Source organism: Atractosteus spatula, chromosome 2, assembly GCF_055471065.1.
Source record: "Atractosteus spatula isolate fAtrSpa1 chromosome 2, fAtrSpa1.hap1, whole genome shotgun sequence".
Taxonomy (NCBI): domain Eukaryota; kingdom Metazoa; phylum Chordata; class Actinopteri; order Semionotiformes; family Lepisosteidae; genus Atractosteus; species Atractosteus spatula.
The window spans coordinates 78,572,123-78,716,301 of NC_142707.1; positions in this window are offsets into that span (position 1 = coordinate 78,572,123).

Here is a 144,179-nt window from a genome sequence, read left to right on the forward strand (position 1 = left end):
TGCACCACGCGACAGTTGTATTCCAAAACTGAGTCACTCAGATCACACGAGTACCCAAGCATGCTTGAAACTCATTCAAATGCAAGTGCTTCTATCTGTTGTCTTGATTGTTTCCCACTCATTCCTTTTGGTTTGGGGAACATGTCAAAATCCCATGCCCAGAGAACTTCAGGTAGAGCTCGCGGAAATGCTCAGTGGACAACCCAGGCAGGGTAAGGATCACTATTTCCACACTACTCAGAGAATATTTATTTTCAGTGATGGATTTTTAGCCCAATTCAAGTTGAAGAAAAGTGGTTTCGTGAAAATCGCAGAAAATTTTTGTTCAGAAACTCCGGGGTGCCTGGAGGTCGCGGTGCACCACGAGACAGTTGTATTCCAAAACTGAGTCACTCAGATCACACGAGTACCCAAGCATGCTTGAAACTCATTCAAATGCAAGTGCTTCTATCTGTTGTCTTGATTGTTTCCCACTCATTCCTTTTGGTTTGGGGAACATGTCAAAATCCCATGCCCAGAGAACTTCAGGTAGAGCTCGCGGAAATGCTCAGTGGACAACCCAGGCACGGTATGGATCAGCATTTCCACACTACTCAGAGAATATTTATTTTCAGGGATGGATTTTTAGCCCAATTCAAGTTGATGAAAAGTGGTTTCGTGAAAATTGCAGAAATTTTTTTTTCAGAAACTCCGGGGTGCCTGGAGGTCGCGGTGCACCACGCGACAGTTGTATTCCAAAACTGAGTCACTCAGATCACACGAGTACCCAAGTATGCTTGAAACTCATTCAAATGCAAGTGCTTCTATCTGTTGTCTTGATTGTTTCCCACTCATTCCTTTTGGTTTGGGGAACATGTCAAAATCCCATGCCCAGAGAACTTCAGGTAGAGCTCGCGGAAATGCTCAGTGGACAACCCAGGCAGGGTAAGGATCAGTATTTCCACACTACTCAGAGAATTTTTATTTTCAGTGATGGATTTTTAGCCCAATTCAAGTATAAGAAAAGTGGTTTCGTGAAAATCGCAGAAAATTTTTTTTCAGAAACTCCGGGATGCCTGGAGGTCGCGGTGCACCACGTGACAGTTGTATTCGAAAACTGAGTCACTCAGATCACACGAGTACCCAAGCATGCTTGAAACTAATTCAAATGCAAGTGCTTCTATCTGTTGTCTTGATTGTTTCCCACTCATTCCTTTTGGTTTGGGTAACATGTCAAAATCCCATGCCCAGAGAACTTCAAGTAGAGTTCGAGGAAATGCTCAGTGGACACCCCAGGTAGGGTAAGGATCAGCATTTCCACACTACTTAGAGAATTTTTATTTTCAGGGATGGATTTTCAGCCCAATTCAAGTTGATGAAAAGTGGTTTCGTGAAAATTGCAGAAAAATTTTTTTCAGAAACTCCGGGGTGCCTTGAGGTCGTGATGCACCACGCGACAGTTGTATTCCAAAACTGAGTCACTCAGATCACACGAGTACCCAAGCATGCTTGAAACTCATTCAAATGCAAGTGCTTCTATCTGTTGTCTTGATTGTTTCCCACTCATTCCTTTTGGTTTGGGGAACATGTCAAAATCCCATGCCCAGAGAACTTCAGGTAGAGCTCGCGGAAATGCTCAGTGGACAACCCAGGCACGGTAAGGATCAGTATTTCCACACTACTCAGAGAATTTTTATTTTCAGTGATGGATTTTTAGCCCAATTCAAGTTGAAGAAAAGTGGTTTCGTGAAAATCTCAGAAAATTTTTTTTCAGAAACTCCGGGGTGCCTGGAGGTCGCGGTGCACCACGCGACAGTTGTATTCGAAAACTGAGTCACTCAGATCACACGAGTACCCAAGCATGCTTGAAACTCATTCAAATGCAAGTGCTTCTATCTGTTGTCTTGATTGTTTCCCACTCATTCCTTTTGGTTTGGGGAACATGTCAAAATCCCATGCCCAGAGAACTTCAGGTAGAGCTCGCGGAAATGCTCAGTGGACAACCCAGGCAGGGTAAGGATCAGTATTTCCGCACTACTCAGAGAATTTTTATTTTCAGTGATGGATTTTTAGCCCAATTCAAGTTGAAGAAAAGTGGTTTCGTGAAAATCGCAGAAAATTTTTTTTCAGAAACTCCGGGGTGCCTGGAGGTCGTGGTGCACCACTTGACAGTTGTATTCGAAAACTGAGTCACTCAGATCAGACGAGTACCCAAGTATGCTTGAAACTCATTCAAATGCAAGTGCTTCTATCTCTTTTCTTGATTGTTTCCCACTCATTCCTTTTGGTTTGGGGAACATGTCAAAATCCCATGCCCAGAGAACTTCAGGTAGAGCTCGCGGAATTGCTCAGTGGTCAACCCAGGCAGGGTATGGATCAGTATTTCCACACTACTCAGAGAATTTTTATTTTCAGTGATGGATTTTTAGCCCAATTCAAGTTGAAGAAAAGTGGTTTCGTGAAAATCGCAGAAAATTTTTTTTCAGAAACTCCGGGGTGCCTGGAGGTCGCGGTGCACCACGCGACAGTTGTATTCGAAAACTGAGTCACTCAGATCACACGAGTAGCCAAGCATGCTTGAAACTCATTCAAATGCAAGTGCTTCTATCTGTTGTCTTGATTGTTTCCCACTCATTCCTTATGGTTTGGGGAACATGTCAAAATCCCATGCCCTGAGAACTTCAGGTAGAGTTCGGGGAAATGCTCAGTGGAACACCAGGCAGGGTAAGGATCAGCATTTACACACTACTCAGAGAATTTTTATTTTCAGGGATGGATTTTTAGCCCAATTCAAGTTGAAGAAAAGTGGTTTCGTGAAAATCGCAGAAAATTTTTTTTCAGAAACTCCGGGGTGCCTGGAGGTCGCGATGCACCACGCGACAGTTGTATTCGAAAACTGAGTCACTCAGATCACACGAGTACCCAAGCATGCTTGAAACTCATTCAAATGCAAGTGCTTCTATCTGTTGTCTTGATTGTTTCCCACTCATTCCTTTTGGTTTGGGGAAGATGTCAATATCCCATGCCCAGAGAACTTCAGGTAGAGCTCGCGGAAATGCTCAGTGGACAACCCAGGCAGGGTAAGGATCAGTATTTCCACACTACTCAGAGAATTTTTATTTTCAGTGATGGATTTTTAGCCCAATTCAAGTTGAAGAAAAGTGGTTTCGTGAAAATCGCAGAAAATTTTTTTTCAGAAACTCCGGGGTGCCTGGAGGTCGCGGTGCACCACGCGACAGTTGTATTCCAAAACTGAGTCACTCAGATCACACGAGTACCCAAGCAAGCTTGAAACTCATTCAAATGCAAGTGCTTCTATCTGTTGTCTTGATTGTTTCCCACTCATTCCTCTTGGTTTGGGGAACATGTCAAAATCCCATGCCCAGAGAACTTCAGGGAGAGCTCGCGGAAATGCTCAGTGGACAACCCAGGCAGGGTAAGGATCATTATTTCCACACTACTCAGAGAATTTTTATTTTCAGTGATGGATTTTTAGCCCAATTCAAGTTGAAGAAAAGTGGTTTCGTGAAAATCGCAGAAAATTTTTTTTCAGAAACTCCGGGGTGCCTTGAGGTCGTGATGCACCACGCGACTGTTGTATTCCAAAACTGAGTCACTCAGATCACACGAGTACCCAAGCATGCTTGAAACTCATTCAAATGCAAGTGCTTCTATCTGTTGTCTTGATTGTTTCCCACTCATTCCTTATGGTTTGGGGAACCTGTCAAAATCCCATGCCCAGAGATCTTCAGGTAGAGTTCGGGGAAATGCTCAGTGGACAACCCAGGCAGGGTAAGGATCAGCATTTACACACTACTCAGAGAATTTTTATTTTCAGGGATGGATTTTTAGCCCAATTCAAGTTGAAGAAAAGTGGTTTCGTGAAAATCGCAGAAATTTTTTTTTCAGAAACTCCGGGGTGCCTGGAGGTCGCGATGCACCACGCGACAGTTGTATTCGAAAACTGAGTCACTCAGATCACACGAGTACCCAAGCATGCTTGAAACTCATTCAAATGCAAGTGCTTCTATCTGTTGTCTTGATTGTTTCCCCCTCATTCCTTTTGGTTTGGGGAACATGTCAATATCCCATGCCCAGAGAACTTCAGGTAGAGCTCGCGGAAATGCTCAGTGGACAACCCAGGCAGGGTAAGGATCAGTATTTCCACACTACTCAGAGAATTTTTATTTTCAGTGATGGATTTTTAGCCCAATTCAAGTTGAAGAAAAGTGGTTTCGTGAAAATCGCAGAAAATTTTTTTTCAGAAACTCCGGGGTGCCTGGAGGTCGCGGTGCACCACGCGACAGTTGTATTCGAAAACTGAGTCACTCAGATCACACGAGTACCCAAGCATGCTTGAAACTCATTCAAATGCAAGTGCTTCTATCTGTTGTCTTGATTGTTTCCCATTCATTCCTTTTGGTTTGGGGAACATGTCAAAATCCCATGCCCAGAGATCTTCAAGTAGAGTTCGCGGAAATGCTCAGTGGACACCCCAGGTAGGGTAAGGATCAGCATTTCCACACTACTCAGAGAATATTTGTTTTCAGGGATGGATTTTTAGCCCAATTCAAGTTGATGAAAAGTGGTTTCGTGAAAATTGCAGAAAATTTTTTTTCAGAAACTCCGGGGTGCCTTGAGGTCGCGATGCACCACGCGACAGTTGTATTCCAAAACTGAGTCGCTCAGATCACACGAGTACCCAAGCATGCTTGAAATTCATTCAAATGCAAGTGCCTCTATCTCTTTTCTTGATTGTTTCCAACTCATTCCTTTTGGTTTGGGGATCATGTCAAAATCCCATGCCCAGAGAACTTCAGGTAGAGCTCGCGGAAATGCTCAGTGGACACCCCAGGTAGGGTAAGGATCAGCATTTCCACACTACTCAGAGAATATTTATTTTCAGGGATGGATTTTTAGCCCAATTCAAGTTGAAGAAAAGTGGTTTCGTGAAAATTGCAGAAAATTTTTTTTCAGAAACTCCGGGGTGCCTTGAGGTCGTGATGCACCACGCGACAGTTGTATTCCAAAACTGAGTCACTCAGATCACACGAGTACCCAACCATGCTTGAAACTCATTCAAATGCAATTGCCTCTATCTCTTTTCTTGATTGTTTCCCACTCATTCCTTTTGGTTTGGGGAACATGTCAAAATCCCATGCCAAGAGAACTTCAGGTAGAGTTCGGGGAAATGCTCAGTGGACAACCCAGGCAGGGTAAGGATCAGCATTTACACTCAACTCAGAGAATTTTTATTTTCAGGGATGGATTTTTAGCCCAATTCAAGTTGAAGAAAAGTGGTTTCGTGAAAATTGCAGAAAATTTTTTTTCAGAAACTCCGGGGTGCCTGGAGGTCGCGGTGCACCACGCGACAGTTGTATTCGAAAACTGAGTCACTCAGATCACACGAGTACCCAAGCATGCTTGAAACTCATTCAAATGCAAGTGCTTCTATCTGTTGTCTTGATTGTTTCCCACTCATTCCTTTTGGTTTGGGGAACATGTCAATATCCCATGCCCAGAGAACTTCAGGTAGAGCTCGCGGAAATGCTCAGTGGACAACCCAGGCAGGGTAAGGATCAGTATTTCCACACTACTCAGAGAATTTTTATTTTCAGTGATGGATTTTTAGCCCAATTCAAGTTGAAGAAAAGTGGTTTCGTGAAAATCGCAGAAAATTTTTTTTCAGAAACTCCGGGGTGCCTTGAGGTCGCGGTGCACCACGCGACAGTTGTATTCGAAAACTGAGTCACTCAGATCACACGAGTACCCAAGCATGCTTGAAACTCATTCAATTGCAAGTGCCTCTATCTCTTTTCTTGATTGTTTCCCACTCATTCCTTTTAGTTTGGGGAACATGTCAAAATCCCATGCCCAGAGAACTTCAGGTAGAGCTCGCGGAAATGCTCAGTGGACAACCTAGGCAGGGTAAGGATCACTATTTCCACACTACTCAGAGAATTTTTATTTTCAGTGATGGATTTTTAGCCCAATTCAAGTTGAAAAAAAGTGGTTTCGTGAAAATCGCATTAGATTTTTTTTCAGAAACTCCGGGGTGCCTGGATGTTGCGGTGCACCACGCGACAGTTGTATTCGAAAACTGAGTCACTCAGATCACACGAGTACCCAAGCATGCTTGAAACTCATTCAAATGCAAGTGCTTCTATCTTTTCTCTTGATTGTTTCCCACTCATTCCTTTTGGTTTGGGGAACATGTCAAAATCCCATGCCCAGAGAACTTCAGGTAGAGCTCGCGGAAATGCTCAGTGGACAACCCAGGCAGGGTAAGGATCAGTATTTCCGCACTACTCAGAGAATTTTTATTTTCAGTGATGGATTTTTAGCCCAATTCAAGTTGAAGAAAAGTGGTTTCGTGAAAATCGCAGAAAATTTTTTTTCAGAAACTCCGGGGTGCCTGGAGGTTGCGGTGCACCACGTGACAGTTGTATTCGAAAACTGAGTCACTCAGATCACACGAGTACCCAAGTATGCTTGAAACTCATTCAAATGCAAGTGCTTCTATCTGTTGTCTTGATTGTTTCCCACTCATTCCTTTTGGTTTGGGTAACATGTCAATATCCCATGCCCAGAGAACTTCAGGTAGAGCTCGCGGAAATGCTCAGTGGACAACCCAGGCAGGGTAAGGATCAGTATTTCCACACTACTCAGAGAATTTTTATTTTCAGTGATGGATTTTTAGCCCAATTCAAGTTGAAGAAAAGTGGTTTCGTGAAAATCGCAGAAAATATTTTTTCAGAAACTCCGGGGTGCCTGGAGGTCGCGGTGCACCACGCGACAGTTGTATTCCAAAACTGAGTCACTCAGATCACACGAGTACCCAAGCATGCTTGAAACTCATTCAAATGCAAGTGCTTCTATCTGTTGTCTTGATTGTTTCCCACTCATTCCTTTTGGTTTGGGGAACATGTCGAAATCCCATGCCCAGAGAACTTCAGGTAGAGCTCGCGGAAATGCTCTGTGGACAACCCAGGCAGGGTAAGGATCAGTATTTCCACACTACTCAGAGAATTTTTATTTTCAGTGATGGATTTTTAGCCCAATTCAAGTTGAAGAAAAGTGGTTTCGTGAAAATCGCAGAAAATTTTTTTTCAGAAACTCCGGGGTGCCTGGAGGTCGCGGTGCACCACGCGACAGTTGTATTCGAAAACTGAGTCACTCAGATCACACGAGTACCCAAGCATGCTTGAAACTCATTCAAATGCAAGTGCTTCTATCTGTTGTCTTGATTGTTTCCCATTCATTCCTTTTGGTTTGGGGAACATGTCAAAATCCCATGCCCAGAGATCTTCAAGTAGAGTTCGCGGAAATGCTCAGTGGACACCCCAGGTAGGGTAAGGATCAGCATTTCCACACTACTCAGAGAATATTTGTTTTCAGGGATGGATTTTTAGCCCAATTCAAGTTGATGAAAAGTGGTTTCGTGAAAATTGCAGAAAATTTTTTTTCAGAAACTCCGGGGTGCCTTGAGGTCGCGATGCACCACGCGACAGTTGTATTCCAAAACTGAGTCGCTCAGATCACACGAGTACCCAAGCATGCTTGAAATTCATTCAAATGCAAGTGCCTCTATCTCTTTTCTTGATTGTTTCCAACTCATTCCTTTTGGTTTGGGGAACATGTCAAAATCCCATGCCCAGAGAACTTCAGGTAGAGCTCGCGGAAATGCTCAGTGGACAACCCAGGCAGGGTAAGGATCAGTATTTCCACACTACTCAGAGAATTTTTATTTTCAGGGATGGATTTTTAGCCCAATTCAAGTTGAAGAAAAGTGGTTTCGTGAAAATCGCAGAAAATTTTTTTTCAGAAACTCCGGGGTGCCTTGAGGTCGTGATGCACCACGCGACAGTTGTATTCCAAAACTGAGTCACTCAGATCACACGAGTATCCAAGCATGCTTGAAACTCATTCAAATGCAAGTGCCTCTATCTCTTTTCTTGATTGTTTCCCACTCATTCCTTTTGGTTTGGGGAACATGTCAAAATCCCATGCCCAGAGAACTTCAGGTAGAGTTTGGGGAAATGCTCAGTGGACAACCCAGACAGGGTAAGGATCAGCATTTACACACAACTCAAAGAATTTTTATTTTCAGGGATGGATTTTTAGCCCAATTCAAGTTGAAGAAAAGTGGTTTCGTGAAAATCGCAGAAAATTTTTTTTCAGAAACTCCGGGGTGCCTGGAGGTTGCGGTGCACCACGTGACAGTTGTATTCGAAAACTGAGTCACTCAGATCACACGAGTACCCAAGTATGCTTGAAACTCATTCAAATGCAAGTGCTTCTATCTGTTGTCTTGATTGTTTCCCACTCATTCCTTTTGGTTTGGGTAACATGTCAATATCCCATGCCCAGAGAACTTCAGGTAGAGCTCGCGGAAATGCTCAGTGGACAACCCAGGCAGGGTAAGGATCAGTATTTCCACACTACTCAGAGAATTTTTATTTTCAGTGATGGATTTTTAGCCCAATTCAAGTTGAAGAAAAGTGGTTTCGTGAAAATCGCAGAAAATATTTTTTCAGAAACTCCGGGGTGCCTGGAGGTCGCGGTGCACCACGCGACAGTTGTATTCCAAAACTGAGTCACTCAGATCACACGAGTACCCAAGCATGCTTGAAACTCATTCAAATGCAAGTGCTTCTATCTGTTGTCTTGATTGTTTCCCACTCATTCCTTTTGGTTTGGGGAACATGTCGAAATCCCATGCCCAGAGAACTTCAGGTAGAGCTCGCGGAAATGCTCTGTGGACAACCCAGGCAGGGTAAGGATCAGTATTTCCACACTACTCAGAGAATTTTTATTTTCAGTGATGGATTTTTAGCCCAATTCAAGTTGAAGAAAAGTGGTTTCGTGAAAATCGCAGAAAATTTTTTTTCAGAAACTCCGGGGTGCCTGGAGGTCGCGGTGCACCACGCGACAGTTGTATTCGAAAACTGAGTCACTCAGATCACACGAGTACCCAAGCATGCTTGAAACTCATTCAAATGCAAGTGCTTCTATCTGTTGTCTTGATTGTTTCCCATTCATTCCTTTTGGTTTGGGGAACATGTCAAAATCCCATGCCCAGAGATCTTCAAGTAGAGTTCGCGGAAATGCTCAGTGGACACCCCAGGTAGGGTAAGGATCAGCATTTCCACACTACTCAGAGAATATTTGTTTTCAGGGATGGATTTTTAGCCCAATTCAAGTTGATGAAAAGTGGTTTCGTGAAAATTGCAGAAAATTTTTTTTCAGAAACTCCGGGGTGCCTTGAGGTCGCGATGCACCACGCGACAGTTGTATTCCAAAACTGAGTCGCTCAGATCACACGAGTACCCAAGCATGCTTGAAATTCATTCAAATGCAAGTGCCTCTATCTCTTTTCTTGATTGTTTCCAACTCATTCCTTTTGGTTTGGGGAACATGTCAAAATCCCATGCCCAGAGAACTTCAGGTAGAGCTCGCGGAAATGCTCAGTGGACAACCCAGGCAGGGTAAGGATCAGTATTTCCACACTACTCAGAGAATTTTTATTTTCAGGGATGGATTTTTAGCCCAATTCAAGTTGAAGAAAAGTGGTTTCGTGAAAATCGCAGAAAATTTTTTTTCAGAAACTCCGGGGTGCCTTGAGGTCGTGATGCACCACGCGACAGTTGTATTCCAAAACTGAGTCACTCAGATCACACGAGTATCCAAGCATGCTTGAAACTCATTCAAATGCAAGTGCCTCTATCTCTTTTCTTGATTGTTTCCCACTCATTCCTTTTGGTTTGGGGAACATGTCAAAATCCCATGCCCAGAGAACTTCAGGTAGAGTTTGGGGAAATGCTCAGTGGACAACCCAGACAGGGTAAGGATCAGCATTTACACACAACTCAAAGAATTTTTATTTTCAGGGATGGATTTTTAGCCCAATTCAAGTTGAAGAAAAGTGGTTTCGTGAAAATCGCAGAAAATTTTTTTTCAGAAACTCCGGGGTGCCTTGAGGTCGCTATGCACCACGCGACAGTTGTATTTTAAAACTGAGTCACTCAGATCACACGAGTACCCAAGCATGCTTGAAACTCATTCAAATGCAAGTGCCTCTATCTCTTTTCTTGATTGTTTCCCACTCATTCCTTTTAGTTTGGGGAACATGTCAAAATCCCATGCCCAGAGAACTTCAGGTAGAGCTCGCGGAAATGCTCAGTGGACAACCCAGGCAGGGTAAGGATCACTATTTCCACACTACTCAGAGAATTTTTATTTTCAGTGATGGATTTTTAGCCCAATTCAAGTTGAAGAAAAGTGGTTTCGTGAAAATCGCAGAAGATTTTTTTTCAGAAACTCCGGGGTGCCTGGATGTCGCGGTGCACCACGCAACAGTTGTATTCGAAAACTGAGTCACTCAGATCACACGAGTACCCAAGCATGCTTGAAACTCATTCAAATTCAAGTGCTTCTATCTTTTCTCTTGATTGTTTCCCACTCATTCCTTTTGGTTTGGGGAACATGTCAAAATCCCATGCCAAGAGAACTTCAGGTAGAGTTCAGGGAAATGCTCAGTGGACAACCCAGGCAGGGTAAGGATCAGCATTTACACACAACTCAGAGAATTTTTATTTTCAGGGATGGATTTTTAGCCCAATTCAAGTTGAAGAAAAGTGGTTTCGTGAAAATCGCAGAAAATTTTTTTTCAGAAACTCCGGGGTGCCTTGAGGTCGCGGTGCACCACGCGACAGTTGTATTCGAAAACTGAGTCACTCAGATCACACGAGTACCCAAGCATGCTTGAAACTCATTCAATTGCAAGTGCCTTTATCTCTTTTCTTGATTGTTTCCCACTCATTCCTTTTAGTTTGGGGAACATGTCAAAATCCAATGCCCAGAGAACTTCAGGTAGAGCTCGCGGAAATGCTCAGTGGACAACCCAGGCAGGGTAAGGATCACTATTTCCACACTACTCAGAGAATTTTTATTTTCAGTGATGGATTTTTAGCCCAATTCAAGTTGAAAAAAAGTGGTTTCGTGAAAATCGCAGAAGATTTTTTTTCAGAAACTCCGGGGTGCCTGGATGTTGCGGTGCACCACGCGACAGTTGTATTCGAAAACTGAGTCACTCAGATCACACGAGTACCCAAGCATGCTTGAAACTCATTCAAATGCAAGTGCTTCTATCTTTTCTCTTGATTGTTTCCCACTCATTCCTTTTGGTTTGGGGAACATGTCAAAATCCCATGCCCAGAGAACTTCAGGTAGAGCTCGCGGAAATGCTCAGTGGACAACCCAGGCAGGGTAAGGATCAGTATTTCCGCACTACTCAGAGAATTTTTATTTTCAGTGATGGATTTTTAGCCCAATTCAAGTTGAAGAAAAGTGGTTTCGTGAAAATCGCAGAAAATTTTTTTTCGGAAACTCCGGGGTGCCTGGAGGTCGCGGTGCACCACGCGACAGTTGTATTCGAAAACTGAGTCACTCAGATCACACGAGTACCCAAGCATGCTTGAAACTCATTCAAATGCAAGTGCTTCTATCTGTTGTCTTGATTGTTTCCCACTCATTCCTTTTGGTTTGGGGAACATGTCGAAATCCCATGCCCAGAGATCTTCAAGTAGAGTTCGCGGAAATGCTCAGTGGACGCCCCAGGTAGGGTAAGGATCAGCATTTCCACACTACTCAGAGAATATTAGTTTTCAGGGATGGATTTTTAGCCCAATTCAAGTTGAAGAAAAGTGGTTTCGTGAAAATCGCAGAAAATTTTTTTTCAGAAACTCCAGGGTGCCTTGAGGTCGCTATGCACCACGCGACAGTTGTATTTTAAAACTGAGTCACTCAGATCACACGAGTACCCAAGCATGCTTGAAACTCATTCAATTGCAAGTGCCTCTATCTCTTTTCTTGATTGTTTCCCACTCATTCCTTTTAGTTTGGGGAACATGTCAAAATCCCATGCCCAGAGAACTTCAGGTAGAGCTCGCGGAAATGCTCAGTGGACAACCCAGGCAGGGTAAGGATCACTATTTCCACACTACTCAGAGAATTTTTATTTTCAGTGATGGATTTTTAGCCCAATTCAAGTTGAAGAAAAGTGGTTTCGTGAAAATCGCAGAAAATTTTTTTTCAGAAACTCCGGGGTGCCTGGAGGTCGCGGTGCACCACGCGACAGTTGTATTCGAAAACTGAGTCACTCAGATCACACGAGTACCCAAGCATGCTTGAAACTCATTCAAATGCAAGTGCTTCTATCTGTTGTCTTGATTGTTTCCCATTCATTCCTTTTGGTTTGGGGAACATGTCAAAATCCCATGCCCAGAGATCTTCAAGTAGAGTTCGCGGAAATGCTCAGTGGACACCCCAGGTAGGGTAAGGATCAGCATTTCCACACTACTCAGAGAATATTTGTTTTCAGGGATGGATTTTTAGCCCAATTCAAGTTGATGAAAAGTGGTTTCGTGAAAATTGCAGAAAATTTTTTTTCAGAAACTCCGGGGTGCCTTGAGGTCGCGATGCACCACGCGACAGTTGTATTCCAAAACTGAGTCGCTCAGATCACACGAATACCCAAGCATGCTTGAAATTCATTCAAATGCAAGTGCCTCTATCTCTTTTCTTGATTGTTTCCCACTCATTCCTTTTGGTTTGGGGAACATGTCAAAATCCCATGCCCAGAGAACTTCAGGTAGAGTTCGGGGAAATGCTCAGTGGACAACCCAGACAGGGTAAGGATCAGCATTTACACACAACTCAAAGAATTTTTATTTTCAGGGACGGATTTTTAGCCCAATTCAAGTTGAAGAAAAGTGGTTTCGTGAAAATCGCAGAAAATTTTTTTTCAGAAACTCCGGGGTGCCTTGAGGTCGCTATGCACCACGCGACAGTTGTATTTTAAAACTGAGTCACTCAGATCACACGAGTACCCAAGCATGCTTGAAACTCATTCAATTGCAAGTGCCTCTATCTCTTTTCTTGATTGTTTCCCACTCATTCCTTTTAGTTTGGGGAACATGTCAAAATCCCATGCCCAGAGAACTTCAGGTAGAGCTCGCGGAAATGCTCAGTGGACAACCCAGGCAGGGTAAGGATCACTATTTCCACACTACTCAGAGAATTTTTATTTTCAGTGATGGATTTTTAGCCCAATTCAAGTTGAAGAAAAGTGGTTTCGTGAAAATCGCAGAAGATTTTTTTTCAGAAACTCCGGGGTGCCTGGATGTTGCGGTGCACCACGCGACAGTTGTATTCGAAAACTGAGTCACTCAGATCACACGAGTACCCAAGCATGCTTGAAACTCATTCAAATGAAAGTGCTTCTATCTTTTCTCTTGATTGTTTCCCACTCATTCCTTTTGGTTTGGGGAACATGTCAACATCCCATGCCCAGAGAACTTCAGGTAGAGCTCGCGGAAATGCTCAGTGGACAACCCAGGCAGGGTAAGGATCAGTATTTCCGCACTACTCAGAGAATTTTTATTTTCAGTGATGGATTTTTAGCCCAATTCAAGTTGAAGAAAAGTGGTTTCGTGAAAATCGCAGAAAATTTTTTTTCAGAAACTCCGGGGTGCCTGGAGGTCGCGGTGCACCACGTGACAGTTGTATTCGAAAACTGAGTCACTCAGATCACACGAGTACCCAAGTATGCTTGAAAGTCATTCAAATGCAAGTGCTTCTATCTGTTGTCTTGATTGTTTCCCACTCATTCCTTTTGGTTTGGGTAACATGTCAAAATCCCATGCCCAGAGAACTTCAAGTAGAGTTCGCGGAAATGCTCAGTGGACACCCCAGGTAGGGTAAGGATCAGCATTTCCACACTACTCAGAGAATATTTATTTTCAGGGATGGATTTTTAGCCCAATTCAAGTTGAAGAAAAGTGGTTTCGTGAAAATTGCAGAAAATTTTTTTTCAGAAACTCTGGGGTGCCTGGAGGTCGCGGTGCACCACGCAACAGTTGTATTCGAAAACTGAGTCACTCAGATCACACGAGTAGCCAAGCATGCTTGAAACTCATTCAAATGCAAGTGCTTCTGTCTGTTGTCTTGATTGTTTCCCACTCATTCCTTATGGTTTGGGGAACATGTCAAAATCCCATGCCCAGAGAACTTCAGGTAGAGTTCGGGGAAATGCTCAGTGGACAACCCAGGCAGGGTAAGGATCAGCATTTACACACTACTCAGAGAATTTTTATTTTCAGGGATGGATTTTTAGCCCAATTCAAGTTGAAGAAAAGTGGTTTCGTGAAAATCGCAGAAAATTTTTTTTCAGAAACTCCGGGGTGCCTGGAGGTCGCGATGCACCACGCGACAGTTGTATTCGAAAACTGAGTCACTCAGATCACACGAGTACCCAAGCATGCTTGAAACTCAATCAAATGCAAGTGCTTCTATCTGTTGTCTTGATTGTTTCCCACTCATTCCTTTTGGTTTGGGGAACATGTCAATATCCCATGCCCAGAGAACTTCAGGTAGAGCTCGCGGAAATGCTCAGTGGACAACCCAGGCAGGGTAAGGATCAGTATTTCCACACTACTCAGAGAATTTTTATTTTCAGTGATGGATTTTTAGCCCAATTCAAGTTGAAGAAAAGTGGTTTCGTGAAAATCGCAGAAAATTTTTTTTCAGAAACTCCGGGGTGCCTGGAGGTGGCTATGCACCACGCGACAGTTGTATTTTAAAACTGAGTCACTCAGATCACACGAGTACCCAAGCATGCTTGAAACTCATTCAAATGCAAGTGCCTCTATCTCTTTTCTTGATTGTTTCCCACTCATTCCTTTTAGTTTGGGGAACATGTCAAAATCCCATGCCCAGAGAACTTCAGGTAGAGCTCGCGGAAATGCTCAGTGGACAACCCAGGCAGGGTAAGGATCACTATTTCCACACTACTCAGAGAATTTTTATTTTCAGTGATGGATTTTTAGCCCAATTCAAGTTGAAGAAAAGTGGTTTCGTGAAAATTGCAGAAAATTTTTTTTCAGAAACTCCGGGGTGCCTTGAGGTCGTGATGCACCACGCGACAGTTGTATTCCAAAACTGAGTCACTCAGATCACACGAGTACCCAACCATGCTTTAACTCATTCAAATGCAATTGCCTCTATCTCTTTTCTTGATTGTTTCCCACTCATTCCTTTTGGTTTGGGGAACATGTCAAAATCCCATGCCCAGAGAACTTCAGGTAGAGTTCGGGGAAATGCTCTGTGGACAACCCAGGCAGGGTAAGGATCAGCATTTACACACAACTCAGAGAATTTTTATTTTCAGGGATGGATTTTTAGCCCAATTCAAGTTGAAGAAAAGTGGTTTCGTGAAAATTGCAGAAAATTTTTTTTCAGAAACTCCGGGGTGCCTGGAGGTCGCGGTGCACCACGCGACAGTTGTATTCGAAAACTGAGTCACTCAGATCACACGAGTAGCCAAGCATGCTTGAAACTCATTCAAATGCAAGTGCTTCTATCTGTTGTCTTGATTGTTTCCCACTCATTCCTTTTGGTTTGGGGAACATGTCAAAATCCCATGCCCAGAGAACTTCAGGTAGAGTTCGGGGAAATGCTCAGTGGACAACCCAGGCAGGGTAAGGATCAGCATTTACAAACTACTCAGAGAATTTTTATTTTCAGTGAAGGATTTTTAGCCCAATTCAAGTTGTGAAAAGTAGTTTCGTGAAAATCGCAGAAACTTTTTTTTCAGAAACTCCGGGGTGCCTGGAGGTCGCGGTGCACCACGCGACAGTTGTATTCGAAAACTGAGTCACTCAGATCACACGAGTACCCAAGCATGCTTGAAACTCATTCAAATGCAAGTGCTTCTATCTGTTGTCTTGATTGTTTCCCACTCATTCCTTTTGGTTTGGGGAACATGTCAAAATCCCATGCCCAGAGAACTTCAGGTAGAGCTCGCGGAAATGCTCAGTGGACAACTCAGGCAGGGTAAGGATCAGCATTTCCACACTACTCAGAGAATATTTATTTTCAGGGATGGATTTTTAGCCCAATTCAAGTTGATGAAAAGTGGTTTCGTGAAAATTGCAGAAATTTTTTTTTCAGAAACTCCGGGGTGCCTTGAGGTCGAGATACACCACGCGACAGTTGTATTTTAAAACTGAGTCACTCAGATCACACGAGTACCCAAGCATGCTTGAAACTTATTCAAATGCAAGTGTCTCTATCTCTTTTCTTGATTGTTTCCCACTCATTCCTTTTGGTTTGGGGAACATGTCAAAATCCCATGCCCAGAGAACTTCAGGTAGAGTTCGGGGAAATGCTCTGTGGACAACCCAGGCAGGGTAAGGATCAGCATTTACACACAACTCAGAGAATTTTTATTTTCAGGGATGGAGTTTTAGCTCAATTCAAGTTGAAGAAAAGTGGTTTCGTGAAAATCACACAAAATTTTTTTTCAGAAACTCCGGGGTGCCTGGAGGTCGCTGTGCACCACGCGACAGTTGTATTCGAAAACTGAGTCACTCAGATCACACGAGTACCCAAGCATGCTTGAAACTCATTCAAATGCAAGTGCTTCTATCTGTTGTCTTGATTGTTTCCAACTCATTCGTTTTGGTTTGGGGAACATGTCAAAATCCCATGCCCAGAGAACTTCAAGTAGAGTTCGCGGAAATGCTCAGTGGACACCCCAGTTAGGGTAAGGATCAGCATTTCCACACTTCTCAGAGAATATTTATTTTCAGGGATGGATTTTTAGCCCAATTCAAGTTGATGAAAAGTGGTTTCGTGAAAATCGCAGAAATTTTTTTTTCAGAAACTCCGGGGTGCCTTGAGGTCGCGATGCACCACGCGACAGTTGTATTCCAAAACTGAGTCACTCAGATCACACGAGTACCCAAGCATGCTTGAAACTCATTCAAATGCAAGTGCATCTATCTCTTTTCTTGATTGTTTCCCACTCATTCCTTTTGGTTTGGGGAACATGTCAAAATCCCATGCCCAGAGAACTTCAGGTAGAGTTCGGGGAAATGCTCAGTGGACAACCCAGGCAGGGTAAGGATCAGCATTTACACACTACTCAGAGAATTTTTGTTTTTCGGGGATGGATTTTTAGCCCAATTCAAGTTGATGAAAAGTGGTTTCGTGAAAATTGCAGAAAATTTTTTTTCAGAAACTCCGGGGTGCCTTGAGGTCGAGATACACCACGCGACAGTTGTATTTTAAAACTGAGTCACTCAGATCACACGAGTACCCAAGCATGCTTGAAACTTATTCAAATGCAAGTGTCTCTATCTCTTTTCTTGATTGTTTCCCACTCATTCCTTTTGGTTTGGGGTACATGTCAAAATCCCATGCCCAGAGAACTTCAGGTAGAGTTCGGGGAAATGCTCTGTGGACAACCCAGGCAGGGTAAGGATCAGCATTTACACACAACTCAGAGAATTTTTATTTTCAGGGATGGATTTTTAGCTCAATTCAAGTTGAAGAAAAGTGGTTTCGTGAAAATCACACAAAATTTTTTTTCAGAAACTCCGGGGTGCCTGGAGGTCGCTGTGCTGCACCACGCGACAGTTGTATTCGAAAACTGAGTCACTCAGATCACACGAGTACCCAAGCATGCTTGAAACTCATTCAAATGCAAGTGCTTCTATCTGTTGTCTTGATTGTTTCCAACTCATTCGTTTTGGTTTGGGGAACATGTCAAAATCCCATGCCCAGAGAACTTCAAGTAGAGTTCGCGGAAATGCTCAGTGGACACCCCAGGTAGGGTAAGGATCAGCATTTCCACACTTCTCAGAGAATATTTATTTTCAGGGATGGATTTTTAGCCCAATTCAAGTTGATGAAAAGTGGTTTCGTGAAAATCGCAGAAATTTTTTTTTCAGAAACTCCGGGGTGCCTTGAGGTCGCGATGCACCACGCGACAGTTGTATTCCAAAACTGAGTCACTCAGATCACACGAGTACCCAAGCATGCTTGAAACTCATTCAAATGCAAGTGCATCTATCTCTTTTCTTGATTGTTTCCCACTCATTCCTTTTGGTTTGGGGAACATGTCAAAATCCCATGCCCAGAGAACTTCAGGTAGAGTTCGGGGAGATGCTCAGTGGACAACCCAGGCAGGGTAAGGATCAGCATTTACACACTACTCAGAGAATTTTTGTTTTTCGGGGATGGATTTTTAGCCCAATTCAAGTTGAAGAAAAGTGGTTTCGTGAAAATCGCAGAAAATTTTTTTTCAGAAACTCCGGGGTGCCTGGAGGTCGCGGTGCACCACGCGACAGTTGTATTCGAAAACTGAGTCACTCAGATCACACGAGTACCCAAGCATGCTTGAAACTCATTCAAATGCAAGTGCATCTATCTCTTTTCTTGATTGTTTCCCACCCATTCCTTTTGGTTTGGGGAACATGTCAAAATCCCATGCCCAGAGAACTTCAGGTAGAGCTCACGGAAATGCTCAGTGGACAACCCAGGCAGGGTAAGGATCAGCATTTCCACACTACTCAGAGAATATTTATTTTCAGGGATGGATTTTTAGCCCAATTCAAGTTGATGAAAAGTGGTTTCGTGAAAATTGCAGAAAATTTTTTTTCAGAAACTCCGGGGTGCCTTGAGGTCGAGATACACCACGCGACAGTTGTATTTTAAAACTGGGTCACTCAGATCACACGAGTACCCAAGCATGCTTGAAACTTATTCAAATGCAAGTGTCTCTATCTGTTGTCTTGATTGTTTCCCACTCATTCCTTTTGGTTTGGGGAACATGTCAAAATCCCATGCCCAGAGAACTTCAGGTAGAGCTCGCGGAAATGCTCAGTGGACAACCCAGGCAGGGTAAGGATTAGTATTTCCACACTACTCAGAGAATTTTTATTTTCAGTGATGGATTTTTAGCCCAATTCAAGTTGAAGAAAAGTGGTTTCGTGAAAATCGCAGAAAATTTTTTTTCAGAAACTCCGGGGTGCCTGGAGGTCGCGGTGCACCACGCGACAGTTGTATTCCAAAACTGAGTCACTCAGATCACACGAGTACCTCAGCATGCTTGAAACTCATTCAAATGCAAGTGCTTCTATCTGTTGTCTTGATTGTTTCCCACTCATTCCTTTTGGTTTGGGGAACATGTCAAAATCCCATGCCCAGAGAACTTCAGGTAGAGCTCGCGGAAATGCTCAGTGGACAACCCAGGCAGGGTAAGGATCAGTATTTCCACACTACTCAGAGAATTTTTATTTTCAGTGATGGATTTTTAGCCCAATTCAAGTTGAAGAAAAGTGGTTTCGTGAAAATCGCAGAAAATTTTTTTTCAGAAACTCCGGGGTGCCTGGAGGTCGCGGTGCACCACGCGACAGTTGTATTCGAAAACTGAGTCACTCAGATCACACGAGTACCTAAGCATGCTTGAAACTCATTCAAATGCAAGTCCTTCTATCTGTTGTCTTAATTGTTTCCCGATCATTCCTTTTGGTTTGGGGAACATGTCAAAATCCCATGCCCAGAGAACTTCGGGTAGAGTTCGGGGAAATGCTCAGTGGACAACCCAGGCAGGGTAAGGATCAGCATTTACAAACTATTCAGAGAATTTTTATTTTCAGTGAAGGATTTTTAGCCCAATTCAAGTTGTGAAAAGTGGTTTCGTAAAAATCGCAGAAACTTTTTTTTCAGAAACTCCGGGGTGCCTTGAGGTCGCTATGCACCACGCGACAGTTGTATTTTAAAACTGAGTCACTCAGATCACACGAGTACCCAAGCATGCTTGAAACTCATTCAATTGCAAGTGCCTCTATCTCTTTTCTTGATTGTTTCCCACTCATTCCTTTTAGTTTGGGGAACATGTCAAAATCCCATGCCCAGAGAACTTCAGGTAGAGCTCGCGGAAATGCTCAGTGGACAACCCAGGCAGGGTAAGGATCACTATTTCCACACTACTCAGAGAATTTTTATTTTCAGTGATGGATTTTTAGCCCAATTCAAGTTGAAGAAAAGTGGTTTCGTGAAAATCGCAGAAGATTTTTTTTCAGAAACTCCGGGGTACCTGGATCTTGCGGTGCACCACGCGACAGTTGTATTCGAAAACTGAGTCACTCAGATCACACGAGTACCCAAGCATGCTTGAAACTCATTCAAATGCAAGTGCTTCTATCTTTTCTCTTGATTGTTTCCCACTCATTCCTTTTGGTTTGGGGAACATGTTAAAATCCCATGCCCAGAGAACTTCAGGTAGAGCTCGCGGAAATGCTCAGTGGACAACCCAGGCAGGGTAAGGATCAGTATTTCCGCACTACTCAGAGAATTTTTATTTTCAGTGATGGATTTTTAGCCCAATTCAAGTTGAAGAAAAGTGGTTTCGTGAAAATCGCAGAAAATTTTTTTTCAGAAACTCTGGGGTGCCTGGAGGTCGCGGTGCACCACGCAACAGTTGTATTCGAAAACTGAGTCACTCAGATCACACGAGTAGCCAAGCATGCTTGAAACTTATTCAAATGCAAGTGCTTCTGTCTGTTGTCTTGATTGTTTCCCACTCATTCCTTATGGTTTGGGGAACATGTCAAAATCCCATGCCCAGAGAACTTCAGGTAGAGTTCGGGGAAATGCTCAGTGGACAACCCAGGCAGGGTAAGGATCAGCATTTACACACTACTCAGAGAATTTTTATTTTCAGGGATGGATTTTTAGCCCAATTCAAGTTGAAGAAAAGTGGTTTCGTGAAAATCGCAGAAAATTTTTTTTCAGAAACTCCGGGGTGCCTGGAGGTCGCGATGCACCACGCGACAGTTGTATTCGAAAACTGAGTCACTCAGATCACACGAGTACCCAAGCATGCTTGAAACTCATTCAAATGCAAGTGCTTCTATCTGTTGTCTTGATTGTTTCCCACTCATTCCTTTTGGTTTGGGGAACATGTCAATATCCCATGCCCAGAGAACTTCAGGTAGAGCTCGCGGAAATGCTCAGTGGACAACCCAGGCAGGGTAAGGATCAGTATTTCCACACTACTCAGAGAATTTTTATTTTCAGTGATGGATTTTTAGCCCAATTCAAGTTGAAGAAAAGTGGTTTCGTGAAAATCGCAGAAATTTTTTTTTCAGAAACTCCGGGGTGCCTGGAGGTCGCGGTGCACCACGCGACAGTTGTATTCGAAAACTGAGTCACTCAGATCACACGAGTACCCAAGCATGCTTGAAACTCATTCAAATGCAAGTGCTTCTATCTGTTGTCTTGATTGTTTCCCATTCATTCCTTATGGTTTGGGGAACATGTCAAAATCCCATACCAAGAGAACTTCAGGTAGAGTTCGGGGAAATGCTCAGTGGACAACCCAGGCAGGGTAAGGATCAGTATTTCCACACTACTCAGAGAATTTTTATTTTCAGTGATGGACTTTTAGCCCAATTCAAGTTGAAGAAAAGTGGTTTCGTGAAAATCGCAGAAAATTTTTTTTCAGAAACTCCGGGGTGCCTGGAGGTCGCTATGCACCACGCGACAGTTGTATTTTAAAACTGAGTCACTCAGATCACACGAGTACCCAAGCATGCTTGAAACTCATTCAAATGCAAGTGCCTCTATCTCTTTTCTTGATTGTTTCCCATTCATTCCTTTTAGTTTGGGGAACATGTCAAAATCCCATGCCCAGAGAACTTCAGGTAGAGTTCGCGGAAAAGCTCAGTGGACACCCCAGGTAGGGTAAGGATCAGCATTTCCACACTACTCAGAGAATATTTATTTTCAGGGATGGATTTTTAGCCCAATTCAAGTTGAAGAAAAGTGGTTTCGTGAAAATTGCAGAAAATTTTTTTTCAGAAACTCCGGGGTGCCTTGAGGTCGTGATGCACCACGCGACAGTTGTATTCCAAAACTGAGTCACTCAGATCACACGAGTACCCAACCATGCTTGAAACTCATTCAAATGCAATTGCCTCTATCTCTTTTCTTGATTGTTTCCCACTCATTCCTTTTGGTTTGGGGAACATGTCAAAATCCCATGCCCAGAGAACTTCAGGTAGAGTTCGGGGAAATGCTCTGTGGACAACCCAGGCAGGGTAAGGATCAGCATTTACACACAACTCAGAGAATTTTTATTTTCAGGGATGGATTTTTAGCCCAATTCAAGTTGAAGAAAAGTGGTTTCGTGAAAATTGCAGAAAATTTTTTTTCAGAAACTCCGGGGTGCCTGGAGGTCGTGGTGCACCACGCGACAGTTGTATTCGAAAACTGAGTCACTCAGATCACACGAGTAGCCAAGCATGCTTGAAACTCATTCAAATGCAAGTGCTTCTATCTGTTGTCTTGATTGTTTCCCACTCATTCCTTATGGTTTGGGGAACATGTCAAAATCCCATGCCCAGAGAACTTCAGGTAGAGTTCGGGGAAATGCTCAGTGGACAACCCAGGCAGGGTAAGGATCAGTATTTCCACACTACTCAGAGAATTTTTATTTTCAGTGATGGATTTTTAGCCCAATTCAAGTTGAAGAAAAGTGGTTTCGTGAAAATCGCAGAAAATTTTTTTTCAGAAACTCCGGGGTGCCTGGAGGTCGCGGTGCACCACGCGACAGTTGTATTCGAAAACTTAGTCACTCAGATCACACGAGTACCTCAGCATGCTTGAAACTCATTCAAATGCAAGTGCTTCTATCTGTTGTCTTGATTGTTTCCCACTCATTCCTTTTGGTTTGGGGAACATGTCAAAATCCCATGCCCAGAGAACTTCAGGTAGAGTTCGGGGAAATGCTCAGTGGACAACCCAGGCAGGGTAAGGATCAGCATTTACAAACTACTCAGAGAATTTTTATTTTCAGTGAAGGATTTTTAGCCCAATTCAAGTTGTGAAAAGTGGTTTCGTGAAAATCGCAGAAACTTTTTTTTCAGAAACTCCGGGGTGCCTGGAGGTCGCGGTGCACCACGCGACAGTTGTATTCGAAAACTGAGTCACTCAGATCACACGAGTACCCAAGCATGCTTGAAACTCATTCAAATGCAAGTGCATCTATCTGTTGTCTTGATTGTTTCCCACTCATTCCTTTTGGTTTGGGGAACATGTCAAAATCCCATGCCCAGAGAACTTCAAGTAGAGTTCGCGGAAATGCTCAGTGGACACCCCAGGTAGGGTAAGGATCAGCATTTACACACAACTCAGAGAATTTTTATTTTCAGGGATGGATTTTTAGCTCAATTCAAGTTGAAGAAAAGTGGTTTCGTGAAAATCACACAAAATTTTTTTTCAGAAACTCCGGGGTGCCTGGAGGTCGCGGTGCACCACGCGACAGTTGTATTCCAAAACTGAGTCACTCAGATCACACGAGTACCTCAGCATGCTTGAAACTCATTCAAATGCAAGTGCATCTATCTCTTTTCTTGATTGTTTCCCACTCATTCCTTTTGGTTTGGGGAACATGTCAAAATCCCATGCCCAGAGAACTTCAGGTAGAGTTCGGGGAAATGCTCAGTGGACAACCCAGGCAGGGTAAGGATCAGCATTTACACACTACTCAGAGAATTTTTGTTTTCAGGGATGGATTTTTAGCCCAATTCAAGTTGAAGAAAAGTGGTTTCGTGAAAATCGCAGAAAATTTTTTTTCAGAAACTCCGGGGTGCCTGGAGGTCGCGGTGCACCACGCGACAGTTGTATTCGAAAACTGAGTCACTCAGATCACACGAGTAGCCAAGCATGCTTGAAACTCATTCAAATGCATGTGCTTCTATCTGTTGTCTTGATTGTTTCCCACTCATTCCTTTTGGTTTGGGGAACATGTCAAAATCCCATGCCCAGAGAACTTCAGGTAGAGCTCGCGGAAATGCTCAGTGGACAAACCAGGCAGGGTAAGGATCAGTATTTCCACACTACTCAGAGAATTTTTATTTTCAGTGATGGATTTTTAGCCCAATTCAAGTTGAAGAAAAGTGGTTTCGTGAAAATCGCAGAAAATTTTTTTTCAGAAACTCCGGGGTGCCTGGAGGTTGCGGTGCACCACGCGACAGTTGTATTCCAAAACTGAGTCACTCAGATCACACGAGTACCTCAGCATTCTTGAAACTCATTCAAATGCAAGTGCTTCTATCTATTGTCTTGATTGTTTCCCACTCATTCCTTTTGGTTTGGGGAACATGTCAAAATCCCATGCCCAGAGAACTTCAGGTAGAGCTCGCGGAAATGCTCAGTGGACAACCCAGGCAGGTTAAGGATCAGTATTTCCACACTACTAAGAGAATTTTTATTTTCAGTGATGGATTTTTAGCCCAATTGAAGTTGAAGAAAAGTGGTTTCGTGAAAATCGCAGAAAATTTTTTTTCAGAAACTCCGGGGTGCCTGGAGGTCGCGGTGCACCACGCGACAGTTGTATTCGAAAACTGAGTCACTCAGATCACACGAGTACCCAAGCATGCTTGAAACTCATTCAAATGCAAGTGCTTCTATCTGTTGTCTTGATTGTTTCCCACTCATTCCTTTTGGTTTGGGGAACATGTCAAAATCCCATGCCCAGAGAACTTCAAGTAGAGTTCGCGGAAATGCTCAGTGGACACCCCAGGTAGGGTAAGGATCAGCATTTCCACACTACTCAGAGAATTTTTATTTTCAGGGATGGATTTTTAGCCCAATTCAAGTTGATGAACAGTGGTTTCGTGAAAATTGCAGACATTTTTTTTTCAGAAACTCCGGGGTGCCTTGAGGTCGTGATGCACCACGCAACAGTTGTATTCGAAAACTGAGTCACTCAGATCACACGAGTACCCAAGCATGCTTGAAACTCATTCAAATGCAAGTGCCTCTATCTCTTTTCTTGATTGTTTCCGACTCATTCCTTTTGGTTTGGGGAACATGTCAAAATCTCATGCCCAGAGAACTTCAGGTAGAGTTCGCGGAAATGCTCAGTGTTCAACCCAGGCAGGGTAAGGATCAGTATTTCCACACTACTCAGAGAATGTTTATTTTCAGTGATGGATTTTTAGCCCAATTCAAGTTGAAGAAAAGTGGTTTCGTGAAAATCGCAGAAAATTTTTTTTCAGAAACTCCAGGGTGCCTGGAGGTCGCGGTGCACCACGCGACAGTTGTATTCGAAAACTGAGTCATTCAGATCACACGAGTACCCAAGCATGCTTGAAACTCATTCAAATGCAAGTGCTTCTATCTGTTGTCTTGATTGTTTCCCACTCATTCCTTTTGGTTTGGGTAAAATTTCAAAATCCCATGCCCAGAGAACTTCAAGTAGAGTTCGCGGAAATACTCAGTGGACACCCCAGGTAGGGTAAGGATCAGCATTTCCACACTACTCAGAGAATATTTATTTTCAGGGATGGATTTTTAGCCCAATTCAAGTTGATGAAAAGTGGTTTTGTGAAAATTGCAGAAAATTTTTTTTCAGAAACTCCGGGGTGCCTGGAGGTCGCGGTGCACCACGCGACAGTTGTATTCCAAAATTGAGTCACTCAGATCACACGAGTACCCAAGCATGCTTGAAACTCATTCAAATGCAAGTGCCTCAATCTCTTTTCTTGATTGTTTCCCACTCATTCCTTTTAGTTTGGGGAACATGTCAAAATCCCATGCCCAGAGAACTTCAGGTAGAGTTCGCGGAAAAGCTCAGTGGACACCCCAGGTAGGGTAAGGATCAGAATTTCCACACTACTCAGAGAATATTTATTTTCAGGGATGGATTTTTAGCCCAATTCAAGTTGAAGAAAAGTGGTTTCGTGAAAATTGCAGAAAATTTTTTTTCAGAAACTCCGGGGTGCCTTGAGGTCGTGATGCACCACGCGACAGTTGTATTCCAAAACTGAGTCACTCAGATCACACGAGTACCCAACCATGCTTGAAACTCATTCAAATGCAATTGCCTCTATCTCTTTTCTTGATTGTTTCCCACTCATTCCTTTTGGTTTGGGGAACATGTCAAAATCCCATGCCCAGAGAACTTCAGGTAGAGTTCGGGGAAATGCTCTGTGGACAACCCAGGCAGGGTAAGGATCAGCATTTACACACAACTCAGAGAATTTTTATTTTCAGGGATGGATTTTTAGCCCAATTCAAGTTGAAGAAAAGTGGTTTCGTGAAAATTGCAGAAAATTTTTTTTCAGAAACTCCGGGGTGCCTGGAGGTCGTGGTGCACCACGCGACAGTTGTATTCGAAAACTGAGTCACTGAGATCACACGAGTAGCCAAGCATGCTTGAAACTCATTCAAATGCAAGTGCTTCTATCTGTTGTCTTGATTGTTTCCCACTCATTCCTTATGGTTTGGGGAACATGTCAAAATCCCATGCCCAGAGAACTTCAGGTAGAGTTCGGGGAAATGCTCAGTGGACAACCCAGGCAGGGTAAGGATCAGTATTTCCACACTACTCAGAGAATTTTTATTTTCAGTGATGGATTTTTAGCCCAATTCAAGTTGAAGAAAAGTGGTTTCGTGAAAATCGCAGAAAATTTTTTTTCAGAAACTCCGGGGTGCCTGGAGGTCGCGGTGCACCACGCGACAGTTGTATTCGAAAACTTAGTCACTCAGATCACACGAGTACCTCAGCATGCTTGAAACTCATTCAAATGCAAGTGCTTCTATCTGTTGTCTTGATTGTTTCCCACTCATTCCTTTTGGTTTGGGGAACATGTCAAAATCCCATGCCCAGAGAACTTCAGGTAGAGTTCGGGGAAATGCTCAGTGGACAACCCAGGCAGGGTAAGGATCAGCATTTACAAACTACTCAGAGAATTTTTATTTTCAGTGAAGGATTTTTAGCCCAATTCAAGTTGTGAAAAGTGGTTTCGTGAAAATCGCAGAAACTTTTTTTTCAGAAACTCCGGGGTGCCTGGAGGTCGCGGTGCACCACGCGACAGTTGTATTCGAAAACTGAGTCACTCAGATCACACGAGTACCCAAGCATGCTTGAAACTCATTCAAATGCAAGTGCATCTATCTGTTGTCTTGATTGTTTCCCACTCATTCCTTTTGGTTTGGGGAACATGTCAAAATCCCATGCCCAGAGAACTTCAAGTAGAGTTCGCGGAAATGCTCAGTGGACACCCCAGGTAGGGTAAGGATCAGCATTTACACACAACTCAGAGAATTTTTATTTTCAGGGATGGATTTTTAGCTCAATTCAAGTTGAAGAAAAGTGGTTTCGTGAAAATCACACAAAATTTTTTTTCAGAAACTCCGGGGTGCCTGGAGGTCGCGGTGCACCACGCGACAGTTGTATTCCAAAACTGAGTCACTCAGATCACACGAGTACCTCAGCATGCTTGAAACTCATTCAAATGCAAGTGCATCTATCTCTTTTCTTGATTGTTTCCCACTCATTCCTTTTGGTTTGGGGAACATGTCAAAATCCCATGCCCAGAGAACTTCAGGTAGAGTTCGGGGAAATGCTCAGTGGACAACCCAGGCAGGGTAAGGATCAGCATTTACACACTACTCAGAGAATTTTTGTTTTCAGGGATGGATTTTTAGCCCAATTCAAGTTGAAGAAAAGTGGTTTCGTGAAAATCGCAGAAAATTTTTTTTCAGAAACTCCGGGGTGCCTGGAGGTCGCGGTGCACCACGCGACAGTTGTATTCGAAAACTGAGTCACTCAGATCACACGAGTAGCCAAGCATGCTTGAAACTCATTCAAATGCATGTGCTTCTATCTGTTGTCTTGATTGTTTCCCACTCATTCCTTTTGGTTTGGGGAACATGTCAAAATCCCATGCCCAGAGAACTTCAGGTAGAGCTCGCGGAAATGCTCAGTGGACAAACCAGGCAGGGTAAGGATCAGTATTTCCACACTACTCAGAGAATTTTTATTTTCAGTGATGGATTTTTAGCCCAATTCAAGTTGAAGAAAAGTGGTTTCGTGAAAATCGCAGAAAATTTTTTTTCAGAAACTCCGGGGTGCCTGGAGGTTGCGGTGCACCACGCGACAGTTGTATTCCAAAACTGAGTCACTCAGATCACACGAGTACCTCAGCATTCTTGAAACTCATTCAAATGCAAGTGCTTCTATCTATTGTCTTGATTGTTTCCCACTCATTCCTTTTGGTTTGGGGAACATGTCAAAATCCCATGCCCAGAGAACTTCAGGTAGAGCTCGCGGAAATGCTCAGTGGACAACCCAGGCAGGTTAAGGATCAGTATTTCCACACTACTAAGAGAATTTTTATTTTCAGTGATGGATTTTTAGCCCAATTGAAGTTGAAGAAAAGTGGTTTCGTGAAAATCGCAGAAAATTTTTTTTCAGAAACTCCGGGGTGCCTGGAGGTCGCGGTGCACCACGCGACAGTTGTATTCGAAAACTGAGTCACTCAGATCACACGAGTACCCAAGCATGCTTGAAACTCATTCAAATGCAAGTGCTTCTATCTGTTGTCTTGATTGTTTCCCACTCATTCCTTTTGGTTTGGGGAACATGTCAAAATCCCATGCCCAGAGAACTTCAAGTAGAGTTCGCGGAAATGCTCAGTGGACACCCCAGGTAGGGTAAGGATCAGCATTTCCACACTACTCAGAGAATTTTTATTTTCAGGGATGGATTTTTAGCCCAATTCAAGTTGATGAACAGTGGTTTCGTGAAAATTGCAGACATTTTTTTTTCAGAAACTCCGGGGTGCCTTGAGGTCGTGATGCACCACGCAACAGTTGTATTCGAAAACTGAGTCACTCAGATCACACGAGTACCCAAGCATGCTTGAAACTCATTCAAATGCAAGTGCCTCTATCTCTTTTCTTGATTGTTTCCGACTCATTCCTTTTGGTTTGGGGAACATGTCAAAATCTCATGCCCAGAGAACTTCAGGTAGAGTTCGCGGAAATGCTCAGTGTTCAACCCAGGCAGGGTAAGGATCAGTATTTCCACACTACTCAGAGAATGTTTATTTTCAGTGATGGATTTTTAGCCCAATTCAAGTTGAAGAAAAGTGGTTTCGTGAAAATCGCAGAAAATTTTTTTTCAGAAACTCCAGGGTGCCTGGAGGTCGCGGTGCACCACGCGACAGTTGTATTCGAAAACTGAGTCATTCAGATCACACGAGTACCCAAGCATGCTTGAAACTCATTCAAATGCAAGTGCTTCTATCTGTTGTCTTGATTGTTTCCCACTCATTCCTTTTGGTTTGGGTAAAATTTCAAAATCCCATGCCCAGAGAACTTCAAGTAGAGTTCGCGGAAATACTCAGTGGACACCCCAGGTAGGGTAAGGATCAGCATTTCCACACTACTCAGAGAATATTTATTTTCAGGGATGGATTTTTAGCCCAATTCAAGTTGATGAAAAGTGGTTTTGTGAAAATTGCAGAAAATTTTTTTTCAGAAACTCCGGGGTGCCTGGAGGTCGCGGTGCACCACGCGACAGTTGTATTCCAAAATTGAGTCACTCAGATCACACGAGTACCCAAGCATGCTTGAAACTCATTCAAATGCAAGTGCCTCAATCTCTTTTCTTGATTGTTTCCCACTCATTCCTTTTGGTTTGGGGAACATGTCAAAATCCCATGCCCAGAGAACTTCAAGTAGAGTTCGCGGAAATGCTCAGTGGACACCCCAGGTAGGGTAAGGATCAGCATTTCCACACTACTCAGAGAATATTTATTTTCAGGGATGGATTTTTAGCCCAATTCAACTTGATGAAAAGTGGTTTCGTGAAAATTGCAGAAATTTTTTTTCAGAAACTCCGGGGTGTCTGGAGATCGCGGTGCAGCACGCGACAGTTGTATTCCAAAACTGAGTCACTCAGATCACACGAGTACCTCAGCATGCTTGAAACTCATTCAAATGCAAGTGCTTCTATCTGTTGTTTTGATTGTTTCCCACTCATTCCTTTTGGTTTGGGGAACATGTCAAAATCCCATGCCCAGAGAACTTCAGGTAGAGTTCGGGGAAATGCTCAGTGGACAACCCAGGCAGGGTAAGGATCAGCATTTACAAACTACTCAGAGAATTTTTATTTTCAGTGAAGGATTTTTAGCCCAATTCAAGTTGTGAAAAGTGGTTTCGTGAAAATCGCAGAAACTTTTTTTTCAGAAACTCCGGGGTGCCTGGAGGTCGCGGTGCACCACGCGACAGTTGTATTCGAAAACTGAGTCACTCAGATCACACGAGTACCCAAGCATGCTTGAAACTCATTCAAATGCATGTGCTTCTATCTATTGTCTTGATTGTTTCCCACTCATTCCTTTTGGTTTGGGGAACATGTCAAAATCCCATGCCCAGAGAACTTCAGGTAGAGCTCGCGGAAATGCTCAGTGGACAACCCAGGCAGGTTAAGGATCAGTATTTCCACACTACTCAGAGAATTTTTATTTTCAGTGATGGATTTTTAGCCCAATTCAAGTTGAAGAAAAGTGGTTTCGTGAAAATCGCAGAAAATTTTTTTTCAGAAACTCCGGGGTGCCTGGAGGTCGCGGTGCACCACGCGACAGTTGTATTCAAAAACTGAGTCACTCAGATCACACGAGTACCCAAGCATGCTTGAAACTCATTCAAATGCAAGTGCTTCTATCTGTTGTCTTGATTGTTTCCCACTCATTCCTTTTGGTTTGGGGAACATGTCAAAATCCCATGCCCAGAGAACTTCAAGTAGAGTTCGCGGAAATGCTCAGTGGACACCCCAGGTAGGGTAAGGATCAGCATTTCCACACTACTCAGAGAATTTTTATTTTCAGGGATGGATTTTTAGCCCAATTCAAGTTGATGAACAGTGGTTTCGTGAAAATTGCAGAAAATTTTTTTTCAGAAACTCCGGGGTGCCTTGAGGTCGTGATGCACCACGCAACAGTTGTATTCGAAAACTGAGTCACTCAGATCACACGAGTACCCAAGCATGCTTGAAACATATTCAAATGCAAGTGCCTCTATCTCTTTTCTTGATTGTTTCCCACTCATTCCTTTTGGTTTGGGGAACATGTCAAAATCCCATGCCCAGAGAACTTCAGGTAGAGCTCACGGAAATGCTCAGTGGACAACCCAGGCAGGGTAAGGATCAGCATTTCCACACTACTCAGAGAATATTTATTTTCAGGGATGGATTTTTAGCCCAATTCAAGTTGATGAAAAGTGGTTTCGTGAAAATTGCAGAAAATTTTTTTTCAGAAACTCCGGGGAGCCTTGAGGTCGAGATACACCACGCGACAGTTGTATTTTAAAACTGGGTCACTCAGATCACACGAGTACCCAAGCATGCTTGAAACTTATTCAAATGCAAGTGTCTCTATCTGTTGTCTTGATTGTTTCCCACTCATTCCTTTTGGTTTGGGGAACATGTCAAAATCCCATGCCCAGAGAACTTCAGGTAGAGCTCGCGGAAATGCTCAGTGGACAACCCAGGCAGGGTAAGGATTACTATTTCCACACTACTCAGAGAATTTTTATTTTCAGTGATGGATTTTTAGCCCAATTCAAGTTGAAGAAAAGTGGTTTCGTGAAAATCGCAGAAAATTTTTTTTCAGAAACTCCGGGGTGCCTGGAGGTCGCGGTGCACCACGCGACAGTTGTATTCCAAAACTGAGTCACTCAGATCACACGAGTACCTCAGCATGCTTGAAACTCATTCAAATGCAAGTGCTTCTATCTGTTGTCTTGATTGTTTCCCACTCATTCCTTTTGGTTTGGGGAACATGTCAAAATCCCATGCCCAGAGAACTTCAGGTAGAGCTCGCGGAAATGCTCAGTGGACAACCCAGGCAGGGTAAGGATCAGTATTTCCACACTACTCAGAGAATTTTTATTTTCAGTGATGGATTTTTAGCCCAATTCAAGTTGAAGAAAAGTGGTTTCGTGAAAATCGCAGAAAATTTTTTTTCAGAAACTCCGGGGTGCCTGGAGGTCGCGGTGCACCACGCGACAGTTGTATTCGAAATCTGAGTCACTCAGATCACACGAGTACCTAAGCATGCTTGAAACTCATTCAAATGCAAGTGCTTCTATCTGTTGTCTTGATTGTTTCCCACTCATTCCTTTTGGTTTGGGGAATATGTCAAAATCCCATGCCCAGAGAACTTCAGGTAGAGTTCGGGGAAATGCTCAGTGGACAACCCAGGCAGGGTAAGGATCAGCATTTACAAACTACTCAGAGAATTTTTATTTTCAGTGAAGGATTTTTAGCCCAATTCAAGTTGTGAAAAGTGGTTTCGTGAAAATCGCAGAAACTTTTTTTTCATTAACTCCGGGGTGCCTGGAGGTCGCGGTGCACCACGCGACAGTTGTATTCGAAAACTGAGTCACTCAGATCACACGAGTAGCCAAGCATGCTTGAAACTCATTCAAATGCATGTGCTTCTATCTGTTGTCTTGATTGTTTCCCACTCATTCCTTTTGGTTTGGGGAACATGTCAAAATCCCATGCCCAGAGAACTTCAGGTAGAGCTCGCGGAAATGCTCAGTGGACAACCCAGGCAGGGTAAGGATCAGTATTTCCACACTACTCAGAGAATGTTTATTTTCAGGGATGGATTTTTAGCCCAATTCAAGTTGAAGAAAAGTGGTTTCGTGAAAATCGCAGAAAATTTTTTTTCAGAAACTCCGGGGTGCCTGGAGGTCGCGGTGCACCACGCGACAGTTGTATTTGAAAACTGAGTCACTCAGATCACACGAGTACCCAAGCATGCTTGAAACTCATTCAAATGCAAGTGCCTCTATCTCTTTTCTTGATTGTTTCCCACTCATTCCTTTTGGTTTGGGGAACATGTCAAAATCCCATGCCCAGAGAACTTCAGGTAGAGTTCGGGGAAATGCTCAGTGGACAACCCAGGCAGGGTAAGGATCAGCATTTACACACTACTCAGAGAATTTTTATTTTCAGTGAAGGATTTTTAGCCCAATTCAAGTTGAAGAAAAGTGGTTTCGTGAAAATCGCAGAAACTTTTTTTTCAGAAACTCCAAGGGTGCCTGGAGGTCGCGGTGCACCACGCGACAGTTGTATTTGAAAACTGAGTCACTCAGATCACACGAGTACCCAAGCATGCTTGAAACTCATTCAAATGCAAGTGCTTCTATCTATTGTCTTGATTGTTTCCCACTCATTCCTTTTGGTTTGGGGAACATGTCAAAATCCCATGCCCAGAGAACTTCAGGTAGAGCTCGCGGAAATGCTCAGTGGACAACCCAGGCAGGTTAAGGATCAGTATTTCCACACTACTCAGAGAATTTTTATTTTCAGTGATGGATTTTTAGCCCAATTCAAGTTGAAGAAAAGTGGTTTCGTGAAAATCGCAGAAATTTTTTTTTCAGAAACTCCGGGGTGCCTGGAGGTCGCGGTGCACCACGCGACAGTTGTATTCGAAAACTGAGTCTCTCAGATCACACGAGTAACCAAGCATGCTTGAAACTCATTCAAATGCAAGTGCTTCTATCTGTTGTCTTCATTGTTTCCCACTCATTCCTTTTGGTTTGGGGAACATGTCAAAATCCCATGCCCAGAGAACTTCAAGTAGAGTTCGCGGAAATGCTCAGTGGACACCCCAGGTAGGGTAAGGATCAGAATTTACACACTACTCAGAGAATTTTTATTTTCAGTGAAGGATTTTTAGCCCAATTCAAGTTGAAGAAAAGTGGTTTCGTGAAAATCGCAGAAACTTTTTTTTCAGAAACTCCGGGGTGCCTTGAGGTCGAGATACACCACGCGACAGTTTTATTTTAAAACTGAGTCACTCAGATCACACGAGTACCCAAGCATGCTTGAAACTTATTCAAATGCAAGTGTCTCTATCTCTTTTCTTGATTGTTTCCCACTCATTCCTTTTGGTTTGGGGAACATGTCAAAATCCCATGCCCAGAGAACTTCAGGTAGAGTTCGGGGAAATGCTCAGTGGACAACCCAGGCAGGGTAAGGATCAGCATTTACACACTACTCAGAGAATTTTTATTTTCAGGGATGGATTTTTAGCTCAATTCAAGTTGAAGAAAAGTGGTTTCGTGAAAATCGCAGAAAAATTTTTTTCACAAACTCCGGGGTGCCTGGAGGTCGCTGTGCACCATGCGACAGTTGTATTCGAAAACTGAGTCACTCAGATCACACGAGTACCCAAGCATGCTTGAAACTCATTCAAATGCACGTGCTTCTATCTGTTGTCTTGATTCTTTCCCACTCATTCCTTTTGGTTTGGGGAACATGTCAAAATCCCATGCCCAGAGAACTTCAAGTAGAGTTCGTGGAAATGCTCAGTGGACACCCCAGGTAGGGTAAGGATCAGCATTTCCATACTACTCAGAGAATGTTTATTTTCAGTGATGGATTTTTAGCCCAATTCAAGTTGAAGAAAAGTGGTTTCGTGAAAATCGCAGAAAATTTTTTTTCAGAAACTCCGGGGTGCCTGGAGGTCGCGGTGCACCACGCGACAGTTGTATTTGAAAACTGAGTCACTCAGATCACACGAGTACCCAAGCATGCTTGAAACTCATTCAAATGCAAGTGCCTCTATCTCTTTTCTTGATTGTTTCCCACTCATTCCTTTTGGTTTGGGGAACATGTCAAAATCCCATGCCCAGAGAACTTCAGGTAGAGCTCGCGGAAATGCTCAGTGGACAACCCAGGCAGGTTAAGGATCAGTATTTCCACACTACTCAGAGAATTTTTATTTTCAGTGAAGGATTTTTAGCCCAATTCAAGTTGAAGAAAAGTGGTTTCGTGAAAATCGCAGAAAATTTTTTTTCAGAAACTCCGGGGTGCCTGGAGGTCGCGGTGCACCACGCGACAGTTGTATTCGAAAACTGAGTCTCTCAGATCACACGAGTAACCAAGCATGCTTGAAACTCATTCAAATGCAAGTGCTTCTATCTGTTGTCTTCATTGTTTCCCACTCATTCCTTTTGGTTTGGGGAACATGTCAAAATCCCATGCCCAGAGAACTTCAAGTAGAGTTCGCGGAAATGCTCAGTGGACACCCCAGGTAGGGTAAGGATCAGAATTTACACACTACTCAGAGAATTTTTATTTTCAGTGAAGGATTTTTAGCCCAATTCAAGTTGAAGAAAAGTGGTTTCGTGAAAATCGCAGAAACTTTTTTTTCAGAAACTCCGGGGTGCCTTGAGGTCGAGATACACCACGCGACAGTTTTATTTTAAAACTGAGTCACTCAGATCACACGAGTACCCAAGCATGCTTGAAACTTATTCAAATGCAAGTGTCTCTATCTCTTTTCTTGATTGTTTCCCACTCATTCCTTTTGGTTTGGGGAACATGTCAAAATCCCATGCCCAGAGAACTTCAGGTAGAGTTCGGGGAAATGCTCAGTGGACAACCCAGGCAGGGTAAGGATCAGCATTTACACACTACTCAGAGAATTTTTATTTTCAGGGATGGATTTTTAGCTCAATTCAAGTTGAAGAAAAGTGGTTTCGTGAAAATCGCAGAAAATTTTTTTTCACAAACTCCGGGGTGCCTGGAGGTCGCTGTGCACCATGCGACAGTTGTATTCGAAAACTGAGTCACTCAGATCACACGAGTACCCAAGCATGCTTGAAACTCATTCAAATGCAAGTGCTTCTATCTGTTGTCTTGATTCTTTCCCACTCATTCCTTTTGGTTTGGGGAACATGTCAAAATCCCATGCCCAGAGAACTTCAAGTAGAGTTCGCGGAAATGCTCAGTGGACACCCCAGGTAGGGTAAGGATCAGCATTTCCATACTACTCAGAGAATGTTTATTTTCAGTGATGGATTTTTAGCCCAATTCAAGTTGAATAAAAGTGGTTTCGTGAAAATCGCAGAAAATTTTTTTTCAGAAACTCCGGGGTGCCTGGAGGTCGCGGTGCACCACGCGACAGTTGTATTTGAAAACTGAGTCACTCAGATCACACGAGTACCCAAGCATGCTTGAAACTCATTCAAATGCAAGTGCCTCTATCTCTTTTCTTGATTGTTTCCCACTCATTCCTTTTGGTTTGGGGAACATGTCAAAATCCCATGCCCAGAGAACTTCAGGTAGAGCTCGCGGAAATGCTCAGTGGACAACCCAGGCAGGTTAAGGATCAGTATTTCCACACTACTCAGAGAATTTTTATTTTCAGTGATGGATTTTTAGCCCAATTCAAGTTGAAGAAAAGTGGTTTCGTGAAAATCGCAGAAATTTTTTTTTCAGAAACTCCGGGGTGCCTGGAGGTCGCGGTGCACCACGCGACAGTTGTATTCGAAAACTGAGTCTCTCAGATCACACGAGTAACCAAGCATGCTTGAAACTCATTCAAATGCAAGTGCTTCTATCTGTTGTCTTCATTGTTTCCCACTCATTCCTTTTGGTTTGGGGAACATGTCAAAATCCCATGCCCAGAGAACTTCAAGTAGAGTTCGCGGAAATGCTCAGTGGACACCCCAGGTAGGGTAAGGATCAGAATTTACACACTACTCAGAGAATTTTTATTTTCAGTGAAGGATTTTTAGCCCAATTCAAGTTGAAGAAAAGTGGTTTCGTGAAAATCGCAGAAACTTTTTTTTCAGAAACTCCGGGGTGCCTTGAGGTCGAGATACACCACGCGACAGTTTTATTTTAAAACTGAGTCACTCAGATCACACGAGTACCCAAGCATGCTTGAAACTTATTCAAATGCAAGTGTCTCTATCTCTTTTCTTGATTGTTTCCCACTCATTCCTTTTGGTTTGGGGAACATGTCAAAATCCCATGCCCAGAGAACTTCAGGTAGAGTTCGGGGAAATGCTCAGTGGACAACCCAGGCAGGGTAAGGATCAGCATTTACACACTACTCAGAGAATTTTTATTTTCAGGGATGGATTTTTAGCTCAATTCAAGTTGAAGAAAAGTGGTTTCGTGAAAATCGCAGAAAAATTTTTTTCACAAACTCCGGGGTGCCTGGAGGTCGCTGTGCACCATGCGACAGTTGTATTCGAAAACTGAGTCACTCAGATCACACGAGTGCCCAAGCATGCTTGAAACTCATTCAAATGCAAGTGCTTCTATCTGTTGTCTTGATTCTTTCCCACTCATTCCTTTTGGTTTGGGGAACATGTCAAAATCCCATGCCCAGAGAACTTCAAGTAGAGTTCGCGGAAATGCTCAGTGGACACCCCAGGTAGGGTAAGGATCAGCATTTCCATACTACTCAGAGAATTTTTATTTTCAGGGATGGATTTTTAGCCGAATTCAAGTTGACGAAAAGTGGTTTCGTGAAAATCGCAGAAAATTTTTTTTCAGAAACTCCGGGGTGCCTGGAGGTCGGGGTGCACCACGCGACAGTTGTATTCCAAAATTGAGTCACTCAGATCACACGAGTACCCAAGCATGCTTGAAACTCATTCAAATGCAAGTGCTTCTATCTGTTGTCTTGATTGTTTCCCACTCATTCCTTTTGGTTTGGGGAACATGTCAAAATCCCATGCCTAGAGAACTTCAGGTAGAGTTCGCGGAAATGCTCAGTGGACAACCCAGGCATTTTAAGGAACAGTATTTCCACACTACTCAGAGAATTTTTATTTTCAGTGATGGATTTTTAGCCCAATTCAAGTTGAAGAAAAGTGGTTTCGTGAAAATCGCAGAAAATTTTTTTTCAGAAACTCCGGGGTGCCTAGAGGTCGCGGTGCACCACGCGACAGTTGTATTCGAAAACTGAGTCACTCAGATCACACGAGTACCCAAGCATGCTTGAAACTCATTCAAATGCAAGTGCCTCTATCTCTATTCTTGATTGTTTCCCACTCATTCCTTTTGGTTTGGGGAACATGTCAAAATCCCATGCCCAGAGAACTTCAAGTAGAGTTCGTGGAAATGCTCAGTGGACACCCCAGGTAGGGTAAGGATCAGCATTTCCACACTTCTCAGAGAATATTTATTTTCAGGGATGGATTTTTAGCCCAATTCAAGTTGATGAAAAGTGGTTTCGTGAAAATCGCAGAAATTTTTTTTTCAGAAACTCCGGGGTGCCTTGAGGTCGCGATGCACCACGCGACAGTTGTATTCCAAAACTGAGTCACTCAGATCACACGAGTACCCAAGCATGCTTGAAACTCATTCAAATGCAACTGCTTCTATCTGTTGTCTTGATTGTTTCCCACTCATTCCTTTTGGTTTGGGGAACATGTCAAAATCCCATGCCCAGAGAATTTCAGGTAGAGCTCACGGAAAGGCTCAGTGGTCAACCCAGGCAGGGTAAGGATCAGTATTTCCACACTACTCAGAGAATTTTTATTTTCAGTGATGGATTTTTAGCCCAATTGAAGTTGAAGAAAAGTGGTTTCGTGAAAATCGCAGAAAATTTTTTTTCAGAAACTCCGGGGTGCCTGGAGGTCGCAGTGCATCACGCGACAGTTGTATTCCAAAACTGAGTCACTCAGATCACACGAGTACCCAAGCATGTTTGAAACTCATTCAAATGCAACTGCTTCTATCTGTTGTCTTGATTGTTTCCCACTCATTCCTTTTGGTTTGGGGAACATGTCAAAATCCCATGCCCAGAGAACTTCAAGTAGAGTTCGCGGAAATGCTCAGTGGACACCCCAGGTAGGATAAGGATCAGCATTTCCACACTTCTCAGAGAATATTTATTTTCAGGGATGGATTTTTAGCCCAATTCAAGTTGATGAAAAGTGGTTTCGTGAAAATCGCAGAAATTTTTTTTTCAGAAACTCCGGGGTGCCTTGAGGTCGCGATGCACCACGCGACAGTTGTATTCCAAAACTGAGTCACTCAGATCACACGAGTACCCAAGCATGCTTGAAACTCATTCAAATGCAAGTGCATCTATCTCTTTTCTTGATTGTTTCCCACTCATTCCTTTTGGTTTGGGGAACATGTCAAAATCCCATGCCCAGAGAACTTCAGGTAGAGTTCGGGGAAATGCTCAGTGGACAACCCAGGCAGGGTAAGGATCAGCATTTACACACTACTCAGAGAATTTTTGTTTTCAGGGATGGATTTTTAGCCCAATTCAAGTTGAAGAAAAGTGGTTTCGTGAAAATCGCAGAAAATTTTTTTTCAGAAACTCCGGGGTGCCTGGAGGTCGCGGTGCACCACGCGACAGTTGTATTCGAAAACTGAGTCACTCAGATCACACGAGTAGCCAAGCATGCTTGAAACTCATTCAAATGCAAGTGCATCTATCTCTTTTCTTGATTGTTTCCCACTCATTCCTTTTGGTTTGGGGAACATGTCAAAATCCCATGCCCAGAGAACTTCAGGTAGAGCTCGCGGAAATGCTCAGTGGACAACCCAGGCAGGGTAAGGATCAGTATTTCCACACTACTCAGAGAATTTTTATTTTCAGTGATGGATTTTTAGCCCAATTCAAGTTGAAGAAAAGTGGTTTCGTGAAAATCGCAGAAAATTTTTTTTCAGAAACTCCGGGGTGCCTGGAGGTTGCGGTGCACCACGCGACAGTTGTATTCCAAAACTGAGTCACTCAGATCACACGAGTACCTCAGCATTCTTGAAACTCATTCAAATGCAAGTGCTTCTATCTATTGTCTTGATTGTTTCCCACTCATTCCTTTTGGTTTGGGGAACATGTCAAAATCCCATGCCCAGAGAACTTCAGGTAGAGCTCGCGGAAATGCTCAGTGGACAACCCAGGCAGGTTAAGGATCAGTATTTCCACACTACTAAGAGAATTTTTATTTTCAGTGATGGATTTTTAGCCCAATTGAAGTTGAAGAAAAGTGGTTTCGTGAAAATCGCAGAAAATTTTTTTTCAGAAACTCCGGGGTGCCTGGAGGTCGCGGTGCACCACGCGACAGTTGTATTCGAAAACTGAGTCACTCAGATCACACGAGTACCCAAGCATGCTTGAAACTCATTCAAATGCAAGTGCTTCTATCTGTTGTCTTGATTGTTTCCCACTCATTCCTTTTGGTTTGGGGAACATGTCAAAATCCCATGCCCAGAGAACTTCAAGTAGAGTTCGCGGAAATGCTCAGTGGACACCCCAGGTAGGGTAAGGATCAGCATTTCCACACTACTCAGAGAATTTTTATTTTCAGGGATGGATTTTTAGCCCAATTCAAGTTGATGAACAGTGGTTTCGTGAAAATTGCAGACATTTTTTTTTCAGAAACTCCGGGGTGCCTTGAGGTCGTGATGCACCACGCAACAGTTGTATTCGAAAACTGAGTCACTCAGATCACACGAGTACCCAAGCATGCTTGAAACTCATTCAAATGCAAGTGCCTCTATCTCTTTTCTTGATTGTTTCCGACTCATTCCTTTTGGTTTGGGGAACATGTCAAAATCTCATGCCCAGAGAACTTCAGGTAGAGTTCGCGGAAATGCTCAGTGTTCAACCCAGGCAGGGTAAGGATCAGTATTTCCACACTACTCAGAGAATGTTTATTTTCAGTGATGGATTTTTAGCCCAATTCAAGTTGAAGAAAAGTGGTTTCGTGAAAATCGCAGAAAATTCTTTTTCAGAAACTCCGGGGTGCCTGGAGGTCGCGGTGCACCACGCGACAGTTGTATTTGAAAACTGAGTCACTCAGATCACACGAGTTCCCAAGCATGCTTGAAACTCATTCAAATGCAAGTGCCTCTATCTCTTTTCTTGATTGTTTCCCACTCATTCCTTTTGGTTTGGGGAACATGTCAAAATCTCATGCCCAGAGAACTTCAGGTAGAGCTCACAGAAATGCTCAGTGGACAACCCAGGCAGGGTAAGGATCAGTATTTCCACACTACTCAGAGAATTTTTATTTTCAGTGATGGATTTTAAGACCAATTCAAGTTGATGAAAAGTGGTTTCGTGAAAATCGCAGAAAATTTTTTTTCAGAAACTCCAGGGTGCCTGGAGGTCGCGGTGCACCACGCGACAGTTGTATTCGAAAACTGAGTCATTCAGATCACACGAGTACCCAAGCATGCTTGAAACTCATTCAAATGCAAGTGCTTCTATCTGTTGTCTTGATTGTTTCCCACTCATTCCTTTTGGTTTGGGTAAAATTTCAAAATCCCATGCCCAGAGAACTTCAAGTAGAGTTCGCGGAAATACTCAGTGGACACCCCAGGTAGGGTAAGGATCAGCATTTCCACACTACTCAGAGAATATTTATTTTCAGGGATGGATTTTTAGCCCAATTCAAGTTGATGAAAAGTGGTTTTGTGAAAATTGCAGAAAATTTTTTTTCAGAAACTCCGGGGTGCCTGGAGGTCGCGGTGCACCACGCGACAGTTGTATTCCAAAATTGAGTCACTCAGATCACACGAGTACCCAAGCATGCTTGAAACTCATTCAAATGCAAGTGCCTCAATCTCTTTTCTTGATTGTTTCCCACTCATTCCTTTTGGTTTGGGGAACATGTCAAAATCCCATGCCCAGAGAACTTCAAGTAGAGTTCGCGGAAAGCTCAGTGGACACCCCAGGTAGGGTAAGGATCAGCATTTCCACACTACTCAGAGAATATTTATTTTCAGGGATGGATTTTTAGCCCAATTCAACTTGATGAAAAGTGGTTTCGTGAAAATTGCAGAAATTTTTTTTCAGAAACTCCGGGGTGCCTTGAGGTCGTGATGCACCACGCGACAGTTGTATTCCAAAACTGAGTCGCTCAGATCACACGAGTACCCAAGCATGCTTGAAACTCATTCAAATGCAAGTGCCTCTATCTCTTTTCTTGATTGTTTCCGACTCATTCCTTTTGGTTTGGGGAACATGTCAAAATCTAATGCCCAGAGAACTTCAGGTAGAGTTCGGGGAAATGCTCAGTGTTCAACCCAGGCAGGGTAAGGATCAGTATTTCCACACTACTCAGAGAATTTTTATTTTCAGTGATGGATTTTTAGCCCAATTCAAGTTGAAGAAAAGTGGTTTCGTGAAAATCGCAGAAAATTTTTTTTTCAGAAACTCCGGGGTGCCTGGAGATCGCGGTGCAGCACGCGACAGTTGTATTCCAAAACTGAGTCACTCAGATCACACGAGTACCTCAGCATGCTTGAAACTCATTCAAATGCAAGTGCTTCTATCTGTTGTCTTGATTGTTTCCCACTCATTCCTTTTGGTTTGGGGAACATGTCAAAATCCCATGCCCAGAGAACTTCAGGTAGAGTTCGGGGAAATGCTCAGTGGACAACCCAGGCAGGGTAAGGATCAGCATTTACAAACTACTCAGAGAATTTTTATTTTCAGTGAAGGATTTTTAGCCCAATTCAAGTTGTGAAAAGTGGTTTCGTGAAAATCGCAGAAACGTTTTTTTCAGAAACTCCGGGGTGCCTGGAGGTCGCGGTGCACCACGCGACAGTTGTATTCGAAAACTGAGTCACTCAGATCACACGAGTACCCAAGCATGCTTGAAACTCATTCAAATGCAAGTGCATCTATCTGTTGTCTTGATTGTTTCCCACTCATTCCTTATGGTTTGGGGAACATGTCAAAATCCCATGCCCAGAGAACTTCAGGTAGAGTTCGGGGAAATGCTCTGTGGACAACCCAGGCAGGGTAAGGATCAGCATTTACACACAACTCAGAGAATTTTTATTTTCAGGGATGGATTTTTAGCTCAATTCAAGTTGAAGAAAAGTGGTTTCGTGAAAATCACACAAAAATTTTTTTCAGAAACTCCGGGGTGCCTGGAGGTCGCTGTGCACCACGCGACAGTTGTATTCGAAAACTGAGTCACTCAGATCACACGAGTACCCAAGCATGCTTGAAACTCATTCAAATGCAAGTGCTTCTATCTGTTGTCTTGATTGTTTCCAACTCATTCCTTTTGGTTTGGGGAACATCTCAAAATCCCATGCCCAGAGAACTTCAAGTAGAGTTCGCGGAAATGCTCAGTGGACACCAGAGGTAGGGTAAGGATCAGCATTTCCACACTTCTCAGAGAATATTTATTTTCAGGGATGGATTTTTAGCCCAATTCAAGTTGATGAAAAGTGGTTTCGTGAAAATCGCAGAATTTTTTTTTTCAGAAACTCCGGGGTGCCTTGAGGTCGCGATGCACCACGCGACAGTTGTATTCCAAAACTGAGTCACTCAGATCACACGAGTACCCAAGCATGCTTGAAACTCATTCAAATGCAAGTGCATCTATCTCTTTTCTTGATTGTTTCCCACTCATTCCTTTTGGTTTGGGGAACATGTCAAAATCCCATGCCCAGAGAACTTCAGGTAGAGTTCGGGGAAATGCTCAGTGGACAACCCAGGCAGGGTAAGGATCAGCATTTACACACTACTCAGAGAATTTTTGTTTTCAGGGATGGATTTTTAGCCCAATTCAAGTTGAAGAAAAGTGGTTTCGTGAAAATCGCAGAAAATTTTTTTCAGAAACTCCGGGGTGCCTGGAGGTCGTGGTGAACCACGCGACAGTTGTATTCGAAAACTGAGTCACTCAGATCACACGAGTAGCCAAGCATGCTTGAAACTCATTCAAATGCATGTGCTTCTATCTATTGTCTTGATTGTTTCCCACTCATTCCTTTTGGTTTGGGGAACATGTCGAAATCCCATGCCCAGAGAACTTCAGGTAGAGCTCGCGGAAATGCTCAGTGGACAACCCAGGCAGGTTAAGGATCAGTATTTCCACACTACTAAGAGAATTTTTATTTTCAGTGATGGATTTTTAGCCCAATTCAAGTTGAAGAAAAGTGGTTTCGTGAAAATCGCAGAAAATTTTTTTTCAGAAACTCCGGGGTGCCTGGAGGTCGCGGTGCACCACGCGACAGTTGTATTCAAAAACTGAGTCACTCAGATCACACGAGTACCCAAGCATGCTTGAAACTCATTCAAATGCAAGTGCTTCTATCTGTTGTCTTGATTGTTTCCCACTCATTCCTTTTGGTTTGGGGAACATGTCAAAATCCCATGCCCAGAGAACTTCAAGTAGAGTTCGCGGAAATGCTCAGTGGACACCCCAGGTAGGGTAAGGATCAGCATTTCCACACTACTCAGAGAATTTTTATTTTCAGGGATGGATTTTTAGCCCAATTCAAGTTGATGAACAGTGGTTTCGTGAAAATTGCAGACATTTTTTTTTCAGAAACTCCGGGGTGCCTTGAGGTCGTGATGCACCACGCAACAGTTGTATTCGAAAACTGAGTCACTCAGATCACACGAGTACCCAAGCATGCTTGAAACTCATTCAAATGCAAGTGCCTCTATCTCTTTTCTTGATTGTTTCCGACTCATTCCTTTTGGTTTGGGGAACATGTCAAAATCTCATGCCCAGAGAACTTCAGGTAGAGTTCGCGGAAATGCTCAGTGTTCAACCCAGGCAGGGTAAGGATCAGTATTTCCACACTACTCAGAGAATGTTTATTTTCAGTGATGGATTTTTAGCCCAATTCAAGTTGAAGAAAAGTGGTTTCGTGAAAATCGCAGAAAATTCTTTTTCAGAAACTCCGGGGTGCCTGGAGGTCGCGGTGCACCACGCGACAGTTGTATTTGAAAACTGAGTCACTCAGATCACACGAGTACCCAAGCATGCTTGAAACTCATTCAAATGCAAGTGCCTCTATCTCTTTTCTTGATTGTTTCCCACTCATTCCTTTTGGTTTGGGTAAAATTTCAAAATCCCATGCCCAGAGAACTTCAAGTAGAGTTCGCGGAAATACTCAGTGGACACCCCAGGTAGGGTAAGGATCAGCATTTCCACACTACTCAGAGAATATTTATTTTCAGGGATTGATTTTTAGCCCAATTCAAGTTGATGAAAAGTGGTTTTGTGAAAATTGCAGAAAATTTTTTTTCAGAAACTCCGGGGTGCCTGGAGGTCGCGGTGCACCACGCGACAGTTGTATTCCAAAATTGAGTCACTCAGATCACACGAGTACCCAAGCATGCTTGAAACTCATTCAAATGCAAGTGCCTCAATCTCTTTTCTTGATTGTTTCCCACTCATTCCTTTTGGTTTGGGGAACATGTCAAAATCCCATGCCCAGAGAACTTCAAGTAGAGTTCGCGGAAATGCTCAGTGGACACCCCAGGTAGGGTAAGGATCAGCATTTCCACACTACTCAGAGAATGTTTATTTTCAGTGATGGATTTTTAGCCCAATTCAAGTTGAAGAAAAGTGGTTTCGTGAAAATCGCAGAAAATTTTTTTTCAGAAACTCCGGGGTGCCTGGAGGTCGCGGTGCACCACGCGACAGTTGTATTTGAAAACTGAGTCACTCAGATCACACGAGTACCCAAGCATGCTTGAAACTTATTCAAATGCAAGTGCCTCTATCTCTTTTCTTGATTGTTTCCCACTCATTCCTTTTGGTTTGGGGAACATGTCAAAATCCCATGCCCAGAGAACTTCAGGTAGAGCTCGCGGAAATGCTCAGTGGACAACCCAGGCAGGGTAAGGATCAGCATTTCCACACTACTCAGAGAATATTTATTTTCAGGGATGGATTTTTAGCCCAATTCAAGTTGATGAAAAGTGGTTTCTTGAAAATTGCAGAAAATTTTTTTTCAGAAACTCCGGGGAGCCTTGAGGTCGAGATACACCACGCGACAGTTGTATTTTAAAACTGGGTCACTCAGATCACACGAGTACCCAAGCATGCTTGAAACTTATTCAAATGCAAGTGTCTCTATCTGTTGTCTTGATTGTTTCCCACTCATTCCTTTTGGTTTGGGGAACATGTCAAAATCCCATGCCCAGAGAACTTCAGGTAGAGCTCGCGGAAATGCTCAGTGGACAACCCAGGCAGGGTAAGGATTACTATTTCCACACTACTCAGAGAATTTTTATTTTCAGTGATGGATTTTTAGCCCAATTCAAGTTGAAGAAAAGTGGTTTCGTGAAAATCGCAGAAAATTTTTTTTCAGAAACTCCGGGGTGCCTGGAGGTCGCGGTTCACCACGCGACAGTTGTATTCCAAAACTGAGTCACTCAGATCACACGAGTACCTCAGCATGCTTGAAACTCATTCAAATGCAAGTGCTTCTATCTGTTGTCTTGATTGTTTCCCACTCATTCCTTTTGGTTTGGGGAACATGTCAAAATCCCATGCCCAGAGAACTTCAGGTAGAGCTCGCGGAAATGCTCAGTGGACAACCCAGGCAGGGTAAGGATCAGTATTTCCACACTACTCAGAGAATTTTTATTTTCAGTGATGGATTTTTAGCCCAATTCAAGTTGAAGAAAAGTGGTTTCGTGAAAATCGCAGAAAATTTTTTTTCAGAAACTCCGGGGTGCCTGGAGGTCGCGGTGCACCACGCGACAGTTGTATTCGAAATCTGAGTCACTCAGATCACACGAGTACCTAAGCATGCTTGAAACTCATTCAAATGCAAGTGCTTCTATCTGTTGTCTTGATTGTTTCCCACTCATTCCTTTTGGTTTGGGGAATATGTCAAAATCCCATGCCCAGAGAACTTCAGGTAGAGTTCGGGGAAATGCTCAGTGGACAACCCAGGCAGGGTAAGGATCAGCATTTACAAACTACTCAGAGAATTTTTATTTTCAGTGAAGGATTTTTAGCCCAATTCAAGTTGTGAAAAGTGGTTTCGTGAAAATCGCAGAAACTTTTTTTTCATTAACTCCGGGGTGCCTGGAGGTCGCGGTGCACCACGCGACAGTTGTATTCGAAAACTGAGTCACTCAGATCACACGAGTACCCAAGCATGCTTGAAACTTATTCAAATGCAAGTGTCTCTATCTCTTTTCTTGATTGTTTCCCACTCATTCCTTTTGGTTTGGGGAACATGTCAAAATCCCATGCCCAGAGAACTTCAAGTAGAGCTCGCGGAAATGCTCAGTGGACAACCCAGGCAGGGTAAGGATCAGCATTTCCACACTACTCAGAGAATATTTATTTTCAGGGATGGATTTTTAGCCCAATTCAAGTTGATGAAAAGTGGTTTCGTGAAAATTGCAGAAATTTTTTTTTCAGAAACTCCGGGGTGCCTTGAGGTCGAGATACACCACGCGACAGTTGTATTTTAAAACTGAGTCACTCAGATCACACGAGTACCCAAGCATGCTTGAAACTTATTCAAATGCAAGTGTCTCTATCTCTTTTCTTGATTGTTTCCCACTCATTCCTTTTGGTTTGGGGAACATGTCAAAATCCCATGCCCAGAGAACTTCAGGTAGAGTTCGGGGAAATGCTCAGTGGACAACCCAGGCAGGGTAAGGATAAGCATTTACCACTACTCAGAGAATTTTTATTTTCAGGGATGGATTTTTAGCTCAATTCAAGTTGAAGAAAAGTGGTTTCGTGAAAATCGCACAAAATTTTTTTTCAGAAACTCCGGGGTGCCTGGAGGTCGCTGTGCACCACGCGACAGTTGTATTCGAAAACTGAGTCACTCAGATCACACGAGTACCCAAGCATGCTTGAAACTCATTCAAATGCAAGTGCTTCTATCTATTGTCTTGATTGTTTCCCACTCATTCCTTTTGGTTTGGGGAACATGTCGAAATCCCATGCCCAGAGAACTTCAGGTAGAGCTCGCGGAAATGCTCAGTGGACACCCCAGGTAGGGTAAGGATCAGCATTTCCACATTTCTCAGAGAATATTTATTTTCAGGGATGGATTTTTAGCCCAATTCAAGTTGATGAAAAGTGGTTTCGTGAAAATCGCAGAAATTTTTTTTTCAGAAACTCCGGGGTGCCTTGAGGTCGCGATGCACCACGCGACAGTTGTATTCCAAAACTGAGTCACTCAGATCACACGAGTACCCAAGCATGCTTGAAACTCATTCAAATGCAAGTGCATCTATCTCTTTTCTTGATTGTTTCCCACTCATTCCTTTTGGTTTGGGGAACATGTCAAAATCCCATGCCCAGAGAACTTCAGGTAGAGTTCGGGGAAATGCTCAGTGGACAAACCAGGCAGGGTAAGGATCAGCATTTACACACTACTCAGAGAATTTTTGTTTTCAGGGATGGATTTTTAGCCCAATTCAAGTTGAAGAAAAGTGGTTTCGTGAAAATCGCAGAAAATTTTTTTTCAGAAACTCCGGGGTGCCTGGAGGTCGCGGTGCACCACGCGACAGTTGTATTCGAAAACTGAGTCACTCAGATCACACGAGTAGCCAAGTATGCTTGAAACTCATTCAAATGCATGTGCTTCTATCTGTTGTCTTGATTGTTTCCCACTCATTCCTTTTGGTTTGGGGAACATGTCAAAATCCCATGCCCAGAGAACTTCAGGTAGAGCTCGCGGAAATGCTCAGTGGACAACCCAAGCAGGGTAAGGATCAGTATTTCCACACTACTCAGAGAATTTTTATTTTCAGGGATGGATTTTTAGCCCAATTCAAGTTGATGAACAGTGGTTTTGTGAAAATTGCAGACATTTTTTTTTCAGAAACTCCGGGGTGCCTTGAGGTCGTGATGCACCACGCAACAGTTGTATTCGAAAACTGAGTCACTCAGATCACACGAGTACCCAAGCATGCTTGAAACTCATTCAAATGCAAGTGCCTCTATCTCTTTTCTTGATTGTTTCCGACTCATTCCTTTTGGTTTGGGGAACATGTCAAAATCTCATGCCCAGAGAACTTCAGGTAGAGTTCGCGGAAATGCTCAGTGTTCAATCCAGGCAGGGTAAGGATCAGTATTTCGACACTACTCAGAGAATGTTTATTTTCAGTGATGGATTTTTAGCCCAATTCAAGTTGAAGAAAAGTGGTTTCGTGAAAATCGCAGAAACTTTTTTTTCAGAAACTCCAAGGGTGCCTGGAGGTCGCGGTGCACCACGCGACAGTTGTATTTGAAAACTGAGTCACTCAGATCACACGAGTACCCAAGCATGCTTGAAACTCATTCAAATGCAAGTGCTTCTATCTGTTGTCTTGATTGTTTCCCACTCATTCCTTTTGGTTTGGGGAACATGTCAAAATCCCATGCCCAGAGAACTTCAGGTAGAGCTCACGGAAATGCTCAGTGGACAACCCAAGCAGGGTAAGGATCAGCATTTCCACACTACTCAGAGAATATTTATTTTCAGGGATGGATTTTTAGCCCAATTCAAGTTGATGAAAAGTGGTTTCGTGAAAATTGCAGAAAATTTTTTTTCAGAAACTCCGGGGTGCCTTGAGGTCGAGATACACCACGCGACAGTTGTATTTTAAAACTGGGTCACTCAGATCACACGAGTACCCAAGCATGCTTGAAACTTATTCAAATGCAATTGTCTCTATCTGTTGTCTTGATTGTTTCCCACTCATTCCTTTTGGTTTGGGGAACATGTCAAAATCCCATGCCCAGAGAACTTCAGGTAGAGCTCGCGGAAATGCTCAGTGGACAACCCAGGCAGGGTAAGGATTAGTATTTCCACACTACTCAGAGAATTTTTATTTTCAGTGATGGATTTTTAGCCCAATTCAAGTTGAAGAAAAGTGGTTTCGTGAAAATCGCAGAAAATTTTTTTTCAGAAACTCCGGGGTGCCTGGAGGTCGCGGTGCACCACGCGACAGTTGTATTCCAAAACTGAGTCACTCAGATCACACGAGTACCTCAGCATGCTTGAAACTCATTCAAATGCAAGTGCTTCTATCTATTGTCTTGATTGTTTCCCACTCATTCCTTTTGGTTTGGGGAACATGTCAAAATCCCATGCCCAGAGAACTTCAGGTAGAGCTCGCGGAAATGCTCAGTGGACAACCCAGGCAGGTTAAGGATCAGTATTTCCACACTACTCAGAGAATTTTTATTTTCAGTGATGGATTTTTAGCCCAATTCAAGTTGAAGAAAAGTGGTTTCGTGAAAATTGCAGAAAATTTTTTTTCAGAAACTCCGGGGAGCCTGGAGGTCGCGGTGCACCACGCGACAGTTGTATTTTAAAACTGGGTCACTCAGATCACACGAGTACCCAAGCATGCTTGAAACTTATTCAAATGCAAGTGTCTCTATCTGTTGTCTTGATTGTTTCCCACTCATTCCTTTTGGTTTGGGGAACATGTCAAAATCCCATGCCCAGAGAACTTCAGGTAGAGCTCGCGGAAATGCTCAGTGGACAACCCAGGCAGGGTAAGGATTACTATTTCCACACTACTCAGAGAATTTTTATTTTCAGTGATGGATTTTTAGCCCAATTCAAGTTGAAGAAAAGTGGTTTCGTGAAAATCGCAGAAAATTTTTTTTCAGAAACTCCGGGGTGCCTGGAGGTCGCGGTTCACCACGCGACAGTTGTATTCCAAAACTGAGTCACTCAGATCACACGAGTACCTCAGCATGCTTGAAACTCATTCAAATGCAAGTGCTTCTGTCTGTTGTCTTGATTGTTTCCCACTCATTCCTTTTGGTTTGGGGAACATGTCAAAATCCCATGCCCAGAGAACTTCAGGTAGAGTTCGGGGAAATGCTCAGTGGACAACCCAGGCAGGGTAAGGATCAGCATTTACAAACTACTCAGAGAATTTTTATTTTCAGTGAAGGATTTTTAGCCCAATTCAAGTTGTGAAAAGTGGTTTCGTGAAAATCGCAGAAACTTTTTTTTCATTAACTCCGGGGTGCCTGGAGGTCGCGGTGCACCACGCGACAGTTGTATTCGAAAACTGAGTCACTCAGATCACACGAGTACCCAAGCATGCTTGAAACTTATTCAAATGCAAGTGTCTCTATCTCTTTTCTTGATTGTTTCCCACTCATTCCTTTTGGTTTGGGGAACATGTCAAAATCCCATGCCCAGAGAACTTCAAGTAGAGCTCGCGGAAATGCTCAGTGGACAACCCAGGCAGGGTAAGGATCAGCATTTCCACACTACTCAGAGAATATTTATTTTCAGGGATGGATTTTTAGCCCAATTCAAGTTGATGAAAAGTGGTTTCGTGAAAATTGCAGAAATTTTTTTTTCAGAAACTCCGGGGTGCCTTGAGGTCGAGATACACCACGCGACAGTTGTATTTTAAAACTGAGTCACTCAGATCACACGAGTACCCAAGCATGCTTGAAACTTATTCAAATGCAAGTGTCTCTATCTCTTTTCTTGATTGTTTCCCACTCATTCCTTTTGGTTTGGGGAACATGTCAAAATCCCATGCCCAGAGAACTTCAGGTAGAGTTCGGGGAAATGCTCAGTGGACAACCCAGGCAGGGTAAGGATAAGCATTTACCACTACTCAGAGAATTTTTATTTTCAGGGATGGATTTTTAGCTCAATTCAAGTTGAAGAAAAGTGGTTTCGTGAAAATCGCACAAAATTTTTTTTCAGAAACTCCGGGGTGCCTGGAGGTCGCTGTGCACCACGCGACAGTTGTATTCGAAAACTGAGTCACTCAGATCACACGAGTACCCAAGCATGCTTGAAACTCATTCAAATGCAAGTGCTTCTATCTATTGTCTTGATTGTTTCCCACTCATTCCTTTTGGTTTGGGGAACATGTCGAAATCCCATGCCCAGAGAACTTCAGGTAGAGCTCGCGGAAATGCTCAGTGGACACCCCAGGTAGGGTAAGGATCAGCATTTCCACATTTCTCAGAGAATATTTATTTTCAGGGATGGATTTTTAGCCCAATTCAAGTTGATGAAAAGTGGTTTCGTGAAAATCGCAGAAATTTTTTTTTCAGAAACTCCGGGGTGCCTTGAGGTCGCGATGCACCACGCGACAGTTGTATTCCAAAACTGAGTCACTCAGATCACACGAGTACCCAAGCATGCTTGAAACTCATTCAAATGCAAGTGCATCTATCTCTTTTCTTGATTGTTTCCCACTCATTCCTTTTGGTTTGGGGAACATGTCAAAATCCCATGCCCAGAGAACTTCAGGTAGAGTTCGGGGAAATGCTCAGTGGACAAACCAGGCAGGGTAAGGATCAGCATTTACACACTACTCAGAGAATTTTTGTTTTCAGGGATGGATTTTTAGCCCAATTCAAGTTGAAGAAAAGTGGTTTCGTGAAAATCGCAGAAAATTTTTTTTCAGAAACTCCGGGGTGCCTGGAGGTCGCGGTGCACCACGCGACAGTTGTATTCGAAAACTGAGTCACTCAGATCACACGAGTAGCCAAGTATGCTTGAAACTCATTCAAATGCATGTGCTTCTATCTGTTGTCTTGATTGTTTCCCACTCATTCCTTTTGGTTTGGGGAACATGTCAAAATCCCATGCCCAGAGAACTTCAGGTAGAGCTCGCGGAAATGCTCAGTGGACAACCCAGGCAGGGTAAGGATCAGTATTTCCACACTACTCAGAGAATTTTTATTTTCAGGGATGGATTTTTAGCCCAATTCAAGTTGATGAACAGTGGTTTTGTGAAAATTGCAGACATTTTTTTTTCAGAAACTCCGGGGTGCCTTGAGGTCGTGATGCACCACGCAACAGTTGTATTCGAAAACTGAGTCACTCAGATCACACGAGTACCCAAGCATGCTTGAAACTCATTCAAATGCAAGTGCCTCTATCTCTTTTCTTGATTGTTTCCGACTCATTCCTTTTGGTTTGGGGAACATGTCAAAATCTCATGCCCAGAGAACTTCAGGTAGAGTTCGCGGAAATGCTCAGTGTTCAATCCAGGCAGGGTAAGGATCAGTATTTCGACACTACTCAGAGAATGTTTATTTTCAGTGATGGATTTTTAGCCCAATTCAAGTTGAAGAAAAGTGGTTTCGTGAAAATCGCAGAAAATTTTTTTTCAGAAACTCCGGGGTGCCTGGAGGTCGCGGTGCACCACGCGACAGTTGTATTTGAAAACTGAGTCACTCAGATCACACGAGTACCCAAGCATGCTTGAAACTCATTCAAATGCAAGTGCCTCTATCTCTTTTCTTGATTGTTTCCCACTCATTCCTTTTGGTTTGGGGAACATGTCAAAATCCCATGCCCAGAGAACTTCAGGTAGAGATCGGGGAAATGCTCAGTGGACAACCCAGGCAGGGTAAGGATCAGCATTTACACACTACTCAGAGAATTTTTATTTTCAGTGAAGGATTTTTAGCCCAATTCAAGTTGAAGAAAAGTGGTTTCGTGAAAATCGCAGAAACTTTTTTTTCAGAAACTCCAAGGGTGCCTGGAGGTCGCGGTGCACCACGCGACAGTTGTATTTGAAAACTGAGTCACTCAGATCACACGAGTACCCAAGCATGCTTGAAACTCATTCAAATGCAAGTGCTTCTATCTGTTGTCTTGATTGTTTCCCACTCATTCCTTTTGGTTTGGGGAACATGTCAAAATCCCATGCCCAGAGAACTTCAGGTAGAGCTCACGGAAATGCTCAGTGGACAACCCAGGCAGGGTAAGGATCAGCATTTCCACACTACTCAGAGAATATTTATTTTCAGGGATGGATTTTTAGCCCAATTCAAGTTGATGAAAAGTGGTTTCGTGAAAATTGCAGAAAATTTTTTTTCAGAAACTCCGGGGTGCCATGAGGTCGAGATACACCACGCGACAGTTGTATTTTAAAACTGGGTCACTCAGATCACACGAGTACCCAAGCATGCTTGAAACTTATTCAAATGCAATTGTCTCTATCTGTTGTCTTGATTGTTTCCCACTCATTCCTTTTGGTTTGGGGAACATGTCAAAATCCCATGCCCAGAGAACTTCAGGTAGAGCTCGCGGAAATGCTCAGTGGACAACCCAGGCAGGGTAAGGATTAGTATTTCCACACTACTCAGAGAATTTTTATTTTCAGTGATGGATTTTTAGCCCAATTCAAGTTGAAGAAAAGTGGTTTCGTGAAAATCGCAGAAAATTTTTTTTCAGAAACTCCGGGGTGCCTGGAGGTCGCGGTGCACCACGCGACAGTTGTATTCCAAAACTGAGTCACTCAGATCACACGAGTACCTCAGCATGCTTGAAACTCATTCAAATGCAAGTGCTTCTATCTATTGTCTTGATTGTTTCCCACTCATTCCTTTTGGTTTGGGGAACATGTCAAAATCCCATGCCCAGAGAACTTCAGGTAGAGCTCGCGGAAATGCTCAGTGGACAACCCAGGCAGGTTAAGGATCAGTATTTCCACACTACTCAGAGAATTTTTATTTTCAGTGATGGATTTTTAGCCCAATTCAAGTTGAAGAAAAGTGGTTTCGTGAAAATCGCAGAAATTTTTTTTTCAGAAACTCCGGGGTGCCTGGAGGTCGCGGTGCACCACGCGACAGTTGTATTCGAAAACTGAGTCACTCAGATCACACGAGTAACCAAGCATGCTTGAAACTCATTCAAATGCAAGTGCTTCTATCTGTTGTCTTGATTGTTTCCCACTCATTCCTTTTGGTTTGGGGAACATGTCAAAATCCCATGCCCAGAGAACTTCAAGTAGAGTTCGCGGAAATGCTCAGTGGACACCCCAGGTAGGGTAAGGATCAGAATTTACACACTACTCAGAGAATTTTTATTTTCAGTGAAGGATTTTTAGCCCAATTCAAGTTGAAGAAAAGTGGTTTCGTGAAAATCGCAGAAACTTTTTTTTCAGAAACTCCGGGGTGCCTTGAGGTCGAGATACACCACGCGACAGTTTTATTTTAAAACTGAGTCACTCAGATCACACGAGTACCCAAGCATGCTTGAAACTTATTCAAATGCAAGTGTCTCTATCTCTTTTCTTGATTCTTTCCCACTCTTTCCTTTTGGTTTGGGGAACATGTCAAAATCCCATGCCCAGAGAACTTCAAGTAGAGTTCGCGGAAATGCTCAGTGGACACCCCAGGTAGGGTAAGGATCAGCATTTCCATACTACTCAGAGAATTTTTATTTTCAGGGATGGATTTTTAGCCGAATTCAAGTTGACGAAAAGTGGTTTCGTGAAAATCGCAGAAATTTTTTTTTCAGAAACTCCGGGGTGCCTGGAGGTCGGGGTGCACCACGCGACAGTTGTATTCCAAAATTGAGTCACTCAGATCACACGAGTACCCAAGCATGCTTGAAACTCATTCAAATGCAAGTGCTTCTATCTGTTGTCTTGATTGTTTCCCACTCATTCCTTTTGGTTTGGGGAACATGTCAAAATCCCATGCCTAGAGAACTTCAGGTAGAGTTCGCGGAAATGCTCAGTGGACAACCCAGGCATTTTAAGGAACAGTATTTCCACACTACTCAGAGAATTTTTATTTTCAGTGATGGATTTTTAGCCCAATTCAAGTTGAAGAAAAGTGGTTTCGTGAAAATCGCAGAAAATTTTTTTTCAGAAACTCCGGGGTGCCTAGAGGTCGCGGTGCACCACGCGACAGTTGTATTCGAAAACTGAGTCACTCAGATCACACGAGTACCCAAGCATGCTTGAAACTCATTCAAATGCAAGTGCCTCTATCTCTATTCTTGATTGTTTCCCACTCATTCCTTTTGGTTTGGGGAACATGTCAAAATCCCATGCCCAGAGAACTTCAAGTAGAGTTCGTGGAAATGCTCAGTGGACACCCCAGGTAGGGTAAGGATCAGCATTTCCACACTTCTCAGAGAATATTTATTTTCAGGGATGGATTTTTAGCCCAATTCAAGTTGATGAAAAGTGGTTTCGTGAAAATCGCAGAAATTTTTTTTTCAGAAACTCCGGGGTGCCTTGAGGTCGCGATGCACCACGCGACAGTTGTATTCCAAAACTGAGTCACTCAGATCACACGAGTACCCAAGCATGCTTGAAACTCATTCAAATGCAAGTGCATCTATCTCTTTTCTTGATTGTTTCCCACTCATTCCTTTTGGTTTGGGGAACATGTCAAAATCCCATGCCCAGAGAACTTCAGGTAGAGTTCGGGGAAATGCTCAGTGGACAACCCAGGCAGGGTAAGGATCAGAATTTACACACTACTCAGAGAATTTTTGTTTTCAGGGATGGATTTTTAGCCCAATTCAAGTTGAAGAAAAGTGGTTTCGTGAAAATCGCAGAAAATTTTTTTTCAGAAACTCCGGGGTGCCTGGAGGTCGCGGTGAACCACGCGACAGTTGTATTCGAAAACTGAGTCACTCAGATCACACGAGTAGCCAAGCATACTTGAAACTCATTCAAATGCATGTGCTTCTATCTATTGTCTTGATTGTTTCCCACTCATTCCTTTTGGTTTGGGGAACATGTCGAAATCCCATGCCCAGAGAACTTCAGGTAGAGCTCGCGGAAATGCTCAGTGGACAACCCAGGCAGGTTAAGGATCAGTATTTCCACACTACTAAGAGAATTTTTATTTTCAGTGATGGATTTTTAGCCCAATTCAAGTTGAAGAAAAGTGGTTTCGTGAAAATCGCAGAAAATTTTTTTTCAGAATCTCCGGGGTGCCTGGAGGTCGCGGTGCACCACGCGACAGTTGTATTCAAAAACTGAGTCACTCAGATCACACGAGTACCCAAGCATGCTTGAAACTCATTCAAATGCAAGTGCTTCTATCTGTTGTCTTGATTGTTTCCCACTCATTCCTTTTGGTTTGGGGAACATGTCAAAATCCCATGCCCAGAGAACTTCAAGTAGAGTTCGCGGAAATGCTCAGTGGACACCCCAGGTAGGGTAAGGATCAGCATTTCCACACTACTCAGAGAATTTTTATTTTCAGGGATGGATTTTTAGCCCAATTCAAGTTGATGAACAGTGGTTTCGTGAAAATTGCAGAAAATTTTTTTTCAGAAACTCCGGGGTGCCTTGAGGTCGTGATGCACCACGCAACAGTTGTATTCGAAAACTGAGTCACTCAGATCACACGAGTACCCAAGCATGCTTGAAACTCATTCAAATGCAAGTGCCTCTATCTCTTTTCTTGATTGTTTCCGACTCATTCCTTTTGGTTTGGGAAACATGTCAAAATCTCATGCCCAGAGAACTTCAGGTAGAGTTCGCGGAAATGCTCATTGTTCAATCCAGGCAGGGTAAGGATCAGCATTTCCACACTACTCAGAGAATATTTATTTTCAGGGATGGATTTTTAGACCAATTGAAGTTGATGAAAAGTGGTTTCGTGAAAATTGCAGAAAATTTTTTTTCAGAAACTCCGGGGAGCCTTGAGGACGAGATACACCACGCGACAGTTGTATTTTAAAACTGGGTCACTCAGATCACACGAGTACCCAAGCATGCTTGAAACTTATTCAAATGCAAGTGTCTCTATCTGTTGTCTTGATTGTTTCCCACTCATTCCTTTTGGTTTGGGGAACATGTCAAAATCCCATGCCCAGAGAACTTCAGGTAGAGCTCGCGGAAATGCTCAGTGGACAACCCAGGCAGGGTAAGGATTACTATTTCCACACTACTCAGAGAATTTTTATTTTCAGTGATGGATTTTTAGCCCAATTCAAGTTGAAGAAAAGTGGTTTCGTGAAAATCGCAGAAAATTTTTTTTCAGAAACTCCGGGGTGCCTGGAGGTCGCGGTGCACCACGCGACAGTTGTATTCCAAAACTGAGTCACTCAGATCACACGAGTACCTCAGCATGCTTGAAACTCATTCAAATGCAAGTGCTTCTATCTGTTGTCTTGATTGTTTCCCACTCATTCCTTTTGGTTTGGGGAATATGTCAAAATCCCATGCCCAGAGAACTTCAGGTAGAGTTCGGGGAAATGCTCAGTGGACAACCCAGGCAGGGTAAGGATCAGCATTTACAAACTACTCAGAGAATTTTTATTTTCAGTGAAGGATTTTTAGCCCAATTCAAGTTGTGAAAAGTGGTTTCGTGAAAATCGCAGAAACTTTTTTTTCATTAACTCCGGGGTGCCTGGAGGTCGCGGTGCACCACGCGACAGTTGTATTCGAAAACTGAGTCACTCAGATCACACGAGTACCCAAGCATGCTTGAAACTCATTCAAATGCAAGTGCTTCTATCTGTTGTCTTGATTGTTTCCCACTCATTCCTTTTGGTTTGGGGAACATGTCAAAATCCCATGCCCAGAGAACTTCAAGTAGAGCTCGCGGAAATGCTCAGTGGACAACCCAGGCAGGGTAAGGATCAGCATTTCCACACTACTCAGAGAATATTTATTTTCAGGGATGGATTTTTAGCCCAATTCAAGTTGATGAAAAGTGGTTTCGTGAAAATCGCAGAAATTTTTTTTTCAGAAACTCCGGGGTGCCTTGAGGTCGCGATGCACCACGCGACAGTTGTATTCCAAAACTGAGTCACTCAGATCACACAAGTACCCAAGCATGCTTGAAACTCATTCAAATGCAAGTGCATCTATCTCTTTTCTTGATTGTTTCCCACTCATTCCTTTTGGTTTGGGGAACATGTCAAAATCCCATGCCCAGAGAACTTCAGGTAGAGTTCGGGGAAATGCTCAGTGGACAAACCAGGCAGGGTAAGGATCAGCATTTACACACTACTCAGAGAATTTTTGTTTTCAGGGATGGATTTTTAGCCCAATTCAAGTTGAAGAAAAGTGGTTTCGTGAAAATCGCAGAAAATTTTTTTTCAGAAACTCCGGGGTGCCTTGAGGTCGCTATGCACCACGCGACAGTTGTATTTTAAAACTGAGTCACTCAGATCACACGAGTACCCAAGCATGCTTGAAACTCATTCAAATGCATGTGCTTCTATCTGTTGTCTTGATTGTTTCCCACTCATTCCTTTTGGTTTGGGGAACATGTCAAAATCCCATGCCCAGAGAACTTCAGGTAGAGCTCGCGGAAATGCTCAGTGGACAACCCAGGCAGGGTAAGGATCAGTATTTCCACACTACTCAGAGAATTTTTATTTTCAGGGATGGATTTTTAGCCCAATTCAAGTTGATGAACAGTGGTTTTGTGAAAATTGCAGACATTTTTTTTTCAGAAACTCCGGGGTGCCTTGAGGTCGTGATGCACCACGCAACAGTTGTATTCGAAAACTGAGTCACTCAGATCACACGAGTACCCAAGCATGCTTGAAACTCATTCAAATGCAAGTGCCTCTATCTCTTTTCTTGATTGTTTCCGACTCATTCCTTTTGGTTTGGGGAACATGTCAAAATCTCATGCCCAGAGAACTTCAGGTAGAGTTCGCGGAAATGCTCAGTGTTCAATCCAGGCAGGGTAAGGATCAGTATTTCGACACTACTCAGAGAATGTTTATTTTCAGTGATGGATTTTTAGCCCAATTCAAGTTGAAGAAAAGTGGTTTCGTGAAAATCGCAGAAAATTTTTTTTCAGAAACTCCGGGGTGCCTGGAGGTCGCGGTGCACCACGCGACAGTTGTATTTGAAAACTGAGTCACTCAGATCACACGAGTACCCAAGCATGCTTGAAACTCATTCAAATGCAAGTGCCTCTATCTCTTTTCTTGATTGTTTCCCACTCATTCCTTTTGGTTTGGGGAACATGTCAAAATCCCATGCCCAGAGAACTTCAGGTAGAGTTCGGGGAAATGCTCAGTGGACAACCCAGGCAGGGTAAGGATCAGCATTTACACACTACTCAGAGAATTTTTATTTTCAGTGAAGGATTTTTAGCCCAATTCAAGTTGAAGAAAAGTGGTTTCGTGAAAATCGCAGAAACTTTTTTTTCAGAAACTCCAAGGGTGCCTGGAGGTCGCGGTGCACCACGCGACAGTTGTATTTGAAAACTGAGTCACTCAGATCACACGAGTACCCAAGCATGCTTGAAACTCATTCAAATGCAAGTGCTTCTATCTGTTGTCTTGATTGTTTCCCACTCATTCCTTTTGTTTTGGGGAACATGTCAAAATCCCATGCCCAGAGAACTTCAGGTAGAGCTCACGGAAATGCTCAGTGGACAACCCAGGCAGGGTAAGGATCAGCATTTCCACACTACTCAGAGAATATTTATTTTCAGGGATGGATTTTTAGCCCAATTCAAGTTGATGAAAAGTGGTTTCGTGAAAATTGCAGAAAATTTTTTTTCAGAAACTCCGGGGTGCCTTGAGGTCGAGATACACCACGCGACAGTTGTATTTTAAAACTGGGTCACTCAGATCACACGAGTACCCAAGCATGCTTGAAACTTATTCAAATGCAATTGTCTCTATCTGTTGTCTTGATTGTTTCCCACTAATTCCTTTTGGTTTGGGGAACATGTCAAAATCCCATGCCCAGAGAACTTCAGGTAGAGCTCGCGGAAATGCTCAGTGGACAACCCAGGCAGGGTAAGGATTAGTATTTCCACACTACTCAGAGAATTTTTATTTTCAGTGATGGATTTTTAGCCCAATTCAAGTTGAAGAAAAGTGGTTTCGTGAAAATCGCAGAAAATTTTTTTTCAGAAACTCCGGGGTGCCTGGAGGTCGCGGTGCACCACGCGACAGTTGTATTCCAAAACTGAGTCACTCAGATCACACGAGTACCTCAGCATGCTTGAAACTCATTCAAATGCAAGTGCTTCTATCTATTGTCTTGATTGTTTCCCACTCATTCCTTTTGGTTTGGGGAACATGTCAAAATCCCATGCCCAGAGAACTTCAGGTAGAGCTCGCGGAAATGCTCATTGGACAACCCAGGCAGGTTAAGGATCAGTATTTCCACACTACTCAGAGAATTTTTATTTTCAGTGATGGATTTTTAGCCCAATTCAAGTTGAAGAAAAGTGGTTTCGTGAAAATCGCAGAAATTTTTTTTTCAGAAACTCCGGGGTGCCTGGAGGTCGCGGTGCACCACGCGACAGTTGTATTCGAAAACTGAGTCACTCAGATCACACGAGTAACCAAGCATGCTTGAAACTCATTCAAATGCAAGTGCTTCTATCTGTTGTCTTGATTGTTTCCCACTCATTCCTTTTGGTTTGGGGAACATGTCAAAATCCCATGCCCAGAGAACTTCAAGTAGAGTTCGCGGAAATGCTCAGTGGACACCCCAGGTAGGGTAAGGATCAGAATTTACACACTACTCAGAGAATTTTTATTTTCAGTGATGGATTTTTAGCCCAATTCAAGTTGAAGAAAAGTGGTTTCGTGAAAATCGCAGAAACTTTTTTTTCAGAAACTCCGGGGTGCCTTGAGGTCGAGATACACCACGCGACAGTTTTATTTTAAAACTGAGTCACTCAGATCACACGAGTACCCAAGCATGCTTGAAACTTATTCAAATGCAAGTGTCTCTATCTCTTTTCTTGATTGTTTCCCACTCATTCCTTTTGGTTTGGGGAACATGTCAAAATCCCATGCCCAGAGAACTTCAGGTAGAGTTCGGGGAAATGCTCAGTGGACAACCCAGGCAGGTTAAGGATCAGCATTTACACACTACTCAGAGAATTTTTATTTTCAGGGATGGATTTTTAGCTCAATTCAAGTTGAAGAAAAGTGGTTTCGTGAAAATCGCAGAAAAATTTTTTTCACAAACTCCGGGGTGCCTGGAGGTCGCTGTGCACCATGCGACAGTTGTATTCGAAAACTGAGTCACTCAGATCACACGAGTACCCAAGGATGCTTGAAACTCATTCAAATGCAAGTGCTTCTATCTGTTGTCTTGATGCTTTCCCACTCATTCCTTTTGGTTTGGGGAACATGTCAAAATCCCATGCCCAGAGAACTTCAAGTAGAGTTCGCGGAAATGCTCAGTGGACACCCCAGGTAGGGCAAGGATCAGCATTTCCATACTACTCAGAGAATTTTTATTTTCAGGGATGGATTTTTAGCCGAATTCAAGTTGACGAAAAGTGGTTTCGTGAAAATCGCAGAAAATTTTTTTTCAGAAACTCCGGGGTGCCTGGAGGTCGGGGTGCACCACGCGACAGTTGTATTTTAAAACTGAGTCACTCAGATCACACGAGTACCCAAGCATGCTTGAAACTTATTCAAATGCAAGTGTCTCTATCTCTTTTCTTGATTGTTTCCCACTCATTCCTTTTGGTTTGGGGAACATGTCAAAATCCCATGCCCAGAGAACTTCAGGTAGAGTTCGGGGAAATGCTCAGTGGACAACCCAGGCACGGTAAGGATAAGCATTTACACACTACTCAGAGAATTTTTATTTTCAGGGATGGATTTTTAGCTCAATTCAAGTTGATGAAAAGTGGTTTCGTGAAAATTGCAGAATTTTTTTTTTCAGAAACTCCGGGGTGCCTGGAGGTCGCTGTGCACCACGCGACAGTTGTATTCGAAAACTGAGTCACTCAGATCACACGAGTACCCAAGCATGCTTGAAACTCATTCAAATGCAAGTGCTTCTATCTGTTGTCTTGATTGTTTCCCAGTCATTCCTTTTGGTTTGGGGAACATGTCAAAATCCCATGCCCAGAGAACTTCAAGTAGAGTTCGCGGAAATGCTCAGTGGACACCCCAGGTAGGGTAAGGATCAGCATTTCCACACTTCTCAGAGAATATTTATTTTCAGGGATGGATTTTTAGCCCAATTCAAGTTGATGAAAAGTGGTTTCGTGAAAATCGCAGAAATTTTTTTTTCAGAAACTCCGGGGTGCCTTGAGGTCGCGATGCACCACGCGACAGTTGTATTCCAAAACTGAGTCACTCAGATCACACAAGTACCCAAGCATGCTTGAAACTCATTCAAATGCAAGTGCATCTATCTCTTTTCTTGATTGTTTCCCACTCATTCCTTTTGGTTTGGGGAACATGTCAAAATCCCATGCCCAGAGAACTTCAGGTAGAGTTCGGGGAAATGCTCAGTGGACAAACCAGGCAGGGTAAGGATCAGCATTTACACACTACTCAGAGAATTTTTGTTTTCAGGGATGGATTTTTAGCCCAATTCAAGTTGAAGAAAAGTGGTTTCGTGAAAATCGCAGAAAATTTTTTTTCAGAAACTCCGGGGTGCCTTGAGGTCGCTATGCACCACGCGACAGTTGTATTTTAAAACTGAGTCACTCAGATCACACGAGTACCCAAGCATGCTTGAAACTCATTCAAATGCATGTGCTTCTATCTGTTGTCTTGATTGTTTCCCACTCATTCCTTTTGGTTTGGGGAACATGTCAAAATCCCATGCCCAGAGAACTTCAGGTAGAGCTCGCGGAAATGCTCAGTGGACAACCCAGGCAGGGTAAGGATCAGTATTTCCACACTACTCAGAGAATTTTTATTTTCAGGGATGGATTTTTAGCCCAATTCAAGTTGATGAACAGTGGTTTCGTGAAAATCGCAGACATTTTTTTTTCAGAAACTCCGGGGTGCCTTGAGGTCGCGGTGCACCACGCGACAGTTGTATTCGAAAACTGAGTCACTCAGATCACACGAGTAACCAAGCATGCTTGAAACTCATTCAAATGCAAGTGCTTCTATCTGTTGTCTTGATTGTTTCCCACTCATTCCTTTTGGTTTGGGGAACATGTCAAAATCCCATGCCCAGAGAACTTCAAGTAGAGTTCGCGGAAATGCTCAGTGGACACCCCAGGTAGGGTAAGGATCAGAATTTACACACTACTCAGAGAATTTTTATTTTCAGTGAAGGATTTTTAGCCCAATTCAAGTTGAAGAAAAGTGGTTTCGTGAAAATCGCAGAAACTTTTTTTTCAGAAACTCCGGGGTGCCTTGAGGTCGAGATACACCACGCGACAGTTTTATTTTAAAACTGAGTCACTCAGATCACACGAGTACCCAAGCATGCTTGAAACTTATTCAAATGCAAGTGTCTCTATCTCTTTTCTTGATTGTTTCCCACTCATTCCTTTTGGTTTGGGGAACATGTCAAAATCCCATGCCCAGAGAACTTCAGGTAGAGTTCGGGGAAATGCTCAGTGGACAACCCAGGCAGGGTAAGGATCAGCATTTACACACTACTCAGAGAATTTTTATTTTCAGGGATGGATTTTTAGCTCAATTCAAGTTGAAGAAAAGTGGTTTCGTGAAAATCGCAGAAAATTTTTTTTCACAAACTCCGGGGTGCCTGGAGGTCGCTGTGCACCATGCGACAGTTGTATTCGAAAACTGAGTCACTCAGATCACACGAGTACCCAAGGATGCTTGAAACTCATTCAAATGCAAGTGCTTCTATCTGTTGTCTTGATTCTTTCCCACTCATTCCTTTTGGTTTGGGGAACATGTCAAAATCCCATGCCCAGAGAACTTCAAGTAGAGTTCGCGGAAATGCTCAGTGGACACCCCAGGTAGGGCAAGGATCAGCATTTCCATACTACTCAGAGAATTTTTATTTTCAGGGATGGATTTTTAGCCGAATTCAAGTTGACGAAAAGTGGTTTCGTGAAAATCGCAGAAAATTTTTTTTCAGAAACTCCGGGGTGCCTGGAGGTCGGGGTGCACCACGCGACAGTTGTATTTTAAAACTGAGTCACTCAGATCACACGAGTACCCAAGCATGCTTGAAACTTATTCAAATGCAAGTGTCTCTATCTCTTTTCTTGATTGTTTCCCACTCATTCCTTTTGGTTTGGGGAACATGTCAAAATCCCATGCCCAGAGAACTTCAGGTAGAGTTCGGGGAAATGCTCAGTGGACAACCCAGGCACGGTAAGGATAAGCATTTACACACTACTCAGAGAATTTTTATTTTCAGGGATGGATTTTTAGCTCAATTCAAGTTGATGAAAAGTGGTTTCGTGAAAATTGCAGAATTTTTTTTTTCAGAAACTCCGGGGTGCCTGGAGGTCGCTGTGCACCACGCGACAGTTGTATTCGAAAACTGAGTCACTCAGATCACACGAGTACCCAAGCATGCTTGAAACTCATTCAAATGCAAGTGCTTCTATCTGTTGTCTTGATTGTTTCCCAGTCATTCCTTTTGGTTTGGGGAACATGTCAAAATCCCATGCCCAGAGAACTTCAAGTAGAGTTCGCGGAAATGCTCAGTGGACACCCCAGGTAGGGTAAGGATCAGCATTTCCACACTTCTCAGAGAATATTTATTTTCAGGGATGGATTTTTAGCCCAATTCAAGTTGATGAAAAGTGGTTTCGTGAAAATCGCAGAAATTTTTTTTTCAGAAACTCCGGGGTGCCTTGAGGTCGCGATGCACCACGCGACAGTTGTATTCCAAAACTGAGTCACTCAGATCACACAAGTACCCAAGCATGCTTGAAACTCATTTAAATGCAAGTGCATCTATCTCTTTTCTTGATTGTTTCCCACTCATTCCTTTTGGTTTGGGGAACATGTCAAAATCCCATGCCCAGAGAACTTCAGGTAGAGTTCGGGGAAATGCTCAGTGGACAAACCAGGCAGGGTAAGGATCAGCATTTACACACTACTCAGAGAATTTTTGTTTTCAGGGATGGATTTTTAGCCCAATTCAAGTTGAAGAAAAGTGGTTTCGTGAAAATCGCAGAAAATTTTTTTTCAGAAACTCCGGGGTGCCTTGAGGTCGCTATGCACCACGCGACAGTTGTATTTTAAAACTGAGTCACTCAGATCACACGAGTACCCAAGCATGCTTGAAACTCATTCAAATGCATGTGCTTCTATCTGTTGTCTTGATTGTTTCCCACTCATTCCTTTTGGTTTGGGGAACATGTCAAAATCCCATGCCCAGAGAACTTCAGGTAGAGCTCGCGGAAATGCTCAGTGGACAACCCAGGCAGGGTAAGGATCAGTATTTCCACACTACTCAGAGAATTTTTATTTTCAGGGATGGATTTTTAGCCCAATTCAAGTTGATGAACAGTGGTTTTGTGAAAATTGCAGACATTTTTTTTTCAGAAACTCCGGGGTGCCTTGAGGTCGTGATGCACCACGCAACAGTTGTATTCGAAAACTGAGTCACTCAGATCACACGAGTACCCAAGCATGCTTGAAACTCATTCAAATGCAAGTGCCTCTATCTCTTTTCTTGATTGTTTCCGACTCATTCCTTTTGGTTTGGGGAACATGTCAAAATCTCATGCCCAGAGAACTTCAGGTAGAGTTCGCGGAAATGCTCAGTGTTCAATCCAGGCAGGGTAAGGATCAGTATTTCGACACTACTCAGAGAATGTTTATTTTCAGTGATGGATTTTTAGCCCAATTCAAGTTGAAGAAAAGTGGTTTCGTGAAAATCGCAGAAAATTTTTTTTCAGAAACTCCGGGGTGCCTGGAGGTCGCGGTGCACCACGCGACAGTTGTATTTGAAAACTGAGTCACTCAGATCACACGAGTACCCAAGCATGCTTGAAACTCATTCAAATGCAAGTGCCTCTATCTCTTTTCTTGATTGTTTCCCACTCATTCCTTTTGGTTTGGGGAACATGTCAAAATCCCATGCCCAGAGAACTTCAGGTAGAGTTCGGGGAAATGCTCAGTGGACAACCCAGGCAGGGTAAGTATCAGCATTTACACACTACTCAGAGAATTTTTATTTTCAGTGAAGGATTTTTAGCCCAATTCAAGTTGAAGAAAAGTGGTTTCGTGAAAATCGCAGAAACTTTTTTTTCAGAAACTCCAAGGGTGCCTGGAGGTCGCGGTGCACCACGCGACAGTTGTATTTGAAAACTGAGTCACTCAGATCACACGAGTACCCAAGCATGCTTGAAACTCATTCAAATGCAAGTGCTTCTATCTGTTGTCTTGATTGTTTCCCACTCATTCCTTTTGGTTTGGGGAACATGTCAAAATCCCATGCCCAGAGAACTTCAGGTAGAGCTCACGGAAATGCTCAGTGGACAACCCAGGCAGGGTAAGGATCAGCATTTCCACACTACTCAGAGAATATTTATTTTCAGGGATGGATTTTTAGCCCAATTCAAGTTGATGAAAAGTGGTTTCGTGAAAATTGCAGAAAATTTTTTTTCAGAAACTCCGGGGTGCCTTGAGGTCGCGGTACACCACGCGACAGTTGTATTCGAAAACTGAGTCACTCAGATCACACGAGTAACCAAGCATGCTTGAAACTCATTCAAATGCAAGTGCTTCTATCTGTTGTCTTGATTGTTTCCCACTCATTCCTTTTGGTTTGGGGAACATGTCAAAATCCCATGCCCAGAGAACTTCAAGTAGAGTTCGCGGAAATGCTCAGTGGACACCCCAGGTAGGGTAAGGATCAGAATTTACACACTACTCAGAGAATTTTTATTTTCAGTGAAGGATTTTTAGCCCAATTCAAGTTGAAGAAAAGTGGTTTCGTGAAAATCGCAGAAACTTTTTTTTCAGAAACTCCGGGGTGCCTTGAGGTCGAGATACACCACGCGACAGTTTTATTTTAAAACTGAGTCACTCAGATCACACGAGTACCCAAGCATGCTTGAAACTTATTCAAATGCAAGTGTCTCTATCTCTTTTCTTGATTGTTTCCCACTCATTCCTTTTGGTTTGGGGAACATGTCAAAATCCCATGCCCAGAGAACTTCAGGTAGAGTTCGGGGAAATGCTCAGTGGACAACCCAGGCAGGGTAAGGATCAGCATTTACACACTACTCAGAGAATTTTTATTTTCAGGGATGGATTTTTAGCTCAATTCAAGTTGAAGAAAAGTGGTTTCGTGAAAATCGCAGAAAAATTTTTTTCACAAACTCCGGGGTGCCTGGAGGTCGCTGTGCACCATGCGACAGTTGTATTCGAAAACTGAGTCACTCAGATCACACGAGTACCCAAGGATGCTTGAAACTCATTCAAATGCAAGTGCTTCTATCTGTTGTCTTGATTCTTTCCCACTCATTCCTTTTGGTTTGGGGAACATGTCAAAATCCCATGCCCAGAGAACTTCAAGTAGAGTTCGCGGAAATGCTCAGTGGACACCCCAGGTAGGGCAAGGATCAGCATTTCCATACTACTCAGAGAATTTTTATTTTCAGGGATGGATTTTTAGCCGAATTCAAGTTGACGAAAAGTGGTTTCGTGAAAATCGCAGAAAATTTTTTTTCAGAAACTCCGGGGTGCCTGGAGGTCGGGGTGCACCACGCGACAGTTGTATTCCAAAATTGAGTCACTCAGATAACACGAGTACCCAAGCATGCTTGAAACTCATTCAAATGCAAGTGCTTCTATCTGTTGTCTTGATTGTTTCCCACTCATTCCTTTTGGTTTGGGGAACATGTCAAAATCCCATGCCTAGAGAACTTCAGGTAGAGTTCGCGGAAATGCTCAGTGGACAACCCAGGCATTTTAAGGAACAGTATTTCCACACTACTCAGAGAATTTTTATTTTCAGTGATGGATTTTTAGCCCAATTCAAGTTGAAGAAAAGTGGTTTCGTGAAAATCGCAGAAAATTTTTTTTCAGAAACTCCGGGGTGCCTAGAGGTCGCGGTGCACCACGCGACAGTTGTATTCGAAAACTGAGTCACTCAGATCACACGAGTACCCAAGCATGCTTGAAACTCATTCAAATGCAAGTGCCTCTATCTCTATTCTTGATTGTTTCCCACTCATTCCTTTTGGTTTGGGGAACATGTCAAAATCCCATGCCCAGAGAATTTCAGGTAGAGCTCACGGAAAGGCTCAGTGGTCAACCCAGGCAGGGTAAGGATCAGTATTTCCACACTACTCAGAGAATTTTTATTTTCAGTGATGGATTTTTAGCCCAATTCTGTTGAAGAAAAGTGGTTTCGTGAAAATCGCAGAAAATTTTTTTTCAGAAACTCCGGGGTGCCTGGAGATCGCGGTGCATCACGCGACAGTTGTATTCCAAAACTGAGTCACTCAGATCACACGAGTACCCAAGCATGTTTGAAACTCATTCAAATGCAACTGCTTCTATCTGTTGTCTTGATTGTTTCCCACTCATTCCTTTTGGTTTGGGGAACATGTCAAAATCCCATGCCCAGAGAACTTCAAGTAGAGTTCGCGGAAATGCTCAGTGGACACCCCAGGTAGGATAAGGATCAGCATTTCCACACTTCTCAGAGAATATTTATTTTCAGGGATGGATTTTTAGCCCAATTCAAGTTGATGAAAAGTGGTTTCGTGAAAATCGCAGAAATTTTTTTTTCAGAAACTCCGGGGTGCCTTGAGGTCGCGATGCACCACGCGACAGTTGTATTCCAAAACTGAGTCACTCAGATCACACGAGTACCCAAGCATGCTTGAAACTCATTCAAATGCAAGTGCATCTATCTCTTTTCTTGATTGTTTCCCACTCATTCCTTTTGGTTTGGGGAACATGTCAAAATCCCATGCCCAGAGAACTTCAGGTAGAGTTCGGGGAAATGCTCAGTGGACAACCCAGGCAGGGTAAGGATCAGCATTTACACACTACTCAGAGAATTTTTGTTTTCAGGGATGGATTTTTAGCCCAATTCAAGTTGAAGAAAAGTGGTTTCGTGAAAATCGCAGAAAATTTTTTTTCAGAAACTCCGGGGTGCCTGGAGGTCGCGGTGCACCACGCGACAGTTGTATTCGAAAACTGAGTCACTCAGATCACACGAGTAGCCAAGCATGCTTGAAACTCATTCAAATGCATGTGCTTCTATCTGTTGTCTTGATTGTTTCCCACTCATTCCTTTTGGTTTGGGGAACATGTCAAAATCCCATGCCCAGAGAACTTCAGGTAGAGCTCGCGGAAATGCTCAGTGGACAACCCAGGCAGGGTAAGGATCAGTATTTCCACACTACTCAGAGAATTTTTATTTTCAGTGATGGATTTTTAGCCCAATTCAAGTTGAAGAAAAGTGGTTTCGTGAAAATCGCAGAAAATTTTTTTTCAGAAACTCCGGGGTGCCTGGAGGTTGCGGTGCACCACGCGACAGTTGTATTCCAAAACTGAGTCATTCAGATCACACGAGTACCTCAGCATTCTTGAAACTCATTCAAATGCAAGTGCTTCTATCTATTGTCTTGATTGTTTCCCACTCATTCCTTTTGGTTTGGGGAACATGTCAAAATCCCATGCCCAGAGAACTTCAAGTAGAGTTCGCGGAAATGCTCAGTGGACACCCCAGGTAGGGTAAGGATCAGCATTTCCACACTACTCAGAGAATTTTTATTTTCAGGGATGGATTTTTAGCCCAATTCAAGTTGATGAACAGTGGTTTCGTGAAAATTGCAGACATTTTTTTTTCAGAAACTCCGGGGTGCCTTGAGGTCGTGATGCACCACGCAACAGTTGTATTCGAAAACTGAGTCACTCAGATCACACGAGTACCCAAGCATGCTTGAAACTCATTCAAATGCAAGTGCCTCTATCTCTTTTCTTGATTGTTTCCGACTCATTCCTTTTGGTTTGGGGAACATGTCAAAATCTCATGCCCAGAGAACTTCAGGTAGAGTTCGCGGAAATGCTCAGTGTTCAACCCAGGCAGGGTAAGGATCAGTATTTCCACACTACTCAGAGAATGTTTATTTTCAGTGATGGATTTTTAGCCCAATTCAAGTTGAAGAAAAGTGGTTTCGTGAAAATCGCAGAAAATTCTTTTTCAGAAACTCCGGGGTGCCTGGAGGTCGCGGTGCACCACGCGACAGTTGTATTTGAAAACTGAGTCACTCAGATCACACGAGTACCCAAGCATGCTTGAAACTCATTCAAATGCAACTGCTTCTATCTGTTGTCTTGATTGTTTCCCACTCATTCCTTTTGGTTTGGGGAACATGTCAAAATCCCATGCCCAGAGAACTTCAGGTAGAGCTCACGGAAATGCTCAGTGGACAACCCAGGCAGGGTAAGGATCAGCATTTCCACACTACTCAGAGAATATTTATTTTCAGGGATGGATTTTTAGCCCAATTCAAGTTGATGAAAAGTGGTTTCGTGAAAATTGCAGAAAATTTTTTTTCAGAAACTCCGGGGTGCCTTGAGGTCGAGATACACCACGCGACAGTTGTATTTTAAAACTGGGTCACTCAGATCACACGAGTACCCAAGCATGCTTGAAACTTATTCAAATGCAAGTGTCTCTATCTGTTGTCTTGATTGTTTCCCACTCATTCCTTTTGGTTTGGGGAACATGTCAAAATCCCATGCCCAGAGAACTTCAGGTAGAGCTCGCGGAAATGCTCAGTGGACAACCCAGGCAGGTTAAGGATCAGTATTTCCACACTACTCAGAGAATTTTTATTTTCAGTGATGGATTTTTAGCCCAATTCAAGTTGAAGAAAAGTGGTTTCGTGAAAATCGCAGAAAATTTTTTTTCAGAAACTCCGGGGTGCCTGGAGGTCGCGGTGCATCACGCGACAGTTGTATTCCAAAACTGAGTCACTCAGATCACACGAGTACCCAAGCATGCTTGAAACTCATTCAAATGCAAGTGCATCTATCTCTTTTCTTGATTGTTTCCCACTCATTCCTTTTGGTTTGGGGAACATGTCAAAATCCCATGCCCAGAGAACTTCAGGTAGAGTTCGGGGAAATGCTCAGTGGACAACCCAGGCAGGGTAAGTATCAGCATTTACCCACTACTCAGAGAATTTTTATTTTCAGTGATGGATTTTTGGCCCAATTCAAGTTGAAGAAAAGTGGTTTCGTGAAAATCGCAGAAAATTTTTTTTCAAAACTCCGGGGTGCCTGGAGGTCGCGGTGCACCACGCGACAGTTGTATTCCAAAACAGATTCACTCAGATCACACGAGTACCCAAGTATGTTTGAAACTCATTCAAATGCAACTGCTTCTATCTGTTGTCTTGATTGTTTCCCACTCATTCCTTTTGGTTTGGGGAACATGTCAAAATCCCATGTCTAGAGAACTTCAGGTAGAGCTCGCGGAAATGATCAGTGGACAACCCAGGCAGGGTAAGGATCAGCATTTCCACACTACTCAGAGAATATTTATTTTCAGGGATGGATTTTTAGCCCAATTCAAGTTGATGAAAAGTGGTTTTGTGAAAATTGTAGAAAATTTTTTTTCAGAAACTCCGGGGTGCCTTGAGGTCGTGATGCACCACGCGACAGTTGTATTCCAAAACTGAGTCGCTCAGATCACACGAGTACCCAAGCATGCTTGAAACTCATTCAAATGCAAGTGCCTCTATCTCTTTTCTTGATTGTTTCCCACTCATTCCTTTTGGTTTGGGGAACATGTCAAAATCCCATGCCCAGAGAACTTCAAGTAGAGTTCGCGGAAATGCTCAGTGGACACCCCAGGTAGGGTAAGGATCAGCTTTTCCACACTACTCAGAGAATATTTATTTTCAGGGATGGATTTTTAGCCAAATTCAAGTTGATGAAAAGTGGTTTCGTGAAAATTGCAGAAATTTTTTTTTCAGAAACTCCGGGGTGCCTTGAGGTCGTGATGCACCACGCGACAGTTGTATTCCAAAACTGAGTCGCTCAGATCACACGAGTACCCAAGCATGCTTGAAACTCATTCAAATGCAAGTGCCTCTATCTCTTTTCTTGATTGTTTCCGACTCATTCCTTTTGGTTTGGGGAACATGTCAAAATCTCATGCCCAGAGAACTTCAGGAAGAGTTCGGGGAAATGCTCAGTGTTCAACCCAGGCAGGGTAAGGATCAGTATTTCCACACTACTCAGAGAATTTTTATTTTCAGTGATGGATTTTTAGCCCAATTCAAGTTGAAGAAAAGTGGTTTCGTGAAAATCGCAGAATTTTTTTTTTCAGAAACTCCGGGGTGCCTGGAGGTCGCGGTGCACCACGCGACAGTTGTATTCGAAAACTGAGTCACTCAGATCACACAAGTACCCAAGCATGCTTGAAACTCATTCAAATGCAAGTGCCTCTATCTCTTTTCTTGATTGTTTCTCACTCATTCCTTTTGGTTTGGGGAACATGTCAAAATCCCATGCCCAGAGAACTTCAGGTAGAGCTCGCGGAAATGCTCAGTGTTCAACCCAGGCAGGGTAAGGATCAGCATTTCCACACTACTCAGAGAATATTTATTTTCAGGGATGGATTCTTAGCCCAATTCAAGTTGATGAAAAGTGGTTTCGTGAAAATTGCAGAAAATTTTTTTTTCAGAATCTCCGGGGTGCCTGGAGGTCGCGGTGCAGCACGCGACAGTTGTATTCCAAAACTGAGTCACTCAGATCACACGAATACCCAAGCATGCTTGAAACTCATTCAAATGCAAGTGCTTCTATCTGTTGTCTTCATTGTTTCCCACTCATTCCTTTTGGTTTGGGGAACATGTCAAAATCCCATGCCCAGAGAACTTCAGGTAGAGCTCGCGGAAATGCTCAGTGGACAACCCAGGCAGGGTAAGGATCAGTATTTCCACACTACTCAGAGAATTTTTATTTTCAGTGATGGATTTTAAGACCAATTCAAGTTGATGAAAAGTGGTTTCGTGAAAATCGCAGAAAATTTTTTTTCAGAAACTCCAGGGTGCCTGGAGGTCGCGGTGCACCACGCGACAGTTGTATTCGAAAACTGAGTCATTCAGATCACACGAGTACCCAAGCATGCTTGAAACTCATTCAAATGCAAGTGCTTCTATCTGTTGTCTTGATTGTTTCCCACTCATTCCTTTTGGTTTGGGTAAAATTTCAAAATCCCATGCCCAGAGAACTTCAAGTAGAGTTCGCGGAAATACTCAGTGGACACCCAAGGTAGGGTAAGGATCAGCATTTCCACACTACTCAGAGAATATTTATTTTCAGGGATGGATTTTTAGCCCAATTCAAGTTGATGAAAAGTGGTTTTGTGAAAATTGCAGAAAATTTTTTTTCAGAAACTCCGGGGTGCCTGGAGGTCGCGGTGCACCACGCGACAGTTGTATTCCAAAATTGAGTCACTCAGATCACACGAGTACCCAAGCATGCTTGAAACTCATTCAAATGCAAGTGCCTCAATCTCTTTTCTTGATTGTTTCCCACTCATTCCTTTTGGTTTCGGGAACATGTCAAAATCCCATGCCCAGAGAACTTCAAGTAGAGTTCGCGGAAATGCTCAGTGGACACCCCAGGTAGGGTAAGGATCAGCATTTCCACACTACTCAGAGAATATTTATTTTCAGGGATGGATTTTTAGCCCAATTCAACTTGATGAAAAGTGGTTTCGTGAAAATTGCAGAAATTTTTTTTCAGAAACTCCGGGGTGCCTTGAGGTCGTGATGCACCACGCGACAGTTGTATTCCAAAACTGAGTCGCTCAGATCACACGAGTACCCAAGCATGCTTGAAACTCATTCAAATGCAAGTGCCTCTATCTCTTTTCTTGATTGTTTCCGACTCATTCCTTTTGGTTTGGGGAACATGTCAAAATCTAATGCCCAGAGAACTTCAGGTAGAGTTCGGGGAAATGCTCAGTGTTCAACCCAGGCAGGGTAAGGATCAGTATTTCCACACTACTCAGAGAATTTTTATTTTCAGTGATGGATTTTTAGCCCAATTCAAGTTGAAGAAAAGTGGTTTCGTGAAAATCGCAGAAAATTTTTTTTTCAGAAACTCCGGGGTGCCTGGAGATCGCGGTGCAGCACGCGACAGTTGTATTCCAAAACTGAGTCACTCAGATCACACGAGTACCCAAGCATGCTTGAAACTCATTCAAATGCAAGTGCTTCTATCTGTTGTTTTGATTGTTTCCCACTCATTCCTTTTGGTTTGGGGAACATGTCAAAATCCCATGCCCAGAGAATTTCAGGTAGAGCTCACGGAAAGGCTCAGTGGACAACCCAGGCAGGGTAAGGATCAGTATTTCCACACTACTCAGAGAATTTTAATTTTCAGTGATGGATTTTTGGCCTAATTCAAGTTGAAGAAAAGTGGTTTCGTGAAAATCGCAGAAAATTTTTTTTCAGAAACTCCGGGGTGCCTGGAGGTCGCGGTGCCGCACGCGACAGTTGTATTCCAAAACTGAGTCACTCAGATCACACGAGTACCCAAGCATACTTGAAACTCATTCAAATGCAAGTGCTTCTATCTGTTGTCTTGATTGTTTCCCACTCATTCCTTTTGGTTTGGGGACCATGTCAAAATCCCATACCCAGAGAATTTCAGGTAGAGCTCACGGAAAGGCTCAGAGGACAACCCAGGCAGGGTAAGGATCAGTATTTCCACACTACTCAGAGAATTTTTATTTTCAGTGATTTATTTTTAGCCCAATTCAAGTTGAAGAAAAGTGGTTTCGTGAAAATCGCAGAAAATTTTTTTTCAGAAACTCCGGGGTGCCTGGAGGTCGCGGTGCACCACGCGACAGTTGTATTCCAAAACTGAGTCACTCAGATCACACGAGTACCCAAGCATGCTTGAAACTCATTCAAATGCAACTGCTTCTATCTGTTGTCTTGATTGTTTCCCACTCATTCCTTTTGGTTTGGGTAAAATTTCAAAATCCCATGCCCAGAGAACTTCAAGTAGAGTTCGCGGAAATACTCAGTGGACACCCCAGGTAGGGTAAGGATCAGCATTTCCACACTACTCAGAGAATATTTATTTTCAGGGATGGATTTTTAGCCCAATTCAAGTTGATGAAAAGTGGTTTTGTGAAAATTGCAGAAAATTTTTTTTCAGAAACTCCGGGGTGCCTGGAGGTCGCGGTGCACCACGCGATAGTTGTATTCCAAAATTGAGTCACTCAGATCACACGAGTACCCAAGCATGCTTGAAACTCATTCAAATGCAAGTGCCTCAATCTCTTTTCTTGATTGTTTCCCACTCATTCCTTTTGGTTTGGGGAACATGTCAAAATCCCATGCCCAGAGAACTTCAAGTAGAGTTCGCGGAAATGCTCAGTGGACACCCCAGGTAGGGTAAGGATCAGCATTTCCACACTACTCAGAGAATATTTATTTTCAGGGATGGATTTTTAGCCCAATTCAACTTGATGAAAAGTGGTTTCGTGAAAATTGCAGAAATTTTTTTTCAGAAACTCCGGGGTGCCTTGAGGTCGTGATGCACCACGCGACAGTTGTATTCCAAAACTGAGTCGCTCAGATCACACGAGTACCCAAGCATGCTTGAAACTCATTCAAATGCAAGTGCCTCTATCTCTTTTCTTGATTGTTTCCGACTCATTCCTTTTGGTTTGGGGAACATGTCAAAATCTAATGCCCAGAGAACTTCAGGTAGAGTTCGGGGAAATGCTCAGTGTTCAACCCAGGCAGGGTAAGGATCAGTATTTCCACACTACTCAGAGAATTTTTATTTTCAGTGATGGATTTTTAGCCCAATTCAAGTTGAAGAAAAGTGGTTTCGTGAAAATCGCAGAAAATTTTTTTTTCAGAAACTCCGGGGTGCCTGGAGATCGCGGTGCAGCACGCGACAGTTGTATTCCAAAACTGAGTCACTCAGATCACACGAGTACCCAAGCATGCTTGAAACTCATTCAAATGCAAGTGCTTCTATCTGTTGTTTTGATTGTTTCCCACTCATTCCTTTTGGTTTGGGGAACATGTCAAAATCCCATGCCCAGAGAATTTCAGGTAGAGCTCACGGAAAGGCTCAGTGGACAACCCAGGCAGGGTAAGGATCAGTATTTCCACACTACTCAGAGAATTTTAATTTTCAGTGATGGATTTTTGGCCTAATTCAAGTTGAAGAAAAGTGGTTTCGTGAAAATCGCAGAAAATTTTTTTTCAGAAACTCCGGGGTGCCTGGAGGTCGCGGTGCCGCACGCGACAGTTGTATTCCAAAACTGAGTCACTCAGATCACACGAGTACCCAAGCATACTTGAAACTCATTCAAATGCAAGTGCTTCTATCTGTTGTCTTGATTGTTTCCCACTCATTCCTTTTGGTTTGGGGACCATGTCAAAATCCCATACCCAGAGAATTTCAGGTAGAGCTCACGGAAAGGCTCAGAGGACAACCCAGGCAGGGTAAGGATCAGTATTTCCACACTACTCAGAGAATTTTTATTTTCAGTGATTTATTTTTAGCCCAATTCAAGTTGAAGAAAAGTGGTTTCGTGAAAATCGCAGAAAATTTTTTTTCAGAAACTCCGGGGTGCCTGGAGGTCGCGGTGCACCACGCGACAGTTGTATTCCAAAACTGAGTCACTCAGATCACACGAGTACCCAAGCATGCTTGAAACTCATTCAAATGCAACTGCTTCTATCTGTTGTCTTGATTGTTTCCCACTCATTCCTTTTGGTTTGGGTAAAATTTTAAAATCCCATGCCCAGAGAACTTCAAGTAGAGTTCGCGGAAATACTCAGTGGACACCCCAGGTAGGGTAAGGATCAGCATTTCCACACTACTCAGAGAATATTTATTTTCAGGGATGGATTTTTAGCCCAATTCAAGTTGATGAAAAGTGGTTTTGTGAAAATTGCAGAAAATTTTTTTTCAGAAACTCCGGGGTGCCTGGAGGTCGCGGTGCACCACGCGACAGTTGTATTCCAAAATTGAGTCACTCAGATCACACGAGTACCCAAGCATGCTTGAAACTCATTCAAATGCAAGTGCCTCAATCTCTTTTCTTGATTGTTTCCCACTCATTCCTTTTGGTTTGGGGAACATGTCAAAATCCCATGCCCAGAGAACTTCAAGTAGAGTTCGCGGAAATGCTCAGTGGACACCCCAGGTAGGGTAAGGATCAGCATTTCCACACTACTCAGAGAATATTTATTTTCAGGGATGGATTTTTAGCCCAATTCAACTTGATGAAAATTGGTTTCGTGAAAATTGCAGAAATTTTTTTTCAGAAACTCCGGGGTGCCTTGAGGTCGTGATGCACCACGCGACAGTTGTATTCCAAAACTGAGTCGCTCAGATCACACGAGTACCCAAGCATGCTTGAAACTCATTCAAATGCAAGTGCCTCTATCTCTTTTCTTGATTGTTTCCGACTCATTCCTTTTGGTTTGGGGAACATGTCAAAATCTAATGCCCAGAGAACTTCAGGTAGAGTTCGGGGAAATGCTCAGTGTTCAACCCAGGCAGGGTAAGGATCAGTATTTCCACACTACTCAGAGAATTTTTATTTTCAGTGATGGATTTTTAGCCCAATTCAAGTTGAAGAAAAGTGGTTTCGTGAAAATCGCAGAAAATTTTTTTTTCAGAAACTCCGGGGTGCCTGGAGATCGCGGTGCAGCACGCGACAGTTGTATTCCAAAACTGAGTCACTCAGATCACACGAGTACCCAAGCATGCTTGAAACTCATTCAAATGCAAGTGCTTCTATCTGTTGTTTTGATTGTTTCCCACTCATTCCTTTTGGTTTGGGGAACATGTCAAAATCCCATGCCCAGAGAATTTCAGGTAGAGCTCACGGAAAGGCTCAGTGGACAACCCAGGCAGGGTAAGGATCAGTATTTCCACACTACTCAGAGAATTTTAATTTTCAGTGATGGATTTTTGGCCTAATTCAAGTTGAAGAAAAGTGGTTTCGTGAAAATCGCAGAAAATTTTTTTTCAGAAACTCCGGGGTGCCTGGAGGTCGCGGTGCCGCACGCGACAGTTGTATTCCAAAACTGAGTCACTCAGATCACACGAGTACCCAAGCATACTTGAAACTCATTCAAATGCAAGTGCTTCTATCTGTTGTCTTGATTGTTTCCCACTCATTCCTTTTGGTTTGGGGACCATGTCAAAATCCCATACCCAGAGAATTTCAGGTAGAGCTCACGGAAAGGCTCAGAGGACAACCCAGGCAGGGTAAGGATCAGTATTTCCACACTACTCAGAGAATTTTTATTTTCAGTGATTTATTTTTAGCCCAATTCAAGTTGAAGAAAAGTGGTTTCGTGAAAATCGCAGAAAATTTTTTTTCAGAAACTCCGGGGTGCCTGGAGGTCGCGGTGCACCACGCGACAGTTGTATTCCAAAACTGAGTCACTCAGATCACACGAGTACCCAAGCATGCTTGAAACTCATTCAAATGCAACTGCTTCTATCTGTTGTCTTGATTGTTTCCCACTCATTCCTTTTGGTTTGGGGAACATGTCAAAATCCAATGCCCAGAGAACTTCAGGTAGAGTTTGGGGAAATGCTCAGTGGACAACCCAGGCAGGGTAAGGATCAGCATTTACACACTACTCAGAGAATTTTTATTTTCAGTGATGGATTTTTAGCCCAATTCAAGTTGAAGAAAAGTGGTTTCGTGAAAATCGCAGAAAATTTTTTTTTAGAAACTCCGGGGTGCCTGGAGGTCGTGATGCACCACGCGACAGTTGTATTCCAAAACTGAGTCGCTCAGATCACACGAGTACCCAAGCATGCTTGAAACTCATTCAAATGCAAGTGCCTCTATCTCTTTTCTTGATTGTTTCCGACTCATTCCTTTTGGTTTGGGGAACATGTCAAAATCTCATGCCCAGAGAACTTCAGGTAGAGTTCGTGGAAATGCTCAGTGTTCAACCCAGGCAGGGTAAGGATCAGTATTTCCACACTACTCAGAGAATTTTTATTTTCAGTGATGGATTTTTAGCCCAATTCAAATTGAAGAAAAGTGGTTTCGTGAAAATCGCAGAAAATTTTTTTTCAGAAACTCCGGGGTGCCTGGAGGTCGCGGTGCACCACGCGACAGTTGTATTCCAAAACAGAGTCACTCAGATCACACGAGTACCCAAGCATGTTTGAAACTCATTCAAATGCAACTGCTTCTATCTGTTGTCTTGATTGTTTCCCACTCATTCCTTTTGGTTTGGGGAACATGTCAAAATCCAATGCCCAGAGAACTTCAGGTAGAGTTTGGGGAAATGCTCAGTGGATAACCCAGGCAGGGTAAGGATCAGCATTTACACACTACTCAGAGAATTTTTATTTTCAGGGATGGATTTTTAGCCCAATTCAAGTTGAAGAAAAGTGGTTTCATGAAAATCGCAGAAAATTTTTTTTCAGAAACTCCGGGGTGCCTGGAGGTCCCGGTGCACCACGCGACAGTTGTATTCCAAAACTGAGTCACTCAGATCACACGAGTACCCAAGCATGCTTGAAACTCATTCAAATGCAAGTGCTTCTATCTGTTGTTTTGATTGTTTCCCACTCATTCCTTTTGGTTTGGGGAACATGTCAAAATCCCATGCCCAGAGAATTTCAGGTAGAGCTCACGGAAAGGCTCAGTGGACAACCCAGGCAGGGTAAGGATCAGTATTTCCACACTACTCAGAGAATTTTAATTTTCAGTGATGGATTTTTGGCCTAATTCAAGTTAAAGAAAAGTGGTTTCGTGAAAATCGCAGAAAATTTTTTTTCAGAAACTCCGGGGTGCCTGGAGGTCGCGGTGCCGCACGCGACAGTTGTATTCCAAAACTGAGTCACTCAGATCACACGAGTACCCAAGCATACTTGAAACTCATTCAAATGCAAGTGCTTCTATCTGTTGTCTTGATTGTTTCCCACTCATTCCTTTTGGTTTGGGGACCATGTCAAAATCCCATACCCAGAGAATTTCAGGTAGAGCTCACGGAAAGGCTCAGAGGACAACCCAGGCAGGGTAAGGATCAGTATTTCCACACTACTCAGAGAATTTTTATTTTCAGTGATTTATTTTTAGCCCAATTCAAGTTGAAGAAAAGTGGTTTCGTGAAAATCGCAGAAAATTTTTTTTCAGAAACTCCGGGGTGCCTGGAGGTCGCGGTGCACCACGCGACAGTTGTATTCCAAAACTGAGTCACTCAGATCACACGAGTACCCAAGCATGCTTGAAACTCATTCAAATGCAACTGCTTCTATCTGTTGTCTTGATTGTTTCCCACTCATTCCTTTTGGTTTGGGTAAAATTTCAAAATCCCATGCCCAGAGAACTTCAAGTAGAGTTCGCGGAAATACTCAGTGGACACCCCAGGTAGGGTAAGGATCAGCATTTCCACACTACTCAGAGAATATTTATTTTCAGGGATGGATTTTTAGCCCAATTCAAGTTGATGAAAAGTGGTTTTGTGAAAATTGCAGAAAATTTTTTTTCAGAAACTCCGGGGTGCCTGGAGGTCGCGGTGCACCACGCGACAGTTGTATTCCAAAATTGAGTCACTCAGATCACACGAGTACCCAAGCATGCTTGAAACTCATTCAAATGCAAGTGCCTCAATCTCTTTTCTTGATTGTTTCCCACTCATTCCTTTTGGTTTGGGGAACATGTCAAAATCCCATGCCCAGAGAACTTCAAGTAGAGTTCGCGGAAATGCTCAGTGGACACCCCAGGTAGGGTAAGGATCAGCATTTCCACACTACTCAGAGAATATTTATTTTCAGGGATGGATTTTTAGCCCAATTCAACTTGATGAAAAGTGGTTTCGTGAAAATTGCAGAAATTTTTTTTCAGAAACTCCGGGGTGCCTTGAGGTCGTGATGCACCACGCGACAGTTGTATTCCAAAACTGAGTCGCTCAGATCACACGAGTACCCAAGCATGCTTGAAACTCATTCAAATGCAAGTGCCTCTATCTCTTTTCTTGATTGTTTCCGACTCATTCCTTTTGGTTTGGGGAACATGTCAAAATCTAATGCCCAGAGAACTTCAGGTAGAGTTCGGGGAAATGCTCAGTGTTCAACCCAGGCAGGGTAAGGATCAGTATTTCCACACTACTCAGAGAATTTTTATTTTCAGTGATGGATTTTTAGCCCAATTCAAGTTGAAGAAAAGTGGTTTCGTGAAAATCGCAGAAAATTTTTTTTTCAGAAACTCCGGGGTGCCTGGAGATCGCGGTGCAGCACGCGACAGTTGTATTCCAAAACTGAGTCACTCAGATCACACGAGTACCCAAGCATGCTTGAAACTCATTCAAATGCAAGTGCTTCTATCTGTTGTTTTGATTGTTTCCCACTCATTCCTTTTGGTTTGGGGAACATGTCAAAATCCCATGCCCAGAGAATTTCAGGTAGAGCTCACGGAAAGGCTCAGTGGACAACCCAGGCAGGGTAAGGATCAGTATTTCCACACTACTCAGAGAATTTTAATTTTCAGTGATGGATTTTTGGCCTAATTCAAGTTGAAGAAAAGTGGTTTCGTGAAAATCGCAGAAAATTTTTTTTCAGAAACTCCGGGGTGCCTGGAGGTCGAGGTGCCGCACGCGACAGTTGTATTCCAAAACTGAGTCACTCAGATCACACGAGTACCCAAGCATACTTGAAACTCATTCAAATGCAAGTGCTTCTATCTGTTGTCTTGATTGTTTCCCACTCATTCCTTTTGGTTTGGGGACCATGTCAAAATCCCATACCCAGAGAATTTCAGGTAGAGCTCACGGAAAGGCTCAGAGGACAACCCAGGCAGGGTAAGGATCAGTATTTCCACACTACTCAGAGAATTTTTATTTTCAGTGATTTATTTTTAGCCCAATTCAAGTTGAAGAAAAGTGGTTTCGTGAAAATCGCAGAAAATTTTTTTTCAGAAACTCCGGGGTGCCTGGAGGTCGCGGTGCACCACGCGACAGTTGTATTCCAAAACAGAGTCACTCAGATCACACGAGTACCCAAGCATGTTTGAAACTCATTCAAATGCAACTGCTTCTATCTGTTGTCTTGATTGTTTCCCACTCATTCCTTTTGGTTTGGGGAACATGTCAAAATCCAATGCCCAGAGAACTTCAGGTAGAGTTTGGGGAAATGCTCAGTGGATAACCCAGGCAGGGTAAGGATCAGCATTTACACACTACTCAGAGAATTTTTATTTTCAGGGATGGATTTTTAGCCCAATTCAAGTTGAAGAAAAGTGGTTTCATGAAAATCGCAGAAAATTTTTTTTCAGAAACTCCGGGGTGCCTGGAGGTCCCGGTGCACCACGCGACAGTTGTATTCCAAAACTGAGTCACTCAGATCACACGAGTACCCAAGCATGCTTGAAACTCATTCAAATGCAAGTGCATCTATCTCTTTTCTTGATTGTTTCCCACTCATTCCTTTTGGTTTGGGGAACATGTCAAAATCCCATGCCCAGAGAACTTCAGGTAGAGTTCGGGGAAATGCTCAGTGGACAACCCAGGCAGGGTAAGGATCAGCATTTACCCACTACTAAGAGAATTTTTATTTTCAGTGATGGATTTTTGGCCCAATTCAAGTTGAAGAAAAGTGGTTTCGTGAAATTCGCAGAAAATTTTTTTTCAGAAACTCCGGGGTGCTTGGAGGTCGGGGTGCACCACGCGACAGTTGTATTCCAAAACTGAGTCACTCAGATCACACGAGTACCCAAGCATGCTTGAAACTTATTCAAATGCAAGTGCTTCTATCTGTTGTCTTGATTGTTTCCCACTCATTCCTTTTGGTTTGGGGGACATGTCAAAATCCCATGCCCAGAGAACTTCAGGTAGAGCTCGCGGAAATTCTCAGTGGACAACCCAGGCAGGGTAAGGATCAGTATTTCCACACTACTCAGAGAATTTTTATTTTCAGTGATGGATTTTTAGCCCAATTCAAGTTGAAGAAAAGTGGTTTCGTGAAAATCGCAGAAAATTTTTTTTCAGAAACTCCGGGGTGCCTGGAGGTCGCGGTGCACCACGCGACAGTTGTATTCCAAAACAGAGTCACTCAGATCACACGAGTACCGAAGCATGTTTGAAACTCATTCAAATGCAACTGCTTCTATCTCTTTTCTTGATTGTTTCCCACTCATTCCTTTTGGTTTGGGGAACATGTCAAAATCCCATGCCCAGAGAACTTCAAGTAGAGTTCGCGGAAATGCTCAGTGGACACCCCAGGTAGGGTAAGGATCAGCTTTTCTACACTACTCAGAGAATATTTATTTTCAGGGATGGATTTTTAGCCCAATTCAAGTTGATGAAAAGTGGTTTCGTGAAAATTGCAGAAATTTTTTTTTCAGGAACTCCGGGGTGCCTTGAGGTCGTGATGCACCACGCGACAGTTGTATTCCAAAACTGAGTCTCTCAGATCACACGAGTACCCAAGCATGTTTGAAACTCATTCAAATGCAAGTGCATCTATCTCCTTTCTTGATTGTTTCCCACTCATTCCTTTTGGTTTGGGGAACATGTCAAAATCCCATGTTCAGAGAACTTCAGGTACAGATGCAGCCATTCAAAGTGCGCGTCACAGACACGTACCGCAGGTGACGTCGCTCAGTATGACGCAAGATGACGCGTGGCACCGCAGTACGTGATTGGTTGACCGACAGGGGCACTCGTGGTCCGTTGGTCTGTCGTAGAAAGACTTACAGTAAAAACGTCTTTGCTGTGCCCGTTGTAGATATTGAATTTTACCACTGAAGGGAAATCTTAGTAGCTGAGCATAAAAAGAATAGGAGCATACTGTAACGCGTGTGAAGGCCATAAACGATATTAATTTTGGAACATAAACATACAGTATATACTGTAGCTGGTCTTGGTACTTTAAAGAAAAAAATACACACCAGTATTCCATTTCTCCCTAAACATTTTAAGCTTTGAAGTCTTTAACTAACATGATACCGGAGTCAACAAGCATACTTTTAGAATTTGATTAAAAGGGAATATAATATGGAATCGCGTATCTAAAGAATTTAATAACGGTATTCGTGTGCTGCGACAGGGCTGTGTAGGGCTTTTTCGCCTGCCTGTTCATGCGAGCTGTCTTCTAGCCGACTGGTCTAGGTGCGTGACTAGCAACTGGGAGGTTGTGTGATCGAATCCAGCTGGTGCCGGACTTTTCTTTTAACAAACATTTCTTCGAAAAAATAGAATAGCGATATTATGGACAATAAATTGACTTTTATATTTCAAAATATCGCAACATGAACGATATTTGCGATATTTTGAACATATCTTCCCTTCTGACAGCGGTTCCTCCTTCTATTGTGTGTGTGTGTGCAACAGAGTAAATTTTTATAGAGAAATGGAGGCTGGACAGTATGCGTTACAATATAAACATTTATATTGATTTAAATCGTGTTCTGATTTAAATCGCAAACGCGTGTTTAATTATGTGTTTTTTAATCATAATCAGGCTAATGCATTTCTACATTTTCTGTATGAACCAGCTTAGAGGTTCATACAGAAAGACAGCTTGTGTTTAAATTGAGTGTAAGGTAATTTATGCTTCTAAAGTCATGGTCAGCATTTATTATTGTACTGTGCTGTAAACTTTTTCTGTGCCTAGTCACATTATTTTATAGCGTTTTTATTGCGTTATTAAATCCGGTGGCGCTGTGTGTTACAGTAGTTTCCTGACTCCCATGTCACATGGTCTGTGATTGAATCCCATAGAACTATGACTTTATTTTTTAACAAACATTTCTTTGAAAAAATGAAACGTTTCCCTTGGTCAGAGATTAAATAAAACCTCACTCGCACCAAACAAATTTATATTTCTAAATATCACAAAATACGTTCATTGTCTTCCAATCGAGTCGAGTTGACATTGGAAGCCTGCCACACCCGGACTGTTAAACCAACGCATTAGCACGTCAAAGCCCATCGAGGGTATTGAGCCAGTATTGCCTTTAGTATTCCCCCCTCTCCCCTCAATTCAATTCAATTCAAGGTGTTTTATTTGCATGACAGATGGGTACAAGCAGTGTTGGGTATGTATATTGTAACGCTTACGGCAGACAGGCACTGTGTAAGAGCCGGCGCACCAGAGCAGCGCACCGAGGGAGCGTCTGCATTTCTAACTTAGTTTTTAAAATTAGTCAAGCAATATGAAGCATCTCCTTTTACTTAGTGCCTGAGCATAAAAAGAATAGGAGCATACTGCAACGCGTGTGAAGTCCATAAACGATATTAATTTTGGAACTTAAACATACAGTATATGGCTGGTCTCGGTACTTTAAAGAAAACATACACACCAGTATTCCATTTCTCCTAAACATTTTAAGCATCGAAGTCTTTAACTAACGCGATACCGGAGTCAACAAGCATACTTTTAGAATTTGATTAAAAGGGAATATAATATGGAATCGCGTATCTCAAGAAATTAATAACGATATAATTATATTCATGTTGCAAAAGAACTGCAACGGACATAAAAACTCCCTTGCTTTTAACAGAGCGTTCCATAATTTCTAACTACGAAAATGCCAGGTGAAAGGATTTGTAAACATATTTTGTTAAAGCAAGTCAGAACCCATTCAGAGCCTACATTACATTTTAGCGTTTCATTCTGAGCAGAAGACCCTCACACCTGAAGAAGGGGGAGGTGTTTTTCGCTGGAAATCTCGCCTGCTTCTACTTTACAACCGGAGTGCTGGCTGTGACGAATTAAACCGGTATTACAGGTTACAATCACAGACCATGTGACATGGGAGTCAGGAAACTAACACAGCGCCACCAGATTTGATAACGCTATGAAAACGCTATAAAATAATGTGACTAGGCACAGAACAAGTTTACAGCACAGTACAAAAATGCTGACCATGACTTTAGAAGCATAAATTGCCTTACACTCAATTTAAACACAAGCTGTCTTTAGCCCTCTAAGGTGGTTCATACAGAAATGTAGAGATCCAGGCTCAGAACACACAGCTTCATTAGCGAATACATATGCAGGACAACTAGAGAAGACGTTTTACAGAGGATGGATTTTTAGAAACATCCCATCAGTGACATCACTGAAGTCAACTCCTAGGTACTGTAACTGTCGTGTGGATAGTTTCACAAGAATCAGACAAAGGTTTAAGCATCGCTTGTTCTAGATAAAACTGCAAAAAAAAACAACAACCCATAATGTACTTCTTTGCGGCTCTGTTTGCCCAAATCATATATTCACAACGTGAAATCTAGAAAATAATATTACGTAACCAAAATCCGCAATATGGAAACAGAACCTGTGTAATTGTTGATAGATGATGTACTCGTAACATTTTTTCAAGACGAACTACAACATTTAAAAAATGACTTGTATGTACTTGATATCTCTAATCAATCCACGGGTCCCAGCACGAAACGAAAGTAAAACGCATACCGTTTCGCGCTTCTTATTAGTTGCTCAAAAGTAATTTGACCGTATGAAATGCATAATATAAACCTAGAAACATATACGTGAGTAGTACTTAAGCACTGTAGTATCGGTGTTAAGACATACCTCTCAAATACTGTAAATCAAGTTAAAAATATCTCAAGATTCTGGTCATAATGAAACCATGTTTCGTGTATGTTTTCTTTAAAGTACCGAGACCAGCCATATACTGTATGTTTATGTTCCAAAATTAATATCGTTTATGGCCTTCACACGCGTTGCAGTATGCTCCTATTGTTTTTATGCTCAGCTACTAAGATTTCCCTTCAGTGGTAAAATTAGATATGAATATTCAATACTTAAACGGGCACAGTTAAGACATTAAATATACATATACATACTGTATACAGTACAGTTTGCATACGGTAATATGTTTATGTCCCTAAATCAATCTCTTTTATGAGCATGTGAAAGGCATGGTGAATCACTGTACTTTGCATGATTGGAAAAAAATGCGTGATTGCGAAATGCTGTGGCGTTACTTTTACAAAGACGGTCAATGAAAAAAAGAATGTGGACCAGGGCAATACTTTGAGTTTACAGCTTGTCCAAGGTCATTTATTATTAATACTATTATTAATATCTTCGTTAAAGACTTTGATGGCTACAGCTCAAACATGAGAGGTTGAGCTTTATTAGCTCCACCTTGCGGAAATTCCGGATACTATTATTTTGCTAGCGGTATTTACCGGTAACTCGCGGTATTTACCGGTAGCTTGCGGTAGACTGCGTACAGCGTACCGGAAAATAATGCGGTATCGCCCGCGCATTTTGAATGGCTGCATCTGTAGAGTTCGGGGAAATGCTCAGTGGACAACCCAGGCAGGGTAAGGATCAGCATTTACACACTACTCAGAGAATTTTATTTTCAGGGTTGGATTTTTACCCAATTCAAGTTGAAGAAAAGTGGTTTCGTGAAAATCACAGAAAATTTTTTTTTCAGAAACTCCGGGGTGCCTGGAGGTCGCGGTGCACCACGCGACAGTTGTATTCGAAAACTGAATCACTCAGATCACACGAGTACCCAAGCATGCTTGAAACTCATTCAAATGCAAGTGCCTCTATCTCTTTTCTTGATTGTTTCCCACTCATTCCTTTTGGTTTGGGGAACATGTCAAAATCCCATGCCCAGAGAACTTCAAGTAGAGTTCGCGGAAATGCTCAGTGGACACCCCAGGTAGGGTAAGGATCAGCATTTCCACACTACTCAGAGAATATTTATTTTCAGGGATGGATTTTTAGCCCAATTCAAGTTGATGAAAAGTGGTTTCGTGAAAATTGCAGAAAATTTTTTTTCAGAAACTCCGGGGTGCCTGGAGGTCGCGGTGCACCACGCGACAGTTGTATTCCAAAACTGAGTCACTCAGATAACACGAGTACCCAAGCATACTTGAAACTCATTCAAATTCAAGTGCATCTATCTCTTTTCTTGATTGTTTCCCACTCATTCCTTTTGGTTTGGGGAACATGTCAAAATCCCATGCCCAGAGAACTTCAGGTAGAGTTCGGTGAAATGCTCAGTGGACAACCCAGGCAGGGTAAGGATCAGCATTTACACACTACTCAGAAAATTTTATTTTCAGGGTTGGATTTTTACCCAATTCAAGTTGAAGAAAAGTGGTTTCGTGAAAATCACAGAAAATTTTTTTTTCAGAAACTCCGGGGTGCCTGGAGGTCGCGGTGCACCACGCGACAGTTGTATTCGAAAACTGAATCACTCAGATCACACGAGTACCCAAGCATGCTTGAAACTCATTCAAATGCAAGTGCCTCTATCTCTTTTCTTGATTGTTTCCCACTCATTCCTTTTGGTTTGGGGAACATGTCAAAATCCCATGCCCAGAGAACTTCAAGTAGAGTTCGCGGAAAAGCTCAGTGGACACCCCAGGTAGGGTAAGGATCAGCTTTTCCACACTACTCAGAGAATATTTATTTTCAGGGATGGATTTTTAGCCCAATTCAAGTTGATGAAAAGTGGTTTCGTGAAAATTGCAGAAATTTTTTTTTCAGAAACTCCGGGGTGCCTTGAGGTCGTGATGCACCACGCGACAGTTGTATTCCAAAACTGAGTCGCTCAGATCACACGAGTACCCAAGCATGCTTGAAACTCATTCAAATGCAAGTGCCTCTATCTCTTTTCTTGATTGTTTCCGACTTATTCCTTTTGGTTTGGGGAACATGTCAAAATCTCATGCCCAGAGAACTTCAGGTAGAGTTCGGGGAAATGCTCAGTGTTCAACCCAGGCAGGGTAAGGATCAGTATTTCCACACTACTCAGAGAATTTTTATTTTCAGTGATGGATTTTTAGCTCAATTCAAATTGAAGAAAAGTGGTTTCGTGAAAATCGCAGAAAATTTTTTTTCAGAAACTCCGGGGTGCCTGGAGGTCGCGGTGCACCACGCGACAGTTGTATTCCAAAACTGAGTCACTCAGATCACACGAGTACCCAAGCATGCTTGAAACTCATTCAAATGCAAGTGCTTCTATCTGTTGTCTTGATTGTTTCCCACTCATTCCTTTTGGTTTGGGGAAAATGTCAAAATCCCATGCCCAGAGAACTTCAGGTAGAGTTCGCGGAAATGCTCAGTGGACACCCCAGGTAGGGTAAGGATCAGCATTTCCACACTTCTCAGAGAATTTTTATTTTCAGTGATGGATTTTTAGCCCAATTCAAGTTGAAGAAAAGTGGTTTCGTGAAAATCGCAGAAATTTTTTTTTCAGAAACTCCGGGGTGCCTGGAGGTCGCGGTGCACCACGCGACAGTTGTATTCCAAAACTGAGTCACTCAGATCACACGAGTACCCAAGCATGCTTGAAACTCATTCAAATGCAAGTGCCTCTATCTGTTGTCTTGATTGTTTCCCACTCATTCCTTTTGGTTTGGGGAACATGTCAAAATCCCATGCCCAGAGAACTTCAGGTAGAGCTCGCGGAAATTCTCAGTGGACAACCCAGGCAGGGTAAGGATCAGTATTTCCACACTACTCAGAGAATTTTTATTTTCAGTGATGGATTTTTAGCCCAATTCAAGTTGAAGAAAAGTGGTTTCGTGAAAATCGCAGAAAATTTTTTTTCAGAAACTCCGGGGTGCCTGGAGGTCGCGGTGCACCACGCGACAGTTGTATTCCAAAACAGAGTCACTCAGATCACACGAGTACCGAAGCATGTTTGAAACTCATTCAAATGCAACTGCTTCTATCTCTTTTCTTGATTGTTTCCCACTCATTCCTTTTGGTTTGGGGAACATGTCAAAATCCCATGCCCAGAGAACTTCAAGTAGAGTTCGCGGAAATGCTCAGTGGACACCCCAGGTAGGGTAAGGATCAGCTTTTCCACACTACTCACAGAATATTTATTTTCAGGGATGGATTTTTAGCCCAATTCAAGTTGATGAAAAGTGGTTTCGTGAAAATTGCAGAAATTTTTTTTTCAGGAACTCCGGGGTGCCTTGAGGTCGTGATGCACCACGCGACAGTTGTATTCCAAAACTGAGTCTCTCAGATCACACGAGTACCCAAGCATGTTTGAAACTCATTCAAATGCAAGTGCATCTATCTCCTTTCTTGATTGTTTCCCACTCATTCCTTTTGGTTTGGGGAACATGTCAAAATCCCATGTTCAGAGAACTTCAGGTAGAGTTCGGGGAAATGCTCAGTGGACAACCCAGGCAGGGTAAGGATCAGCATTTACACACTACTCAGAGAATTTTATTTTCAGGGTTGGATTTTTACCCAATTCAAGTTGAAGAAAAGTGGTTTCGTGAAAATCACAGAAAATTTTTTTTTCAGAAACTCCGGGGTGCCTGGAGGTCGCGGTGCACCACGCGACAGTTGTATTCGAAAACTGAATCACTCAGATCACACGAGTACCCAAGCATGCTTGAAACTCATTCAAATGCAAGTGCCTCTATCTCTTTTCTTGATTGTTTCCCACTCATTCCTTTTGGTTTGGGGAACATGTCAAAATCCCATGCCCAGAGAACTTCAAGTAGAGTTCGCGGAAATGCTCAGTGGACACCCCAGGTAGGGTAAGGATCAGCATTTCCACACTACTCAGAGAATATTTATTTTCAGGGATGGATTTTTAGCCCAATTCAAGTTGATGAAAAGTGGTTTTGTGAAAATTGCAGAAAATTTTTTTTCAGAAACTCCGGGGTGCCTGGAGGTCGCGGTGCACCACGCGACAGTTGTATTCCAAAACTGAGTCACTCAGATAACACGAGTACCCAAGCATACTTGAAACTCATTCAAATTCAAGTGCATCTATCTCTTTTCTTGATTGTTTCCCACTCATTCCTTTTGGTTTGGGGAACATGTCAAAATCCCATGCCCAGAGAACTTCAGGTAGAGTTCGGTGAAATGCTCAGTGGACAACCCAGGCAGGGTAAGGATCAGCATTTACACACTACTCAGAAAATTTTATTTTCAGGGTTGGATTTTTACCCAATTCAAGTTGAAGAAAAGTGGTTTCGTGAAAATCACAGAAAATTTTTTTTTCAGAAACTCCGGGGTGCCTGGAGGTCGCGGTGCACCACGCGACAGTTGTATTCGAAAACTGAATCACTCAGATCACACGAGTACCCAAGCATGCTTGAAACTCATTCAAATGCAAGTGCCTCTATCTCTTTTCTTGATTGTTTCCCACTCATTCCTTTTGGTTTGGGGAACATGTCAAAATCCCATGCCCAGAGAACTTCAAGTAGAGTTCGCGGAAATGCTCAGTGGACACCCCAGGTAGGGTAAGGATCAGCTTTTCCACACTACTCAGAGAATATTTATTTTCAGGGATGGATTTTTAGCCCAATTCAAGTTGATGAAAAGTGGTTTCGTGAAAATTGCAGAAATTTTTTTTTCAGAAACTCCGGGGTGCCTTGAGGTCGTGATGCACCACGCGACAGTTGTATTCCAAAACTGAGTCGCTCAGATCACACGAGTACCCAAGCATGCTTGAAACTCATTCAAATGCAAGTGCATCTATCCCTTTTCTTGATTGTTTCCCACTCATTCCTTTTGGTTTGGGGAACATGTCAAAATCCCATGCCCAGAGAACTTCAGGTAGAGTTCGGGGAAATGCTCAGTGGACAACCCAGGCAGGGTAAGGATCAGCATTTACACACTACTCAGAGAATTTTATTTTCAGGGTTGGATTTTTACCCAATTCAAGTTGAAGAAAAGTGGTTTCGTGAAAATCACAGAAAATTTTTTTTTCAGAAACTCCGGGGTGCCTGGAGGTCGCGGTGAACCACGCGACAGTTGTATTCGAAAACTGAATCACTCAGATCACACGAGTACCCAAGCATGCTTGAAACTCATTCAAATGCAAGTGCCTCTATCTCTTTTCTTGATTGTTTCCGACTTATTCCTTTTGGTTTGGGGAACATGTCAAAATCTCATGCCCAGAGAACTTCAGGTAGAGTTCGGGGAAATGCTCAGTGTTCAACCCAGGCAGGGTAAGGATCAGTATTTCCACACTACTCAGAGAATTTTTATTTTCAGTGATGGATTTTTAGCCCAATTCAAATTGAAGAAAAGTGGTTTCGTGAAAATCGCAGAAAATTTTTTTTCAGAAACTCCGGGGTGCCTGGAGGTCGCGGTGCACCACGCGACAGTTGTATTCGAAAACTGAGTCAGTCAGATCACACGAGTTGCCAAGCATGCTTGAAACTCATTCAAATGCAAGTGCTTCTATCTGTTGTCTTGATTGTTTCCCTCTCATTCCTTATGGTTTGGGGAATATGTCAAAATCCCATGCCCAGAGAACTTCAGGTAGAGTTCGGGGAAATGCTCAGTGGACAACCCAGGCAGGGTAAGGATCAGCATTTCCACACTACTCAGAGAATTTTTATTTTCAGGGATGGATTTTTAGCCCAATTCAAGTTGAAGAAAAGTGGTTTCGTGAAAATCGCAGAAAATTTTTTTTCAGAAACTCCGGGGTGCCTGGAGGTCGCGGTGCACCACGCGACAGTTGTATTCGAAAACTGAGTCACTCAGATCACACGAGTACCCAAGCATGCTTGAAACTCATTCAAATGCAAGTGCTTCTATCTGTTGTCTTGATTGTTTCCCACTCATTCCTTTTGGTTTGGGTAACATGTCAAAATCCCATGCCCAGAGAACTTCAAGTAGAGTTCGCGGAAATGCTCAGTGGACACCCCAGGTAGGGTAAGGATCAGCATTTCCACACTACTCAGAGAATATTTATTTTCAGGGATGGATTTTTAGCCCAATTCAAGTTGAAGAAAAGTGGTTTCGTGAAAATTGCAGAAAATTTTTTTTCAGAAACTCCGGGGTGCCTTGAGGTCGTGATGCACCACGCGACAGTTGTATTCCAAAACTGAGTCACTCAGATCACACGAGTACCCAACCATGCTTGAAACTCATTCAAATGCAATTGCCTCTATCTCTTTTCTTGATTGTTTCCCACTCATTCCTTTTGGTTTGGGGAACATGTCAAAATCCCATGCCCAGAGAACTTCAGGTAGAGTTCGGGGAAATGCTCAGTGGACAACCCAGGCAGGGTAAGGATCAGCATTTACACACAACTCAGAGAATTTTTATTTTCAGGGATGGATTTTTAGCCCAATTCAAGTTGAAGAAAAGTGGTTTCGTGAAAATTGCAGAAAATTTTTTTTCAGAAACTCCGGGGTGCCTGGAGGTCGCGGTGCACCACGCGACAGTTGTATTCGAAAACTGAGTCAGTCAGATCACACGAGTTGCCAAGCATGCTTGAAACTCATTCAAATGCAAGTGCTTCTATCTGTTGTCTTGATTGTTTCCCTCTCATTCCTTATGGTTTGGGGAATATGTCAAAATCCCATGCCCAGAGAACTTCAGGTAGAGTTCGGGGAAATGCTCAGTGGACAACCCAGGCAGGGTAAGGATCAGCATTTACACACTACTCAGAGAATTTTTATTTTCAGGGATGGATTTTTAGCCCAATTCAAGTTGAAGAAAAGTGGTTTCGTGAAAATCGCAGAAAATTTTTTTTCAGAAACTCCGGGGTGCCTGGAGGTCGCGATGCACCACGCGACAGTTGTATTCGAAAACTGAGTCACTCAGATCACACGAGTACCCAAGCATGCTTGAAACTCATTCAAATGCAAGTGCATCTATCTGTTGTCTTGATTGTTTCCCACTCATTCCTTTTGGTTTGGGGAACATGTCAATATCCCATGCCCAGAGAACTTCAGGTAGAGCTCGCGGAAATGCTCAGTGGACAACCCAGGCAGGGTAAGGATCAGTATTTCCACACTACTCAGAGAATTTTTATTTTCAGTGATGGATTTTTAGCCCAATTCAAGTTGAAGAAACGTGGTTTCGTGAAAATCGCAGAAAATTTTTTTTCAGAAACTCCGGGGTGCCTGGAGGTCGCGGTGCACCACGCGACAGTTGTATTCCAAAACTGAGTCGCTCAGATCACACGAGTACCAAGCATGCTTTAAATTCATTCAAATGCAAGTGCCTCTATCTCTTTTCTTGATTGTTTCCCACTCATTCCTTTTGGTTTGGGGAACATGTCAAAATCCCATGCCCAGAGAACTTCAGGTAGAGTTCGGGGAAATGCTCAGTGTTCAACCTAGGCAGGGTAAGGATCAGTATTTCCACACTACTCAGAGAATTTTTATTTTCAGTGATGGATTTTTAGCCCAATTCAAGTTGAAGAAAAGTGGTTTCGTGAAAATCGCAGAAACTTTTTTTTCAGAAACTCCGGGGTGCCTGGAGGTCGAGGTGCACCACGCGACAGTTGTATTCGAAAACTGAGTCACTCAGATCACACGAGTACCCAAGCATGCTTGAAACTCATTCAAATGCAAGTGCTTCTATCTGTTGTCTTGATTGTTTCCCACTCATTCCTTTTGGTTTGGGGAACATGTCAAAATCCCATGCCCAGAGAACTTCAGGTAGAGCTCGCGGAATTGCTCAGTGGTCAACCCAGGTAGGGTAAGGATCAGTATTTCCACACTACTCAGAGAATTTTTATTTTCAGGGATGGATTTTTAGCCCAATTCAAGTTGAAGAAAAGTGGTTTCGTGAAAATCGCAGAAATTTTTTTTTCAGAAACTCCAGGGTGCCTGGAGGTCGCGGTGCACCACGCGACAGTTGTATTCCAAAACTGAGTCACTCAGATCACACGAGTACCCAAGCATGCATGAAACTCATTCAAATGCAAGTGCTTCTATCTGTTTTCTTGATTTTTTCCCACTCATTCCTTTTGGTTTGGGGAACAAGTCAAAATCACATGCCCAGAGAACTTCAGGTAGAGATCGCGGAAATGCTCAGTGGACAACCCAGCCAGGGTAAGGATCAGTATTTCCACACTACTCAGAGAATTTTTATTTTCAGTGATGGATTTTTAGCCCAATTCAAGTTGAAGAAAAGTGGTTTCGTGAAAATCGCAGAAATTTTTTTTTCAGAAACTCCGGGGTGCCTGGAGGTCGCGGTGCACCACGCGACAGTTGTATTCGAAAACTGAGTCACTCAGATCACACGAGAACCCAAGCATGCTTGAAACTCATTCAAATGCAAGTGCTTCTATCTGTTGTCTTGATTGTTTCCCACTCATTCCTTTTGGTTTGGGGACCATGTCAAAATCCCATGCCCAGAGAACTTCAGGTAGAGCTCGCGGAATTGCTCAGTGGTCAACCCAGGCAGGGTAAGGATCAGTATTTCCACACTACTCAGAGAATTTTTATTTTCAGTGATGGATTTTTAGCCCAATTCAAGTTGAAGAAAAGTGGTTTCGTGAAAATCGCAGAAAATTTTTTTTGCAGAAACTCCGGGGTGCCTGGAGGTCGAGGTGCACCACGCGACAGTTGTATTCCAAAACTGAGTCACTCAGATCACACGAGTACCCAAGCATGCTTGAAACTCATTCAAATGCAAGTGCTTCTATCTGTTGTCTTGATTGTTTCCCACTCATTCCTTTTGGTTTGGGGAACATGTCAAAATCCCATGCCCAGAGAACTTCAGGTAGAGCTCGCGGAAATGCTCAGTGGACAACCCAGGCAGGGTATGGATCAGTATTTCCACACTACTCAGAGAATTTTTATTTTCAGTGATGGATTTTTAGCCCAATTCAAGTTGAAGAAAAGTGGTTTCGTGAAAATCGCAGAAAATTTTTTTTCAGAAACTCCGGGGTGCCTGGAGGTCGCGGTGCACCACGCGACAGTTGTATTCGAAAACTGAGTCACTCAGATCACACGAGTACCCAAGCATGCTTGAAACTCATTCAAATGCAAGTGCTTCAATCTGTTGTCTTGATTGTTTCCCACTCATTCCTTTTGGTTTGGGGAACATGTCAAAATCCCATGCCCAGAGAACTTCAGGTAGAGTTCGGGGAAATGCTCAGTGGACAACCCAGGCAGGGTAAGGATCAGCATTTACACACTACTCAGAGAATTTTTATTTTCAGGGGTGGATTTTTAGCTCAATTCAAGTTGAAGAAAAGTGGTTTCGTGAAAATCGCACAAAATTTTTTTTCAGAAACTCCGGGGTGCCTGGAGGTCGCGGTGCACCACGCGACAGTTGTATTCCAAAACTGAGTCACTCAGATCACACGAGTACCCAAGCATGCTTGAAACTCATTCAAATGCAAGTGCTTCTATCTGTTGTCTTGATTATTTCCCACTCATTCCTTTTGGTTTGGGGAACATGTCAAAATCCCATGCCCAGAGAACTTCAGGTAAAGCTCGCGGAATTGCTCAGTGGTCAACCCAGGCAGGGTAAGGATCAGTATTTCCACAGTTCTCAGAGAATTTTTATTTTCAGTGTTGAATTTTTAGCCCAATTCAAGTTGAATAAAAGTGGTTTCGTGAAAATCGCAGAAAATTTTTTTTCAGAAACTCCGGGGTGCCTGGAGGTCGCGGTGCACCACGCGACAGTTGTATTCCAAAACTGAGTCACTCAGATCACACGAGTACCCAAGCATGCTTGAAACTCATTCAAATGCAAGGGCTTCTATCTGTTGTCTTGATTGTTTCCCACTCATTCCTTTTGGTTTGGGGAACATGTCAAAATCCCATGCCTAGAGAACTTCAGGTAGAGCTCGCGGAATTGCTCAGTGGTAAACCCAGGCAGGGTAAGGATCAGTATTTCCACACTACTCAGAGAATTTTTATTTTCAGGGATGGATTTTTAGCCCAATTCAAGTTGAAGAAAAGTGGTTTCGTGAAAATCGCAGAAAATTTTTTTTCAGAAACTCCGGGGTGCCTGGAGGTCGCGGTGCACCACGCGACAGTTGTATTCCAAAACTGAGTCACTCAGATCACACGAGTACCCAAGCATTCTTGAAACTCATTCAAATGCAAGTGCTTCTATCTGTTTTCTTGATTGTTTCCCACTCATTCCTTTTGGTTTGGGGAACATGTCAAAATCACATGCCCAGAGAACTTCAGGTAGAGCTCGCGGAATTGTTCAGTGGTCAACCCAGGCAGGGTAAGGATCAGTATTTCCACAGTACTCAGAGAATTTTTATTTTCAGTGTTGAATTTTTAGCTCAATTCAAGTTGAAGAAAAGTGGTTTCGTGAAAATCGCAGAAAATTTTTTTTCAGAAACTCCGGGGTGCCTGGAGGTCGCGATGCACCACGCGACAGTTGTATTCGAAAACTGAGTCACTCAGATCACACGAGTACCCAAGCATGCTTGAAACTCATTCAAATGCAAGTGCTTCTATCTGTTGTCTTGATTGTTTCCCACTCATTCCCTTTAGTTTGGGGAACATGTCAAAATCCCATGCCCAGAGAACTTCAGGTAGAGCTCGCGGAAATGCTCAGTGGACAACCCAGGCAGGGTAAGGATCACTATTTCCACACTACTCAGAGAATATTTATTTTCAATGATGGGTTTTTAGCCCAATTCAAGTTGATGAAAAGTGGTTTCGTGAAAATTGCAGAAAATTTTTTTTCAGAAACTCCGGGGTGCCTTGAGGTCGTGATGCACCACGCGACAGTTGTATTCCAAAACTGAGTCACTCAGATCACACGAGTACCCAAGCATGCTTGAAACTCATTCAAATGCAAGTGCTTCTATCTGTTGTCTTGATTGTTTCCCTCTCATTCCTTTTGGTTTGGGGAACATGTCAAAATCCCATGCCCAGAGAACTTCAGGTAGAGTTCGGGGAAATGCTCAGTGGACAACCCAGGCAGGGTAAGGATCAGCATTTACACACTACTCAGAGAATTTTTATTTTCAGGGGTGGATTTTTAGCTCAATTCAAGTTGAAGAAAAGTGGTTTCGTGAAAATTGCAGAAAATTTTTTTTCAGAAACTCCGGGGTGCCTGGAGGTCGCGGTGCACCACGCGACAGTTGTATTCGAAAACTGAGTCAGTCAGATCACACGAGTTGCCAAGCATGCTTGAAACTCATTCAAATGCAAGTGCTTCTATCTGTTGTCTTGATTGTTTCCCTCTCATTCCTTATGGTTTGGGGAATATGTCAAAATCCCATGCCCAGAGAACTTCAGGTAGAGTTCGGGGAAATGCTCAGTGGACAACCCAGGCAGGGTAAGGATCAGCATTTACACACTACTCAGAGAATTTTTATTTTCAGGGATGGATTTTTAGCCCAATTCAAGTTGAAGAAAAGTGGTTTCGTGAAAATCGCAGAAAATTTTTTTTCAGAAACTCCGGGGTGCCTGGAGGTCGCGATGCACCACGCGACAGTTGTATTCGAAAACTGAGTCACTCAGATCACACGAGTACCCAAGCATGCTTGAAACTCATTCAAATGCAAGTGCATCTATCTGTTGTCTTGATTGTTTCCCACTCATTCCTTTTGGTTTGGGGAACATGTCAATATCCCATGCCCAGAGAACTTCAGGTAGAGCTCGCGGAAATGCTCAGTGGACAACCCAGGCAGGGTAAGGATCAGTATTTCCACACTACTCAGAGAATTTTTATTTTCAGTGATGGATTTTTAGCCCAATTCAAGTTGAAGAAACGTGGTTTCGTGAAAATCGCAGAAATTTTTTTTTCAGAAACTCCGGGGTGCCTGGAGGTCGCGGTGCACCACGCGACAGTTGTATTCCAAAACTGAGTCGCTCAGATCACACGAGTACCAAGCATGCTTTAAATTCATTCAAATGCAAGTGCCTCTATCTCTTTTCTTGATTGTTTCCCACTCATTCCTTTTGGTTTGGGGAACATGTCAAAATCCCATGCCCAGAGAACTTCAGGTAGAGTTCGGGGAAATGCTCAGTGTTCAACCTAGGCAGGGTAAGGATCAGTATTTCCACACTACTCAGAGAATTTTTATTTTCAGTGATGGATTTTTAGCCCAATTCAAGTTGAAGAAAAGTGGTTTCGTGAAAATCGCAGAAACTTTTTTTTCAGAAACTCCGGGGTGCCTGGAGGTCGAGGTGCACCACGCGACAGTTGTATTCGAAAACTGAGTCACTCAGATCACACGAGTACCCAAGCATGCTTGAAACTCATTCAAATGCAAGTGCTTCTATCTGTTGTCTTGATTGTTTCCCACTCATTCCTTTTGGTTTGGGGAACATGTCAAAATCCCATGCCCAGAGAACTTCAGGTAGAGCTCGCGGAATTGCTCAGTGGTCAACCCAGGTAGGGTAAGGATCAGTATTTCCACACTACTCAGAGAATTTTTATTTTCAGGGATGGATTTTTAGCCCAATTCAAGTTGAAGAAAAGTGGTTTCGTGAAAATCGCAGAAATTTTTTTTTCAGAAACTCCGGGGTGCCTGGAGGTCGCGGTGCACCACGCGACAGTTGTATTCGAAAACTGAGTCACTCAGATCACACGAGAACCCAAGCATGCTTGAAACTCATTCAAATGCAAGTGCTTCTATCTGTTGTCTTGATTGTTTCCCACTCATTCCTTTTGGTTTGGGGACCATGTCAAAATCCCATGCCCAGAGAACTTCAGGTAGAGCTCGCGGAATTGCTCAGTGGTCAACCCAGGCAGGGTAAGGATCAGTATTTCCACACTACTCAGAGAATTTTTATTTTCAGTGATGGATTTTTAGCCCAATTCAAGTTGAAGAAAAGTGGTTTCGTGAAAATCGCAGAAAATTTTTTTTGCAGAAACTCCGGGGTGCCTGGAGGTCGAGGTGCACCACGCGACAGTTGTATTCCAAAACTGAGTCACTCAGATCACACGAGTACCCAAGCATGCTTGAAACTCATTCAAATGCAAGTGCTTCTATCTGTTGTCTTGATTGTTTCCCACTCATTCCTTTTGGTTTGGGGAACATGTCAAAATCCCATGCCCAGAGAACTTCAGGTAGAGCTCGCGGAAATGCTCAGTGGACAACCCAGGCAGGGTATGGATCAGTATTTCCACACTACTCAGAGAATTTTTATTTTCAGTGATGGATTTTTAGCCCAATTCAAGTTGAAGAAAAGTGGTTTCGTGAAAATCGCAGAGAATTTTTTTTCAGAAACTCCGGGGTGCCTGGAGGTCGCGGTGCACCACGCGACAGTTGTATTCGAAAACTGAGTCACTCAGATCACACGAGTACCCAAGCATGCTTGAAACTCATTCAAATGCAAGTGCTTCAATCTGTTGTCTTGATTGTTTCCCACTCATTCCTTTTGGTTTGGGGAACATGTCAAAATCCCATGCCCAGAGAACTTCAGGTAGAGTTCGGGGAAATGCTCAGTGGACAACCCAGGCAGGGTAAGGATCAGCATTTACACACTACTCAGAGAATTTTTATTTTCAGGGGTGGATTTTTAGCTCAATTCAAGTTGAAGAAAAGTGGTTTCGTGAAAATCGCACAAAATTTTTTTTCAGAAACTCCGGGGTGCCTGGAGGTCGCGGTGCACCACGCGACAGTTGTATTCCAAAACTGAGTCACTCAGATCACACGAGTACCCAAGCATGCTTGAAACTCATTCAAATGCAAGTGCTTCTATCTGTTGTCTTGATTATTTCCCACTCATTCCTTTTGGTTTGGGGAACATGTCAAAATCCCATGCCCAGAGAACTTCAGGTAAAGCTCGCGGAATTGCTCAGTGGTCAACCCAGGCAGGGTAAGGATCAGTATTTCCACAGTTCTCAGAGAATTTTTATTTTCAGTGTTGAATTTTTAGCCCAATTCAAGTTGAATAAAAGTGGTTTCGTGAAAATCGCAGAAAATTTTTTTTCAGAAACTCCGGGGTGCCTGGAGGTCGCGGTGCACCACGCGACAGTTGTATTCCAAAACTGAGTCACTCAGATCACACGAGTACCCAAGCATGCTTGAAACTCATTCAAATGCAAGTGCTTCTATCTGTTGTCTTGATTGTTTCCCACTCATTCCTTTTGGTTTGGGGAACATGTCAAAATCCCATGCCTAGAGAACTTCAGGTAGAGCTCGCGGAATTGCTCAGTGGTAAACCCAGGCAGGGTAAGGATCAGTATTTCCACACTACTCAGAGAATTTTTATTTTCAGGGATGGATTTTTAGCCCAATTCAAGTTGAAGAAAAGTGGTTTCGTGAAAATCGCAGAAAATTTTTTTTCAGAAACTCCGGGGTGCCTGGAGGTCGCGGTGCACCACGCGACAGTTGTATTCCAAAACTGAGTCACTCAGATCACACGAGTACCCAAGCATTCTTGAAACTCATTCAAATGCAAGTGCTTCTATCTGTTTTCTTGATTGTTTCCCACTCATTCCTTTTGGTTTGGGGAACATGTCAAAATCACATGCCCAGAGAACTTCAGGTAGAGCTCGCGGAATTGTTCAGTGGTCAACCCAGGCAGGGTAAGGATCAGTATTTCCACAGTACTCAGAGAATTTTTATTTTCAGTGTTGAATTTTTAGCTCAATTCAAGTTGAAGAAAAGTGGTTTCGTGAAAATCGCAGAAAATTTTTTTTCAGAAACTCCGGGGTGCCTGGAGGTCGCGATGCACCACGCGACAGTTGTATTCGAAAACTGAGTCACTCAGATCACACGAGTACCCAAGCATGCTTGAAACTCATTCAAATGCAAGTGCTTCTATCTGTTGTCTTGATTGTTTCCCACTCATTCCCTTTAGTTTGGGGAACATGTCAAAATCCCATGCCCAGAGAACTTCAGGTAGAGCTCGCGGAAATGCTCAGTGGACAACCCAGGCAGGGTAAGGATCACTATTTCCACACTACTCAGAGAATATTTATTTTCAATGATGGGTTTTTAGCCCAATTCAAGTTGATGAAAAGTGGTTTCGTGAAAATTGCAGAAAATTTTTTTTCAGAAACTCCGGGGTGCCTTGAGGTCGTGATGCACCACGCGACAGTTGTATTCCAAAACTGAGTCACTCAGATCACACGAGTACCCAAGCATGCTTGAAACTCATTCAAATGCAAGTGCTTCTATCTGTTGTCTTGATTGTTTCCCTCTCATTCCTTTTGGTTTGGGGAACATGTCAAAATCCCATGCCCAGAGAACTTCAGGTAGAGTTCGGGGAAATGCTCAGTGGACAACCCAGGCAGGGTAAGGATCAGCATTTACACACTACTCAGAGAATTTTTATTTTCAGGGGTGGATTTTTAGCTCAATTCAAGTTGAAGAAAAGTGGTTTCGTGAAAATCGCACAAAATTTTTTTTCAGAAACTCCGGGGTGCCTGGAGGTCGCGGTGCACCACGCGACAGTTGTATTCCAAAACTGAGTCACTCAGATCACACGAGTACCCAAGCATGCTTGAAACTCATTCAAATGCAAGTGCTTCTATCTGTTGTCTTGATTATTTCCCACTCATTCCTTTTGGTTTGGGGAACATGTCAAAATCCCATGCCCAGAGAACTTCAGGTAGAGCTCGCGGAATTGCTCAGTGGTCAACCCAGGCAGGGTAAGGATCAGTATTTCCACACTACTCAGAGAATTTTTATTTTCAGGGATGGATTTTTAGCCCAATTCAAGTTGAAGAAAAGTGGTTTCGTGAAAATCGCAGAAAATTTTTTTTCAGAAACTCCGGGGTGCCTGGAGGTCGCAGTGCACCACGCGACAGTTGTATTCCAAAACTGAGTCACTCAAATCACACGAGTACCCAAGCATTCTTGAAACTCATTCAAATGCAAGTGCTTCTATCTGTTTTCTTGATTGTTTCCCACTCATTCCTTTTGGTTTGGGGAACATGTCAAAATCACATGCCCAGAGAACTTCAGGTAGAGCTCGCGGAATTGTTCAGTGGTCAACCCAGGCAGGGTAAGGATCAGTATTTCCACAGTACTCAGAGAATTTTTATTTTCAGTGTTGAATTTTTAGCTCAATTCAAGTTGAAGAAAAGTGGTTTCGTGAAAATCGCAGAAAATTTTTTTTCAGAAACTCCGGGGTGCCTGGAGGTCGCGATGCACCACGCGACAGTTGTATTCGAAAACTGAGTCACTCAGATCACACGAGTACCCAAGCATGCTTGAAACTCATTCAAATGCAAGTGCTTCTATCTGTTGTCTTGATTGTTTCCCACTCATTCCCTTTAGTTTGGGGAACATGTCAAAATCCCATGCCCAGAGAACTTCAGGTAGAGCTCGCGGAAATGCTCAGTGGACAACCCAGGCAGGGTAAGGATCACTATTTCCACACTACTCAGAGAATATTTATTTTCAATGATGGGTTTTTAGCCCAATTCAAGTTGATGAAAAGTGGTTTCGTGAAAATTGCAGAAAATTTTTTTTCAGAAACTCCGGGGTGCCTTGAGGTCGTGATGCACCACGCGACAGTTGTATTCCAAAACTGAGTCACTCAGATCACACGAGTACCCAAGCATGCTTGAAACTCATTCAAATGCAAGTGCTTCTATCTGTTGTCTTGATTGTTTCCCTCTCATTCCTTTTGGTTTGGGGAACATGTCAAAATCCCATGCCCAGAGAACTTCAGGTAGAGTTCGGGGAAATGCTCAGTGGACAACCCAGGCAGGGTAAGGATCAGCATTTACACACTACTCAGAGAATTTTTATTTTCAGGGATGGATTTTTAGCCCAATTCAAGTTGAAGAAAAGTGGTTTCGTGAAAATCGCAGAAAATTTTTTTTCAGAAACTCCGGGGTGCCTGGAGGTCGCAGTGCACCACGCGACAGTTGTATTCCAAAACTGAGTCACTCAGATCACACGAGTACCCAAGCATTCTTGAAACTCATTCAAATGCAAGTGCTTCTATCTGTTTTCTTGATTGTTTCCCACTCATTCCTTTTGGTTTGGGGAACATGTCAAAATCACATGCCCAGAGAACTTCAGGTAGAGCTCGCGGAATTGTTCAGTGGTCAACCCAGGCAGGGTAAGGATCAGTATTTCCACAGTTCTCAGAGAATTTTTATTTTCAGTGTTGAATTTTTAGCCCAATTCAAGTTGAAGAAAAGTGGTTTCGTGAAAATCGCAGAAAATTTTTTTTCAGAAACTCCGGGGTGCCTGGAGGTCGCGGTGCACCACGCGACAGTTGTATTCCAAAACTGAGTCACTCAGATCACACGAGTACCCAAGCATGCTTGAAACTCATTCAAATGCAAGTGCTTCTATCTGTTGTCTTGATTGTTTCCCACTCATTCCTTTTGGTTTGGGGAACATGTCAAAATCCCATGCCCAGAGAACTTCAGGTAGAGCTCGCGGAATTGCTCAGTGGTCAACCCAGGCAGGGTAAGGATCAGTATTTCCACACTACTCAGAGAATTTTTATTTTCAGGGATGGGTTTTTAGCCCAATTCAAGTTGAAGAAAAGTGGTTTCATGAAAATCGCAGAAAATTTTTTTTCAGAAACTCCGGGGTGCCTGGAGGTCGCGGTGCACCACGCGACAGTTGTATTCCAAAACTGAGTCACTCAGATCACACGAGTACCCAAGCATTCTTGAAACTCATTCAAATGCAAGTGCATCTATCTGTTGTCTTGATTCTTTCCCACTCATTCCTTTTGGTTTGGGGAACATGTCAAAATCCCATGCCCAGAGAACTTCAGGTAGAGCTCGCGGAAATGCTCAGTGGACAACCCAGACAGGGTAAGGATCAGTATTTCCACACTACTCAGAGAATTTTTATTTTCAGTGATGGATTTTTAGCCCAATTCAAGTTGAAGAAAAGTGGTTTCGTGAAAATCGTAGAAATTTTTTTTTCAGAAACTCGGGGGTGCCTGGAGGTCGCGATGCACCACGCGACAGTTGTATTTGAAAACTGAGTCACTCAGATCACACGAGTACCCAAGCATGCTTGAAACTCATTCAAATGCAACTGCTTCTATCTGTTTTCTTGATTGTTTCCCACTCACTCCTTTTGGTTTGGGGAACATGTCAAAATCCCATGCCCAGAGAACTTCAGGTAGAGCTCGCGGAATTACTCAGTGGTCAACCCAGGCAGGGTAAGGATCAGTATTTCCACACTACTCAGAGAATTTTTATTTTCCTTGATGGATTTTTAGCCCAATTCAAGTTGAAGAAAAGTGGCTTCGTGAAAATTACAGAAAATTTTTTTCAGAAACTCCGGGGTGCCTGGAGGTCGCGGTGCACCACGCGACAGTTGTATTCGAAAACTGAGTCACTCAGATCACACGAGTACCCAAGCATGCTTGAAACTCATTCAAATGCAAGTGCTTCTATCTGTTGTCTTGATTGTTTCCCACTCATTCCCTTTAGTTTGGGGAACATGTCAAAATCCCATGCCCAGAGAACTTCAGGTAGAGCTCGCGGAAATGCTCAGTGGACAACCCAGGCAGGGTAAGGATCACTATTTCCACACTACTCAGAGAATATTTATTTTCAATGATGGGTTTTTAGCCCAATTCAAGTTGATGAAAAGTGGTTTCGTGAAAATTGCAGAAAATTTTTTTTCAGAAACTCCGGGGTGCCTTGAGGTCGTGATGCACCACGCGACAGTTGTATTCCAAAACTGAGTCACTCAGATCACACGAGTACCCAAGCATGCTTGAAACTCATTCAAATGCAAGTGCTTCTATCTGTTGTCTTGATTGTTTCCCACTCATTCCTTTTGGTTTGGGGAACATGTCAACATCCCATGCCCAGAGAACTTCAGGTAGAGCTCGCGGAATTGCTCAGTGGTCAACCCAGGCAGGGTATGGATCAGTATTTCCACACTACTCAGAGAATTTTTATTTTCAGTGATGGATTTTTAGCCCAATTCAAGTTGAAGAAAAGTGGTTTCGTGAAAATCGCAGAAAATTTTTTTTCAGAAACTCCGGGGTGCCTGGAGGTCGCGGTGCACCACGCGACAGTTGTATTCCAAAACTGAGTCACTCAGATCACACGAGTACCCAAGCATGCTTGAAACTCATTCAAATGCAAGTGCTTCTATCTGTTGTCTTGATTGTTTCCCACTCATTCGTTTTGGTTTGGGGAACATGTCAAAATCCCATGCCCAGAGAACTTCAGGTAGAGCTCGCGGAATTGCTCAGTGGTCAACCCAGGCAGGGTAAGGATCAGTATTTCCACAGTACTCAGAGAATTTTTATTTTCAGTGTTGAATTTTTAGCCCAATTCAAGTTGAAGAAAAGTGGTTTCGTGAAAATCGCAGAAAATTTTTTTTCAGAAACTCCGGGGTGCCTGGAGGTCGCGGTGCACCACGCGACAGTTGTATTCCAAAACTGAGTCACTCAGATCACACGAGTACCCAAGCATGCTTGAAACTCATTCAAATGCAAGTGCTTCTATCTGTTGTCTTGATTGTTTCCCACTCATTCCTTTTGGTTTGGGGAACATGTCAAAATCCCATGCCCAGAGAACTTCAGGTAGAGCTCGCGGAATTGCTCAGTGGTCAACCCAGGCAGGGTATGGATCAGTATTTCCACACTACTCAGAGAATTTTTATTTTCAGTGATGGATTTTTAGCCCAATTCAAGTTGAAGAAAAGTGGTTTCATGAAAATCGCAGAAAATTTTTTTTCAGAAACTCCGGGGTGCCTGGAGGTCGCGGTGCACCACGCGACAGTTGTATATGAAAACTGAGTCACTCAGATCACACGAGTACCCAAGCATGCTTGAAACTCATTCAAATGCAAGTGCTTCTATCTGTTGTCTTGATTGTTTCCCACTCATTCCTTTTGGTTTGGGGAACATGTCAAAATCCCATACCCAGAGAACTTAAGGTAGAGCTCGCGGAAATGCTGAGTGGACAACCCAGGCAGGGTATGGATCAGTATTTCCACACTACTCAGAGAATTTTTATTTTCAGGTGTGGATTTTTAGCTCAATTCAAGTTGAAGAAAAGTGGTTTCGTGAAAATCGCACAAAATTTTTTTTCAGAAACTCCGGGGTGCCTGGAGGTCGCGGTGTACCACGCGACAGTTGTATTCCAAAACTGAGTCACTCAGATCACACGAGTACCCAAGCATGCTTGAAACTCATTCAAATGCAAGTGCTTCTATCTGTTGTCTTGATTGTTTCCCACTCATTCGTTTTGGTTTGGGGAACATGTCAAAATCCCATGCCCAGAGAACTTCAGGTAGAGCTCGCGGAATTGCTCAGTGGTCAACCCAGGCAGGGTAAGGATCAGTATTTCCACATTACTCAGAGAATTTTTATTTTCAGTGATGGATTTTTAGCCCAATTCAAGGTGAAGAAAAGTGGTTTCGTGAAAATCGCAGAAAATTTTTTTTCAGAAACTCCGGGGTGCCTGGAGGTCGCGGTGCACCACGCGACAGTTGTATTCGAAAACTGAGTCACTCAGATCACACGAGTACCCAAGCATGCTTGAAACTTATTCAAATGCAAGTGCTTCTATCTGTTGTCTTGATTGTTTCCCACTCATTCCTCTTGGTTTGGGGAACATGTCAAAATCCCATGCCCAGAGAACTTCAGGTAGAGCTCGCGGAAATGCTCAGTGGACAACCCAGGCAGGGTAAGGATCAGTATTTCCACACTACTCAGAGAATATTTATTTTCAATGATGGGTTTGTAGCCAAATTCAAGTTGATGAAAAGTGGTTTCGTGAAAATTGCAGAAAATTTTTTTTCAGAAACTCCGGGGTGCCTTGAGGTCGTGATGCACCACGCGACAGTTGTATTCCAAAACTGAGTCACTCAGATCACACGAGTACCCAAGCATGCTTGAAACTCATTCAAATGCAAGTGCTTCTATCTGTTGTCTTGATTGTTTCCCACTCATTCCTTTTGGTTTGGGGAACATGTCAAAATCCCATGCCCAGAGAACTTCAGGTAGAGCTCGCGGAATTGCTCAGTGGTCAACCCAGGCAGGGTATGGATCAGTATTTCCACACTACTCAGAGAATTTTTATTTTCAGTGATGGATTTTTAGCCCAATTCAAGTTGAAGAAAAGTGGTTTCGTGAAAATCGCAGAAAATTTTTTTTCAGAAACTCCGGGGTGCCTGGAGGTCGCGGTGCACCACGCGACAGTTGTATTCCAAAACTGAGTCACTCAGATCACACGAGTACCCAAGCATGCTTGAAACTCATTCAAATGCAAGTGCTTCTATTTGTTGTCTTGATTGTTTCCCACTCATTCGTTTTGGTTTGGGGAACATGTCAAAATCCCATGCCCAGAGAACTTCAGGTAGAGCTCGCGGAATTGCTCAGTGGTCAACCCAGGCAGGGTAAGGATCAGTATTTCCACACTACTCAGAGAATTTTTATTTTCAGGGATGGATTTTTAGCCCAATTCAAGTTGAAGAAAAGTGGTTTCGTGAAAATCGCAGAAAATTTTTTTTCAGAAACTCCGGGGTGCCTGGAGGTCGCGGTGCACCACGCGACAGTTGTATTCCAAAACTGAGTCACTCAGATCACACGAGTACCCAAGCATTCTTGAAACTCATTCAAATGCAAGTGCTTCTATCTGTTGTCTTGATTGTTTCCCACTCATTCCTTTTGGTTTGGGGAACATGTCAAAATCCCATGCCCAGAGAACTTCAGGTAGAGCTCGCGGAATTGTTCAGTGGTCAACCCAGGCAGGGTAAGGATCAGTATTTCCACACTACTCAGAGAATTTTTATTTTCAGTGATGGATTTTTAGCCCAATTCAAGTTGAAGAAAAGTGGTTTCGTGAAAATCGCAGAAAATTTTTTTTCAGAAACTCCGGGGTGCCTGGAGGTCGCGGTGCACCACGCGACAGTTGTATTCCAAAACTGAGTCACTCAGATCACACGAGTACCCAAGCATGCTTGAAACTCATTCAAATGCAAGTGCTTCTATCTGTTGTCTTGATTGTTTCCCACTCATTCCTCTTGGTTTGGGGAACATGTCAAAATCCCATGCCCAGAGAACTTCAGGTAGAGATCGCGGAAATGCTCAGTGGACAACCCAGGCAGGGTAAGGATCAGTATTTCCACACTACTCAGAAAATTTTGATTTTCAGTGATGGATTTTTAGCCCAATTCAAGTTGAAGAAAAGTGGTTTCGTGAAAATCGCAGAAAATTTTTTTTCAGAAACTCCGGGGTGCCTGGAGGTCGCGGTGCACCACGCGACAGTTGTATTCGAAAACTGAGTCACTCAGATCACACGAGTACCCAAGCATTCTTGAAACTCATTCAAATGCAAGGGCTTCTATCTGTTGTCTTGATTGTTTCCCACTCATTCCTCTTGGTTTGGGGAACATGTCAAAATCCCATGCCCAGAGACCTTCAGGTAGAGATCGCGGAAATGCTCAGTGGACAACCCAGGCAGGGTAAGGATCAGTATTTCCACACTACTCAGAAAATTTTGATTTTCAGTGATGGATTTTTAGCCCAATTCAAGTTGAAGAAAAGTGGTTTCGTGAAAATCGCAGAAAATTTTTTTTCAGAAACTCCGGGGTGCCTGGAGGTCGCGGTGCACCACGCGACAGTTGTATTCGAAAACTGAGTCACTCAGATCACACGAGTACCCAAGCATGCTTGAAACTCATTCACATGCAAGTGCTTCTATCTGTTGTCTTGATTGTTTCCCACTCATTCCTTTTGGTTTGGGTAACATGTCAAAATCCCATGCCCAGAGAACTTCAAGTAGAGTTCGCGGAAATGCTCAGTGGACACCCCAGGTAGGGTAAGGATCAGCATTTACACACAACTCAGAGAATTTTTATTTTCAGGGATGGATTTTTAGCCCAATTCAAGTTGAAGAAAAGTGGTTTCGTGAAAATTGCAGAAAATTTTTTTTCAGAAACTCCGGGGTGCCTGGAGGTCGCGGTGCACCACGCGACAGTTGTATTCGAAAACTGAGTCAGTCAGATCACACGAGTTGCCAAGCATGCTTGAAACTCATTCAAATGCAAGTGCCTCTATCTCTTTTCTTGATTGTTTCCCACTCATTCCTTTTGGTTTGGGGAACATGTCAAAATCCCATGCCCACAGCACTTCAGGTAGAGTTTGGGGAAATGCTCAGTGTTCAACCTAGGCAGGGTAAGGATCAGTATTTCCACACTACTCAGAGAATTTTTATTTTCAGTGATGGATTTTTTGCCCAATTCAAGTTGAAGAAAAGTGGTTTCGTGAAAATCGCAGAAACTTTTTTTTCAGAAACTCCGGGGTGCCTGGAGGTCGAGGTGCACCACGCGACAGTTGTATTCGAAAACTGAGTCACTCAGATCACACGAGTACCCAAGCATGCTTGAAACTCATTCAAATGCAAGTGCTTCTATCTGTTGTCTTGATTGTTTCCCACTCATTCCTTTTGGTTTGGGGAACATGTCAAAATCCCATGCCCAGAGAACTTCAGGTAGAGCTCGCGGAATTGCTCAGTGGTCAACCCAGGCAGGGTAAGGATCAGTATTTCCACACTACTCAGAGAATTTTTATTTTCAGTGATGGATTTTAAGCCCAATTCAAGTTGAAGAAAAGTAGTTTCGTGAAAATCGCAGAAAATTTTTTTTCAGAAACTCCGGGGTGCCTGGAGGTCGAGGTGCACCACGCGACAGTTGTATTCCAAAACTGAGTCACTCAGATCACACGAGTACCCAAGCATGCTTGAAACTCATTCAAATGCAAGTGCTTCTATCTGTTGTCTTGATTGTTTCCCACTCATTCCTTTTGGTTTGGGTAACATGTCAAAATCCCATGCCCAGAGAACTTCAAGTAGAGTTCGCGGAAATGCTCAGTGGACACCCCAGGCAGGGTAAGGATCAGAATTTCCACACTACTCAGAGAATATTTATTTTCAGGGATGGATTTTTAGCCCAATTCAAGTTGAAGAAAAGTGGTTTCGTGAAAATTGCAGAAAATTTTTTTTCAGAAACTCCGGGGTGCCTTGAGGTCGTGATCCACCACGCGACAGTTGTATTCCAAAACTGAGTCACTCAGATCACACGAGTACCCAACCATGCTTGAAACTCATTCAAATGCAATTGCCTCTATCTCTTTTCTTGATTGTTTCCCACTCATTCCTTTTGGTTTGGGGAACATGTCAAAATCCCATGCCCAGAGAACTTCAGGTAGAGTTCGGGGAAATGCTCAGTGGACAACCCAGGCAGGGTAAGGATCAGCATTTACACACAACTCAGAGAATTTTTATTTTCAGGGATGGATTTTTAGCCCAATTCAAGTTGAAGAAAAGTGGTTTCGTGAAAATTGCAGAAAATTTTTTTTCAGAAACTCCGGGGTGCCTGGAGGTCGCGGTGCACCACGCGACAGTTGTATTCGAAAACTGAGTCAGTCAGATCACACGAGTTGCCAAGCATGCTTGAAACTCATTCAAATGCAAGTGCTTCTATCTGTTGTCTTGATTGTTTCCCACTCATTCCTTATGGTTTGGGGAATATGTCAAAATCCCATGCCCAGAGAACTTCAGGTAGAGTTCGGGGAAATGCTCAGTGGACAACCCAGGCAGGGTAAGGATCAGCATTTACACACTACTCAGAGAATTTTTATTTTCAGGGATGGATTTTTAGCCCAATTCAAGTTGAAGAAAAGTGGTTTCGTGAAAATCGCAGAAAATTTTTTTTCAGAAACTCCGGGGTGCCTGGAGGTCGCGATGCACCACGCGACAGTTGTATTCGAAAACTGAGTCACTCAGATCACACGAGTACCCAAGCATGCTTGAAACTCATTCAAATGCAAGTGCTTCTATCTGTTGTCTTGATTGTTTCCCACTCATTCCTTTTGGTTTGGGGAAAATGTCAATATCCCATGCCCAGAGAACTTCAGGTAGAGCTCGCGGAAATGCTCAGTGGACAACCCAGGCAGGGTAAGGATCAGTATTTCCACACTACTCAGAGAATTTTTATTTTCAGTGATTTATTTTTAGCCCAATTCAAGTTGAAGAAAAGTGGTTTCGTGAAAATCGCAGAAAATTTTTTTTCAGAAACTCCGGGGTGCCTGGAGGTCGCGGTGCACCATGTGTAGCGGCGAGGCTTAATAATAAGGCAGAATTAAGTGTTTCTGAGCTTCCCAAATGAGGCCCCATTTCTCTGTTCATCTCTGTGGTGCAGCCACAGAGAAACTATTCATGCAAGATGATTTAAGGTTTCCTAGGACAGCTCCCAAAGGGGGATGCACTTAGCTAAGTCTGGCTATCATGATCAATGGTCATCCACTGGCGCCTATCAGTCTAGGGAGTGCCGGATGGACATCTGGACTGCATTACTAAGTGTCAGGACTAAGTGACTCATATCTCACCTTGATCAACCAATCAGGGACTGGTAGGGCTGAGTAACCCACGTGGGACTCTGATGCCCATGGAACTTTCAGCCAATCAACGATCTGAAGTTCCTCCAGGTAAAAACAGGCAACACAGAGAGCCTGAGAGATTCGGGAGATTCAGATTCAACAAGATTCAGATTCGGGAGATTCAGTAAGATTCTGGAGAGGATTCTGTGGACTGTTCTAAAGGGAATTCAAAGGAGAATTCCAGGGCAGGACGGCCCAGGAGCAGAAGGCTCCCAAGGGCAGGACATTCTCGCAGCGCGCCTCCTGACCATCCCGAGACTCAGCCCGGACAACCACGGAACGGCCAGTGTGTCCGAGTGCCAGAACTTTCCTTTGTTCTAAGAGTCTAGAGTGGAGGTTGCCAGAGAGTAACCAGCAGCAGGCCTCGTGAACAGGTCGGAACTGTGGACAGCTGAATCATTATTCAGAACTAGCGCTTCATCAGGAACGAACCGGTCCTCTTCCTGACTTGCTGGGACCCACAGTCATCTTTTCTCCTGTGCACAAACTTTGCTAGTTAAAGCCAACACTAACTAGCCGGTCAGTGAGCATCTGCAGCGCACCGTCGCAAGCCGCACAGCACAGCCTGGCACCGAGCCAGACAGCGCGGATTGGACAGCAACAGCCTGCAACTGTTTCTTTGTGCCCGCAGGAGATCTGAATCCCCAGAAATTGGATGAGTATTCAACTTCAATGCATTACAGCTCGAGAATTCAATTGTTATCCCAACCAGTTGATATCAATTTAATTCCTAAGAGTTATGTACTTGTTTTGAGTATCTAATGTAGAAGTTGTAACCAAGTTCATTTACGAAACGGTCTTAATGAATGATATACTGAACGTATGTCCTCTTGATGTGTAACACTTCGTAACTGATTGAATATATACCTTTTGTATTCTGATAACCCTCTCGATAAGATCTGTTAGGTTTACATGCATATTCTATGTATTAATAAATGTATCCTCGTGTATTAGTACCTGTGTGTGTGCGTTGTTTGAGTTATGTCGCATGGTTGGATTCTAAAGCCATCAAAAGAATCAATTTTGTGATTTACTGCTACAATTAATAATTGTCTCAGTAAATGCCCAAACCCTACAGAACTGGTGCCTTCAGAGAGCCACTATGATTACATATTTGGCGTCCCTGAACGGCTATGAAACACTTTATTTATGGCGTCCCTGGACCGGCGTGGCAAGACTGAAATGAATCAACCAAGCGGAATAATTCATATAAAACGCCGCGGGTTTCATACACGACAATACAGTGTGCTGAAAGCCGAAAGGAAAAAAGTTCCCCTTGCTCTTTAAGCAGTGCTTGATTGTTTTGTGATCTTTTGCAATCTACCGGGTTGATTGCATACTTGATCTTGTGGTTTTCTGTGGTAAAACTGTGATTTCGTACTTAAAAGTAATACTCTTTAAGTTTAACGATGGTTGCTAAAAGGTCTGAATTCGAGTCGCTATTAAGCACTCTCTCTAGCAGCGACAAGTCTGACCACGATCTCTTCCATATCTCCGTCAGCGGAGAAGCTAGAAGGATAAATCTCCATTCTCTGAGAGAGCTAGCGAAGGACATAGAGAGATTTGACCCCGCAGTGTCAGAGAATAATATCGAGAGTTATATTCAGGACCTCAGGTATACCCTGCAGTACCTGCCAAACGCCACAGAACAGGAGAAAGTGTTTCTGGTCAGGAAAACTACCAGCAGAGCTGTACATGAGTGGATGGCTAGGCAGATGAAAGAAGTCTGTAATGACTTTGAGCAGCTATGTCAAGCACTTATCGAAGAATACAGTGCGTTTATTGACCCGACTGCTGCGATAGCCGCCGCTCTTAACATTAAGCACGAGAGAGCAGAGTCCCCTCGCGAATATTACGAGAGACTTAGACGAACTTATTTTGCAGGGCGAAATTATGAGGGTTGCGAAGAGAACACACATTTCAAGGGTTTATTCATTGCGAATCTCCACCCGTCAGTCAGAAAGATGATCTTAATGCATACAGATGCACAGACCATGAAAATGACTGATATTAAGAGATTCGCGCAGAAAGCCTGGGAGTATGATGTCCAAAGTCGCTCTGAGCAAAAAGCTGCTAAAGCGACTGTGTTCGCCGTCAGAGCCAGCAGGGTTAATTCCCCCCTGCTCGAAGGAGCACGGGCTCCTGAGCTGGCTAAGCCCCGTTCCAAAGCACTCACACAGGACCGCACCCAGCGTCCTAAGTGCCATGAGAACACCGGGGAAGGGAAAGGGCTAGAAAAGGCTGAACAAAAGGATTCAGTAGCCGCCCGCCTGGCCAGGCTTGAACAAGCTTTATTAGGACAGGGACAACCGCTCCCCAAGGCTGCCGGAAGCGTGAATGAGCTGATACTCTCCACTGGAGGAGGCGGAGACCCGCCCCCTCTCCCTCCCTCAGTCTATCTGATTGAGCGGAAGGGTTCCTGCCTGGATGAGGTCAGCCACTCCCAAGCGAGTGCTGACTCCACCCCTGAAGTCACAGAGCAGGCAGTAAAACACAGAGGAAAAGCACGAAGCTTTTACCTCAAGGCTGCCATGGGAGATGTCTTACCCAGTGAGACACTGATTGACACTGAGGTTGAAAGGTGTTTGATGTCACACGGCAAGCTCAAACGGGTTGAAAAAGAAAAGGGCATGCGACTCAGAGTGGAACCTTTGGTGGATCACCAGAAAGGCAAAGTGTGGAAACAGGTCAAGGCTCCTAAGCCTTCTGTACAGAAGGAAAGGGGGGCCAAGAGGCAGACTGTGCTCACACAGTGCCCACCGAACACAGAAGCCTATGCGGAGATTCCTTCTGTTCCCTCTGGACAAGAAATAAAAATATTATCTTGTTTCCCAGATATACAGGGAAGTCGTGCCCTGGCCAAGGTCACAACAGCCTCCATGCCACAGGAGCGGTGCTCCAAGCAGCCGCCTGATCCACCAGGTAAAGCACACCCCTTTTACATCCCTAAAGAGGAGCAGATCTCCCCACCTGGCGATGAAAAGGAGCTTTCCCTGTGCACCCTGGCACCCAAGAGGGGTCAGGAACACCACCCTGCAGTGGTGGAAGGGATCCAGATGGCAGGAGAGCAGGTTGGTGATGTAGCCCTCACCCTTAGCCCTGAGAGGTCCTCTATTAGTGAGGATCTGCTTGAGCAGCTGTCACGGGGCCACCGCCAGGTGCCCCTGGTGCAACATTCACAGGTTAGACAGGAGGTCCAGCTGGACGCTGAGACTACTGCGCTGTGGACACACCTGATCCCAGATGCCGATTCCCTCTGCTGTGACCCAGGGAACCTGCAGTCAGGTAACATTATTTCTCACAACTACCAGGTAGTGAGTGAGACTGACCTGATTGTTCCTGCCTCAACGGCAGGGTTGCCAACACACCCAGTCCCCCAGAAGGGACAGGGAATGAAAGCCGAGCCGGTTTTCTTACAGCCACCAGCTCAGTCTGTCAGTCTGAGTCTGACCAACAGTGGTTCAGCCAGACTGGAGCTGGATGGTCAAGTCACCCGCCTGCCAGTGCAGGACATCGCAAAGAGGGGTGTCAGAATCCCCGCCTGCACTGACATGGGCCTGGTGGGTGATAGCGAGTTCAAAGACAGTGAACTAGCTATCCCAGTGCTGGGGCAGCTCCCTGAACCCCTAGCGAGGGAAGGGGGGAGCGAGCAGGTGTCCTACACCCACGCCCAGCGAACGATTGTAAACATGCCGATAGAGGGATTCCTCAATCAGGAAGTGTGCAGGGTGGACCTGAACAGTGAGAATGGGATAACAATCCCAGATCACTCAGGTGCTCCAGATGACCACTCAGCCGAGGGTCAGGCATGGTCCACCGCTGCACCGCCCCCTGCAGGGTTCCTAGAGCACAGGCATGAACAAATCGAAAAAGCAGATGCCCTGGAAAAGGAGGAGCAGCATCAGCAGCTGCGTCAGATCTCCTCAGATTTCCAGGATGTTGGTGCCCAAGATGCCACATGGCATACTGAGAAAGACACCATGTACACGCTGCGCCAGCTTAGAAAGGCGACAGTCACTCAGAAGGAGATGACTGGGATCAGCCACCCGAAAAGACTTTTGGGAGGACTGATCGCTGCCGCCACTGTTGCACGTTTGCTTTTTCTGGTAGGTTTGTGTGCTACTGGCACTCTCACCCTGACTGCCCCAAGAAGGCAGGTGTCAGAGATACCAGAGGGTAGTGACAGACTGTATCGACAGCAGCAAAAGTTGGAAAGCTTAGGGAAAACCCTACAGGCAATTTCCTATGCAACAGGGTTAAACCTTATTCCCCAACCAGTGGACATGATTGTTGGTGTTATACAGTGGGTTTATGCTTGTGTGCAACAGGCCAGAATGTTGACACAAGACCTGTTAAGGGAGTTTAGTGCCACTGTAGCCAGTCTAGCCACGGCACAAATCCCAACCCACTTGATTCCACTCTTCTCAGTAGAGGAGTATGTGACATTAACCCCATCGCTCATAGCTCACCCAGAAGGCAATCCAAGATTGAATTCGGTTCCAAATCTTGAGATGGGTATGGCTACCAAAGCTATCCATTGGCTGTGTCTAAACGATTCACCAATGAAGGGTGTAAAGCTACTAACGAGCAGAGGAAGGTTAATGAACCCCATGAAGAGCAGGTGGGAAGTAAATGGCTGGTCAGCACACCACGTTTAACTGACACTGTGACTTGTGACAGGCATGATGCAGCTACCTAATAAAACAGTTCCTTTAAGTTCCTGAGGAGGCCATAGTACAGCATGGTAACTTAACACTGTACGGTCTAGAACCAGACAACATAAGACCAAACTTGAGGTCATGGATGCCTTCAGGTGCCACACTAAGGAATTGGATAGAAATCCAAGAAACAGTAAGCCCTGAAGAGGTACAGGTAGTTAGTTTGCTTTAATGGAACAAACCTCCAAACCACCCTAGCAGATACCCAACACAGGTGTTCTGGTTTATCGGGGGGCTGGGAACAGGAACTGGTGTTATTGTAACACTGCTGCCGGGTAGCTGGATCATGACTGACAGTGTACTCTGAATGATGTACTCTTACATCAAGATGTACTCCGGGTAGCATGAATGAGTCAAAGGTAGCATGCCAAAAGAAAGGAAGTGACTTCTCCCCAAATATCTACCACAGAGGTATCAGATATTGACAGTGAACTTCCTGATGTGTAATTCCTAGACTTAGATAATGTCTCCTACCGTGTTTATACATACTCCAGATGTTATTCATCCTGTTTGTATCCAATGCTGGTTCCGGTATGAATTCTCGAGGAGTAATGTAGACATTTAAGATTAATGTTCTAATGGCAAGGGACATCACTTAACTCTGTTTTGTTTTGAAGGCAACAACGCCTCAGGACCTCGTGACCTTCAAAAAGGGGGGATATGTAGCGGCGAGGCTTAATAATAAGGCAGAATTAAGTGTTTCTGAGCTTCCCAAATGAGGCCCCATTTCTCTGTTCATCTCTGTGGTGCAGCCACAGAGAAACTATTCATGCAAGATGATTTAAGGTTTCCTAGGACAGCTCCCAAAGGGGGATGCACTTAGCTAAGTCTGGCTATCATGATCAATGGTCATCCACTGGCGCCTATCAGTCTAGGGAGTGCCGGATGGACATCTGGACTGCATTACTAAGTGTCAGGACTAAGTGACTCATATCTCACCTTGATCAACCAATCAGGGACTGGTAGGGCTGAGTAACCCACGTGGGACTCTGATGCCCATGGAACTTTCAGCCAATCAACGAGCTGAAGTTCCTCCAGGTAAAAACAGGCAACACAGAGAGCCTGAGAGATTCGGGAGATTCAGATTCAACAAGATTCAGATTCGGGAGATTCAGTAAGATTCTGGAGAGGATTCTGTGGACTGTTCTAAAGGGAATTCAAAGGAGAATTCCAGGGCAGGACGGCCCAGGAGCAGAAGGCTCCCAAGGGCAGGACATTCTCGCAGCGCGCCTCCTGACCATCCCGAGACTCAGCCCGGACAACCACGGAACGGCCAGTGTGTCCGAGTGCCAGAACTTTCCTTTGTTCTAAGAGTCTAGAGTGGAGGTTGCCAGAGAGTAACCAGCAGCAGGCCTCGTGAACAGGTCGGAACTGTGGACAGCTGAATCATTATTCAGAACTAGCGCTTCATCAGGAACGAACCGGTCCTCTTCCTGACTTGCTGGGACCCACAGTCATCTTTTCTCCTGTGCACAAACTTTGCTAGTTAAAGCCAACACTAACTAGCCGGTCAGTGAGCATCTGCAGCGCACCGTCGCAAGCCGCACAGCACAGCCTGGCACCGAGCCAGACAGCGCGGATTGGACAGCAACAGCCTGCAACTGTTTCTTTGTGCCCGCAGGAGATCTGAATCCCCAGAAATTGGATGAGTATTCAACTTCAATGCATTACAGCTCGAGAATTCAATTGTTATCCCAACCAGTTGATATCAATTTAATTCCTAAGAGTTATGTACTTGTTTTGAGTATCTAATGTAGAAGTTGTAACCAAGTTCATTTACGAAACGGTCTTAATGAATGATATACTGAACGTATGTCCTCTTGATGTGTAACACTTCGTAACTGATTGAATATATACCTTTTGTATTCTGATAACCCTCTCGATAAGATCTGTTAGGTTTACATGCATATTCTATGTATTAATAAATGTATCCTCGTGTATTAGTACCTGTGTGTGTGCGTTGTTTGAGTTATGTCGCATGGTTGGATTCTAAAGCCATCAAAAGAATCAATTTTGTGATTTACTGCTACAATTAATAATTGTCTCAGTAAATGCCCAAACCCTACAGAACTGGTGCCTTCAGAGAGCCACTATGATTACATATTTGGCGTCCCTGAACGGCTATGAAACACTACACATGCGACAGTTGTATTCGAAAACTGAGTCACTCAGATCACACGAGTACCCAAGCATGCTTGAAACTCATTCAAATACAAGTGCTTCTATCTGTTGTCTTGATTGTTTCCCATTCATTCCTTTTGGTTTGGGGAACATGTCAAAATCCCATGCCCAGAGATCTTCAAGTAGAGTTCGCGGAAATGCTCAGTGGACGCCCCAGGTAGGGTAAGGATCAGCATTTCCACACTACTCAGAGAATATTTGTTTTCAGGGATGGATTTTTAGCCCAATTCAAGTTGATGAAAAGTGGTTTCGTGAAAATTGCAGAACATTTTTTTTCAGAAACTCCGGGGTGCCTTGAGGTCGCGATGCACCACGCGACAGTTGTATTCCAAAACTGAGTCGCTCAGATCACACGAGTACCCAAGCATGCTTGAAATTCATTCAAATGCAAGTGCCTCTATCTCTTTTCTTGATTGTTTCCCACTCATTCCTTTTGGTTTGGGGAACATGTCAAAATCCCATGCCCAGAGCACTTCAGGTAGAGTTTGGGGAAATGCTCAGTGTTCAACCTAGGCAGGGTAAGGATCAGTATTTCCACACTACTCAGAGAATTTTTATTTTCAGTGATGGATTTTTAGCCCAATTCAAGTTGAAGAAAAGTGGTTTCGTGAAAATCGCAGAAACTTTTTTTTCAGAAACTCCGGGGTGCCTGGAGGTCGCGGTGCACCACGCGACAGTTGTATTCGAAAACTGAGTCACTCAGATCACACGAGAACCCAAGCATGCTTGAAACTCATTCAAATGCAAGTGCTTCTATCTGTTGTCTTGATTGTTTCCCACTCATTCCTTTTTGTTTGGGGAACATGTCAAAATCCCATGCCCAGAGAACTTCAGGTAGAGCTCGCGGAATTGCTCAGTGGTCAACCCAGGCAGGGTAAGGATCAGTATTTCCACAGTACTCAGAGAATTTTTATTTTCAGTGATGAATTTTTAGCCCAATTCAAGTTGAAGAAAAGTGGTTTCGTGAAAATCGCAGAAAATTTTTTTTCAGAAACTCCGGGGTGCCTGGAGGTCGCGGTGCACCACGCGACAGTTGTATTCCAAAACTGAGTCACTCAGATCACACGAGTACCCAAGCATGCTTGAAACTCATTCAAATGCAAGTGCTTCTATCTGTTGTCTTGATTGTTTCCCACTCATTCCTTTTGGTTTGGGGAACATGTCAAAATCCCATGCCCAGAGAACTTCAGGTAGAGCTCGCGGAATTGCTCAGTGGTCAACCCAGGCAGGGTAAGGATCAGTATTTCCACACTACTCAGAGAATTTTTATTTTCAGTGATGGATTTTTAGCCCAATTCAAGTTGAAGAAAAGTGGTTTTGTGAAAATCGCAGAAAATTTTTTTTCAGAAACTCCGGGGTGCCTGGAGGTCGAGGTGCACCACGCGACAGTTGTATTCCAAAACTAAGTCACTCAGATCACACGAGTACCCAAGCATGCTTGAAACTCATTCAAATGCAAGTGCTTCTATCTGTTGTCTTGATTGTTTCCCACTCATTCCTTTTGGTTTGGGTAACATGTCAAAATCCCATGCCCAGAGAACTTCAAGTAGAGTTCGCGGAAATGCTCAGTGGACACCCCAGGTAGGGTAAGGATCAGCATTTCCACACTACTCAGAGAATATTTATTTTCAGGGATGGATTTTTAGCCCAATTCAAGTTGAAGAAAAGTGGTTTCGTGAAAATTGCAGAAAATTTTTTTTCAGAAACTCCGGGGTGCCTTGAGGTCGTGATGCACCACGCGACAGTTGTATTCCAAAACTGAGTCACTCAGATCACACGAGTACCCAACCATCCTTGAAACTCATTCAAATGCAATTGCCTCTATCTCTTTTCTTGATTGTTTCCCACTCATTCCTTTTGGTTTGGGGAACATGTCAAAATCCCATGCCCAGAGAACTTCAGGTAGAGTTCGGGGAAATGCTCAGTGGACAACCCAGGCAGGGTAAGGATCAGCATTTACACACAACTCAGAGAATTTTTATTTTCAGGGATGGATTTTTAGCCCAATTCAAGTTGAAGAAAAGTGGTTTCGTGAAAATTGCAGAAAATTTTTTTTCAGAAACTCCGGGGTGCCTGGAGGTCGCGGTGCACCACGCGACAGTTGTATTCGAAAACTGAGTCAGTCAGATCACACGAGTTGCCAAGCATGCTTGAAACTCATTCAAATGCAAGTGCTTCTATCTGTTGTCTTGATTGTTTCCCACTCATTCCTTTTGGTTTGGGGAACATGTCAATATCCCATGCCTAGAGAACTTCAGGTAGAGCTCGCGGAAATGCTCAGTGGACAACCCAGGCAGGGTAAGGATCAGTATTTCCACACTACTCAGAGAATTTTTATTTTCAGTGATGGATTTTTAGCCCAATTCAAGTTGAAGAAAAGTGGTTTCGTGAAAATCGCAGAAAATTTTTTTTCAGAAACTCCGGGGTGCCTGGAGGTCGCGGTGCACCATGCGACAGTTGTATTCGAAAACTGAGTCACTCAGATCACACGAGTACCCAAGCATGCTTGAAACTCATTCAAATGCAAGTACTTCTATCTGTTGTCTTGATTGTTTCCCATTCATTCCTTTTGGTTTGGGGAACATGTCAAAATCCCATGCCCAGAGATCTTCAAGTAGAGTTCGCGGAAATGCTCAGTGGACGCCCCAGGTAGGGTAAGGATCAGCATTTCCACACTACTCAGAGAATATTTGTTTTCAGGGATGGATTTTTAGCCCAATTCAAGTTGATGAAAAGTGGTTTCGTGAAAATTGCAGAAAATTTTTTTTCAGAAACTCCGGGGTGCCTTGAGGTCGCGATGCACCACGCGACAGTTGTATTCCAAAACTGAGTCGCTCAGATCACACGAGTTGCCAAGCATGCTTGAAACTCATTCAAATGCAAGTGCTTCTATCTGTTGTCTTGATTGTTTCCCACTCATTCCTTATGGTTTGGGGAATATGTCAAAATCCCATGCCCAGAGAACTTCAGGTAGAGTTCGGGGAAATGCTCAGTGGACAACCCAGGCAGGGTAAGGATCAGCATTTACACACTACTCAGAGAATTTTTATTTTCAGGGATGGATTTTTAGCCCAATTCAAGTTGAAGAAAAGTGGTTCGTGAAAATCGCAGAAAATTTTTTTTCAGAAACTCCGGGGTGCCTGGAGGTCGCGATGCACCACGCGACAGTTGTATTCGAAAACTGAGTCACTCAGATCACACGAGTACCCAAGCATGCTTGAAATTCATTCAAATGCAATTGCCTCTATCTCTTTTCTTGATTGTTTCCCACTCATTCCTTTTGGTTTGGGGAACATGTCAAAATCCCATGCCCAGAGAACTTCAGGTAGAGTTCGGGGAAATGCTCAGTGGACAACCCAGGCAGGGTAAGGATCAGCATTTACACACAACTCAGAGAATTTTTATTTTAAGGGATGGATTTTTAGCCCAATTCAAGTTGAAGAAAAGTGGTTTCGTGAAAATTGCAGAAAATTTTTTTTCAGAAACTCCGGGGTTCCTGGAGGTCGCGGTGCACCACGCGACAGTTGTATTCGAAAACTGAGTCTGTCAGATCACACGAGTTGCCAAGCATGCTTGAAACTCATTCAAATGCAAGTGCTTCTATCTGTTGTCTTGATTGTTTCCCACTCATTCCTTTTGGTTTGGGGAATATGTCAAAATCCCATGCCCAGAGAACTTCAGGTAGAGTTCGGGGAAATGCTCAGTGGACAACCCAGGCAGGGTAAGGATCAGCATTTACACACTACTCAGAGAATTTTTATTTTCAGGGATGGATGTTTAGCCCAATTCAAGTTGAAGAAAAGTCGTTTCGTGAAAATCGCAGAAAATTTTTTTTCAGAAACTCCGGGGTGCCTGGAGGTCGCGATGCTCCACGCGACAGTTGTATTCGAAAACTGAGTCACTCAGATCACACGAGTACCCAAGCATGCTTGAAACTCATTCAAATGCAAGTGCTTCTATCTGTTGTCTTGATTGTTTCCCACTCATTCCTTTTGGTTTGGGGAACATGTCAAAATCCCATGCCCAGAGAACTTCAGGTAGAGCTCGCGGAATTGCTCAGTGGTCAACCCAGGCAGGGTAAGGATCAGTATTTCCACAGTACTCAGAGAATTTTTATTTTCAGTGATGAATTTTTAGCCCAATTCAAGTTGAAGAAAAGTGGTTTCGTGAAAATCGCAGAAAAGTTTTTTTCAGAAACTCCGGGGTGCCTGGAGGTCGCGGTGCACCACGCGACAGTTGTATTCCAAAACTGAGTCACTCAGATCACACGAGTACCCAAGCATGCTTGAAACTCATTCAAATGCAAGTGCTTCTATCTGTTGTCTTGATTGTTTCCCACTCATTCCTTTTGGTTTGGGGAACATGTCAAAATCCCATGCCCAGAGAACTTCAGGTAGAGCTCGCGGAATTGCTCAGTGGTCAACCCAGGCAGGGTAAGGATCAGTATTTCCACACTACTCAGAGAATTTTTATTTTCAGTGATGGATTTTTAGCCCAATTCAAGTTGAAGAAAAGTGGTTTTGTGAAAATCGCAGAAAATTTTTTTTCAGAAACTCCGGGGTGCCTGGAGGTCGAGGTGCACCACGCGACAGTTGTATTCCAAAACTAAGTCACTCAGATCACACGAGTACCCAAGCATGCTTGAAACTCATTCAAATGCAAGTGCTTCTATCTGTTGTCTTGATTGTTTCCCACTCATTCCTTTTGGTTTGGGTAACATGTCAAAATCCCATGCCCAGAGAACTTCAAGTAGAGTTCGCGGAAATGCTCAGTGGACACCCCAGGTAGGGTAAGGATCAGCATTTCCACACTACTCAGAGAATATTTATTTTCAGGGATGGATTTTTAGCCCAATTCAAGTTGAAGAAAAGTGGTTTCGTGAAAATTGCAGAAAATTTTTTTTCAGAAACTCCGGGGTGCCTTGAGGTCGTGATGCACCACGCGACAGTTGTATTCCAAAACTGAGTCACTCAGATCACACGAGTACCCAACCATCCTTGAAACTCATTCAAATGCAATTGCCTCTATCTCTTTTCTTGATTGTTTCCCACTCATTCCTTTTGGTTTGGGGAACATGTCAAAATCCCATGCCCAGAGAACTTCAGGTAGAGTTCGGGGAAATGCTCAGTGGACAACCCAGGCAGGGTAAGGATCAGCATTTACACACAACTCAGAGAATTTTTATTTTCAGGGATGGATTTTTAGCCCAATTCAAGTTGAAGAAAAGTGGTTTCGTGAAAATTGCAGAAAATTTTTTTTCAGAAACTCCGGGGTGCCTGGAGGTCGCGGTGCACCACGCGACAGTTGTATTCGAAAACTGAGTCAGTCAGATCACACGAGTTGCCAAGCATGCTTGAAACTCATTCAAATGCAAGTGCTTCTATCTGTTGTCTTGATTGTTTCCCACTCATTCCTTTTGGTTTGGGGAACATGTCAATATCCCATGCCTAGAGAACTTCAGGTAGAGCTCGCGGAAATGCTCAGTGGACAACCCAGGCAGGGTAAGGATCAGTATTTCCACACTACTCAGAGAATTTTTATTTTCAGTGATGGATTTTTAGCCCAATTCAAGTTGAAGAAAAGTGGTTTCGTGAAAATCGCAGAAAATTTTTTTTCAGAAACTCCGGGGTGCCTGGAGGTCGCGGTGCACCATGCGACAGTTGTATTCGAAAACTGAGTCACTCAGATCACACGAGTACCCAAGCATGCTTGAAACTCATTCAAATGCAAGTGCTTCTATCTGTTGTCTTGATTGTTTCCCATTCATTCCTTTTGGTTTGGGGAACATGTCAAAATCCCATGCCCAGAGATCTTCAAGTAGAGTTCGCGGAAATGCTCAGTGGACGCCCCAGGTAGGGTAAGGATCAGCATTTCCACACTACTCAGAGAATATTTGTTTTCAGGGATGGATTTTTAGCCCAATTCAAGTTGATGAAAAGTGGTTTCGTGAAAATTGCAGAAAATTTTTTTTCAGAAACTCCGGGGTGCCTTGAGGTCGCGATGCACCACGCGACAGTTGTATTCCAAAACTGAGTCGCTCAGATCACACGAGTTGCCAAGCATGCTTGAAACTCATTCAAATGCAAGTGCTTCTATCTGTTGTCTTGATTGTTTCCCACTCATTCCTTATGGTTTGGGGAATATGTCAAAATCCCATGCCCAGAGAACTTCAGGTAGAGTTCGGGGAAATGCTCAGTGGACAACCCAGGCAGGGTAAGGATCAGCATTTACACACTACTCAGAGAATTTTTATTTTCAGGGATGGATTTTTAGCCCAATTCAAGTTGAAGAAAAGTGGTTCGTGAAAATCGCAGAAAATTTTTTTTCAGAAACTCCGGGGTGCCTGGAGGTCGCGATGCACCACGCGACAGTTGTATTCGAAAACTGAGTCACTCAGATCACACGAGTACCCAAGCATGCTTGAAACTCATTCAAATGCAAGTGCTTCTATCTGTTGTCTTGATTGTTTCCCACTCATTCCTTTTGGTTTGGGGAACATGTCAATATCCCATGCCCAGAGAACTTCAGGTAGAGCTCGCGGAAATGCTCAGTGGACAACCCAGGCAGGGTAAGGATCAGCATTTACACACTACTCAGAGAATTTTTATTTTCAGTGATGGATTTTTAGCCCAATTCAAGTTGAAGAAAAGTGGTTTCGTGAAAATCGCAGAAATTTTTTTTTCAGAAACTCCGGGGTGCCTGGAGGTCGCGGTGCACCATGCGACAGTTGTATTCGAAAACTGAGTCACTCAGATCACACGAGTACCCAAGCATATTTGAAACTCATTCAAATGCAAGTGCTTCTATCTGTTGTCTTGATTGTTTCCCATTCATTCCTTTTGGTTTGGGGAACATGTCAAAATCCCATGCCCAGAGATCTTCAAGTAGAGTTCGCGGAAATGCTCAGTGGACGCCCCAGGTAGGGTAAGGATCAGCATTTCCACACTACTCAGAGAATATTTGTTTTCAGGGATGGATTTTTAGCCCAATTCAAGTTGATGAAAAGTGGTTTCGTGAAAATTGCAGAACATTTTTTTTCAGAAACTCCGGGGTGCCTTGAGGTCGCGATGCACCACGCGACAGTTGTATTCCAAAACTGAGTCGCTCAGATCACACGAGTACCCAAGCATGCTTGAAATTCATTCAAATGCAAGTGCCTCTATCTCTTTTCTTGATTGTTTCCCACTCATTCCTTTTGGTTTGGGGAACATGTCAAAATCCCATGCCCAGAGAACTTCAGGTAGAGTTTGGGGAAATGCTCAGTGTTCAACCTAGGCAGGGTAAGGATCAGTATTTCCACACTACTCAGAGAATTTTTATTTTCAGTGATGGATTTTTAGGCCAATTCAAGTTGAAGAAAAGTGGTTTCGTGAAAATCGCAGAAACTTTTTTTTCAGAAACTCCGGGGTGCCTGGAGGTCGAGGTGCACCACGCGACAGTTGTATTCGAAAACTGAGTCACTCAGATCACACGAGTACCCAAGCATGCTTGAAACTCATTCAAATGCAAGTGCTTCTATCTGTTGTCTTGATTGTTTCCCACTCATTCCTTTTGGTTTGGGGAACATGTCAAAATCCCATGCCCAGAGAACTTCAGGTAGAGCTCGCGGAATTGCTCAGTGGTCAACCCAGGCAGGGTAAGGATCAGTATTTCCACACTACTCAGAGAATTTTTATTTTCAGGGATGGATTTTTAGCCCAATTCAAGTTGAAGAAAAGTGGTTTCGTGAAAATCGCAGAAAATTTTTTTTCAGAAACTCCGGGGTGCCTGGAGGTCACGGTGCACCACGCGACAGTTGTATTCGAAAACTGAGTCACTCAGATCACACGAGAACCCAAGCATGCTTGAAACTCATTCAAATGCAAGTGCTTCTATCTGTTGTCTTGATTGTTTCCCACTCATTCCTTTTTGTTTGGGGAACATGTCAAAATCCCATGCCCAGAGAACTTCAGGTAGAGCTCGCGGAATTGCTCAGTGGTCAACCCAGGCAGGGTAAGGATCAGTATTTCCACAGTACTCAGAGAATTTTTATTTTCAGTGATGAATTTTTAGCCCAATTCAAGTTGAAGAAAAGTGGTTTCGTGAAAATCGCAGAAAATTTTTTTTCAGAAACTCCGGGGTGCCTGGAGGTCGCGGTGCACCACGCGACAGTTGTATTCCAAAACTGAGTCACTCAGATCACACGAGTACCCAAGCATGCTTGAAACTCATTCAAATGCAAGTGCTTCTACCTGTTGTCTTGATTGTTTCCCACTCATTCCTTTTGGTTTGGGGAACATGTCAAAATCCCATGCCCAGAGAACTTCAGGTAGAGCTCGCGGAATTGCTCAGTGGTCAACCCAGGCAGGGTAAGGATCAGTATTTCCACACTACTCAGAGAATTTTTATTTTCAGTGATGGATTTTTAGCCCAATTCAAGTTGAAGAAAAGTAGTTTCGTGAAAATCGCAGAAAATTTTTTTTCAGAAACTCCGGGGTGCCTGGAGGTCGAGGTGCACCACGCGACAGTTGTATTCCAAAACTGAGTCACTCAGATCACACGAGTACCCAAGCATGCTTGAAACTCATTCAAATGCAAGTGCTTCTATCTGTTGTCTTGATTGTTTCCCACTCATTCCTTTTGGTTTGGGTAACATGTCAAAATCCCATGGCCAGAGAACTTCAAGTAGAGTTCGCGGAAATGCTCAGTGGACACCCCAGGTAGGGTAAGGATCAGCATTTCCACACTACTCAGAGAATATTTATTTTCAGGGATGGATTTTTAGCCCAATTCAAGTTGAAGAAAAGTGGTTTCGTGAAAATTGCAGAAAATTTTTTTTCAGAAACTCCGGGGTGCCTTGAGGTCTTGATCCACCACGCGACAGTTGTATTCCAAAACTGAGTCACTCAGATCACACGAGTACCCAACCATGCTTGAAACTCATTCAAATGCAATTGCCTCTATCTCTTTTCTTGATTGTTTCCCACTCATTCCTTTTGGTTTGGGAACATGTCAAAATCCCATGCCCAGAGAACTTCAGGTAGAGTTCGGGGAAATGCTCAGTGGACAACCCAGGCAGGGTAAGGATCAGCATTTACACACTACTCAGAGAATTTTTATTTTCAGGGATGGATGTTTAGCCCAATTCAAGTTGAAGAAAAGTGGTTTCGTGAAAATCGCAGAAAATTTTTTTTCAGAAACTCCGGGGTGCCTGGAGGTCGCGATGCTCCACGCGACAGTTGTATTCGAAAACTGAGTCACTCAGATCACACGAGTACCCAAGCATGCTTGAAACTCATTCAAATGCAAGTGCTTCTATCTGTTGTCTTGATTGTTTCCCACTCATTCCTTTTGGTTTGGGGAACATGTCAATATCCCATGCCCAGAGAACTTCAGGTAGAGTTCGGGGAAATGCTCAGTGTTCAACCTAGGCAGGGTAAGGATCAGTATTTCCACACTACTCAGAGAATTTTTATTTTCAGTGATGAATTTTTAGCCCAATTCAAGTTGAAGAAAAGTGGTTTCGTGAAAATCGCAGAAAATTTTTTTTCAGAAACTCCGGGGTGCCTGGAGGTCGCGGTGCACCACACGACAGTTGTATTCCAAAACTGAGTCACTCAGATCACACGAGTACCCAAGCATGCTTGAAACTCATTCAAATGCAAGTGCTTCTATCTGTTGTCTTGATTGTTTCCCACTCATTCCTTTTGGTTTGGGGAACATGTCAAAATCCCATGGCCAGAGAACTTCAAGTAGAGTTCGCGGAAATGCTCAGTGGACACCCCAGGTAGGGTAAGGATCAGCATTTCCACACTACTCAGAGAATATTTATTTTCAGGGATGGATTTTTAGCCCAATTCAAGTTGAAGAAAAGTGGTTTCGTGAAAATTGCAGAAAATTTTTTTTCAGAAACTCCGGGGTGCCTTGAGGTCGTGATCCACCACGCGACAGTTGTATTCCAAAACTGAGTCACTCAGATCACACGAGTACCCAACCATGCTTGAAACTCATTCAAATGCAATTGCCTCTATCTCTTTTCTTGATTGTTTCCCACTCATTCCTTTTGGTTTGGGGAACATGTCAAAATCCCATGCCCAGAGAACTTCAGGTAGAGTTCGGGGAAATGCTCAGTGGACAACCCAGGCAGGGTAAGGATCAGCATTTACACACAACTCAGAGAATTTTTATTTTAAGGGATGGATTTTTAGCCCAATTCAAGTTGAAGAAAAGTGGTTTCGTGAAAATTGCAGAAAATTTTTTTTCAGAAACTCCGGGGTTCCTGGAGGTCGCGGTGCACCACGCGACAGTTGTATTCGAAAACTGAGTCTGTCAGATCACACGAGTTGCCAAGCATGCTTGAAACTCATTCAAATGCAAGTGCTTCTATCTGTTGTCTTGATTGTTTCCCACTCATTCCTTTTGGTTTGGGGAATATGTCAAAATCCCATGCCCAGAGAACTTCAGGTAGAGTTCGGGGAAATGCTCAGTGGACAACCCAGGCAGGGTAAGGATCAGCATTTACACACTACTCAGAGAATTTTTATTTTCAGGGATGGATTTTTAGCCCAATTCAAGTTGAAGAAAAGTGGTTTCGTGAAAATCGCAGAAAATTTTTTTTCAGAAACTCCGGGGTGCCTGGAGGTCGCGATGCACCACGCGACAGTTGTATTCGAAAACTGAGTCACTCAGATCACACGAGTACCCAAGCATGCTTGAAACTCATTCAAATGCAAGTGCTTCTATCTGTTGTCTTGATTGTTTCCCACTCATTCCTTTTGGTTTGGGGAACATGTCAATATCCCATGCCCAGAGAACTTCAGGTAGAGTTCGGGGAAATGCTCAGTGTTCAACCTAGGCAGGGTAAGGATCAGTATTTCCACACTACTCAGAGAATTTTTATTTTCAGTGATGGATTTTTAGCCCAATTCAAGGTGAAGAAAAGTGGTTTCGTGAAAATCGCAGAAACTTTTTTTTCAGAAACTCCGGGGTGCCTGGAGGTCGAGGTGCACCACGCGACAGTTGTATTCGAAAACTGAGTCACTCAGATCACACGAGTACCCAAGCATGCTTGAAACTCATTCAAATGCAAGTGCTTCTATCTGTTGTCTTGATTGTTTCCCACTCATTCCTTTTTGTTTGGGGAACATGTCAAAATCCCATGCCCAGAGAACTTCAGGTAGAGCTCGCGGAATTGCTCAGTGGTCAACCCAGGCAGGGTAAGGATCAGTATTTCCACAGTACTCAGAGAATTTTTATTTTCAGTGATGAATTTTTAGCCCAATTCAAGTTGAAGAAAAGTGGTTTCGTGAAAATCGCAGAAAATTTTTTTTCAGAAACTCCGGGGTGCCTGGAGGTCGCGGTGCACCACACGACAGTTGTATTCCAAAACTGAGTCACTCAGATCACACGAGTACCCAAGCATGCTTGAAACTCATTCAAATGCAAGTGCTTCTATCTGTTGTCTTGATTGTTTCCCACTCATTCCTTTTGGTTTGGGGAACATGTCAAAATCCCATGCCCAGAGAACTTCAGGTAGAGCTCGCGGAAATGCTCAGTGGACAACCCAGGCAGGGTATGGATCAGTATTTCCACACTACTCAGAGAATTTTTATTTTCAGTGATGGATTTTTAGCCCAATTCAAGTTGAAGAAAAGCGGTTTCGTGAAAATCGCAGAAAATTTTTTTTCAGAAACTCCGGGGTGCCTGGAGGTCGCGGTGCACCACGCGACAGTTGTATTCGAAAACTGAGTCACTCAGATCACACGAGTACCCAAGCATGCTTGAAACTCATTCAAATGCAAGTGCTTCTATCTGTTGTCTTGATTGTTTCCCACACATTCCTTTTGGTTTGGGGAACATGTCAAAATCCCATGCCCAGAGAACTTCAGGTAGAGTTCGGGGAAATGCTCAGTGGACAACCCAGGCAGGGTAAGGATCAGCATTTACACACTACTCAGAGAATTTTTATTTTCAGGGGTGGATTTTTAGCTCAATTCAAGTTGAAGAAAAGTGGTTTCGTGAAAATCGCACAAAATTTTTTTTCAGAAACTCCGGGGTGCCTGGAGGTCGCGGTGCACCACGCGACAGTTGTATTCGAAAACTGAGTCACTCAGATCACACGAGTACCCAAGCATGCTTGAAACTCATTCAAATGCAAGTGCTTCTATCTGTTGTCTTGATTATTTCCCACTCATTCCTTTTGGTTTGGGGAACATGTCAAAATCCCATGCCCAGAGAACTTCAGGTAGAGCTCGCGGAATTGCTCAGTGGTCAACCCAGGCAGGGTAAGGATCAGTATTTCCACAGTACTCAGAGAATTTTTATTTTCAGTGATGAATTTTTAGCCCAATTCAAGTTGAAGAAAAGTGGTTTCGTGAAAATCGCAGAAAATTTTTTTTCAGAAACTCCGGGGTGCCTGGAGGTCGCGGTGCACCACACGACAGTTGTATTCCAAAACTGAGTCACTCAGATCTCACGAGTACCCAAGCATGCTTGAAACTCATTCAAATGCAAGTGCTTCTATCTGTTGTCTTGATTGTTTCCCACTCATTCCTTTTGGTTTGGGGAACATGTCAAAATCCCATGCCCAGAGAACTTCAGGTAGAGCTCGCGGAAATGCTCAGTGGACAACTCAGGCAGGGTATGGATCAGTATTTCCACACTACTCAGAGAATTTTTATTTTCAGTGATGGATTTTTAGCCCAATTCAAGTTGAAGAAAAGCGGTTTCGTGAAAATCGCAGAAAATTTTTTTTCAGAAACTCCGGGGTGCCTGGAGGTCGCGGTGCACCACGCGACAGTTGTATTCGAAAACTGAGTCACTCAGATCACACGAGTACCCAAGCATGCTTGAAACTCATTCAAATGCAAGTGCTTCTATCTGTTGTCTTGATTGTTTCCCACTCATTCCTTTTGGTTTGGGTAACATGTCAAAATCCCTAGGCCAGAGAACTTCAAGTAGAGTTCGCGGAAATGCTCAGTGGACACCCCAGGTAGGGTAAGGATCAGCATTTCCACACTACTCAGAATATTTATTTTCAGGGATGGATTTTTAGCCCAATTCAAGTTGAAGAAAAGTGGTTTCGTGAAAATTGCAGAAAATTTTTTTTCAGAAACTCCGGGGTGCCTTGAGGTCGTGATCCACCACGCGACAGTTGTATTCCAAAACTGAGTCACTCAGATCACACGAGTACCCAACCATGCTTGAAACTCATTCAAATGCAATTGCCTCTATCTCTTTTCTTGATTGTTTCCCACTCATTCCTTTTGGTTTGGGGAACATGTCAAAATCCCATGCCCAGAGAACTTCAGGTAGAGTTCGGGGAAATGCTCAGTGGACAACCCAGGCAGGGTAAGGATCAGCATTTACACACAACTCAGAGAATTTTTATTTTAAGGGATGGATTTTTAGCCCAATTCAAGTTGAAGAAAAGTGGTTTCGTGAAAATTGCAGAAAATTTTTTTTCAGAAACTCCGGGGTTCCTGGAGGTCGCGGTGCACCACGCGACAGTTGTATTCGAAAACTGAGTCTGTCAGATCACACGAGTTGCCAAGCATGCTTGAAACTCATTCAAATGCAAGTGCTTCTATCTGTTGTCTTGATTGTTTCCCACTCATTCCTTTTGGTTTGGGGAACATGTCAATATCCCATGCCCAGAGAACTTCAGGTAGAGTTCGGGGAAATGCTCAGTGTTCAACCTAGGCAGGGTAAGGATCAGTATTTCCACACTACTCAGAGAATTTTTATTTTCAGTGATGGATTTTTAGCCCAATTCAAGGTGAAGAAAAGTGGTTTCGTGAAAATCGCAGAAACTTTTTTTTCAGAAACTCCGGGGTGCCTGGAGGTCGAGGTGCACCACGCGACAGTTGTATTCGAAAACTGAGTCACTCAGATCACACGAGTACCCAAGCATGCTTGAAACTCATTCAAATGCAAGTGCTTCTATCTGTTGTCTTGATTGTTTCCCACTCATTCCTTTTTGTTTGGGGAACATGTCAAAATCCCATGCCCAGAGAACTTCAGGTAGAGCTCGCGGAATTGCTCAGTGGTCAACCCAGGCAGGGTAAGGATCAGTATTTCCACAGTACTCAGAGAATTTTTATTTTCAGTGATGAATTTTTAGCCCAATTCAAGTTGAAGAAAAGTGGTTTCGTGAAAATCGCAGAAAATTTTTTTTCAGAAACTCCGGGGTGCCTGGAGGTCGCGGTGCACCACACGACAGTTGTATTCCACAACTGAGTCACTCAGATCACACGAGTACCCAAGCATGCTTGAAACTCATTCAAATGCAAGTGCTTCTATCTGTTGTCTTGATTGTTTCCCACTCATTCCTTTTGGTTTGGGGAACATGTCAAAATCCCATGCCCAGAGAACTTCAGGTAGAGCTCGCGGAAATGCTCAGTGGACAACCCAGGCAGGGTATGGATCAGTATTTCCACACTACTCAGAGAATTTTTATTTTCAGTGATGGATTTTTAGCCCAATTCAAGTTGAAGAAAAGCGGTTTCGTGAAAATCGCAGAAAATTTTTTTTCAGAAACTCCGGGGTGCCTGGAGGTCGCGGTGCACCACGCGACAGTTGTATTCGAAAACTGAGTCACTCAGATCACACGAGTACCCAAGCATGCTTGAAACTCATTCAAATGCAAGTGCTTCTATCTGTTGTCTTGATTATTTCCCACTCATTCCTTTTGGTTTGGGGAACATGTCAAAATCCCATGTCCAGAGAACTTCAGGTAGAGCTCTCGGAAATGCTCAGTGGACAACCCAGGCAGGGTATGGATCAGTATTTCCACACTACTCAGAGAATTTTTATTTTCAGTGATGGATTTTTAGCCCAATTCAAGTTGAAGAAAAGTGGTTTCGTGAAAATCGCAGAAAATTTTTTTCAGAAACTCTGGGGTGCCTGGAGGTCGCGGTGCACCACGCGACAGTTGTATTCGAAAACTGAGTCACTCAGATCACACGAGTACCCGAGCATGCTTGAAACTCATTCAAATGCAAGTGCTTCTATCTTTTGTCTTGATTGTTTCCCACTCATTCCTTTTGGTTTGGGGAACATGTCAAAATCCCATGCCCAGAGAACTTCAGGTAGAGCTCGCGGAAATGCTCAGTGGACAACCCAGGCAGGGTAAGGATCAGTATTTCCGCACTACTCAGAGAATTTTTATTTTCAGGGATGGATTTTTAGCCCAATTCAAGTTGAAGAAAAGTGGTTTCGTGAAAATCGCAGAAAATTTTTTTTCAGAAACTCCGGGGTGCCTGGAGGTCGCGATGCACCACGCGACAGTTGTATTCGAAAACTGAGTCACTCAGATCACACGAGTACCCAAGCATGCTTGAAACTCATTCAAATGCAAGTGCTTCTATCTGTTGTCTTGATTGTTTCCCACTCATTCCTTTTGGTTTGGGGAACATGTCAATATCCCATGCCCAGAGAACTTCAGGTAGAGTTCGGGGAAATGCTCAGTGTTCAACCTAGGCAGGGTAAGGATCAGTATTTCCACACTACTCAGAGAATTTTTATTTTCAGTGATGGATTTTTAGCCCAATTCAAGGTGAAGAAAAGTGGTTTCGTGAAAATCGCAGAAACTTTTTTTTCAGAAACTCCGGGGTGCCTGGAGGTCGAGGTGCACCACGCGACAGTTGTATTCGAAAACTGAGTCACTCAGATCACACGAGTACCCAAGCATGCTTGAAACTCATTCAAATGCAAGTGCTTCTATCTGTTGTCTTGATTGTTTCCCACTCATTCCTTTTTGTTTGGGGAACATGTCAAAATCCCATGCCCAGAGAACTTCAGGTAGAGCTCGCGGAATTGCTCAGTGGTCAACCCAGGCAGGGTAAGGATCAGTATTTCCACAGTACTCAGAGAATTTTTATTTTCAGTGATGAATTTTTAGCCCAATTCAAGTTGAAGAAAAGTGGTTTCGTGAAAATCGCAGAAAATTTTTTTTCAGAAACTCCGGGGTGCCTGGAGGTCGCGGTGCACCACACGACAGTTGTATTCCAAAACTGAGTCACTCAGATCACACGAGTACCCAAGCATGCTTGAAACTCATTCAAATGCAAGTGCTTCTATCTGTTGTCTTGATTGTTTCCCACTCATTCCTTTTGGTTTGGGGAACATGTCAAAATCCCATGCCCAGAGAACTTCAGGTAGAGCTCGCGGAAATGCACAGTGGACAACTCAGGCAAGGTATGGATCAGTATTTCCACACTACTCAGAGAATTTTTATTTTCAGTGATGGATTTTTAGCCCAATTCAAGTTGAAGAAAAGCGGTTTCGTGAAAATCGCAGAAAATTTTTTTTCAGAAACTCCGGGGTGCCTGGAGGTCGCGGTGCACCACGCGACAGTTGTATTCGAAAACTGAGTCACTCAGATCACACGAGTACCCAAGCATGCTTGAAACTCATTCAAATGCAAGTGCTTCTATCTGTTGTCTTGATTGTTTCCCACTCATTCCTTTTGGTTTGGGTAACATGTCAAAATCCCTAGGCCAGAGAACTTCAAGTAGAGTTCGCGGAAATGCTCAGTGGACACCCCAGGTAGGGTAAGGATCAGCATTTCCACACTACTCAGAGAATATTTATTTTCAGGGATGGATTTTTAGCCCAATTCAAGTTGAAGAAAAGTGGTTTCGTGAAAATTGCAGAAAATTTTTTTTCAGAAACTCCGGGGTGCCTTGAGGTCGTGATCCACCACGCGACAGTTGTATTCCAAAACTGAGTCACTCAGATCACACGAGTACCCAACCATGCTTGAAACTCATTCAAATGCAATTGCCTCTATCTCTTTTCTTGATTGTTTCCCACTCATTCCTTTTGGTTTGGGGAACATGTCAAAATCCCATGCCCAGAGAACTTCAGGTAGAGTTCGGGGAAATGCTCAGTGGACAACCCAGGCAGGGTAAGGATCAGCATTTACACACAACTCAGAGAATTTTTATTTTAAGGGATGGATTTTTAGCCCAATTCAAGTTGAAGAAAAGCGGTTTCGTGAAAATCGCAGAAAATTTTTTTTCAGAAACTCCGGGGTGCCTGGAGGTCGCGGTGCACCACGCGACAGTTGTATTCGAAAACTGAGTCACTCAGATCACACGAGTACCCAAGCATGCTTGAAACTCATTCAAATGCAAGTGCTTCTATCTGTTGTCTTGATTGTTTCCCACACATTCCTTTTGGTTTGGGGAACATGTCAAAATCCCATGCCCAGAGAACTTCAGGTAGAGTTCGGGGAAATGCTCAGTGGACAACCCAGGCAGGGTAAGGATCAGCATTTACACACTACTCAGAGAATTTTTATTTTCAGGGGTGGATTTTTAGCTCAATTCAAGTTGAAGAAAAGTGGTTTCGTGAAAATCGCACAAAATTTTTTTTCAGAAACTCCGGGGTGCCTGGAGGTCGCGGTGCACCACGCGACAGTTGTATTCGAAAACTGAGTCACTCAGATCACACGAGTACCCAAGCATGCTTGAAACTCATTCAAATGCAAGTGCTTCTATCTGTTGTCTTGATTATTTCCCACTCATTCCTTTTGGTTTGGGGAACATGTCAAAATCCCATGTCCAGAGAACTTCAGGTAGAGCTCTCGGAAATGCTCAGTGGACAACCCAGGCAGGGTATGGATCAGTATTTCCACACTACTCAGAGAATTTTTATTTTCAGTGATGGATTTTTAGCCCAATTCAAGTTGAAGAAAAGTGGTTTCGTGAAAATAACAGAAAATTTTTTTCAGAAACTCCGGGGTGCCTGGAGGTCGCGGTGCACCACGCGACAGTTGTATTCGAAAACTGAGTCACTCAGATCACACGAGTACCCAACCATGCTTGAAACTCATTCAAATGCAATTGCCTCTATCTCTTTTCTTGATTGTTTCCCACTCATTCCTTTTGGTTTGGGGAACATGTCAAAATCCCATGCCCAGAGAACTTCAGGTAGAGCTCGCGGAATTGCTCAGTGGTCAACCCAGGCAGGGTATGGATCAGTATTTCCACACTACTCAGAGAATTTTTATTTTCAGTGATGGATTTTTAGCCCAATTCAAGTTGAAGAAAAGTGGTTTCGTGAAAATCGCAGAAAATTTTTTTTCAGAAACTCCGGGGTGCCTGGAGGTCGCGGTGCACCACGCGACAGTTGTATTCGAAAACTGAGTCACTCAGATCACACGAGTAGCCAAGCATGCTTGAAACTCATTCAAATGCAAGTGCTTCTATCTGTTGTCTTGATTGTTTCCCACTCATTCCTTATGGTTTGGGGAACATGTCAAAATCCCATGCCCTGAGAACTTCAGGTAGAGTTCGGGGAAATGCTCAGTGGACAACCCAGGCAGGGTAAGGAACAGCATTTACACACTACTCAGAGAATTTTTATTTTCAGGGATGGATTTTTAGCCCAATTCAAGTTGAAGAAAAGTGGTTTCGTGAAAATCGCAGAAAATTTTTTTTCAGAAACTCCGGGGTGCCTGGAGGTCGCGATGCACCACGCGACAGTTGTATTCGAAAACTGAGTCACTCAGATCACACGAGTACCCAAGCATGCTTGAAACTCATTCAAATGCAAGTGCTTCTATCTGTTGTCTTGATTGTTTCCCACTCATTCCTTTTGGTTTGGGGAACATGTCAATATCCCATGCCCAGAGAACTTCAGGTAGAGCTCGCGGAAATGCTCAGTGGACAACCCAGGCAGGGTAAGGATCAGTATTTCCACACTACTCAGAGAATTTTTATTTTCAGTGATGGATTTTTAGCCCAATTCAAGTTGAAGAAAAGTGGTTTCGTGAAAATCGCAGAAAATTTTTTTTCAGAAACTCCGGGGTGCCTGGAGGTCGCGGTGCACCACGCGACAGTTGTATTCCAAAACTGAGTCACTCAGATCACACGAGTACCCAAGCAAGCTTGAAACTCATTCAAATGCAAGTGCTTCTATCTGTTGTCTTGATTGTTTCCCACTCATTCCTTTTGGTTTGGGGAACATGTCGAAATCCCATGCCCAGAGAACTTCAGGTAGAGTTCGGGGAAATGCTCAGTGTTCAACCTAGGCAGGGTAAGGATCAGTATTTCCACACTACTCAGAGAATTTTTATTTTCAGTGATGGATTTTTAGCCAAATTCAAGTTGAAGAAAAGTGGTTTCGTGAAAATCGCAGAAACTTTTTTTTCAGAAACTCCGGGGTGCCTGGAGGTCGCGGTGCACCACGCGACAGTTGTATTCCAAAACTGAGTCACTCAGATCACACGAGTACCCAAGCATGCTTGAAACTCATTCAAATGCTAGTGCTTCTATCTGTTGTCTTGATTGTTTCCCACTCATTCCTCTTGGTTTGGGGAACATGTCAAAATCCCATGCCCAGAGAACTTCAGTTAGAGCTCGCGGAAATGCTCAGTGGACAACCTAGGCAGGGTAAGGATCAGTATTTCCACACTACTCAGAGAATTTTTATTTTCAGTGATGGATTTTTAGCCCAATTCAAGTTGAAGAAAAGTGGTTTCGTGAAAATCGCAGAAAATTTTTTTTCAGAAACTCCGGGGTGCCTGGAGGTCGCGGTGCACCACGCGACAGTTGTATTCGAAAACTGAGTCACTCAGATCACACGAGTACCCAAGCATGCTTGAAACTCATTCAAATGCAAGTGCTTCTATCTGTTGTCTTGATTGTTTCCCACACATTCCTTTTGGTTTGGGGAACATGTCAAAATCCCATGCCCAGAGAACTTCAGGTAGAGTTCGGGGAAATGCTCAGTGGACAACCCAGGCAGGGTAAGGATCAGCATTTACACACTACTCAGAGAATTTTTATTTTCAGGGGTGGATTTTTAGCTCAATTCAAGTTGAAGAAAAGTGGTTTCGTGAAAATCGCACAAAATTTTTTTTCAGAAACTCCGGGGTGCCTGGAGGTCGCGGTGCACCACGCGACAGTTGTATTCGAAAACTGAGTCACTCAGATCACACGAGTACCCAAGCATGCTTGAAACTCATTCAAATGCAAGTGCTTCTATCTGTTGTATTGATTATTTCCCACTCATTCCTTTTGGTTTGGGGAACATGTCAAAATCCCATGTCCAGAGAACTTCAGGTAGAGCTCTCGGAAATGCTCAGTGGACAACCCAGGCAGGGTATGGATCAGTATTTCCACACTACTCAGAGAATTTTTATTTTCAGTGATGGATTTTTAGCCCAATTCAAGTTGAAGAAAAGTAGTTTCGTGAAAATCGCAGAAAATTTTTTTTCAGAAACTCCGGGGTGCCTGGAGGTCGAGGTGCACCACACGACAGTTGTATTCCAAAACTGAGTCACTCAGATCACACGAGTACCCAAGCATGCTTGAAAATCATTCAAATGCTAGTGCTTCTATCTGTTGTCTTGATTGTTTCCCACTCATTCCTCTTGGTTTGGGGAACATGTCAAAATCCCATGCCCAGAGAACTTCAGTTAGAGCTCGCGGAAATGCTCAGTGGACAACCTAGGCAGGGTAAGGATCAGTATTTCCACACTACTCAGAGAATTTTTATTTTCAGTGATGGATTTTTAGCCCAATTCAAGTTGAAGAAAAGTGGTTTCGTGAAAATCGCAGAAAATTTTTTTTCAGAAACTCCGGGGTGCCTGGAGGTCGCGGTGCACCACGCGACAGTTGTATTCGAAAACTGAGTCACTCAGATCACACGAGTACCCAAGCATGCTTGAAACTCATTCAAATGCAAGTGCTTCTATCTGTTGTCTTGATTGTTTCCCACACATTCCTTTTGGTTGGGGGAACATGTCAAAATCCCATGTCCAGAGAACTTCAGGTAGAGTTCGGGGAAATGCTAAGTGGACAACCCAGGCAGGGTAAGGATCAGCATTTACACACTACTCAGAGAATTTTTATTTTCAGGGGTGGATTTTTAGCTCAATTCAAGTTGAAGAAAAGTGGTTTCGTGAAAATCGCACAAAATTTTTTTTCAGAAACTCCGGGGTGCCTGGAGGTCGCGGTGCACCACGCGACAGTTGTATTCGAAAACTGAGTCACTCAGATCACACGAGTACCCAAGCATGCTTGAAACTCATTCAAATGCAAGTGCTTCTATCTGTTGTATTGATTATTTCCCACTCATTCCTTTTGGTTTGGGGAACATGTCAAAATCCCATGTCCAGAGAACTTCAGGTAGAGCTCTCGGAAATGCTCAGTGGACAACCCAGGCAGGGTATGGATCAGTATTTCCACACTACTCAGAGAATTTTTATTTTCAGTGATGGATTTTTAGCCCAATTCAAGTTGAAGAAAAGTAGTTTCGTGAAAATCGCAGAAAATTTTTTTTCAGAAACTCCGGGGTGCCTGGAGGTCGAGGTGCACCACACGACAGTTGTATTCCAAAACTGAGTCACTCAGATCACACGAGTACCCAAGCATGCTTGAAAATCATTCAAATGCAAGTGCTTCTATCTGTTGTCTTGATTGTTTCCCACTCATTCCTTTTGGTTTGGGTAACATGTCAAAATCCCATGCCCAGAGAACTTCAAGTAGAGTTCGCGGAAATGCTCAGTGGACACCCCAGGTAGGGTAAGGATCAGCATTTCCACACTACTCAGAGAATATTTATTTTCAGGGATGGATTTTTAGCCCAATTCAAGTTGAAGAAAAGTGGTTTCGTGAAAATTGCAGAAAATTTTTTTTCAGAAACTCCGGGGTGCCTGGAGGTCGCGGTGCACCACGCGACAGTTGTATTCGAAAACTGAGTCAGTCAGATCACACGAGTTGCCAAGCATGCTTGAAACTCATTCAAATGCAAGTGCTTCTATCTGTTGTCTTGATTGTTTCCCACTCATTCCTTATGGTTTGGGGAATATGTCAAAATCCCATGCCCAGAGAACTTCAGGTAGAGTTCGGGGAAATGCTCAGTGGACAACCCAGGCAGGGTAAGGATCAGCATTTACACACTACTCAGAGAATTTTTATTTTCAGTGATGGATTTTTAGCCCAATTCAAGTTGAAGAAAAGTGGTTTCGTGAAAATCGCAGAAAATTTTTTTTCAGAAACTCCGGGGTGCCTGGAGGTCGCGGTGCACCACGCGACAGTTGTATTCGAAAACTGAGTCACTCAGATCACACGAGTACCCAAGCATGCTTGAAACTCATTCAAATGCAAGTGCTTCTATCTGTTGTCTTGATTGTTTCCCACACATTCCTTTTGGTTTGGGGAACATGTCAAAATCCCATGCCCAGAGAACTTCAGGTAGAGTTCGGGGAAATGCTCAGTGGACAACCCAGGCAGGGTAAGGATCAGCATTTACACACTACTCAGAGAATTTTTATTTTCAGGGGTGGATTTTTAGCTCAATTCAAGTTGAAGAAAAGTGGTTTCGTGAAAATCGCACAAAATTTTTTTTCAGAAACTCCGGGGTGCCTGGAGGTCGCGGTGCACCACGCGACATTTGTATTCGAAAACTGAGTCACTCAGATCACACGAGTACCCAAGCATGCTTGAAACTCATTCAAATGCAAGTGCTTCTATCTGTTGTATTGATTATTTCCCACTCATTCCTTTTGGTTTGGGGAACATGTCAAAATCCCATGTCCAGAGAACTTCAGGTAGAGCTCTCGGAAATGCTCAGTGGACAACCCAGGCAGGGTATGGATCAGTATTTCCACACTACTCAGAGAATTTTTATTTTCAGTGATGGATTTTTAGCCCAATTCAAGTTGAAGAAAAGTAGTTTCGTGAAAATCGCAGAAAATTTTTTTTCAGAAACTCCGGGGTGCCTGGAGGTCGAGGTGCACCACACGACAGTTGTATTCCAAAACTGAGTCACTCAGATCACACGAGTACCCAAGCATGCTTGAAAATCATTCAAATGCAAGTGCTTCTATCTGTTGTCTTGATTGTTTCCCACTCATTCCTTTTGGTTTGGGTAACATGTCAAAATCCCATGCCCAGAGAACTTCAAGTAGAGTTCGCGGAAATGCTCAGTGGACACCCCAGGTAGGGTAAGGATCAGCATTTCCACACTACTCAGAGAATATTTATTTTCAGGGATGGATTTTTAGCCCAATTCAAGTTGAAGAAAAGTGGTTTCGTGAAAATTGCAGAAAATTTTTTTTCAGAAACTCCGGGGTGCCTGGAGGTCGCGGTGCACCACGCGACAGTTGTATTCGAAAACTGAGTCAGTCAGATCACACGAGTTGCCAAGCATGCTTGAAACTCATTCAAATGCAAGTGCTTCTATCTGTTGTCTTGATTGTTTCCCACTCATTCCTTATGGTTTGGGGAATATGTCAAAATCCCATGCCCAGAGAACTTCAGGTAGAGTTCGGGGAAATGCTCAGTGGACAACCCAGGCAGGGTAAGGATCAGCATTTACACACTACTCAGAGAATTTTTATTTTCAGTGATGGATTTTTAGCCCAATTCAAGTTGAAGAAAAGTGGTTTCGTGAAAATCGCAGAAAATTTTTTTTCAGAAACTCCGGGGTGCCTGGAGGTCGCGGTGCACCACGCGACAGTTGTATTCGAAAACTGAGTCACTCAGATCACACGAGTACCCAAGCATGCTTGAAACTCATTCAAATGCAAGTGCTTCTATCTGTTGTCTTGATTGTTTCCCACACATTCCTTTTGGTTTGGGGAACATGTCAAAATCCCATGCCCAGAGAACTTCAGGTAGAGTTCGGGGAAATGCTCAGTGGACAACCCAGGCAGGGTAAGGATCAGCATTTACACACTACTCAGAGAATTTTTATTTTCAGGGGTGGATTTTTAGCTCAATTCAAGTTGAAGAAAAGTGGTTTCGTGAAAATCGCACAAAATTTTTTTTCAGAAACTCCGGGGTGCCTGGAGGTCGCGGTGCACCACGCGACATTTGTATTCGAAAACTGAGTCACTCAGATCACACGAGTACCCAAGCATGCTTGAAACTCATTCAAATGCAAGTGCTTCTATCTGTTGTATTGATTATTTCCCACTCATTCCTTTTGGTTTGGGGAACATGTCAAAATCCCATGTCCAGAGAACTTCAGGTAGAGCTCTCGGAAATGCTCAGTGGACAACCCAGGCAGGGTATGGATCAGTATTTCCACACTACTCAGAGAATTTTTATTTTCAGTGATGGATTTTTAGCCCAATTCAAGTTGAAGAAAAGTAGTTTCGTGAAAATCGCAGAAAATTTTTTTTCAGAAACTCCGGGGTGCCTGGAGGTCGAGGTGCACCACACGACAGTTGTATTCCAAAACTGAGTCACTCAGATCACACGAGTACCCAAGCATGCTTGAAAATCATTCAAATGCAAGTGCTTCTATCTGTTGTCTTGATTGTTTCCCACTCATTCCTTTTGGTTTGGGTAACATGTCAAAATCCCATGCCCAGAGAACTTCAAGTAGAGTTCGCGGAAATGCTCAGTGGACACCCCAGGTAGGGTAAGGATCAGCATTTCCACACTACTCAGAGAATATTTATTTTCAGGGATGGATTTTTAGCCCAATTCAAGTTGAAGAAAAGTGGTTTCGTGAAAATTGCAGAAAATTTTTTTTCAGAAACTCCGGGGTGCCTGGAGGTCGCGGTGCACCACGCGACAGTTGTATTCGAAAACTGAGTCAGTCAGATCACACGAGTTGCCAAGCATGCTTGAAACTCATTCAAATGCAAGTGCTTCTATCTGTTGTCTTGATTGTTTCCCACTCATTCCTTATGGTTTGGGGAATATGTCAAAATCCCATGCCCAGAGAACTTCAGGTAGAGTTCGGGGAAATGCTCAGTGGACAACCCAGGCAGGGTAAGGATCAGCATTTACACACTACTCAGAGAATTTTTATTTTCAGTGATGGATTTTTAGCCCAATTCAAGTTGAAGAAAAGTGGTTTCGTGAAAATCGCAGAAAATTTTTTTTCAGAAACTCCGGGGTGCCTGGAGGTCGCGGTGCACCATGCGACAGTTGTATTCGAAAACTGAGTCACTCAGATCACACGAGTACCCAAGCATGCTTGAAACTCATTCAAATGCAAGTGCTTCTATCTGTTGTCTTGATTGTTTCCCACTCATTCCTTTTGGTTTGGGGAACATGTCAAAATCCCATGCCCAGAGAACTTCAGGTAGAGCTCGCGGAATTGCTCAGTGGTCAACCCAGGCAGGGTAAGGATCAGTATTTCCACACTACTCAGAGAATTTTTATTTTCAGTGATGGATTTTTAGCCCAATTCAAGTTGAAGAAAAGTAGTTTCGTGAAAATCGCAGAAAATTTTTTTTCAGAAACTCCGGGGTGCCTGGAGGTCGAGGTGCACCACGCGACAGTTGTATTCCAAAACTGAGTCACTCAGATCACACGAGTACCCAAGCATGCTTGAAACTCATTCAAATGCAAGTGCTTCTATCTGTTGTCTTGATTGTTTCCCACTCATTCCTTTTGGTTTGGGTAACATGTCAAAATCCCATGCCCAGAGAACTTCAAGTAGAGTTCGCGGAAATGCTCAGTGGACACCCCAGGTAGGGTAAGGATCAGCATTTCCACACTACTCAGAGAATATTTATTTTCAGGGATGGATTTTTAGCCCAATTCAAGTTGAAGAAAAGTGGTTTCGTGAAAATTGCAGAAAATTTTTTTTCAGAAACTCCGGGGTGCCTTGAGGTCGTGATCCACCACGCGACAGTTGTATTCCAAAACTGAGTCACTCAGATCACACGAGTACCCAACCATGCTTGAAACTCATTCAAATGCAATTGCCTCTATCTCTTTTCTTGATTGTTTCCCACTCATTCCTTTTGGTTTGGGGAACATGTCAAAATCC